A 117,121-nucleotide genomic window follows, 5' to 3' on the forward strand; every position below is an offset into this window, starting at 1 on the left:
GCATATATCTGTGGCTCCAGCGAAAGAGATTTTTCACCTCAGCATCCATCCCATAACAATGAAAGCAAGAGTGATTAATGCGGCATTGTTTTCAGTGAAGAAAACTACGGAGTCAGTGGAGACTGACTGAGCGGACCACGGGCCTCCCACACTGGGCAGTACTGGGTAGGAATCTAGAGGCTGAATTCACACCCATTTACACAGGTCTGGAGGGAAGTCCGTAAAGTATCATTATAGATTGCAAGCATGGTGTGAATTAGGAAAATTTTATAAAAAAGGAAAAACTTTTGTCCAAGAGTTAGAGAAAGGCCTACAAGGAGATAAACTGGGGCACCCAGTGGCTCAGTCTGTTAAGTGTCTGCTCTTGGTTTTGGCTCGGGTCGTGATCTCAGGGTCCTGGGGTGGAGCCTCGGGTTGGGCTCCCTGTTTCGCAAGGAGTCTGCTTGCCTCCCTCTCTCTCTGCCCCTCCCCTGGCCTGTAGTCTCTCTCTCAAATCGATCAATCAATCTCTAAAAAATAAAGGGAAAAAAAGGACACATACCAAGCTGTTAACACCGGTTCCCTCAAGTCAGCAAGATTAGAAGGAGTTTGAGGAGTCATTCATTTTTTCTTTGTGTTATGGTGCACTGGTTTCACGCACATTTTACTCTCACAGTTAGAAAGCTGAGCTCCGTGGCTCTACACCTGTAATCCCAGCTGTGACTCCTTCCCTGCACACCGTCTGTCCATTGTAACCCTGTTTCCTCTTAGCAACCCCCTTTCCTCTTGGCCATGACCTCACCTCCTTTCTCTTGGCCCTACCACATCCTCGCCTAGATAGGCCATAGTTCAGGTGGGAGATGCTTAACCTGAAACACGTGAGTTCGCTCTGTGAAATCACAGGATGGGGGTGTGGGCGGGACCGCTGTGCTGGGGCCCTGGTCCCCTGTCCAGACCAGGTTTGGACTAGAGAGAATGTTCTGGTGCCATTCTTAGACTTACATTTCATGGTTCTGTACTGCTTTGGCGAATGTGTGAATGTGTCTTTCAGAACAGCCATTTCTCTGACTTCATGGACAAACAAACCGGCTACGTCACAAAGAACCTGCTGGCAACTCCGATCGTGATGGGCAAGGAGGTTCTTGCGGTGGTTATGGCGATTAACAAAGTAAACGCCTCTGAGTTTTCCAAACAGGATGAGGAGGTAATTCTACCCTGGGCACCCGGCTGGAGGCTCGGGGAATTTATTTCCTGTTTAACGGAGAGAGAGACCATAGCTAATTTGTTTTTCTCTGCTTCCTGTAGATCTTTTGCAAATACCTCAACTTTGTTTCTGTCATCCTGAAGCTTCATCATACCAACTATCTGTACAGCATTGAATCCCGAAGAAGCCAGGTACTTGGAAGTTGACCTTCCTCACTCCATGCTTTCCTGTTCTCACAAAGGGACCCAGAGGCAACAAGCCCAGACCCCTCCTATCGCTCTCGGGGGTTTAAGCCACGTGGAACTGATTCCAAAACATTAGTCCTGGCTGTCTTCTCATGTCGGCCCCTGCCTCCCACCCCCACCTCCCTGCTCCTCCATCTGTGTGTACAACTGGCTTCCCTCGTCTTTATCCTGGGTAGCCATGGTTTCTTCTGTGAGATAATTATAGTACTTACCCTATGTGGTTGTTGGGATCATTTAATCATTACATGAATTCATCCACACAAAGCTCTTAGGAGTTCCTGGTCCATATGGAAGCTATTAATTTCAGGAGCAAATCCCTCTTCTGAAGTCTGTTGCCTCTGTGAGCCAGAGGGATATGGAACAATACTGGGAACCAGGGAACCAGGCTATTCTCTGGATGTCAATTTCTTCATCTGTATAATGGTGGGAGAGGGGTGGGGATGAAGGGCTTTCAACGTCCTCTCCTAGCCAACTGTCCAGATGAGGTTACCTCTGAGTAGCTCAGGACACGTGGAAGGAGGCATATGGATTTCTGCCCCCCAGGGGAGCAGCAGGTGCCAGGGCATCACCAATACTGGACCTTCTGCCTGGAGACTGTCTCTACTTCTAATGTGAGGTCACCTGCCCTTTGACATTGGGGACCAGTCATGGGGTACCGCTTTCAGAGACCCTCACCTTTGCACAGGTCTGCTCATCATCCCACTCGGAGAATCTGAGTAGGGGGTCAGACATGACGATGCTCAAAAATGAAATTGCATTGTTCGGTGATACATGTTCTTTTATTGGAGGCATCTCCTACTTTCTTTTGGCAAATGCTCTACCTCTTCACCGTGAGTTTTGTTCTGAGTGTTTTCTTTTTACTTCCCCCTTTCAGATTCTCATGTGGTCGGCCAACAAAGTGTTTGAAGAGCTCACGGATGTGGAGCGTCAGTTTCACAAAGCACTCTACACAGTTAGAACATATCTGAATTGTGAGCGGTACTCCATCGGACTGCTGGACATGACCAAGGAGAAGGTCCTCATCACTCCATTACATTTTTGTCTCCCCTGAAATCATCTATGCAACACCCAACACATGAAATGGGATCCATTAAAAAATGGATACTATTCACACACAATAGATAATGTTCATTTTTCATCTTGTTTCATTAATTCGGTTGGAGCGCTCCTAGCTCAACATAAGTAATGAATATTATATCTTTTACATTCTTATTCTCCATGTGAATGGAAGTTATTTTTACCAGAGTAGCTGTTCTAAGTGGATAAACACAGGACCAGGTGTCAGGAGAGCTGAGCTTTGATCCCGGCTCTGGGACTTGGTGGTTGAGTGTATTGGTTGGGGTGCTTTGGACTGCAAGGAACATCAGACCCAGTAAGTAACAGCAAGACAGTTATTATCTCATTTAACAAGAAGTCCCAAGGTCAGGCAGTGTAAGGCTGGGTCATTCAGAGCTCAGTACAGTCATCAAGGTCCCAGGGGCTTCCTGTTTCCCCTGCCATGGTCTCCACTGCCTGCAGCATGTTGACAAGGTCTCCCCAAGTGGGCTGATGCAGCTCCAGAGGTAGTACACAGAGAGGAAGAAACTGGGAGGTGCCTCCTGCAAATATCACTTCCATTGCCTTTCATCTGAGGGATGCCCTTCCCGAGAAGGGCTGAGCAGACTTCCCCACTTCTCCACTGTCCAGGACTGGCTGTGTGCCTGCCCTCCAACTAATCTCAGGCACATTATAAAAGACACTCAGGGGCTGTGCAGGCCCCTCTGCCTTGAGAAAATGACCACCTCGCGTGACCTTGACCAAGCCTCTTGACCTACTTAGATTTGGTTTAATTATCTATAAAAGAGCTGCTGGCTTCTGAGTCCATTTACCTATGTGTCAGGGTTGGTGCTCTGCATGTATAGCTCATTTAATCCTCACAACCACCCTGTAGTATAAATTCTATTATTATCTGTTTTTCACAGAGGAAAAAGGCTAAGAGACTTCACTGCCTCAAGTTCGTAAGCAGTATTGCCGGGACTTATAGGTCTTTTTCAGCTCTAAAATTCCAGAATTCTAAATTAACATAAAAAAATATGCAAAGCCATGAAGCTCACAGAAGACACGGTAGGTCATGGAATAGTTTGTTTGATAATATCTAAATATAATTGCTTCCAGGAATTCTATGATGAATGGCCAATCAAGCTTGGAGAAGTCGAGCCTTATAAAGGTCCAAAGACCCCGGATGGCCGAGTAAGTGCCAACATCTACCTCTGTGCTATGGGTGCTTGGTACAGAGCTCCAGAACCAGCAGAGAGGAAAGAGCGCTGGTCTGAGAGGCCTTGGATCCTAGTCCCGTAAGTTTTGGTGGGACCTCAGAGTAGCAGAGAGAGCACTGGACAAGGAGTTTGAGGTCCACGTCTCAGCTCTGCCCAAGCCAGCTGGGTGGTCCTTGCCTAAACTCATTGTTTACCTCTCAATTTCCTTTTCTGTATAGCTGGGCTTGGTGAATCTGTAGTTCTCAAGAGGGAAGGACACATTAGAGCCACCGGCCTAGTTTTTGAGCACCCAGTGCCCAGGCCCTCCTTCAAACCTGCTAGATTGGAGACTCCAGGTGAGGGATGGATTGGATTAACCTTGCCCCTTGCCAGCAAGCTTCAGGGGGCAGGAACAATGTCTCACCACTGTATTCCCAGCAGAGGAAAGTGAGGGTACTGGGATGGAATGTGTCCCCGCCTCAGGTTCACAAACACATTGGCCGAGGTTGAGAAATGACATGCTGTGTTCCACTACTAGTTATCAGTCAGGTATTTCTAGAAAATAGAAAGGGGTCAGTTAAAAGTAAAACAAGAGTCCTTTGAAAGTTGTGTGGATAAATTCAGCTTTTAAAATTTAGCCGCACAGGGGCTCCTGGGTGGCTCAGTGGGTTAAGCCTCTGCCTTCGGCTCAGGTCATTATCTCAGGGTCCTGGGATTGAGCCCCACATCAGGCTCTCTGCTCAGCGGGGAGCCTGCTTCACCCTCTCTCTTTCTGCCTGCCTCTCTGCCTACTTGTGATCTCTGTCTGTCCAATAAATAAATAAAATCTTTTTAAAAAATAAAATAAAATTTATCTGCACAACCTTGTTTGTGCGGCTAATGAGCCACTAGTATTTCCAGTTGTGGTGTGAGCTTGTAATCAGGATGTGAGCAGTGGCTGCGGTAGTTACACAAAGCAAGCATAAAATACGGCACAATTAAATCAGCCTTAAAGTACAAGTTTGTTGATGAAAAGTCTTTTTTTTGGGAAATAAGACTGTCCTCATAATCTCTTTCCTCTTAGGAAGTCATCTTTTATAAAATCATTGATTACATTTTACATGGAAAAGAAGAGATCAAAGTGATTCCGTGAGTACTGTCCCAAGGCAGTAGGAGTTGCCATTTTGTTTTTGTGCATGTTGCTTGTCTCTGTATGGCAATGATTCTCTTTCTTCTAATCTTCCTCAAGGAGCCCCCCTGCAGACCACTGGACTCTCGTTAGTGGGTTGCCAACATACGTTGCCGAAAATGGATTTGTAAGTTCCTGAACACACTCAAATCTTGAATAGTATTGGATGAAACTCTTACTAGCTATGGGACGGGAACAGATGTGAAAGTAAGATGCAGGAGGAAAGAATGACATGCCCTCACAGCACGTGGGAGAGAGGACTCTGGGCAGTTGAAAGGAGGTTCACTAGAGACTTCCAAACTTGACACGACAATATTTAGTCAACATGAGAAAGACCCATCCATTCCCCCAACTCCTTACTCAGTAGTCATGCAAATTTCAAATGTCTTTTAAAGATCTGTGACTATGATTCGTGTTGGGTTTAATTTGATCTCAAGTATAGTTACCTTGGTGAAGACTTTCAAAGCATGGGAAATTACCAACAAAAATGTGTAAATGGAGGACATTGTCACGGATGGCCAAAATGAGTGAGTTAATAAAGGAAGTGAAGAGTGTTACCTTGGTCTGTTAGGTCGGGGTGGGATGGGGTGGACAGATAGCTGGCCAGGTCTGGCGAAGAGAGCTCAGGTATGGGAGACAACAAACAAGAGGTCTCTGGTAGGTCCCATAAGTCTCAAGGCAGAGAACTAGACTCGCCAGAGCTTTCCCACTCTTCTACCATGCTCTCCTTCCTTCCATGGCGGATTTCTCTCCCTTGTTGGGCTTCTCCACCATCTGTGTCTTCTTTTGGCATCAAGATTCCTCCCTGCAAGAGAGTTCAGTGCTTCCAACATTTCTTTATACTGGCATTTTCCCATCTTCCCCTTCACAAATCCAAGTTTCTGTAATGTATTTATAGTACTTATTTGCATATTTGGTTTTTCTTTAGTGTTGTCCTTGTGTTGTTGGCAGTGTTAATTCATCTTCATTATTTAGTAAATGAGCATGTAAGTTATAGTGACTAATAGAGCCAGTCAAGGGTCAGAGGTTAGCTAGGTTAACCTGCTTAGTGTGAATATTGCTGGGTTTGGAATGGTAGCAGATTAAGGAAAATTCTGGATGTGGCTGAAGGCTCTTCGTATGTTGGGGGCTTTACTTTGGGGTTTTCAGGAGGCCTAAACCCTGAGTTCACTGGTTACCGGACCAGATGGCCTCGGACAGACGACATGATCCCTTTTTCCAGTGTAGAGACATGCCAAAGGGGAAGAAAAGCAAAAGGAGAGGAAAAACAAGTTTATTTCCTTTAGGAATAAACAGCACTATGTACAAACAAATACCACGTTTTCATATTTGCAAAATGATTGGTTTTTAAAATGTCATTCCTGACTTAGTAGGAATGACCAAAGCATTCCAGTTCATTCCCGAGTCCACAGATACCACAACTTTCAGCTTCGATATGTCACCAGATTGCTCAGCCGTAGGCCCCATTCTTGGTTTCCTGGCAGGCCAAATACTAGACCCATTTTCGGAGTTTTATCAGATTCAATATGGCCAACGCTGCCATGGTCAGTGTGGAGGGATTTATGCCCCGACTTTTAAGCACCTATTGTCTCCTTGGCTGTTTCCTAGGAAACAGATTTTCCCCCCAAAATCCATTTGGATGAAGTGAAGGTGTCAAAAGCCAATTTGTTGAATGGCTAACCTGACAAGTCATCAAACTTGTCATATAACCAACTTGCCAAGAGATGGATTTCCAAAGCAGGGGAGGATTCTCCCCCAGGTTTCGGTTCTAACACAGATGCCCTGCTTACACTGCCCCACTGCCTTCCACATCTCAGCTCCCACCCTGGGCCCCATTCCTGCTCTGCTGGTAGCCCAGGACTGGTGGCAAACTCTTGGAAATCTTGTTTAAGGTACTTCTCACCAAATTCCTTCTTAGGCAAATTGCATTCCCAAAGTGGGAATTGATTTGCAGAGAGGTGAGCTTGACCCATTTCCTGGGACTTCATAATTAGGCTGAGCTTACATCCCAGCGAGCCTGGGCCAGCTTCCATGGGCAGTTGTTGTGCTGGAGTTATTAATGTTCTTCCCTTTCCCTCCCAAAGGTGTCACCCTATACGATGTACTTACAAGGGGCCAGACTTACTAAAAACACATTTTGTGTTTAGCACAGCATTTTCTCAAACTTAACATTATTGACTTTTGGAGCCAGATGATTCTTTGGGTTGGGCGGAGGGCGGGGAGGAAGCTATGCCGCACATTGGGAGATATTCAGCAGCATCACTGATCTCTACCCACAGACGCTGCACGCCATCCTGGATGGGAACCCCTAGTCTAAAGGATGATGTCAAACATTACAGCAGCCTTAGCTGAAGCCATGCCTCCCCGGGGGCCTCTGGTAATATGGTGGCACACTCTGGCCTAGAGAGTGAGAGGCTATGGCTCAAGAGCCTGGGTGCTTTGACTCAGTCCTGCTTTGGGCAAATCCCTTGGCAAATCCTTGACCTTGGACAAATCCCCTGACCTCTCTGGGCTTTAACACTCACATTTGTAGAATAAGGTTATTGACCTAATTATTTAAGAGATGGGGCCTTTGAGAATTTCTAGATGCTATTTTCTATATAAAAATGATCCGCAATTTTAATCATAATTACTGGTGCACCTATAAAGTGCTGAAACTTTTCCTTTTAGCTTTTTAAAACATTTCCCTCAGTCATTTCGCTGGATTAGAGAGAGAAAGTAGAGGCACGCTTTAGGGCGAGCTGTCGCGGAAGTCCCGCAGCCCGACCTCTCTGGATGTAGGGGACACGTGCACAGAGTTCTCATTAAACAAGTACCTCCCAGCTCTGAATGGGACATGACAGGCTCCAGTTGAATGATTTCTCAGATATTAAAAATGAGAACTAGGCCAGATTGTAGCATTGGAGGCACGAAATACAGGATCAAGCCAAGCTGGAATTAAGATGTGGGAACGAGAGAGAGCAAGGATTTCTGAATACTGAGCTAAAAAGCTGGGCCTCTTGGATCTTGACCCCCAGGTAGATGTTCTCCAGCGGCCGTAAAAGTATGGGGTGGAAACTGACACCGTTGATAGAAAGGTCAGAAAAGAGGACTAAGCTACTTCCTGCCTCTTTAAAACATACCGGAAGGATGCTCAGCCACAAATTCACTCAGGTTAGACCGTAAAATTAATGGACGGCACCCGTAATTCCTTCGACTCTTTGGCTGTGTATGCTAACAAAACCTTTGGAAGACTTGCACAGTTGCTTTCTAAGAGTAGCACAAACCCAGCATGTATGGCTTGACCACGGTTGGTTGTGAGCGCTAACGCTGGGGCGGGGGAGCGGGGGTAGAAGGCTTTGCTCCCCGCTCACCAGTGTTAGAGTTTCGGCACCTTTATGAGCAGGTTGTTAAACTGTTGCCCACGGTGGGAGTATTGGTGCCACGGAAATGGACAGATCTTACAAGTGAGGGCCGCCCCGCCCCTCCCAAGGAGAGTGGGCCACACCAGTCCCCTCACTCAGACTCCACCTTGAGCTTCCTCCCATGGTTTTGAACAATGTCTCTTAACCTCTTTGAGCTTCTATTTCCTCATCTTTAAAAGAAGAAGCTCGGGGCTCCTGAGTGGCTCAGTGGTTAAAGCCTCTGCCTTCGGCTCGGGTCATGGTCCCAGGGTCCTGGGATCGAGCCCCATATCGGGCTCTCTGCTCGGCGGGGAGCCTGCTTCCCTTCCTCTCTCTCTGCCTGCTTTTCTGTCTACTTGTGATCTCTCTGTCAAATAAATAAATAAAATCTTAAAAAAAAATTTTTTTTAAAAGAAGAAGCTCAAGCTTAATGATTAAAATTCCTTCCAACTTTAAAATGCTATGATTTTAAGGATCTACTCTAGTTTTGGTGGAAAGAAAGTTATAACATTTTACTGAGACCTGTTTGTGGATATGATTTGACCTACAGATGATTAAAAATTACCAAGAATGGAATGTTTCTTGTCCTTGTGGTTGAAATCAGTAGTTTCTGAATTCAGTACTTCACGTGACATCTCAGAGTGACCACTTACTTGTACCTAAATCTGCCTGGCTTCTTCCTCCTCCCTTAGCTACCTGCTTGCAACTCAGGTCCCACATCAGAAGGAAAGAAAGGAAGAAGGAAAGAAAGAAAGGGAGAGAGAGGAAGGATGGGAGGGAGGGAGGGAAGAAGGGAGAAAGGTGGGGAGAAAGGGAGAGAGAGAGGAAGAAGGGAAAGAAAAGAAAAAGAGAGAGAGAACGAAAGAAAGAAAGAAAGAGATGGAAGGAGGGAGGAAGGAAAGGAGGGAGGGAGGGAGGGAAACAGACTCTTACCAGCATCACTACCACACCTGCCCCAGCAGAACAGTCTTCTGCTCAGCTTCCTCCTCTCCTTGGTCTGAACAGCTAATTGTTTGGAATTTGGAAGAAGAATCCTGAGAGGCTGGGAATAAGAAAGAGCAAAGATTGTGCTAAATGCCATACAATGGCTTAATTAGACCCTCCATGTGTTGTTAGTGAGTCTGGCCCAGTGAAGGTTGGTGTGAATAATTCACTTGGGAGCCATGTATTGCTGTGGAGGAAACCCTCCCCTGTTGCATTCTTTCTTACGTCTGCTTTGTGGGTTCATGGTTCCACCACATGATGTTTTAGGTCTCTCATGTCCTCTTGCTTTACAGATTTGTAACATGCTGAATGCCCCTGCAGACGAATACTTCACATTTCAGGTAACTTTGCCCTCAGCTAGGCCTCACCCAGGAGCGCTGCTCCCCGCCCCCCCATCCCTAGAGTCTGTCTTGGGGTTAGGTGACCTTCAAGGCTTCTGTCCCATTCACCCTGGCTGGGCCAGGGCCACCAAGTAGCAGATTCTACAGGGAAGGAAAAAGAGGTGAGAGAAGGAGGGGGACGAGAGAAGGAGACGGGATGTCTGTCACCCCAACAACCGGGGGTGGGAGGGTGCAGTCTCTGCCACTTCTTCATTCTACCCTCTCCTGGTCGCCCAGGGCTTCGAGCAGTGCCTGGCACCTCACAGGTGCTCACTAAATGTTTTTCGGCTGAGGGATTAGCTGTATGCCTTCTACCACCTGGATTCAGCCCTTCGGTGGGTTTCCCAGGCCTTTCTCTGCAGTTTACTGGGAAAGAAAATCTATTTGTTGGGGCCTTGGGGGTCTCTCCTGCTGTCAGACTCTTGGTTTTATCTTTCCTCCTGCAACATCCAGGGATCCCCCTCCCCACCTGTCCTTTCCAACCCACCCCCGCCACCCTGCAACGGCGGGGGAGAAACTGGCATGTGTCCCTGCAGCCTCTCCCTTTCTGCCTTCTGGCCTGTGTTCAGTGTCCTGTTTTAACAAACATCCAGTTAGAGCCCGGGTTCTAGTCAGCAATAGAGACAGCCCTCCCTGTGAGGGCCATTGGTCCTGGCTTCCTGTCTCACACAGACATACACGCAGAGCCCCATCTCCGCCTGATGGAGATCCGGTCTCCTGGGGCCTGAGGACTGGATGAGCAGCAGCGTCCCAAGCTGGGCAGGCAAACGGAGACCCACTTGCCTGGTTTCCTGGAGGGTTTCTCTCTGATCTCCCCACTCATCCCGCTGCTCACCCACATGGAAAACACACAAACACCATATGGCGCATTTGCTCCAGCTCTCCACCCCTCGCAGCCACAGCCTCACGGTGACCACACTGTGCTGGTTCTGACCCTGACCTTTACGGCAGTTGGGTGCCAGAAAAGTGTGCACAGGAAGGAACAAAAGGGGACAAGCAATTTCTAAAGTGTCTGACCTTCAGCAGCTGTTGTCTGACTGGGCAGGGAAGGGAGCTGACCCAGGGGACCCGGGGCTGTGCTCTGAGGTTTGAGAGCAGCCACACATGACTCCGATGGCCCTGGCTGCCAGGAGGCTGCAGACCTGACTGGGTAAACCTCCAGTCCATAGGAATTTCCCAGCTCTCCAAGAAACCCCCGTGTGGTGCCCGTGAACATGGGCTTCTCGGGTCTCTGGCGGTGGGAGGGATGACCGTGCAATGGCTACTGGGCTTCCCAGTCCACAGTCACCAGAGCACAAGGCTGCTTCCCGCAGGCCACCCCAGTCGCTGGCTGAGCGTGGTGGGGATACTGAGGCAGATGCATTGCTGGGAGATCCCAGCTCCTCCTGCCACAACATTGGCCCCAGGAACCACCCCCCCCCAACAGCCCTGTGAACTCTGACAACGGCATCTTGGTCTAAGATACTGCTCCCCCCACCCCGCCCATCACTAGCCAGGGTCAGGACTGAATCTTGATGGTGTTCTCAGCCTCCTCGGGCCTCCTTCCAGCCTCCTCAGGGACATCGCCCCTGGGGATCATTCCACAGAGCAGATTCAGGATAGGGTTGCCGCCCTCCACAGGTCTCTCTTCACCTTCCCACTATCTCTCCACCTGCTCATACCCCACCTCTATTGTCACTAGTACCTTTTGTACCTGGGAAGTTTAATGGAAAAACGACTGATTCCAAGTGAACTATGGTCACAGCAAACCTGCAAAGGCCAAGTTCTCAAACTGTGTTCCTCAGGGGACCTGGTGGATTAGCTTTCTATTGCTGCTGTAACAAATCACCACTCATGCACAACTACATTATCTTATGGTTCTGGAGTCAGAAGTCCAAGAATGGGTCATGCTGGGCTAAAATCAGGGTGTTGGCGGTAGGGGAGAACCCATCTCCTCATCTTTTCTAGTTTCTAGAAGCTACCTGTGTTCCTTGTCTCATGGCCCCCTGCCATCTTCAAAGCCAGCAATGACATCACCCCTGACGTTGCTTCTGTTGTCTTCTTCATTGATTCTAACTCTCTCTTTTCTACTTTTAAGGATCCTTATAATTACTTTGGGTCCACCTGGAAAATCCAGGATAATTTCCTTGTCTTAAGGGCAGCTGGTGAGCAGCCCTAATTTCATGTGCTGCTTTAATGCCCATTTGCCATGAAAAGTAACGTATCCACAGGCTCTAGGATTTGGACGTAGACACCTGCAAGGTGTTCCTTGAAGTGGATGAAGGGTTTCTTCCTTTAAGTCAATTGAAGTGATCTTCCATTCATAGGGGGAAAAAAATAACACATAGAATTTTCTGTTTTAAGTTTTCAACCTATTAATTTTTCTTAAATCTTTATTTCCTTCTACAATTTTTCTGTTAACAAGCTTTAACTAACTTAGTAACAGCAAAACACATGAACATGCCCAGGCAACAAAAGAATATTTACCGAAAACTGAGAAACGGTCACTAAACCCTGTTTTGGAAGCTTTTAAAAATATACAGGGTGCTTATGGTTGTGAAGGTATTTTGTACACAGGTAATATACTCTCTGCAATTGCTTTTGTCCCTAGTCTATCTGGCAGTGTACGTAGAGAAACAGTTCACAGTATTTTCTGAGGATAAAGACTGGGAAACACTGTATGCTGATTTTTTTTCCCCAAAGCTTTGACCACCAAGACACATAAGTTGAGGTTTGGTTTCCATCTGCTTTTCACTGCAAGTCCAGAGACAAACCTCTGACTAAAAGCCTCTGTTTACCGAGCACCTGTCACATGCTCGGCCCTGTCCCGTCACTTGTGCGGAGCTCAACAGTGTGTGAGACACTCTTCGGCAGGATTAGACTATAGCCTCACAGACAAAAATCAACAACTCCGAAGCATGTGGAAATTGTCTAACTGCTAAGTTGTGTGCCCCAGGCACTAAGCGCTGATTGTGTTCTGAAAAAGAGAAGTTCCATATGGGTCAGGAAGGTGAGAGAAGGTTTCACGGGAGAGGCAAGACAGGCTGGACCTTGACGGATGTTCACTAAATAGAGCAGCCCCCAAAGCAGAAGACTGTTTTGAGGGATCAGTCAGGAAAACAGAAACCACACTAGGTATTTCAACAGAGAGATTTAATGTGAGGAATTAGCTAAACAGGTGTTGGGGAAAGAAAAAGTGACCAGAGAACACTGAGGTAACATAGAGGTAAGTGCTGGGGGGCAAAGAAAAGAGGTTAAGGTCATCACAATGCAGATGCTTGGTTCTAGTACACTGAATCACATGTGCTAGAACATCTTGACGGCATGCTAGTCCTGGCCATGTTCTGATACAGTGTGGAATTGTGCATCTGACAGAGAGACTAGATTATTCTTTCTTTAAAGGTAGCCTCGGTTGGGGGGATGGTGATGAGAGGGCAGCTCAGGGAAGACTTGGGGTGCTGTGTTAGTTCCGTATCTTGCTTCTGGGCAGGGTGCACATGGCTACACGTGTGATGAATTTGCACAGAAATGCACACACACATATACATGCATGCACAAGTAAGTACACACGCATCTAGTGAAATCTGAGTGAGATCCAGGGCTTGTATCAATCTTTATTTCCTGGATTTGATAGTGCACTACAGTTACACAAGGTGTTCCCACTGGAGAAACTGGGTGAACGTTGCGTAGCACTTCTCTGTACGTTTCTTTTGCAACATCCTGTGAATCTATAGTTATTTCAAAATTAAAAGTCACAGCATAATCTGAATGTCTTTATTGTTTGTAGAAAGGACCTGTAGATGAAACGGGTTGGTTCATTAAAAATGTCTTATCCCTGCCTATTGTCAACAAGAAAGAAGATATTGTGGGAGTAGCTACATTTTATAACAGAAAAGATGGAAAACCTTTCGATGAGTATGATGAACACATTACTGAGGTAAGCGCAATTATAAAATAATGGAGGTAAATGAAATTCATGAAACAATGGCGGCAGCGTCATTATTTGTTACTCTGGAGGGATGTTGTTGAAGGGCAATTAAGGCATGAGTCACACATGGTTGTGGTCAGTATGTGCCCATTGTGTCATTTCCATTTCCTGACATCTGTAGACTGCAACATTTTCTTCCCGAGATTGAACTCTGGCTTAATCAAAATTCTTTACGATATGAGGAAATCAGAAAGAAGGTTTCTATCTCCTTTCCCCACCCCTTCTATTCCTTGTCGTTCTTGCTATCTCCCCCAATCCTCTGAGTTTCAGACTGTGCTTTATTCTACTGTATATTTGAAATTTCTCTCCTCTAATAAAGTATTTATGGGGCATGGTGCATTTTGAAAAGCAAGGGCTTAGCCAGTTTTATTGTTTGGGGCTGATTATTAGTATGTTTTTTTCTTTGATTGAAATAAGAAGCTGGGTTGTTGATGGTGGGAAGGAGATTGATTGATAGAAAAGATGCCAATGATTGCCTCCAAAACAAGTTTTCAATTGTAGAGAATTGAATCACATTTTATCCGTTTCAGACTCTCACACAATTTCTTGGATGGTCTCTTTTAAATACTGACACCTATGATAAAATGAATAAGCTAGAAAACAGAAAGGATATAGCTCAGGAAATGCTCATGAGCCAGACCAAAGCCACACCCGATGAAATCAAGTCCATTCTGGTAAGTGGGGAATTCGGTTGTGGACATTTGGTGACATCTAAGCGCAGCTTCTGGAATTTGTTTAATTACCTAGAGGTCTGAAAAATGAGGATCGGAGGATCCTCCTGAGCTAATGAGGATGAGACAAAGAAGGAAGTTTGGGGGAGGACCTGGGTGGGCCAGGGGACACAGAGCCTTATTAGATGTCTCAGCTGCTTGGTTGGAATTGCACTCTGCTTAAAACATTAAAAAAAAATTTTTTTAAAAAACAGCTCATAGATCAGTAGGAGCTACAGGAGTGGCAGCTAGATTCAAGTGTGTTAGTGAGGAAAAAATATTTCCAGGAAGGGAAATGTACCAGTCATCTATTACCACATAATGCTGCATAACAAACATGTCAGTGGTATATGACAACAAACATCTATTTCCTCCTCAGGCATCAGTGGGTTGACCAGGCTTCAACTGATCCTTAGTTGGGCTTGGCTCTAAGCTGTGAGTTTGGTTTGCTCTATGCATATATCATTCTTCTTGACCAGCAGCTACCTGAGAAGTGTTCTTATGATGATGTCAGAAGTGCGAGAGAGTAAGCCCAAGTGTGCAAGCTCATTTCAAGTCTTCACTCACATCACATTCACTCAAAGTCTCATTGGCCAAATGTGGCCAAGACCAGTATCATGGATGATGGGGAAGCAAATGGATATTTACTAACAATGTTCTAATCACCAGCACATGAAGGGAAGATATCACAGACCCACTATCTTTATTCCTTTTATTTCCCTAGTTTTTGGAGTGTGTGTAGGTGTAGTATTCTTGGGGTGTTTTTTTTTTCTTTTTTTCTCATTTTGGTTTTGCTGAGTGGTTTGAAAGTTAAGAGAAATTTTATTTGACAATTTGAAATGTTAAAAATAAGAAAATCTAGGGAGGATGAAGGGAAAGTATTATTAACTCATAGAAAACAAAGGAGAAAATAAAAGAACTCATAGAAAAACAAATTTTTCTCTTTCTTGCCTACATACAACCCACATTTCTCTCTCTGTCTCTAAGACAGTCACTGTTACATTTTACATTTGGGGGGAAGAAAGAAATTAATTATATTAGGGTTTGTTTTGTTTTGTTTTGTTTTGTTTTTTTGAGAAAATTCTTCATAATAATGTTATAGGTCTTCTTTGTATCCAGAATACATCTTTGCATAGAACACATTACAGCATATTTTAAATACATTTAAACCAATTTTAAGAGTAGAGGAATCAGATAGAAATTAACTTTAGAGGAATCTCACACCCCGATTCCTTTTACATTTTAGAAAATTAAAGAGAAGTTAAATACAGATGTAATTGAAGACTGTGAAGAAAAACAACTTATCACAATTTTGGTAAGTGTTTTACTTCTATCCTTTACACCTTTTAATATTAGAATACATGTTCTCATTTCTCAAGTAAGTGTTGACTTTCTCTTCTCTGGCATCTTTAAAGGCTAAAAAGAAAAGAGATTTCTTATAAAGAGTGATCTTCTGGTTCTCTGCATTTCTTCCTCCTTGTCTCCTACAGTCCAATCCACAAAGATAATTTAGAATCAGAAACCAGACTTCTGAGATGTCTGGGTGGCTCAGTTGGTTAAGCGGCTGCCTTCAACTCAGGTCATGATCCCAGGGTCCTGGGATAGAGTCCCACATTGGGCTCCTTGCTCAGTGGGAAGCCTGCTTCTCCTTCTGCCTGCTGCTCCCTCTGCTTGTGTTCTCTCTCTCTCTCTCTGACAAATAAATAAATAAAATCTTAAAAAAGAAAGAAAGAAAGAAAGAAAGAAAGAAAGAAAGAAAGAAACCAGACTTCCACATAGGGAACACAGGCACAGACTCTAAGGATATTATGGCCTTATGTATTTTAATAGTTTTGGATTGCACTGTAATCACCCCAGAAGACATGACAAAATCACAGTAGAATGTAGACCCTCTGAGGCCCAACTGTCTTCTGCCAGGTCTGGTTTCTTCCTTTTGGAATTTGGAGGAATGTGATTCTTTCCTATGGTTGCCATTGGGCCACCCCTATCATTTCCACTTGGAATAACTTCTCTTCCTGTCATTAATACTATATTTGATTCTAGGTAGTTTTGCCCTAAACTTCTTTGCCATAGACATTTTTGCTGCAAGCATTTCAGGGCAAGCATTTTTGCTGCATAACTGATTGGTTTGTAAGGCAATCTTGGGTAAAATAAAAAAATAATAGTTCTTATATTAAGTTAACCTTAAATTTTAGTGAAATTTAAAGAAATTTTAGTGAAAAAAGAAAGTGTGATGCCAAAGGAGGATATAAATCAACAAGTAAATATATATATATATATATATATATATACACACACATACATATTACTCTGAATGAAAGACTTCAAAGACAGGTGCACAGAATAAAATCAGTTATTTGCACCATGTTGCCATGAATCTACCTTATACATTTTAAATATATTCAAATATTTTTTATTTTGCAGTAAAGTCTCTTTCATTTCGTTATTCATTTTTTGGTATGTTTCATTACATCCTTTTAAATTAATTTTTAAGTAGGCTCCATGCCTGATGTGGAGCCCAACATGAGGCATGAACTCGTGACCCTGAGATCAAGACCTGAGCTGAGATCAAGAGTAGGATGCTTAACTGACTAAGGTGCCCCACGTTACACTCTTTTAAATTAATGTCCCTCTCTTATTTTTTGTGATTTTATTTTTTTACAGCAAAAATTACCTTGTAGCTAATTAGTTATGTGGCAAAAATGTTGGCAACAAAAATGCTTGCAATGAAAATGTAATCCTGGTAAGTGGAGATCATAATTTTTGGGGAACCTCTCTGAAATATTTGTTTGAGTTCCTAAGTTTTATGCAGTAATGATTTGGGATGAGCCTAGAGCAGATTTTATATTCAAACAGGTGTTTCTTCGTAAAGCTATTGCTTCTTTACCCATTTTATTGCTTCTCCAACGTAAGGTCCTTTGTCCTCTAACTGGAGAATTAGCGACCTTCTACAATGTCATGGATGCCAACGGCAGTTTTGTTTTACAAGGAGGACTGAGGTAGCCTGCACCAATGCAGGCAAAGGAGGCAAGGCAAGTCCTCCCCCTGCCTTCCTTCCCTCCTCTCCAGGACACATCAGGAGGCCCTGCACCTCGCATTTATACCGTAGATCTAGAGAGGACTTCCCAAGAAGGACTTTGGTCACCCATCCTTAATTCTGTGTTTTTCCTTCAGTCAGTAGTTAGTGAGACACACTCTACCATCCGGAGCACAAAAGGTAGTATGGTCTGATCAAGAAGCTGCGTTCCTTAAGGATAAAATACAGGCAGTCACACTGCCTCGCAGGGATGCGTTTCCAGGGCGTAAGCACCAAAGATCCAGGGGAGGCCAAGGGCCTGTTTCTACTCTCGGATGATGGTAGAACACAAGATGGGAGCTGTGGCAAGGAGGCTTGAGGGGAAAGCAGGATTTGTCTGGGCAGATGGTGAAGCCGGGGGTCTGCTCAGGTGCCCAGGGGATCATTCTGGGAGTAGATGGAACGAGCCAGCCTTGAAAGGTGCCATCAGAGCTGCTTCATATCGAGCAGGACAGCAGCCACTCCCAACTGCCCTCATCCCAGCTTAGTGGAAAGAAGACTGGCCACTGGGTGCCCAGAGTTCCACTTATCAGACCAACCAAACGCCTTTAATTTTTATCGACCCTCTGTACCACATATTGTAAAACGGCTGTTCTTCAAATTCTGTAATTTTTGTACTAAACTACTTTGATTGGTTTGCCTGTTACTGCAAATGAGACCTGGGAGTCATTCTTCTGAGAACTTCTTCCTTGGATTCTTGCTAAAATGCACACTTACACTTTAGTGTGACTGAGCCTTTAAAGCATTAAAATCATTTTCACATCCTATCTTCACTCTACAAACTGTAGGGCTGAGACAACCTCCAGCAGGGCGTCTGTGTGGTACTCCCCAACATATTGCTTTAACCTTCTCCTACTCTGATTTTTAAAAGATATGCTTATTGTCTGCTTCTCCCCACGAGAATGCATGTTTCAGGGACAGTGACAGTGTCTGCTTTAGTCATCCATAATGCCTACAACACAGATAGAAACCGACAAATGTCTATTGAATGAATAAATGATGAATGAATAAGAGGAAAAGAAGAACCTACATGGGCAAGGAACCTGGGAGTGTTTGGACAGAGAAAGAAGGTGACAAGAAGGAGTAATGAAGGACATAGGCAGGTTCTATGAGAAACGGAGAAAGGGTTTTTGTGAGCTGAATCTCCATTAATTCTCTGTGATGCAGGCAGATAAGATTAGCATTGCTTTTCAATTAAGACAGCAAAGACAAAATTGTTACTACTGTTGTTCCTGTTTCACAGATGAGAACACTGAGGCTTGTGCAGTCTGGGAGATGTAGCTAAACTGAGCCCAGAACTAAAGGCTAGTCTCTTGGCTCTAAACCATTGCTTTGCAGGGAAAAAAAAAAAAAAAAAAAAAAAAAAATCATGTCTGCCTGACGGACCAGTCTGAGACTAGCCCGGGTGAGAAGGCATCACAGGGCTCTGGGAGACTTGGGGAAGGGAGAGAAGGGCGAGGAGGAGAGATCAATCCAGACTGAGGGCTTAAGGGATGAGAAACCATAATTTTACTTAAAACAGCCATCTGCCATACCATTAAGATTTGTATAAAATAGAGCATGAACTATTCCCCCTGGGAAACCATAACTTGCTGAGCGACGTGGCTTTAGCACAGTGTGAAGGACTTAGGACTGGCTCAGTGAATACCCCTTGGACCAAACTGCTCCTGCGCGCTTCCGGTGGACCCACGTGGTTCTTCCCAGCTTCTTTCTCCCTCCTGGAGCTTTCTCTCCTCCCGTGGGTTGGTCTCCTCCCTGCCTTCCACCAAACCAGCTGAGTCCACGTCCTTCCAGAATATCTCTCCCTCTAACTCCCCCACCAGCCTGCCTTCCATTTCTACCCCTAACCCTAGGCCCTGGATGTTATGCTCTGTGAGTATTCTAAGCTCTTACCTTTCAATGATCTATATTTTAGAAATATTTCAATGAGCTAAGTTCCTTAAGGGCACGATCCCTATTTTTATTTCCCTGGCCATGTCAGTTGCCACGGGCTAAGTTCACTGTTTTATCCACAGTCCTCAATCTAACAAGGTGTGGGGTGAATGAGGCGTCATTCATCCCACAGACATTTCCCAAGCCCCTCCCTGGCACAGGCCTGCGGACACTGGGAGCCACGGCAAATAAGACACGTGGGATCCCACGTGGCGGAGCCTGCAGTCTGCGAGCAGGTAAAGAGCAGATATGAATGAATGAAGTGATCATTCACTGTTTGCCAAGTATTTCTGGAAGAGGAGAAGAGAGAAGTCGAATCCTGAAAACGGACCAGACTGCTGCAACAAGAGCTTTTCTTTAGCATCAGAAAAAGAGAACGGCCACTGGAGATGGATTCAGAATTGAATTCCATCGCTCAGAAAGTTTCTTAATAGAGCCAAGTCTCAGCGTCACCCTCTGGAAACTGGGGACGATGGTGCAGGCTTGTTGGGGGATCACACACGGCCTCTGCATGGCCCTGGGGCCAGGAGCACAGAGGCCCGGGGGGTGGCACATGGTCCCCTTTCATGGTAATTCTGCTTTACACCCCATGTGAAATAGGGGAGAGCAGGGTCGGTGGTGGGGGGCAAGTAATCCGAAGCAGTCCACCCTTGTCTCCACAGAAAGAGGACCTGCCGGACCCACAAGCAGTGGACCTGTACGAGTTCCGTTTCAGTGACTTCCCCATCACAGAGCATGAGCTGATTAAGTGTGGGCTGCGGCTGTTTTTTGAAATCAACGTGGTGGAGAAATTCAAAGTACCCGTCGAGGTCAGATAGCATGTAATTGAAAGTAAGGTGTGATGCCATTGCTGCCCTTGCCTGTGTTTCCCGTGGTTCAAAAGATTAACTTCCGTTTGGGTTTTCAATGATTATTAACTTTGTAAATATATCAGCTTGAGCCCTGCAAACAGGACCAACCTATCTTTTTAGATAAGATGGTCACAGACCTTCTGATCTTTAGAATTCGATTCCAAAGTCTGAATGGAGCTGTCTTGTTTGGGCGGCAGGTTCTGACCAGGTGGATGTACACGGTGAGGAAAGGGTACCGCTCCATCACCTACCACAACTGGCGGCACGGCTTCAATGTGGGGCAGACCATGTTCACTCTGCTCATGGTAGGTACAGAGAGCTGCGAACCGCGGGAAACCTGCACGCTTCCCTCATGAGCACGATGACAAGCGGCTGTGGTCCATGGTTTTAGATCAGTAATTTTGGATCCTATAAGCCGCAAACGCCCCTGTAGATGAGGCCAGGCAACATGGGTATCCCTGGGCGCGTGGTTGGATGAGTACCGTGGCATTTGCACACTCATGTCCTTAAAGGAAACAGTCAGGAACCTGCTCGGTTTTGTAATTGCCAGGAATGAGCAGCAGTACCTGAGATGTAAAGCCGATTTGCTCTACAAACGCGGCAGGCCATCTTCTCCTTTGCAGGCAGGCCTCAGTGCGCCTGCTCAGAGGTGTATATGTCTAAGTAAATATATATATGTCTGTTTTTAGACAGGAAGACTGAAGAAATACTACACGGATCTTGAAGCCTTCGCCATGCTCGCGGCTGCCTTCTGCCACGACATTGACCACCGAGGCACCAATAATTTGTATCAGATGAAGTAAGTGACATTTGAAGCCGTCTTGGGGAGAGAAGAGAACTTGTCAGCTCTTCATCATGTTCAGGAATCTCGGGGCCATGTTCTGTTCCTTCAGAGCCTCAGCCCTCATGATAATGTCTGCTCTTTCTCCCTGGATGCTTGCAGCTTGCAGCCCCCGTCCCCTATGGTTTTCATCTCCAGACGTGCCCTGCCTTATTCATAAATGCCGTCACTCCTCCTCTCCTCAAGTGCTTAGTTGGAGTATGGAATTCATATATGAAAGTGCACCAGGCTTGGGCTTACACATACACACACTTGTGGAACACCCCCAACCAGAGGGCGTTCCTTCCTGGGCTCACTCCCTTCCCCTCCCCTGGTTCCTCTACAGCTCCCGAGCTCTCCTGCAGCTGGCTTGGCACCTTATCCTTGCTGCCACCTTCCCCTCCTACCCCAATCAAGGGCAACAATGAAGGTGCAGTTTCTCAGCTCAGAGAGATGTGGGCTCACTGGGTTCACAAGTGATTTACACTTTGTAAGCCTCAACTTCCTCATCTGGAAAGTAAGAATTGTAACAGTGGTACCTAAAAGGTAAGATCCTTGTAAAGATGAAATGAGATCATGCATATAAAGCATTCCACTCCTGGTAGCCTCTGGACAGTAAATAAACACTAAGTATTATTATGATGTCACTGACACTCTTCAAAATTCATCAGCAATGCCCGTGGCCAGCTGAGCTCCTTGATCATGGCTTTTAAGCTGCTCTGTCTGACTTAGACACACTGTATCCTCATCTCTGACACACCACCTACCCCTCTTCAGAGGCACCAGGCATTTAGAGAGAAGTCTGGGTTTGTGGGGTCCAACCACTTCCTGGTTGGGGGAGCTTGGGGAAGTCACTTGGTCTATTTGTGAACCACAGAAGGGGCACGATATCTACCTCTCAAAGACTGTTATGGGACTCAAATGAAATTACATGTATCTGAAACTACACAGGAGGTGCTCCAGAAAAATCTGCTCAGTGAATGAAAAGCACCTCGTGAGTGGTGACGTCAGTCTCAACTTCAGCAACTCCAGCTGTGGGGCTTTGTCTTGAAAAGAGGATTGGCTCTGTGGCTTCGGGCAAGGGACGGATTCCCCTCCAGAGATCCCCGTGCTCGTGGGCCATTCTGCACTCCTGCATGCCAGTGTCCTGACAGTGGCTGGGTTCCCTTCCTCTCCTCTGACCACTGGTGCAGTAGCCACCTCAGATCTACTGAGCAGCCATGGTGTGCTGCCCTGCGCTGAGAACTTGGCACTCATCGCCTCTTTGAATTCTCCTAGTGCTCCTACATGAGAGCTCCTATCACCTCCCTCTTTTACTGAGGAAGAAACAAGCTCAGAAAGGCAAAGTCCATCTTGCCAAATTGGATGTGGCATCTGGCCTCCAGGAAGGATGCAGCCACCTCTGAGGTCTCTGCTTTGGCTGGGCGTGGGGTCTGTGTGTGTGCCCCCGTCCGTCTGCTGGGGGATACGCTGAATGTCTCCTGCCATTTCTCTCTGTAGACTGGACGGCAGCAATAGGAGGCGGTGGAAGGACTGGGGCCCGTGTATGGGCTTCCTCGCTGCGGGCACCTTAGCATGGGTGTCCTTGGTCCTGGCAGCTCTGCTGTGCCACCATGATCAAACACAGCCTTGCTGCATGCTGTCCTTCAGTTGTGACACTTGCTGAGGCTCTTCATATCCTTATTGTTCTGGAAGAATTGCTTAGGAGTCCATAGAGCTATGGAGACATGATGTTGGCATGTTCTTGAGAAGGTGGAATGAAACACAATTATTACTCTCACATTGCTGGTGACAAATCAGTTTGCCATGGAGGGTGACATGAAGCAGCAGAGATCACAGATAACTCTGCTTCTTGGCTGGACCTTGTGCCCATAGTCTGATTTCTCATCTTGAGAATGTCTGGCCCCCTTGGTTCTGGTTTCCACCCTCATTTATTAGTCTTATAGACTACCTTCTGACAATGCCTTAAAAACCTTGCCATTTTCAGATTTTTGTCGTTACCTCCAGTTCTTCTACTCCCTTTGTTCCCTTCAGTTTTCCAGCCAGTTTGTTTTCTGCTTCACTCGCCTCTAAGCTTACTGATTTCTTTATTCCTTTCACCCCTTTTTCTTGTTTAGTTTTTCGGCCGTCTTGTCTTTCTGACTCTTTTCTCTCCTCCATCTTCTCCCTGAAGAAATGAAGTTACTGGGACAAAATATGAGGAATATTAAAATTTATCTTATCCCCCATTCAACACAGGCCTCTCCTCGACTGCCTTCCTCCCGATGTCCTCGAGTCCATATCTGGCTTTTCCCATAATGGCCCACAGGACACACCATTCTACTCTTAGATGATTCTGATGGTTGGATGTTCTTCATGATACTGAACTGAAATTGGTCTCCCAATCATATCTGTTTGTCCTGTTCAGGTTTCTCTCTGGAGCTGCTAGAAAATGTATAATTTATGTACCACAGACCATTCCTTCATATAAAAGAGAATGATCACTTCCCCCTCCTTCTTTCCTGGTTGAACAAACCCAACTGTTTAAACCATTTCATATAAAAAGCTTCCACACACATCATTTTTTTGGCTATTCTTCTGTGAATCCAGTCTAGTGTTTTTATGTCATTCTTTAAATGCAGGTCTTGGCGTTTAACACAGTAATCCAGACAGGATCTGAAGTGTTTTACATCTAATCTTAATTAAATTTCATCTTCTCGATTCTTCATTTCACTCTTAATTGAAATCGCCTTTGCCGTACTCTGTCAGCCAATGGATTCATTTTTTTTCCAGTTTTTTATCATTGGAAAATTAGTCCTGATTTCCATTAATATTCATTCAAGTCACTGGTAAAATTATGCATCAGAACAAGAGCAAGGACAAAGTTTTGGGGCCTTGGACTGGAAAACTGTTCTCATGGTTGAAGACAGTCAATTAAGCCCACTCATTGGGCTCTGCTGCCCAGCTATGTGAGTGCATACACTCACTGTTCCAGGACCTACTACAGATATCCTTAAGGTGCCCTGTCAACTGCCTCGCTAAAATCCAGACACAGGGGGTCCGTGGCCTTCTGCCCCCACCAACCCTGTCACAGAAGGTCCATAACATCAACCTGGCCTCATGTATTCCTTCTAAACCTGCTTTGGGATTTCCTAAAGATAATTCTGTAAGTGCTTACAAACTCTGAAATAGTTTAAACTGTTTCAGAGATAAAGGTCAACTTTCCTGTTCTGTCATCTACATATTGTGTCATTTTCTGCTTCTTAAATTTTAGGATAAAATTTACTTGTATCCAGTCTTCAATCATCTCCTCCACCACCTCAGAATTCTCTAGAGAATACTGACAGTGGTGTCCCTTCCCCTGACGATAGTCCTCAGATTTCTTAAGGAAGTTGGGATATTACTCGTAGGCCTTAAAAGAACCCTTTGGCACTTTCTTACCAACACTGTCCCTGGCTGGAGTCTTAATTTTCAAAAATCATTCTTGAAAAGTCCAGGAAAGGGGCGCCTGGATGGCTCAGTGGGTTAAGCCGCTGCCTTCGGCTCAGGTCATGATCTCAGGTCCTGGGATCGAGTCCCGCATCGGGTTCTCTGCTCAGCAGGGAGCCTGCTTCCCTCTCTCTCTCTCTCTCCGTCTCTCTCTCTCTCTGCCTGCCTCTCTGTCTACTTGTGGTCTCTCTCTGTCAAATAAAAAAAAAAAAAAAAAAAAAAAATTAAAAAAAAAAAAAAAAAAAAAAAAAAAGAAAAGTCCAGGAAAGGGGCACCTGAGTGGCTCAGTGGGTTAAAGCCTCTGCTTTCAGCTCAGGTCATGATCCCAGGGTCCTGGGATCGAGCCCCACATTGGGCTCTCTGCTCAGCAGAGAGCCTGCTTCCTCCTCTCTGCCTGTCTCTCTGCCTACTTGTGATCTCTGTCTGTCAAATAAATAAATAAAATCTTTAAAAAAAAAAAAAAAGAAAAGAAAAGTCCAGGAAACTGGTAGGTTGGCTAGTCAAGTCACATGATGATCTCCTGCTTGAGTTTCTCTCCTTTGGTTATTTTCTCCCTGGACAGTAGCACAGTCTAAACTAGCTATTTTCCATCCTTCAAGCTTACTGTTGGCAGACTTCCAAAATACAGAGAATTATTGATGGCTGGTATGATTTAAAAAAATATTTTTTCTCTGTATCCAATGGAAACTTTTAATGACATCTCTGAAATTTACTTTAAAAATATATCTTGCTAAATTAATTTTCTCTCCAAATATGTATATACATATGTGTGTGTCTGTGTATATATATAAATTAATTCTTTTTCTTTTTACTGAACCATCTGTGAGTTGCAGACATCATGACATTTTACCCCAAAATGTTTCATCACGTATCTCCTAAGAATAAGGGAGACATTTCCCCATAGAGACAAAACATGATGATCATGCTGAAGAAATTTAGCATTGGTACACTACCATTATCCAATACAGAGTGTTTATTCAAATGATCCCAATTTTCCCAATAATGTCCCTTATAGTTTTTTTTTTTTTCCTTTTGATTCAGGATCTAATCAAGGATCACCCTTTGTGTTTGGTTGTCCAGTAGTTTTAATCTCTTTAATCTGTAATAACTCCCCAACCTTCTTGTGTCTTTCCGAATTTGGCCATTTTTTAGTCTAGGCTGGTTCTTGGATTTTCCCAGTGGTTTCCTGCTTACCAAATTCAGGGTAAACGTTTTTGGTGGGAATTCTACATGGATGGTACCCTTCTCAGTGCATCAGGGGGCCCCGAGTAGCAATTTGTCCCATTATTTATGAGGTATAGTTAAATTATTTATGGGCAATATCCAGGAGCTCTCTTTAGGTAAAGGTACATTTTCTCTTTTGTATTAATAAATAATCTGGGAGGTATTATTCTGAGATTGGGTGTATCTCTAAATCCCCAGAAATCTTTCTTGACTGATACTTTTAAACCTAAAGGAATTAAAGACACCATTCTTTTCTGACCGGAATTGAGATTTAATTAATTTTTTTAAATCTCCAGTGCTAACACAGAGGAGGTACTTAAATATGTCCTAAAATTATGATCAATTATCATATTGCTCAGACACAGGCTGACTGTTCCCTAACTAGAGCATGTGGGTTACCAGACTTATTAGTGACCTGTTACTATCTCTTCTACTCCCTAAATTTCTGTTCTTTCTCAAATAAGATGAAACTTCTCTACTAAGGCTGCCACTCCTATCTCTGATTTCTTCCTTTCTTAAAATTACTTATTCATTCCGTATTTCTTATAACAAATTCTTCATACTACCTGTGTAGGCCTTTGACCTCAGCCTCTCTCTATCACTTCCTCTCTCTACCTTTTATTTTTGAGGGCTTCCCCTTCTCAAACAGAAAGACTTGAAGGAAGACAGGGCACCCAAGACTGCAGTCCCCACTTATAGAAAGCTGTGACCTAACCGTTAACAAATGGGAAGTTTAACTTAAAATTGATGTCCTTGTCTTGGAGGAGGAAAAAAATGATCACTTATAATCATTTTTATTTTGGTTCCTGGAAATTCTTTTTTTTTTTTTTAAGATTTTATTTATTTATTTGAGAGAGAAAGCAAAAGAGAGCATGAGAGTGGGGTGTGGGGCAGAGGGAGAAGCAGACTCCCCACTGAGAAGGGAACCCGAAGCAGGGCTTGATCCAGAACCCTGGGATCATGACCTGAGCTGAAAGCAGATGGTGAACTGACTGAGCCACTCAGGTGCCCCAGTTCCTGGAAATTCTTAGTAAACATTTTCCACGTAAATGATCTGTGGGCCTTCGACAGGTTTGTTCCATGTTCGGGGAGTCACAGGCCAGTGCCATAAGCTCCAGGAAACCTCAAAATTTTAAACTTAAAGATGCAGGGGATGAATCAAACTTCCTAATTTAAATAATTCAGTCATTTTATGCATTCAACAAATTAGCTTTCTTAAAGAATTTTTTTAAAGAGTGTATTCCCATGTTCTAAATCTAAAAAAATTGGTCCCAATATGTTCCTTTCAATCAGTTCACAGGTATTAGAAGAGAGGGAGAAAGAAGAAATGGAAAACATCCTCAGAGAGTAAAGACTTTATACTGTATGGACTTACATATAATCTCTAAGCTGCTGAACTTACGGCATATCCTCTTCCTCCTAGATCCACGTCTCCACTGGCAAAGCTTCACGGATCTTCCATTTTGGAGAGGCATCACCTGGAGTACAGTAAGACTCTCCTGCAGGACGAGGTACATGAGCCCTTCTCCAGCTCAGAAGCTCTGGATCAAAGCACTAACCTACAGAAAATGCCTAGAAAGAGGATGGCCTTGAGTTATGGCATTTGGCAGCCTATACCCTTATTGCAGACAATTGCTAGAAATGCCTATTTTGCAAGAGTTTTGAACAACCAGGCTGGAAGGAACTGAGATAGAAAAGAGCCATAGAAAGCCACAAAATCTCTGTGGGTCTGTGGAGAAAGAAGAAAAATCTATGGTGGATGTGAGAGGGCCCTGTTCTCCCTAAGGGATATATATATGGAAAGGGGAAAGTAGGCTACATAGCCAATGGTTTTCTTATTCACGGGCATGCCCTGTGAGGCTTTTTCTGTATCGTTGAGGAAGTCAAGCTTTGGTAGTGGAGGTAAGCATGAAATCACGATATAAAACAGAAACAGTCAGCTGCGGTCAGAGAGGCACTGGTAATGCTGAGATTCTAGAAGAAGATGCCACATTCAAGAGTGGGTAGGGCATAGGGGAGCAGAGGGATGGGGTCAGCAACAGCTTTGTGCAGGAAGCTTGGTCTTGAATTCACTTTGACTTGCACATGTCACGTATTACTAACATTCCATAGGAAGCTGTCATTCTTCTTTTTATCAATTTTATTTAAGGGATATATAGACTTGGGGGAAAGTGGAGATATATTCTAGTTACACTTAAAAAAAAAAAAACCTCTTGAGAAATTCCAAGCTAAAGCTGATTAAAATGAGTCATTATTAGATGGAGAGAAACATTTTGTCGTAGCAGAGAACATGTTGGTAATCACACGTGCTCAGTCGGGAGAAATAAGCCCTTTGGGGGGGGGTGGAGCTTTTCTCAGTTTCTGTAATAATCTTTTATTAAAGACTCAGGGAAGGAACATACAGAAATATGCCTAAGCCCAGAGATAACACTAAATTCTCTCAAGTAAAGCAAGTGGGGAAACTTGTAAGATAGATTGACCAGGCAGAAAGGTGGAAAAGAAAAAAAAAAATAGCTGAGTGTTTTGAATAGCCTGTGATTGATGCCATGCCCAGACAGGGGGCCCCAGACCCAGTGCATCAGAATTCACAGGGCGGAATTCACACGGAATTCACGAATTCATCAGAATTCACCCAGGTTGTTAAAAAGTTCCTGGGCTTCATTTTGCACTTCCTGATGGGGTTTTCTGGGATTCTGGCCCAGGAATTTGCATTTTTAGTTTTTTTAAGATTTTATTTATTTGAGAGAAAGAGAGTGAGAGAGAGCATGTGTGGGCCAGGGTGGAGGAGCCACGGAGGGAAAGGGAGAAGCAGACTCCCCGCTGAACAGGGAGCTGGATGCCATGCCAGGTTCAATCCCAGGACCTCCCGGGGATCATGACCAGAGCTGAGAGCAGACACTTAACCAACTAAGCCACTCAGGCATCTCATACATTTTTAATGAGAATGATAATTCTAGTGTACAACCAGAACCTATCCCTACAGTAGGGTTTATAACATAAAAATGATGATATTATCTGTTCCATGAAAGTTAAAAGGAGTGGAATTGAAAGTAATTCAGGAAGACAAGAGTAAATTGCTGTTACTAATTTGTTATGAGTCTTTGTTGGGACAACCTTACATTTTTGCGTAAGATTTTTCCTTACTTTTTATAATCAGTGGTGTCACTGATTATGTTACACCACTGCTGGTAGTGTCGAATATAATTTATTTTTTAATTTTACATGTCCCTACAAAGCAAAATATATTTTAAGAACTTCAACCAAGGGGTACCAGGATGGCTCAGTCGGTTAAGCCTCTGCCTTTGGCTCAGGTCCCTGCTCATCGGGGAGCCTGCTTCTCCCTCCGACTACCGCTCCTCCTGCTTATACTCATAAATAAACAAAATTAAAAAAAAAAAAAAAGAACTTCAACCAAGTATTTAAATGCTTAACATTGGAGGTTGGGGGGGTCAGTGGAGGTGGGGCTTGGGGGGGTGCAGTCTTCCTATCTCCTATGGTTTTCCTTTCTGGAATTTAAAGGTTTATAATAGACTTGTGGTTTTCCATCTTAATTTTTTTTTAATTTTATTTACACTGGAGTCTGAAATTGGTTTTGATGGCTATATAAAGGCTTATTATTCTTTCTAAAAAGTCATACTGCATCTGGGTAATCCATACCACCTTGGCACGGACTTGTCTACAATGCTATCCAACCTGCTAATTGCAAACTTACAGGGCCTGTAAATAGAGTCGCTAGGCAATGCAATCACAGAGCTTTTTATGAGCAGGCAAATGGAACACTAAAAAAAAAAAAATGAAATTTTTAGCCATCAGATGTTCTTTTTACACTTTTGGGAGACAATGTTGTTCTTCTACTTGTTTTTTGTATAAAGAAAATATTTGCATTAAAAGCATTTAAATAAGATAAATCCTCATGATTTATATAACAATTTTGGCTTTTTTGGTCATTACTCATTTTATTTTGCATATTAGTGAGGCTTTGAATTAAAATGTCCTTATGTTCTAGTAGAGTGGGATTCACTGTTCTGAGGATTAAGAACCACCTGTATTCTAAACCAGACAGAAGTCCACTCTTTCACCTGAGTCAACAGGTGGAAAAATGCTGGTCAAATTTGTCAAAGTATAAATTTTAATGCCATCATGTATTGTAGAAACAACAAAATGAATTTCTCAGCTTAACTAATGAGAACCCCGTTATTATTCACAACACTTCTTTACAGAGTTTATAATTCTACTTATGCTTTCTCACACCAAGCCCATCGTATACAAAGGAGCAAAGAAGTAGTGAAATATCCTGTGTTTGGTCCCAGTGAGCCATGAACACGTTAGCAATCTCTTCTGATCAGTGTTGCACGTGCCACACTGAAGGCTGGAGCAGCCTGTACTCTCTCCTGCCTCACCTCATCTGAAAGCCCTACTCGGGATGAAATGGAGTCACTCCTACTTATTTTGGTGGACCACTCAGAACTGATATACTTCCTGCCATTTTAATAGTCAGGGAGAACAAACAGACTATCTGTGGGCTAGTGAGAGCAGCTGTGCACACCAGGGCCCACAGGATTCAGCTGGGAAACAGCCTCCTCTCTTGCTCTGGTGCACTTGTTCCCACCTCAGGTTTTCAGCACAGTCCTCGGGGAAACAAATGGAATATTACATACATACATGTTTTTAAAATCAATGACCTCATCGTAGTTGTAAAAATTATACTTGCCAATATAAAAACTCAATGACAGGGAAAAATTCAAAAACAAATATTAAAAAAATTATTTCAAATCCTATCACTCAGAAAACAGCTATTTCGTTACCACCTGATGAACTTCATTGTGGCCACCCTGTGAGTGTACAGGCAGGATGGAAACAATTTTAGAAAAACGGGTTATACTATCCAAGCTTTTTTTAAAGTCAGAGTTACATTTTTAAAATCAGCTTCGTTGAAGTATAATATGTGTACAATAAACTCTACCCCCTCAATGTGTACAGTTTTATGAATTTATATAATTTATAAACTAAGAAACCACTGCCACAATCAAGCTATAGAACACTTCTGTCACCCCAAACCATTCCTCATTCCACTTTGCAGTGCTTGCTGCTCTCTGCTCCCAGCCCTAGACAACCGCTGAAACACTTTCAGTCACTATAAATTAGTTTAGATTTCTGTAGATTTTATATAAATGCAATTATACAAATAAATTATACAGGTAATTTTTTGTGCTGGCTTCTTACAGACAAAGCAATAATTTTGAGATATGTTTGCATTATATATATATATCAGTAATTCATTCCTTTTCGTCGCTGACTAGTTTTCCATTTATCTTTATTTAATTCTATTTGAATTTAATGGAAGAAACATTTTGGAAATGGAAGGAATTGCAGAACTTTGGACACTGTCTTTAAATAAGAGATACTAGCTCTTAAAGAGCCCTCTACAATGAACAAATTTCTCACAGTGAGAAATTGTGAAATTGTGACAAACTAGAGCTCAACTTTTAGAATTTTGATATTTTTGATCTATATGTATTAACTTCATACTATCTATTAACTCACTGCAATGAAATATGAAGCAATTAAGATGCTTCTACTTCTTCCCAGATCTTCCTTCTGTTTTGTAAGGTGTCTATTATCATTACTATTTCTTTTATCATTATCAGTATTTATAAAATTCACATGTTGCTTGATAATTTCCAGAATTGTTTACCCTTTTTAAAAGGATAATTCTACTTAAATTCCAGTTAGTTCACATACAGTGAAATATTTGCTTCAGTGTACTATGTAGTGATTCTACACTTACGTACAAGGGTGCTCATCAGAAAAAGTGCCCTCCTAAATCCCCATCCTCTATTTCTCCCGGTGCCCCCACCCCTTCCCCTCTGGTAACCATCAGTTTGCTCTCTGTAGTTAAGTCTGTTTCTTGCTTTGCCTCTCTCTCTCATTTTCCCCCCATGATCATTTGTTTTATTTCTTAAATTCCACATATGATTGAAATCATATGGTATTTGTCTTTCTCTGACTGACTTATTTCACTTCACATAATACCCTCTAGCTTCAACACAATTGTTCATTCTTTTTTTTTTTTTTAAGATTTCATTTATTCACCTGACAGAGAGAGATCACAAGCAGGCAGAGAGGCAGGCGGGGAGAGAGAGAGGGAAGCAGGTTCCCCGCTGAGCAGAGAGCCCAATGCGGGGTTCGATCCCAGGACCCTGAGATCATGACCTGAGCCAAAGGCAGAGGCTTAACCCACTGAGCCACCCAGGTGCCCCACTATTGTTTATTCTTAATTCTACTTTTAAATGGGCCCTGTACTTAAAATCAATCCTTTTATTATGGCTTCTCCATTCCTCTGTATTTTATTTTGACTCACACCTTGATTGGCTAGGTTTTTGTCAAATGACAGTTTTTCCAAGAGAGGTTAATCTAAGTACATGTTTAAGAATACCTGTTTGTTACATTTGTTTTTGAAGATCAGTTTGGCGGGACATAAAGGTCTTGCATCACACTTCTTCTCAGAAATTGAAGAACATTGCTTCACTGTCTTTTGGCATTGAAGTGTTGTCCTGAAGAGCTGTATATGGCCAATCTTTTTGTCTTACATGTGACTTGCTTTTTCTGCATAGATGTTCATCTGATACTTAATTCTTCATATTTTAGTAATGTCATTTGGATGTCTTGGTATTGATCATCTTGTATTAATTTTTTCCTGCCCTAATCACTGACTCTGCCTTATCTAACTTAAAAAGGAGAGAGAGAGAGAGAAAGAAAGAAAAGAAAAAAGGAAAGAAAAGAGAAGAAAGAAATAGTAAAGGGCCCAAATGTCTACAGTGAGAGGTATAAGACATGGGCCCCAAATTTGGTCAAGGGCTTTCAAGCCACTAGTATAAAACAGAAGCAGAATCTTTTATATGAATCTATATCCATAGGTTATAAAGAAACCACTTAGAAGATCTGTTTTAAAGATTCTTAGATATGGGGGCGCCTGGGTGGCTCAGTGGGTTAAAGCCTCTGCCTTCGGCTCGGGTCATGGTCTCGGGGTCCTGGGATCGAGCCCCGCGTCGGGCTCTCTGCTCAGCGGGGAGCCTGCTTCCTCCTCTCTCTCTGCCTGCCTCTCCGACTACTTGTGGTCTCTCTGTCAAATAAATAAATTTAAAAAAAAAAAAGATTCTTAGATATGAAAGAATAGAGAAAATAAAAAGAATATAGAATTAAGACAGAGTTTTTCAATTAGGAGACTTTCCCATGTTTTTAGATGAAAGTGAAAAATGAGTGAGAAGGGGCACCTGGATGGCTCAGTCAGTTAAGTGTCTGCCTTCGGCTCAGGTCATAATCCCAGGGTCCTGGGATCAAGGCCCATGCTGTAGGGCTCTCTGCTCAGCAGGGAGCCTGCTTCTCCCTCTCCCTCTGCCTGCTGCTCCTCCTGATTGTGTATGTCTCTCTCTGTCAAATAAATAAAATCTTTAAAAAGAAAATGAGTGAGAAAAAAGATAAAAATATGATTCAGGTCTATATGCCTATTTCATAACCATCAACTTCATTTGGCAAAGCCACTATCCATCTGTCCTTTGGCCTGTATTCCTAAAACGATCGATTTGGAATATGAAAGCTTTTGCAAAATGATACATATTATTACAATACTATTAACTAGATGTAGTTTGTTGTTTAAAACCATGTAATCATCAAAATGATACATTTTGGAATACAAGAGCTTTAAAAGCTTTAAAACCACTCCCAAATTTGCTCTCATTTTCTAGAACACTATGAAGCTGATCCATTTATGAGGAGATAATTAGTGGGAAGCTCTTTGAAGAAAGGTCTAGTTGTAAAACATAATTTCAGGAAAACATTTTAAGAACAACTTGGAGAGGATTTTTTCTCCCCAGTAAATACATGAGTACTAGTATAACTTGCAGTTTCTGAAAGTTTTCCAACAATTTCTATGATTACTCTAAAATTATCTGGTGGATAATTCAGCATATCTAACAATTGGCTGTACCAGATATTCTTTATTACAGCTCCTCAATTAATACAAGCAAAATTTAAATCTATTATATTTATAATTGATTCTGGGGAAAAGCACTATTATTTGCTTCCCAAACTTATACTGATTACATGAGTGTTTGTTAATATCTATTTTTATACTTTAAATTACCTTACTCAATGTAGAGGAGTAACAGTCCAAGGGAGAAAGCTAAAAAAAAAAAAAGTGAGAGAAAGACCTAGTTTTTCTTCTATGCTAATTATCTTTATTTTGTTAGGCATAGTTTGGTTGGTTTGTTGAATCAAAGGCAAATTCATGATGTACTTTATTGTGATTTTTTAAAACTAATAGACCCATTTATGTGAATATTATCTTACAGAGTTTGAATATCTTCCAGAACCTAAATAAACGCCAGTTTGAAACAGTTATTCATTTGTTTGAAGTTGCAATAATAGCAACGGACCTGGCTTTATATTTTAAGTAAGTACAAACTTCTTTATACTCTGTGTGCTTCTGCCTTACATAAATGACCCATTGCATTCAAGTTAAAAGGCATTTCTTTACACACACATTTATTCACTTTCCTTTGGGATCACCAGTAGAATACCATCCAAGGACCTCATAATTTACTAGGCATCTGAAAACACATTTTAGAAAACTAACCCACTAATGTCAATGGTTTGTTATCTGAAGAAATTTGAATTGAAGAATGTACAGCAAGGTTGGTGCATTGCCAGAAGAGTGATGCCACAAAGCCTTATGAGGTGATGCTTGTCCTGGTGGATTCATCATTGTCCAGGGGCTGATATTTAGAGATGCAGGATCAGACATTTGATTCTGCTGTAATTTGGGAGCTAAAAAATCTTGGTGATACTAATGCACATTAACAAAACTCGGATAAATCTGAGTCACATACAGCAGAGTACTAGCCTATTTATAGTAATAATAACCAAGGAGACCAGACACTCCAAGCTTCTGCCCATTTTCTTGTCAGTGAACTATAAAGTTGTTAGTGGAAATGGATTAGAACAAGGTGAACTAGTTATAGTATCTAACTCTTTAATGACTTAGATGGGTAGTATCAAATTGTGGCTCTCCGATCCTTCTTTTTTTTAAATATTTTATTTATTTCTTATTTTTTTATAAACATATAATGTATTTTTATCCCCAGGGGTACAGGTCTGTAAATCGCCAGGTTTACACACTTCATAGCACTCTCCATAGCACATACCCTCCCCAATGTCCATAACCCCCCTCCCCTTCTCCCAACCCCCCTTCCCCCAAGCAACCCTCAGTTTGTTTTGTGAGATTAAGAGTCATTTATGGTTTGTCTCCCTCCCAATCCCCTCTTGTTTCATTTATTCTTCTCCTATCCCCCTAACCCCCCATGTTGCATCTCCACGTCCTCATATCAGGGAGATCATATGATAGTTGTCTTTCTCTGATTGACTTATTTCACTAAGCATGATACGCTCTAGTTCCATCCACGTCATCACAAATGGCAAGATTTCATTTCCTTTGATGGCTGCATAGTATTCCATTGTGTATATATACCACATCTTCTTTATCCATTCATCTCTTGATGGACATCTAGGTTCTTTCCATAGTTTGGCTATTGTAGACATTGCTGCTATAAACATTCGAGTGCACGTGCCCCTTTGGATCACTACGTTTGTATCTTTAGGGCAAATACCCAGTAGTGCAATTGCTGGGTCATAGGGTAGTTCTATTTTCAACATTTAGAGGAACCTCCATGCTGTTTTCCAGAGTGGCTGCACCAGCTTGCATTCCCACCAACAGTGTAGGAGGGTTCCCCTTTCTCTGCATCCTCGCCAGTATCTGTCATTTCCTGACTTGTTAATTTTAGCCATTGTGATTGGTGTGAGGTGATATCTCATTGTGGTTTTGATTTGTATTTCACTGATGCCGAGTCATGTGGAGCACTTTTTCATGTGTCTGTTGGCCATCTGGATGTCTTCTATGCAGAAATGTCTGTTCATGTCCTCTGCCCATTTCTTGATTGGATTGTTTGTTCTTTGGGTGTTGAGTTTGCTAAGTTCCTTATAAATTTTGGACACTAGCCCTTTATCTGATATGTCATTTTCAAATATCTTCTCCCATTCTGTCAGTTGTCTTTTGGTTTTGTTAACTGTTTCCTTTGCTGTGCCAAAGCTTTTGATCTTGATGAAATCCCAATAGTTCATTTTTGCCCTTGCTTCCCTTGCCTTTGGCAATGTTCCTAGGAAGATGTTGCTGCGGCTGAGGTCGAAGAGGTTGCTGTCTGTGTTCTCCTCAAGGATTTTGATGGATTCCTTTCTCACATTGAGGTCCTTCATCCATTTGGAGTCTATTTTCGTGTGTGGTGTAAGGAAGTGGTCCAATTTCATTTTTCTGCATGTGGCTGTCCAATTTTCCCAGCACCATTTATTGAAGAGGCTGTCTTTTTTCCATTGGACATTCTTTCCTGCTTTGTCGAAGATTAGTTGACCATAGAGCTGAGGGTCTATTTCTGGGCTCTCTATTCTGTTCCACTGATCTATGTGTCTGTTTTTGTGCCAGTACCATGCTGTCTTGATGATGACAGCTTTGTAATAGAGCTTGAAGTCCGGAATTGTGATGCCACCAACTTTGGCTTTCTTTTTCAATATTCCTTTGGCTATTCGAGGTCTTTTCTGGTTCCATATAAATTTGAGGATTATTTGTTCCATTTCTTTGAAAAAAATGGATGGGATTTTGATAGGGATTTCTTTAAATGTGTAGATTGCTTTAGATAGTATAGACATTTTCACAATATGTATTCTTCCAATCCAGGAGCATGGAATATTTTTCCATTTCTTTGTGTCTTCCTCAATTTCTTTCATGAGTACTTTATAGTTTTCTGCATATAGATTCTTAGCCTCTTTGGTTAGGTTTATTCCTAGGTATCTTATGCTTTTGGGTGCAATTGTAAATGGGATTGACTCCTTAATTTCTCTTTCTTCTGTCTTGTTGTTGGTGTATAGAAATACAACTGATTTCTGTGCATCGATTTTATATCCTGACACTTTGCTGAATTCCTGTACAAGTTCTAGCAGTTTTGGAGTGGAGTCTTTTGGGTTTTCCACATATAGTATCATATCATCTGCGAAGAGTGATAGTTTGACTTCTTCTTTGCTGATTTGGATGCCTTTAATTTCTTTTTGTTGTCTGATTGCTGAGGCTGGGACTTCTAGCACTATATTGAATAACAGTGGTGATAATGGATATCCCTGCCGTGTTCCTGACCTTAACGGAAAAGCTTTCAGTTTTTCTCCATTGAGAATGATATTTGCGGTGGGTTTTTCATAGATGGCTTTGATAATATTGAGGTATGTGCCCTCTATCCCTACACTTTGAAGAGTTTTGATCAGGAAGGGATGCTGTACTTTGTCAAATGCTTTTTCAGCATCTATTGAGAGTATCATATGGTTCTTGTTCTTTCCTTTATTAATGTGTTGTATCATGTTGATTGATTTGCGGATGTTGAACCAACCCTGCAGCCCTGGAATAAATCCCACTTGGTCGTGGTGAATAATCCTTTTAATGTACTGTTGAATCCTATTGGCTAGTATTTTGGTGAGAATTTTTGCATCTGTGTTCATCAAGGATATTGGTCTGTAAGTTCTCTTTTTTGGTGGGATCCTTGTCTGGTTTTGGGATCAAGGTGATGCTTGACTCATAAAATGAGTTTGGAAGTTTTCCTTCCATTTCTATTTTTTGGAACAGTTTCAGAAGAATAGGAATTAGTGCTTCTTTAAATGTTTGGTCGAATTCCCCTGGGACGCTGTCTGACCCTGGGCTTTTGTTTGTTTGGAGATTTTTGATGACTGTTTCAATCTCCTTACTGGTTATGGGTCTGTTCCGGTTTTCTATTTCTTCCGGGTTCAGTTGTAGTAGTTTATATGTCTCTAGGAATGCATCCATTTCTTCCAGATTGTCAAATTTGTTGGCGTAGTGTTGCTCATAGTATGTTCTTATAATTGTCTGTATTTCTTTGGTGTTAGTTGTGATCTCTCCTCATTCATTCATGATTTTATTTATTTGGGTCCTTTCTCTTTTCTTTTGGATAAGTCTGGCCAGGGGTTTATCAATCTTATTAATTCTTTCAAAGAACCAGCTCCTAGTTTTGTTGATTTGTTCTATTGTTTTTTTGGTTTCTATTTCATTGATTTCTGCTCTGATCTTTATGATTTCTCTTCTCCTGCTGGGTTTAAGGTTTCCTTCTTGTTCTTTCTCCAGCTCCTTTAGGTGTAGGGTCAGGTTGTGTACTTGAGACCTTTCTTGTTTCTTGAGAAAGGCTTGTACCACTATATATTTTCCTCTCAGGACTGCCTTTGTTGCGTCCCACAGATTTTAATTATTGTGTTTTCATTATCACTTATTTCCATGAACTTTTTCAATTCTTCTTTAATTTCCTGGTTGACCCATTCATTCTTTAGAAGGATGCTGTTTAGTCTCCACGTATTTGGTTCTTTCCAAATTTCCTCATGTGATTGAGTTCTAGCTTCAGAGCATTGTGGTCTGAAAATATGCAGGGAATGAACCTCATCTTTGATACCGGTTGAGACCTGATTTGTGACCCAGGATGTGATCTATTCTGGAGAATGTTCCATGTGCACTTGAGAAGAATGTGTATTCTGTTGCTTTGGGATGAAATGTTCTGAATATATCTGTGATGTCCATCTGGTCCAGTGTGTCATTTAAGGCCTTTATTTCCTTGCTGATCTTTTGCTTGGATGATCTGTCCATTTCAGTGAGGGGAGTGTTAAAGTCCCCTACTATTATTATATTATTATTGATGTGTTTCTTTGATTTTGTTATTAATTGGTTGATATAGTTGGCTGCTCCCATGTTAGGGGCATAGATATTTAAAATTGTTAGATCTTCTTGTTGGACAGACACTTTGAGTATGATATAGTGTCCTTCCTCATCTCTTATTATAGTCTTTGGCTTAAAGTCTAATTGATCTGATATAAGGATTGCCACCCCAGCTTTCTTCTGATGCCCATTAGCATGGTAAATTGTTCTCCACCCCCTCACTTTAAATCTGGAGGTGTCTTCGGGTCTAAAATGAGTTTCTTGTAGGCAACATATAGATGGGTTTTGTTTTTTTATCCATTCTGATACCCTGTGTCTTTTGATTGGGGCATTTAGCCCATTAACATTCAGGGTAACTATGGAGAGATATGAATTTAGTGCCATTGTATTGCCTGTAAGGTGACTGTTACTGTATATTGTCTCTGTACCTTTCTGATCTACTACTTTCAGGCCTCTCTCTTTGCTTAGAGGACCCCTTTCAATATTTCCTGTAGAGCTGGTTTGGTGTTTGCAAATTCTTTCAGTTTTTGTTTGTCCTGGAAGCTTTTTATCTCTCCTTCTATTTTTCAATGACAGCCTAGCTGGATACAGTATTCTTGGCTGCATGTTTTTCTCGTTTAGTGCTCTGAATATATCATGCCAGCTCTTTCTGGCCTGCCAGGTCTCTGTGGATAAGTCTGCTGCCAATCTAATATTTTTACCATTGTATGTTACAGACTTCTTTTCCTGGGCTGCTTTCAGGATTTTCTCTTTGTCACTATGACTTGTTAATTTTACTATTAGGTGACGGGGTGTGGACCTATTCTTGTTGATTTTGAGGGGGGTTCTCTGCACCTCCCGGATTTTGATACTTGTTCCCTTTGCCATATTAGGGAAATTCTCTCCAATAATTCTCTCCAATATACCTTCTGCTCCCCTCTCTCTTTCTTCTTCTTCTGGAATCCCAATTATTCAAATGTTGTTTCGTCTTATGGTGTCACTTATCTCTCGAATTCTCCCCTCATGGTCCAGTAGCTGTCTGTCCCTCTTTTGCTCAGCTTCTTTATTCTCTGACATTTGGTCTTCTATATCACTAATTCTTTCTTCTGCCTCATTTATCCTAGCAATGAGAGCCTCCATTTTTTATTGCACCTCATTAATAGCTTTTTTGATTTCAACTTGGTTAGATTTTAGTTCTTTTATTTCTCCTGAAAGGGCTTTTATATCTCCAGAGAGGGTTTCTCTAATATCTTCCATGCCTTTCTTGAGTCCGGCTAGAACCTTCAGAATTCTCATTCTGAACTCTAGATCTGACAAATTACCAATGTCTGTATTGATTAGGCCCCTAGCTTTCGGTACTGCCTCTTGTTCTTTTTTTTGCGGTGAATTTTTCTGCCTTGTCATTTTGTTCAGATAAGAGTCTATGAAGGAGCAAGTAAAATACTAAAAGGGTGGCAAAGACCCCAGAAAAATGCGCTGTAACCAAATTAGAAGAGACCCCAAATCGTGGGGGGTAGAAAGGGGATAAAAAGATGTTCAGAAAAAAAAAAGTAAAAAATTTAAAAAAGAAAACAAATAAAGAAAAAATATAAAAAAGAAAGAAAAAATATATATATTTGATAAACTAGTTTAAAAACGTTAAAAAAGAAAAGGGTAAACGTTTTAAAAAATTTAGCAGAAGAAGAAAAAAGAAAGAAAAAAAATTGAAAAAAAAATTAAATTAACCGCAAGAGTAAAGAATCATGGGGAGAAAGCCATGAGTTCCGTGCTTTGCTTTCTCCTCCTCTGGAATTCCACTGCTGTCCTAGGTATTGAACTGCTTTCCTTGGTAGATGAACTTCGTCCTGGCTGGATTTTTGTTGATCTTCTGGGGGAGGGGCCTGTTGTAGTGACTCTCAAGTGTCTTTGCCCGAGGCGGAATTGCACTGCCCTTACCGGGGGCCGGGCTAAGTAATCCGCTCACGTTCGCTTTCGGGAGCTTTTGTTCCCTGAACGCTTTCCATAGAGTTTTGGAGGACGGGAATGAAAATAGCAGCCTCCCAGTCTCCAGCCTGGAGGAGCCGAGAGCCTGGGGCCCCACTCCTCAGTGTGCCCCCAGCGAACAGCGCCCAATCACTCCCATATCCCCAGCCTCCAGCCGTGCTCTGAGCTCACCCAGCCTGCGACTGGTTCAAGGTAACCCCGAGTTGAGAGCTCAGTCCTCCGCCCTGTCTCTGTAGCCGGCTTCCCCATTCTAATACCTGCGTGCTCTGCGACACTCCGACACCCCCAATCCTTCTGTGACCCTGCGGGACCTGGGGCCACGCTGACCCCACGTGGGCTTCACCCCGGTTTAGCCTCTGGAGCAATGTCCCTCAGTGGAACAGACTTTTAAAAATCCTGATTTTGTGCTCCATTGCTCCGCCGCTTGCCGTGAGCCTCCCCCTGTGGTCTATCTTCCCATCGTTTTGGATTCACTTCTCCACCAGTCCTACCTTTCAGAAAGTGGTTGATTTTCTGTTTCTAGAATTGCTTTTCTTCTTCTCTTCGATCTCCCATTGGATTTGTAGGTGTTTGCAATGTTTAGATAAGCTATCTAGCTGATCTCCTGCTACCTGATGTAGTCTCAGTGTGCTACTTCTCCGCCATCTTGACTCCTCCACCTCTCTGATCCTTCTTAACTAAAAATTTAGTTATTAGTTCGAAGATGAAGACAGATACTTAGAATAATATAATATCCAAATATCCATAACTTGGATTCAGCAAATACTAAGATTTTTCCACACCCATCTGAGATCTTTTTTTGTAGGAAAAAAAGTCATGCACTGAAGGCATCCCATCCCACCATGAAAAGCCCCTACCATCTCCCTCACAAATACCATCATTTGGATGTTGATGTGTACTCATCTTTTCCATGTTTTTATATTGTTGTGTTTTAAAATTGTCCATAAATGGTATCTTACTGTACACACTTTTCTACAATTTGCTTTTTCATGTAACATTATGTTTTAAAGATTTACTTTGGTGGTAAACGAAGATCCAGTTTATTAGTTTTAATTGTATATTCAGCTTTATGAAGATGTCATAATGAATTCAGCCATTCTTCTACACATGGACATTTAGATCATTTCCAACATTTCATTATTGTTGACAATGCTGTATTGTATATCCTTGTATGCACGTGAGTTTCTCTAATGTACATACTTAGAACTGATATTGCTGTACAGTCTGCAAATCTTCAGTCTTAATACTACATTGCAAAATTGTACTCCTGAGTAGTTTCCCCAATTTTAATTCCCACCAGCAGTGTGCAAGAGTTCCTGTTATCTTATATCTGGACTACCTTTGATCTGGTCACACTTATGTCTATTCACTTATTTATCTTGTCAGTTTGAGCGTGAGATGGCATCTTACTGCTATTCAAATTTGTATTTCCTTTTTTTAATCAGTGAGGCTGAGCATCTTTTCATGTATTTTAGGTTCTTTGGTGGTTCTGTGAATTTTTTATCATCATTTTATCTCAACACAGCCTCTGGCCTTTATGTTTATGTTATGGTCTCCTTTGTTACTAATGTATTCAAACTTACCAGTGGGGTTTTTTTTCCCCTTTTGTGGCTTGTGGTTTCTCTCTCTCTCTCTCTTTTTTTTTTTTTTTGGTTTTTCTCTCTTAAACTCTTTCTATGCCAAGGTTATAGCCATTCCCTGTTCTCTTCTCCCTGACCCCTTAGATCCACTATGTGGACATCTGATGGAAAGTGGGAACATGAAATCTGAAAAGCACATATTAAAGATACTTTTTATCTCTGGTCTTATATGCTAAGATTGTTGTACAGCTGTATCTTTTTTAGGAAGAGAACCATGTTTCAAAAAATTGTTGATGCCTGTGAAAAAATGGAAACTGAAGAAGAGGCCATCAAATATGTAACCATTGATCCAACCAAAAAAGAGGTTATCATGTGAGTAGTCAGAATTTTATTCCTTTTTTGGAAAAAAACAAAACAAAACAAAAAACCACTTATTTTGTATATCTTTCTATTTTAACAATTTTTGTTTTCTCCCAAGGGCAATGATGATGACTGCATGTGACTTGTCAGCTATAACCAAACCCTGGGAGGTACAAAGTCAGGCGAGTATGGTTGTTTCCTCTTCTGTCACATGCACAGATGCTATCGAGATCACATGTAAGAGAGAACAGGAATATTCTGGCAATCTTGGAATTTTGCTCTAGGTAGCAATTATGTAACTATACATTTCATAAGTGATTACCTTTCATTATCCTGGAACAAACAATTGGTTTATATTTAAAAAGATAAAAGAAACGTAGGAAGTTAGGACAAAAATAAAATGTTCCTTGTTAGATTTCTGCTAATGAAGGCAGACAACTAGCTTTCAAGAATTCACAAGTGTCATTAAGACAATAGGTCATTTGGTTAGGCCTCAAGGCAAAGGGACCTTAGAAAGAAAATGCTTTCTGCAAAGAATTCCTTATCATTGAACAGACTGCAAAAACTTTATATACAATTATTTAGGGAATGTCTGAGTTTTTAATAGAGGATATAAATTGGCACAAGAAGAAAAGAATCATAGTGTTTTCCTCTATCAAGGGTAGTTTTGCTCCTACAACCTCTTCTTGTTTTGTAATTAAAAGGCGCTGTCTATAGTAAGTTCGTGTTTAAGGGTGCCTTCCCCAGTTCTTTGCCAACCTTGAGGAATGAGAGTCAGGAGTCACTAGTTTATTACTTGATTTCTTACTAACTGGATGAAAGAAACTTCTCTTTTTCCCTCAGTGACTTCTAGGAAAAACCCTAGGGGGAAGAGAGGCCAGAATTCACTGGGTTCAACTGTAATTGTGGGTTATATGAATAAAGTAATTGGAACCATCAAATTCCAAAACCAAACACTTGTGCTCCTTCAACCCTGATGTGCCTGTTCTTCCTTCTTTATTTACTCTTTATTCTTTATCTGCACAATCGATCACCCATGCCAGAAACCTAGGGCCTTGCATGAAGTTCCCCTCCCCATTCCTGTCTGTCATGCTGGCTACAGCCTCAGGTCAGACTTCTACCCTCTTTCATCAGCAAGATCATGTGGTGGGATCCTCCTAAGTGATCCTTCCTCCTCCTTCACTACTCAGCCCTCCTCTGAGCTGCTGCTGGGATTATTTATACTGAGACCTCTGCTCAGCCACTCCTCTACTTAAAAGCCTTCTAAACTCCCCCCCACCCCCAGAGGTATTCAAGCTTTCTTATTAAAAAGAAGTAAAGGGCCTGGTGGCTTAGTGGGTTAAGCCTCTTCCTTTGGTTCAGGTCATGATCTCAGGGTCCTGGGATTGAGCTCCCACATCGGGCTTTCTGCTCAGGGGGAAGTCTTCTCCCCCCACCCCCCCACCACCTGCTGCTCTGCCTACTTGTGATCTGTCAAATAAATAAAAATAAAATCTTTTTAAAAACCAATAAATAAATAATAAAAAAGTAAAGTCCTTCCCCCCAAACCCCCACAAAAAGTTGTACAAAATCACTTTATATAAAAGAAAAAAGCAAGGTTACTTTAGCTGAAATCTCTTTTGGCTCCTACCTGCTGGGGCTGCTAGTGCTCTTTGGTGCACTAGGGCTCCAAGAATAAGAAATCACTGGTCTAGGGGTGCCTGGGTGGCTCAGTGGGTTAAGCCTGTGCCTTCAGCTCAGGTCATGACCTCAGGGTCCTGGGATGGAGGACCGCATGGCATCGGGCTCTCTGCTCAGCGGGGAGCTTGCTTCCATCTCCCTCTGCCTGCCTCTCTGCCTACTTGTGATCTCTCTCTGTCAAATAAATAAATAAATAAAAGCTTAAAAAAAAAATCACTGGTCTAGAGAATCAAACTTCCTAGCAAAGCTTACATGGTCTGTCACTACCTATCCTTAACTCACACTCATCAGATTATTTCCTGGCACTCTCTCCCATTCACTGTTTCTCACTCTAAGCTCTAGATGCTCAATTTTATCTCTGCAGATAGTCTTCCCTTCCTCTTTATCTGAAAAACTACTATTCATCCTTAATACAACATAAATGCAAGCTCCTTTATGAAACTCATCTTTACTTCCTTCTCCTGATCCCCAACACTTCATACTACTACTGTTACAGCCCTTACCCACATGGTTCACATGACTGTCTCTATGAGACTAGAAGCATCTTAAAGAAACAGGTCACATCTGATTCCTCTGGCAAGCCTGGTTCATGCCAATATAAGGAAGCTAGCAGGTGTTCATTAAACTTGATATCAGGTTTTTAAAAGCTATATAAATTTATCCTCAAATATCCTCACCCGGTTATCAAGTAAATCTGGGTGCTCATCTGCGTGCATGTGTGTACACCCAGATATATGCTAGAAGCTAACAGATAAGCAGGACAAGAGGATGATGTGTGGGAAGCTGCAGAACTTGAAGCAAAATGTAATGGAATTAAATATCCTCCCATCTCCCCTTTTTATTGTTGAGATGTAGTGACAATAGCAAATGGAGATAGGTATTCCCAGAATAGGCCTAGAATGCTGAAGTGACAAGAGAAATTTCCCCTTCTCATTTCAATATAATCTGTAGATGACATCTTTTTATCTTTTATTTTTATTTTTCTAATATTTATTTATTTGAGAGAGAAAGAGCACACGTGACCAGGGGGAGGGGCAGAGGAAGAGAGAGAATCTCAAGCCAACTTCCCGCTGAGTGTGGAGCCCAACACGGGGCTCGATCCCACCACCAAGATTATGACATGAGCCGAAATCGAGAATCTGGACGTTTAACTAACTGAGCCACCCAGACACCATCTTTCTAAAACCAAAGAGTATATAATGCTTAATGCCTCAGGCATTAATATAAATGCTACCCTTAAATGTCACACATACTAATAAAACGCAAATTCTCGATGAATGACTCAGTTTCACGAATCAAGTCTTATTCTTATTTGCAGGTGGCACTTCTGGTTGCAAATGAATTTTGGGAACAAGGAGATCTGGAGAGGACTGTGCTGCAGCAACAGCCTATTGTAAAGACCTTGACATAAAAATGCACTTTTACTACAAATTATCGATACAAATCAGTCTCTTTTGTACACACAGTCTTAGAAAACTATCCTTAAAGGATTTATTTCTCTTTCCAGCCTATGATGGACAGAAACAAAAAAGATGAATTACCCAAACTTCAAGTTGGATTTATTGATTTTGTCTGTACTTTTGTATATAAGGTAAGTAAATAAATTGAGTGAAAATATAATCATCTGGGGATGAGGATTTTTCTTTTGAAGTGTTACCAAAATCAAAAGTCACTCACATGGAAAAGCCATTAGGGGTATCCTTGTTTCTCCAAAGGAGCTTGAGGAATTACCCTAATCTCATTTAGGGGTGGAAGAAAAACTAGAACTCAGGAGCACACTGAACAGACCAGACACACTTAGAAAACAGCACCTGTCTTCCCTGTTTCCACAGCACTGAGTTAAACTCATCTTAGCAGTTCTGAGCACTGATACAACTCCTTATAGCTCCTTCTCTGCATATGGACAGTACTGAAAATCAACTACATGATTTAAATAGTTTCTGACCTAAAATTCTCTCTAGGAGTTCTCACGGTTTCATAAAGAAATCACACCAATGCTGAATGGTCTTCAGAACAACAGAGTAGAGTGGAAATCCCTAGCTGATGAGTATGATGCAAAGATGAAGGTGCTTGAAGAGGAGATGAAAAAGCAAGAAGAAGGAAACATAACCACAAAAGGTTAGATGGAATCTGTTTTTGCTTGTAAAGTAACCAGGAGTTAGGCTGAGCTTAATCTCACATGACAAAACCATAAAAAGTAAATGCAATCAGGAAACTTGCTTTTCAAATAATTATATATAATAAATTGATTAGTGCTTTTCAGATTACAAGCCCCCCAACCCCAAACAAGATCTTATGAATAATTCCGGGAGGAATTGACTGGTCCAGCTGAAGTAGGGGTTGGGGCTAGCCTTCTTCATCCACTCTGGTATGTGGCTCCTAATCACCTCCACAGAATACTGAGATTTTAGAAATACGAAAGCCATAGAAATAGTGGGATCAGGGTTAAGTGAGAAAACAAATTTAGTCCTAAAATTATATGTTAGCTGTTATATTGGGCAACTTGCTTAACCTCCGAGCTCAATATTCCTCTCTATATGAGATTTTACAGACCTCCAGCCTCCCTTCTAGACTTAAGGAAGCCCCACATGAAAGCAGAGCTGGCCAGCTGAATGGGATGACTTGGCAGGTATTTCAAGACTGGCTGTGCCTCAAATGTCCCCAGACCGTGGTTTTTCCTGATGAAACTTTTACTCCTGAAATTACCCTGTTGGGATCAACTATGAGTTTATCAGATGACTCAAATGTCATCTTGAAATGGGAATGCTAATGTCACGACTTTGCATTTTGTCTTGAGGATTCAGCACTTCAAAGGTTTTGTAGGAAATTTTTATCGTCTAACCAAGAAATCATTTCTGTCTGGAAGAGCTTTGTAAAACAACAAAAATACAACATTCCTTTTAGATGGTTCTATTGTGTTTACTGGTATTTTTAAAAAAATTCATGGAGGGAGAAAGTATTTTCTCCCTTAAAAGGTTAAGGATGTCCTTCAACAGAATAAAAGTAGGAGTTTGACTTCTTGATACCCATTCGCCAATGTATTTATTGGGGGTCTATTCTGTACAAGGTCCTGGGTTAGGCAGCGCCTGGGGAAAGTTGGGGTCCTTATCGCACAGAGCTTACCCTGTGGTCGGGGAGGTAGACATTAAACCAATAAACGAACTGATTATCTATCATCATGAACAATTGATTATAACTATCAGAGGAAGCATGGGGGAAGACTTTCCCGAAGAAGGATGCTTATGCTAAACTCTGAAGACTGGAGGCTTTGGCTAAGCCAAGAAAGGGGGAGGGGGTGGGGAGGAAGCAAAGGAACAGAATATATGCATGAAGGCCTTGAAGTGGAAATAAGCTTGGTGCCACTGAACAATCTAAAAGCTGGTGTAGCCAGAGTCTAGAGAGCAAGCTGGCCTAAGTACCAGGTAGAGCTGGTAAGGCAGTTGGGCAGGATAGTGCTGCCTTAAAGGCCTTGCTTGAGGATTTGTCCTCTAGAGGAGCAAAGGGAAGTCTTTAAAGGGATTTAGATGGGAAAGCAAGAACCTGATTTTCACTTCAAAAAGATTAACAAAAGTGGTAAATTCTACATGCAAGTGGAAAGCAAAGGTATTTCTTAGTACAATTATATTTAATCCCTATCTCAATTTTATGATGAACAGGCTATCAGATTCTTTAAGTGGCTCCTCACATTTTCTGTTAGTATTCAGTATATCGGATATAGATCTTCTATCTTTATTTGCATAAAAAATTACTTCTGAACTTTCTTCCTGCTACCCTGGGAAGTCTCTGTAAACTAAAAGCATTATTTTGTATCTTCAGGCAACAAGCTTTGTGCCTGGCACAGAGCAACAACTCAGATTCCCAGACTGCTTGAGAAACAGATGTTAATTGGTTAATCATTTATAAGATTCTGTTTTGCAGATGGGTCAACTCTGAACATGAATTCAAGTTTTTTTTTTTTTTTTTTTTTGAATTCAAGTTTTTTAAATGGTCAAACCCTTAGTACCTGGTGTAAGTTAACAACTATTAACTAGCTATGAAGTTGATACTAACATCATCAGAGTTTTAGAATAAACACTGTGTGCCCATGGATTCCCAATGCTACCACTTTTTCTCATTTTTACTAGCCACAGAAGATGTAGGAGGTGGCGGTGATGACAAAAAGTCCAAAACATGCCTCATGTTATAATATAATCCGAGGGGTCAAAATTTCAAATATCGTTTCTACTTTTGAAGAAAAACAGAAGAAACAAACTTCATTCAGCACACCATCAACTAACAGAGTACCAGGATCTTCAGATATGCTACCCTTGCCGCCACCAAAAGGAAATATGTTGCTAGCCTGAAAACCCTGAGGGTAAAATAAAGTTCAACAAAAGTGCAAAATAGAAGATGAAAGTAAGCGCATTCTTGGTGCCAATTTGTTTTAAATTAAAAATATATAATCCTGAAACCATCACCAACTCTTTTTTTAAAGGTTCTTATTAATAGTATTCATTTGCTAGGGCTACCATAACAAAATACCAGCCTGTGTGGCATACACCACAGAAATTTATTTTCTTACGGTTCTGGAGGCTAGGAGTCCAAGATCAAGGTGTTGTCAGGGTTGGTTTCTTACGAGGCTTCTCCCCCTGGCTTGTAGATGGTCATCTTCTCTCCTTCTACTCTCACATAGTCTTTCCTTTTGTGCGTCTGTGTCCTAATCTCCTCTTCTTATAAGGACACAATCATATTGGATTAGGGCCCATTTGTATGATCTCATTTTACTCTAATTAACTCTTTAAATACCCTACCTCCAAATATAGTCATATTCTGAGGTCCTGGGGGGGTTGAATTTCAACATGAATTTGGGGGGGGGGAGACACAATTCAGCCCGTAACATTAATAATTGTGATTCATATCTCAAATTCCTTCCTAAACTAAAAATCTCTCATCTATGCATCTTAAGAGCAAATATAGAATTTATAACATCTATAAGTACTATACACAAAACAAGTAATAGGATGTCAAATGTTATTCCATCTGAAATGCTTATCATCTTTCCTCTTTTTAACCTTGATAATGGAAGGGTGAAGACCACACTGCTTTTGGCAGTTTATATATCTTTGCCCTATGCCCATCCCTCTCCCCAAGTCTGAAAGCAATTATTTTATGTATAACTAAGAATATTTTTTAATATTCTATTCTTCTCATTGAAAGAATAATCAGCTTATAAGATATTCCCTGGATAATCCTAATGTAAATTAAATTAGCTAATAAATGCTATGCATTATTAAGAAGCATGTGATTTGATTATGCAAGAATTTTACTATCAAAAGCAGTTTAGTGGAACTTCAACAGAGGTTATAAAAAAAAAGATTACTAAAACTATCTACCAAGCATTCTTTTGTCAAGAGAAACTAAGGACAATCAACTACTACTACAACATGGTACATGTTTAGACATCAGAGAAATTTAGGATTTCTTCCTTTACTTATCTACATAGACCAAATAATAATTATGCCATAAATTCTGCCACAGATATTTCTTATCAAAAGGTATCTAAGTTTTAATGAATCAAATTGATAGACTATGAAGCTCCAATGTTTTGTTATACAGAAGATATTTTTCAATGTTAAGGCCAAGAGGGAAAAAAAAAAAAATCACCATTTGTTGTATGTTTACAAGTAAAAATTATAAGATTGAGAATCATAGGATTGCTACTTTCACGTTAGAATGTTAAGGTCTGTGAGAGGAAAGATTTTTGTTTATTTTCTTCTATTTTGTTCCTTACTCTATCCTGGTACCTAGAGAGAGAGTAGTGCCTGGTACAAGGTAGGTTCTCAGTGAATACAAATGAATTATATTTTGAATAAATGTCATAACAAACAGGTATAAATGAAGAGTGCCTGTAAGTTAATAAAGTATCTTTAGGGGGGAAAAAACTCATTTAATATATACACTTGCATGAGTGTTGTATAGACAATAATAAGTCATCATCTTGAGAAAGTGATAACATGTACACCTTACTTTCATTACTTGAAATAATTTTGAAACTTTACTTTTAGGATTATTTTAGAAACTGCCTAAGAAACTCTTCCTTTAGGGGCATCTGGCTGGCTCAGTCGGTTAAGTGTCTGCCTTCAGTTCAAGTCAACATCTCAGAAAGCCCCCACCTGGCCCTGCCTGGTGGGGAGTCTGTTTCTCCCTCTGTCCCTCCCCCTGCTCATGTTCTAATACATAAATAAAATCTTTAAAAAAAAAAACCTCTTTCTTTAATTTTATGTAATTTTGGACCCCAAATTATCAGCTCAAACAACATCCCCTCCTCATTCACTAGAAAGCAAGTTGAGGAGCAGAGATGTACTGTCATTGAAGGTCTGCAAAAACAGGAACTTTGCTTAAGAGCAAGTAGAAGAAGGCATTAACTTCATGTCCCAAACAGTGGTCCACTGAACACCCCTGACTGTACTATAGCCAAATATGAGAGAGGTCTGTTGGAGAATTAATCTTTAAACTCGTCTTGTGGCCTTTTCAAAGACTCCTTAAAAATATGACTTCAAGAAAAATACAAAACAAAACAAATATATGACTTCGATTATGTATGAATGGATTAAGTGTTGTGATTATATATAATGATCTAAAATTTACTAATGAACCTAATGTCTATAAACCATACTTATAACACCAAATACATGAATCGATTTTGAGAGTCTAGTTTTCCTACTTATCATTTATAGGAATTTTATTTTCTGATGATCACTAAACTGAATTTTTTTTAATCATAAACATGTTTTAGCTACATATATACTAATATCAGTTTGCTTTCGGTCATTTCAACACTTTTTCCTTAGAAACTAAGATTCCTTTCTATTCACTGTAAGTAGTGAGATTAAAAAAAAATACAATTTCTTTAAGAAAATAAGGGGATTTAAAAACAATGTTCAACATTAACAAACCGATACTGATTTACTGTTTTTGATGGCTTAGAAATGACTGTGTAATTATTTCCTAGATATTTCCTTTGTAGCAACATCTAGCATAGTGCCTCACATATAACAGAAGCCTGATAAATATTTGAATTAATGAATAATAACTATTGAATAAAAGGAAAATCAGATAATAACCACTTAAAAATAAGACACTAAACTACTTATTCTGCAATTTAATGCCAATCATTCCATGTTTAAATGTCATTTAAAATACTTATATTAACAAAATAATTAAAATGCTGTGATTGCTTTCTACAGGTCCTCTCTTCACTAAATCATGCATCTTCCTATCCATCTCTCTGCACTTTACAAAAATGGGTTAAAACCTTTTTTAAAAAAATCAATACATTTGAAAATTTGATGAAAACTATGGACCTTTTCCCCCCATAAATACACATAATCACAGAAGTTTACACTCAGATTCTAGGAGTGCTTAGATCTCCTAAAGCCACATTCATTGACTCTAAGGGAGATGATCAGCAAATTAAGAATATCCATTTTATACTATATCCTGGTATATAAGTATATCCATATTTGTGTGACTACATCTGAGATAAGCTCCAGCATATACTATTATTAGTTAAATTATCTTATTATAGGATCTCTCTGTTGGAGAGTCAACTTCTGTGAACCTAATCTATCGCTGTAGACTTCTATGACCTCATTTGCTATTCCTGCTGCCCCATAGCATTAATTTACTTTATAATAAACTACTCTCACACCGGGAACTCAAATCTGATTATAACAAACTCCTTTAAGTAGTATAGCTGAGAAGGAAGCAAGAGAAAGGTAAGAAAAAAAAAAAAAGACAGCTAGAAACAGGTGGTAATGGGAAAGTAGGTGCTTAAAAGGAGGGGTACCCATCTATCAAAGCAAAGAAGGGGAAGACGTATTTACTCTATTTTATAATTTTTGTGAGACACCAATAATTCTAATAATTTAAATTAATTCAGGCAAGGGAAGATAAATATGAATGAATAAAAACAGCAACAAAAACCCCTACAAAATACAGGAACAATGAACTCTCCATACAGTTGTACTAGCTTTATCCTCTAGCAGCTACAGATGGAGCGGTTGTAAATAAGCATCTGAAAAGATATGTAAGGGATGAGGAAACATGTCTCCAATAGAACTGAAAAACTTCCAAAGCAGCTGACTTCTTGAGAGTAGTTGGATTTTTATTTCTGAAGATAAACCACTCAAGCTGCAACTTGTAGATAAAATTTTTGTGAAGAGTTTCAAAGTGTGCTTTCACAGTGAGGAATGTGGGCTTCTCTCTTCCATCTCACAGAAATAAATCTTGGAAATAGTCATCAAATTCTTCTTCTCTATTTAAAGGAAAAAGTATATGTATTGATTAAGCTCAACAATTACAGAAAAAAATTACTAGGTGACACATTATAGGTGATTAATGAAAATAAAATATTTTAACTCATTTGCTGATTTTTCTATATATTGATATATTTCATGATTCAGCCATCAAATAACCCTCAGCTTTTGGAATAATCATAAGTATATCCAGATTGATTAAATTTGAAATGTTTTATATGTTGCCCCCACACCCTAAATGTATTTATTACCTAAGATTTTACTTTAAAGTAAAATGTTACTTTATCTGTGAAGAGTTGTGCTTCATAACGGTTATGAAATGTTACTACTTCTCTTTACTTTTTGGTTGACAGAATTCTCTATTCTTTCTCATTTCAAATTATAGTCTGATCAAGAAATGAATGAAAAAGAAAACTATTTTCAGGAAAAATACAAGTCTTACTCCTAGGAATGGGGAAAATCTGCTTAGGCTGTAGGTCTTTATTGCTATGGGAATAGTAAATATATATTCGTAGCAGTAAATATCATGTGTAAAACAATGAATCAAAATCTGAAAGGAGATATTAAATTGTATTGTAATATGGTAAAATAAAATGAAAACTGTCAAGTACTAAATAAATATTAGCACTTGGAACCAGAGTGATACAGGAAAATACCACAAGATTTCAAGTCAGACACTGTTTAAGTTCTAGCTCTGTCACTTATTAGCTTATATTAGCAGGTTACTTAACTTCTCTGGGCTCAGTCTCCTTGTTTGTACAAAGGAGAACATTGTATTTCCTCACAGTGAGGATTAAATGATTACACACACACACACACACACACACACACACACACACACACAGTTGCCTTTCTCCCTTCTGGGACAGGGAATCAAGCTGGAAAGTAAAATCCAGTCTACCAGTCTCTTCAGAAAAAGTTCTTGTAGATCAGGGATTCAAAATGGGACTCCATTATTTGGTTTTAAATAACTGTGAATGCATAAAGCCATTATACCCATGTTCAAATTTTTAAAAAATTACTACAGAATCAGATAAAGTTGATTTAATAATTATTTGTAATTTGATATCCCCCATGCTTTTCCTCCCACATGCCAGCAATATACAGTAAAATTTTTTAAGTTGTAATGAGAATTTAAATATAGGAAATTAACTGAATCTCTGTGTAGGCTTAGGTGCTCAGTACTTGATCATTGTCAAGTACTTATAAGGTCACAAAAAGTTCTGGATGATGAGAGTCTTCTTAGGATTTACTCAAGTATCTTCATTGCCTTAAAAAGGTGAGCCCATCTGTCAATTTCAGCTATAAAGCTCTTCAATGGGAAGTTATACCATCAGAAGTTTAGTCCATAGTTTAACTAGGATAGCAGTATTTTATTTACAGTAATAGCTTTCTTGTAATCTGATCTATAATGACCATATATTTAGGAATTCTTTAGTTGGCTAGGAAAAAAAAAGTTAAATTCACAGAAAAAAAGTGATCTTGTTTAAAAAACCTCTTTCTAAAACACCTGAATTCTACTACACTGAGAACATATAATTAGCAAGATGTTTCGTAAGCAGCTTAAATTAGTGAATTATGATTGATTCAACAGGCACTATTCCATATTTCCATCTTTCATAAATCTTTCCATTATGAGCCAATATGCCTAAAGACTAACAAAATGAGACTAAAATTTATTGAGCACTTATATTTGTAGGTATTGTATCAAGTACTTTACAAATTTTTATTTCATTAACTCTTCACAATAAATAATTTATTATACTAATAATAACTCTTCACACTAAATTCTGCAGTAGGTATTATTTTATCGTCTTGTTACAGATAAAGCTAAGTGCTGAACATCCCAGTATATGACAAGAGCTGACAAAATTCCAGCCCACATCCAGATGGCTCTTCCAAATCAAGACAGATAACAATGTACACACTGAGTTATCCTGTCTTCGGGAGGCTAAGGTGGTTGTTGGCAAGTAAACTTTTACCCATACGCAGACAGCTTCAAGGGGCTCCCTGTACACATTTATGATAATCAGAATATAAAGAATAGGCTGCTGTGGAACTAGGGAACAGCCCTTCTCTAAAGGATCCTAAGTAAAGACCGGACGGTCATTTGGCAAGGAAAGCTGAAGTAAGATTTACTCACTGAGAGGAAGCTGAATGAGTTAGCAGTTTGTGGCCACAAACAATGACTAGGAATAAACTCTGATCTTACCAGGCTAGGTAGTCCTTGGCATTAAACAGACATTCTTGATGAAAAGTTTTTTCATTAATTGTTATCAAGAATGGCTGTGGTTGTAGCTTCCTTACTGATGCAAAAGGTACACATTATCTAGTAATATCAGGACTCACTGTGATTTTTCATCTGTTTCTGGTAGGGGGCCCTTCCAAAGTTCAGATTCTGAAGTACCTTCTTCTTCATCAGAATTTCCTATTGATTTAAAAGAGATTTTTTAAAATGTGTTATATTTAGAACATATTTTGAATTACCCACCAAGCAATTAAACTAACTTCAGTTTAGCTTCACTTTTATGGCTCTGAAAATGTAATTCACTCTTTCAGACCAATAAATTCTTCTTAGAAATAAATAAATAAGCTGAGATATACCAAAGAGTCTCAGCAAAAAGACCAAGGAAAGTCTCATGGGAAAGTTCCCTAAGTTACACTGAGGGAACTTCAGTGGAACTTCCACTGAAAGTGGCACTTCTACTTTCACTGTGGCAATTCCAGTACTAACTCATAAAGGAATCATCTCTTGCAATATAATTGCCTTTGATTTAGTTTTTTCTTTCTGTTGGCATATAAAAGACATGTAGGTTAAGGTTTTTGTAGAGTATATTTACATTAGGATCAAGAATTCATGAACTTCACTTATTTGTGGAGCATAACAAATAACATGGAGGACATGGGGAGATGGAGAGGAGAGGGAGTTGAGGGAAACTGAAAGGGGAGATGAACCATGAGAGACTATGGACTCTGAAAAACAACCAGAGGGTTTTAAAGGGGTGGGGGGTGGGGGGGGGTTGGGAGGTTGAGGAACCAGGTGGTGGGTAATAGGGAGGGCACGTACTCGGTGTGATGCCAAAACAATGAACACTGTTATGCTGTAAATAAACAAATAAACAAATAAAAAAAAGGGGCGTACTAAAAAAAAAAAAAAGAATTCATGAACTGAACTAGTACATAGAACTAGTTAGTTAAATTATGAAAAAATATTATGATGCTTTCAAAATCTGATGCTGATTAAATTAATTAGAAGAAGCTGGTTTCAATAAAGAAATAGACATATTCATACTTGTTAGGAGTAAAAATTCTGTAAACTTTATTCTTGAGGAAAATCTAGCAATACAGATCAGTTTAAAATTTACATATCCTTTGACCAGCAATGCTGCTTTTAAGAATTTAATTATTTACTTAGAATAAATAAGCACCTGAGATACTTGTACAAGATGTTCATTACATAACAACAACAACAACAGAAAACCTATATCCCTACCAATTAGGGATCAAGGATTGGTTAAATTAATATAATATAGCTATTAAAAAAAACCTTGGCATATCTATAGTATTACCATGGAAAAATGTCTGTGCTGTTTCAAAATTTTTAAAATTACAGAAAATATGCATGGTATAATCTCATTTATGATTACATATGTGTATATATACTGTAAGTTTGTAAGGACAAACAAAACTTAACAGTAATTATATTACCTGTGGCCTGGGATACTTTCACTTTCTATGTAAAATATTTCCAAATTTTTTGTATTTTAAGCAATGATCAAGTATTGCTTTTAAAAATCAGCCAAAACAATAAAGAAATTTCTATTTTTAAAATATAACAAAATCAACATGTTTCAAAAATCACCCTATATTAGTGAACTAAAAATTATCAAATACTGAAAAATATAAGGCAATAAAAGTATATGCTATAAAGTAATTATATTAGCAAATAGTTCCTCTCTAATAAGTTAGTCTCAAAAAGAAGTGAAACAAATTCAGCCTATCAATACAGAATGTCCCTTAGTTAAACACACACAAAAATAAAACAGCATTGATTTGCCCACAGTGCTTTTAGCCTTTTACCTGTTGGACTTTGAACCTTCAATCAATATGCATGTCTGAACTTTGGTTCTAACTGTGTCTATTCTGGCATAAATTATAACAAAAATGGCAGGGGAAAAAAAAAAAAGGAGAGGGGTTATATTTGGGGGGGGGGTAGAGGGAGAGGGGGAGAAACTTAAACAGGCTCCATGCCCAGAGCAGAACCTGTCACAAGGCTTGATCTCACAACCTTGAGATCATGACCTGAGCTGAAATCAAGAGTGGACACAACCAAGTGAGCCACCCAGGCGCCTCAGGGGTTGTATTTGTAACGATCTACATACAAAGACAATAAAAGATGATTAAAATTATAAAGCCTTGGGAACCAGATTCCCACTCAGTGACAACCAGTGTGGAAAATGCCAGTGTCTCAAACTGAATGTGTGAGAAGAGAAAAATAAAAGTGTTCTACTCCTATTTTTATGAAAACTCACTAACATGAGATCAAGAAACCACAGAAAAAACTAATTAGGCCTAATAGTTAACATTATGGTGTTACCCTATTAATGATGTCAAAGAACAAAACTTACAAGATCTTTGAAAGTGGGCAGCTAATTTTTTTAGGGTTGAAAGTTCTTTATTTTTTTTTCCAGCATAACAATATTCATTGTTTTTGCACAACACCCAGTGCTCCATGCAATACGTGCCCTCCCTATTACCCACCACCTGGTTCCCCCAACCTCCCACCCCCGCCCCTTCAAAAAACTCAGGCTGTTTTTCAGAGTCCATATTCTTTTATGGTTCACCTAGTGGGCAGCTACTTTTAAAAGGCCTGGGGCGCCTGGGTGGCTCAGTGGGTTAAAGCCTCTGCCTTCGGCTCAGGTCATGATCCCAAGGTCTTGGGATCGAGCCCCGCGTCCGGCTCTCTGCTCAGCAGGGAGCCTGCTTCCCTTCCTCTCTCTCTGGCTGCCTCTCTGCCTATCTGTGATCTCTGTCTGTCAAATAAACAAATTTAAAAAAAAAAAAAAAAAGGCCTTACAAACACCTGCCCTCTCTTCCCTTTCGAGAGTACTTCCCACATGCCAGCTTTCCTACACCAGTTTTCTGATACTAGACAAGTGAGTTTTACTAAAAGGTCCAATCAGTTTAGAACATTATAAAGTAACCTTCTTTCAAAGATCATATGCTTAAAAAGCAGCCAAATATTGTTAGAGAATCAAATCTAGAAGACTGGACTACATGACCTTTAAGTTCAACTCTGAATCTATACCATTCTAGTTCCCTGAGAACAGCAGTAACTAGAAACCATTCCTATGGTAACTGCCACGACGGGCCTGAGATAGGAGGGGCACTGCTAAGGAAAACACAGTGAGAATAGGCAATACAAATGGGTGCTCTGGTATCAGTGTCAAAACTACATAGCAGTTACTAGCAACTGGGGATCAGAATGTACATCACTGACTCTCTGTGGGATCTTGCAGGTCTTTGATCCAGCCCTTATCCAATGATTGAATCTCTTACTGCAACATCTCCCTTGACAAGTGGCTGTCCAATCTATGCTTAACACTTCACTACTTCATGAAGAGCCCAGTCCTCTGTTCTTTCTTCAGACAGTTCTAATTGACAAGTTTTTCCTTAAATTAAGGCAAAAATCTGTCTCTGGGCAATTTTTATCCAGAGACTCTCATTCTGCCAAATAGTCATCAAAAATAAGTCTCCTACACAACAGCAGTCTTACAAACATCTACAGTTTCCTTGTCTACCTCCTTACCCCTTCCCTCTCATCCCTTCACTTTTTTCCAAACTAAACATCTATATTTCCTTCAACCTTCTTCCTATGACACAATTTCAAGTTCTGTCTGTCAATGCCTTGGTTATTCCATTCTTAATCTGCTTTTAAGTTTTCAATGTTCCTTTTATAATGCAAATTCTAAAATGCAAACTGTGTATAATTTTCCCCATACGTTTGAATAATGAAAGCAGATATGTCATCTTGGTTTTTCTAGATATTATATGATGCCTAAATAACTTGGGCTTACTGAAGAAGTGGCAAGTCTCTAATTATGATAACAAATGGACAGGTCAAACTTAAACAGATTTAATTTTTGATCTGACCAATTCTAGAGAACAAAACACAGAATCTGTTTAATGGCTGGTTTTTTTTTTTCCCCTTTCTTTAACAATAATAATAGCTACAGGTTAACAAGAACTTACTTTGTGTTGGACACACGCTTTACATATAAATTGTCTCATTTGGCTCTGACAATAATAAAACAAAGTTAAGTCTCTTTATACCTATTTTACATATAGAGCTGAGACGCAGAAAGATCAAATCATTTAATGTAGATTTATACAATTTTTCTGCCAAAACTGGGGTTTGAAGAGTGGACTTACACTTGACTCACTGAACAGTTATTGATGATATAGGTAAAGGGGCACAGACATTGTGGAGTTATAAATCTGTGTTTCATCCCAGCTCTGCTATTAACCAACTAATAGAACTTTGGTAATTTATGTAAATTCTCTTGGTCTTGGTTCTCCTGTCTGCAAAATGGGATATTATATGCCCATTATTAAGATTAAATGAGGTAATACAAGTAAGTCATTGCCATTTTGGCTGATAGAGTAGATAATCAACAAATCCAAGTTAAAATTATTTTTCCTCACAGAAACTGGGTTTTTCTTCATAGATTTGGTTTTAGTAATCCAATGTTAAATGGTGGTAAAAGGGTAACTGAACATTATCTAGGTGCAAATGAAAGATAGTATATATATACTACTTCAGCCCAGATAGCCTGAGTCTATTAGTCTCATGCCCAGCTGTATCCTAGAAACTGTCACTACACTTCACCTAATTTAGGAAAAAGAGCTACAGATCAATTAGGATTCACAAGGGAAGAAACAAAGTATCAGTGCTTAGGACACTTCAAATATGCTGAAAATAAAACTGGTATGAGCAAAATAATTCATAAGGAACATGTTGTATTCCTAAACTAGAGGAATGCCTCCACTGACAACTCCCTCTCCATTAAATCTTTAAACAAAAATATTTTAAAACTTCTCTTTTTCTATTTTTTCATAGTGCAAAATTTCTGATTACTGACCACTTAAAAATTCTCCTTAAGAATTATATTAAAATGCTAACTGGGGTGCCTGGGTGGCTCAGTGTGTTAAAGTCTCTGCCTTTGGCTCAGGTCATGATCCCAGAGTCCTGGGATCAAGCCCTGCATCAGGCTCTCTGCTCAGCAGGGAGCCTGCTTCCCTTCCTCTCTCTCTGCCTGCCTCTCTGCCTACTTGTGATCTCTGTCAAATAAATAAAATCTTTAAAAAAATAAAATAAAATAAAATGCTAATAATGTTTCTTTTTGAATGGTGGAATTTGGAGTAATTACTAATTTTTTTTCTTGAGTTTGCCAGAGTAAATATATATTACTTTATATCAGGAAAAAAAATTAATTTTTAAGTTTACAAATTTCCAAGCCTAGAAATGTCAGAAAATAAGTCCAGGTATTATAAAATGATTTAGACAGGCTACTGAATCACACTTCATTGTTAGCCCTAACCCTACTGCAAGGTCTTTAAGAAATCTGACACTGTGTTACTATTGAGATGCAAGGCTACTGTTTGTTATATCACAGGTGGATGTCCCTTTTATGAACACACAGGAGAGTCTGCTCTCAGAACTCCACCTGGAAAAGAGATGAATACTCTGCATATGATCTTACGGGTACAATTAAAATTTCTGCTGGTAGTTTCCCTTGGTTTGTTTAGAAGAACAGTGACAAATGTGTGATCTACCTTTGTAATTACGCAGGACTTTTTAAGTAAACATCTGTCTGTGTTAATTTTACTTCAAGCTTTACTTGGCTCTTCTATCTTATTTTTCCATTATCCTGATTTTACTTTTAAAAACCTTATTTTATTGTATCTATAAGTTATTTGAATGTTTTTTGGAATGTTGCAGGAAAGAAATAATAAAAGCTATGGCAAATATTCAATAAAATCTAAACTGACTTGATATAATCTGGTAAAAACCACAGTATTTATTAAAAAACTAACCACTAGTAACCAGTCGCCAACATCTTACTTTCCATATACAAACCACGTATTTCATTTGATCAGTCAAAATCACCAAATAACAGAGATTACTCAATATACAATACAAGAAACATTTCTTAAACCTTAATCCACTTCCCCAATTCTTTTTCCATTCCAACCTCATCCTTCTGCTTTTCTTCCTTCATATTCTAAAAAGTGAAATTAAACTGTGTATCCATTGTATTTACTGAAGAAGAAAATTTTATGCTCTTCTATTTTAAAATAAGAAAGTTTAAAATGTTCAAAATTGGGGAAGAAATTGTACACTTTTGCTATTTTTTTTCTATGATTTTTCTACATAGTACAAAACCAAAAAATGATACATCAGAGCAAGTCACAATTGATGGGAAACCCAAACTGTGAATAACTTTAATCTATGTATTTTTATTAAATAAAGAAATACTAGATATTTACTGTTTACAGAATTTTCTGATTTCTTTGAGGATGAATGCCCTGAAAAGAAAAGAGCATTGTTTTGTTAAAAATCATTTTGCAATCGGTAACAGTTCTAGCTGTAATTCTTCCAAAGGCTTCCTAAGTGTCTAGTTTACTTAAGAGTCTTACAGAAAAACACCTCACTGTCTTCTAATCCTTCATGTTCCTCAGACTTATCTCTCTAATTAAAATGTTAGGTTCTTCAAGGCAGAGGTTATTTTATGCCTGGAATACATAGCACAAAGCTTAAAAAATATGAACACCTGGGGCGCCTGGGTGGCTCAGTGGGTTAAGCCGCTGCCTTCAGCTCAGGTCATGATCTCAGCGTCCTGGGATCAAGTCCTGCACCAAGTCCTGCTCAGCAGGAAGCCTGCTTCCCTCTCTCTCTCTCTCTGCCTACTTGTAATCTCTCTCTGTTAAATAAATAAATAAAATCTTTAGGAAAAAAAAAATATATGAACACCTGTAAAAAAAAAAAAAAGAAAAAAAATCTCAGGTTGCTTAAAAAACTCATAGATTAGCTGCAATATAACCATATTGTATAGGTGATGAACATCAGAAAGCAGTTTATAAATAAGTACTCATTTTTCACAATACTTTTTCAAATACAGATGAGAATTTTTAGTAACTAAAATTCACACAAAATATTACTTCATAAAACAAATTTTCAGTTCTACAAGTTATCCAGAGAAACAGAAAGGAAAAAGCACTTAAAATCTACTAATGTAATTTTTAAAAAAATCATCACTCTACAGGGTCTCCCGCTCCCGTAATAAGACTACAAGGGAAATTATTACAAAGACTGATAAATCGAAAAAAAAATTACAGCTAACAGATGGAGAGTAACAATTCCTCTCCTTGGATAGGAGCTCTCATAAACCAAAGCTGATACCTACATGGCCCCTTTCAGGCCCAGTGAAGAGGGTGTCAGAACCATAGGGTCAAGACTCCACAGGTACCCAAGGCCTGGACTGCAGCTTTGGATTATAATTTCTTTTTTGTTTTGTTTTTAGCTTGTTGTTTCTTCCCTCCGATTTCCTACTCAGAAAGCAAATAAAAATATAGCTACGATGTGACAAATTCTTTCTTGTCATCTGAGGAACATGATACCGTTACAAATGTCTACAGGTAAAAAACAGGTTAGGCTTACTTTAGAGGCCAAAGGACATAACTGGAACCAAAGGGAAGAAATTATAGATTGGGGCTAAATTAGTTTAAGACACCTGCTAGCAATTACAACTAACTGAAAAGTAAAAGTAAAAGAATATTTTGGATGGTAGTAAGTTCCTCTTTCCTGGAGGTGTTGAAGCAAAAGCAGAACAAGTACCTAATATAGAGCAGTACATCTCAAACTTTACAATGCGTATGAATCATCCTGACTTAAAGTGCAATTGGGGAAGGGTCTGAGATCGTGTATTTCTAACACATTCCCAAGTGATGAGAATGCCAGCAGACTTACTTTGAAAAGCAAAGTCACAGAATATCTTTAGTCATGATCCTACGATAGATCTCTGATGTTCCTTTCAATGTTGAGAAACCACTGTTTCACTGATTCACTCACTCATCTAAATATCTATCAAATGCCTACTATGTGGAGAAAGCATGGTGCTTAGAAATAATTAAATCACACAGTCCCTTCCTTAATAGAAAATAAACAAACTATTCCAAGGGTGACTGATATGTATCTCTAAAGGAGAAGTGCAGAGTGCTACTGGAATATGTAACAGGGACCTAACTTTGCCTGGAGGAATGGGTGAAGGGTGTCAGGAAAGGCCTTCCCAAGGAAGGGAGTTTGGGGATGCTGTGGTAGTAGTGGGAGGGATAAGATCTTCAACTTTCTGCCAAGACACTCTACCAAAGTACCTTGTTCTGCTCAGACCTGCCAAAGTAGACTGGTCCTCAAAGTCAAGCTATTGGTCTTTCTTACATTTTCTCTCTATCCATTCATTCGGCCATGTAGCTACTCAATTATTCATCCATCCACCCACTTATTTTGTTTGTTTGTAAACTGACACCATAGGAGTAGATGGGATCATATAGTGAGAAGAGGGAGAATGAAGATAGTTCAATAAGAGCCTTGGGCAATTCCAACATTTAAGGGTAAGACTGAGGAAGACCTATAACCAAGAGGCAGAGGAAAGGCCAGAGAAATAGGAAGGAAATCAAGAAAGTAGATTGTTTTGAGAAGTTCTGTCAACAGTTCAAATGCAGATAAAATATTAAGTATTTATTAATAATTATTATTCAAGTTTGGGACAAATTAAGGTGGCCGGGCTATAAAGAATCACATCAAAATCAAGTTAGTTCCAGATGATCCCAGATACAAATATATTACAGAGCTCCACATAGTTTTCCTAAGTTTGCTAAAATGTTGTCATTTTCTGCTTTACACCATTTATGCTTTACGCCATAAAGGCTGAAAAAAAGAACTTTATCCTGTACTCTGTGCTATTAAAGGTACTCTAAATAAAGAATAAATGAGAAACAGTTATCTCCATTCCACTCTGCTTTGTCTCTATCCCTGAAGTCCTGAAACAATCTTCAAAGTCTTTCATTTCTACATTCTTTAGTGCTTATACCTTACATGTGCTAGTGGGGTGCTGGGAATACTAAATTAGAATTACTAATTTAAATTCATGGTCAGGGATGGAATCAAGAAAGGATCAAAAATATTTAAACTTAGACCTGGAGGATGAGTTACGATGGGAACTGGCAGTTGGGGGAGGAGGTTAGAAAGAGAGGAAGTAGCATCTACATAGTACCTAGATGGGAAGAAGTTTGACATTTTCCAGAAACTGAAAGGCTGTGAGCATGGAGTATGAAAGCGAAGTGGAGCGTGGTCAGAAACAAGTGTTGTATGAAGGATCGTATAGAGCACCCGGGCTTTGTACAGATTTCAGTAATATCCTAAGAACAACGGGCAATCACTCCTTATTGAAAATGCATTAAGGGGAAGGTGCGATGACAAGACAGTGGCAGAACAGTAAGGAGAACAGAGCAGTAGTCTAGAAAACATGAGAAACATGAGAAAACATGGTGGTTTGAATGGGGGTGGAGAGAACTCAAGAAATATATACTCTGAGGGTAAAACTGACATAATTTGGTGACAAATTAAACATAAATAATGAGAAATAAGAAGACATCAAGGATAATTTCCAGATATCTGATTAGTTCTTAGCTTGACAGAGGTGTCATCAACTGAAATATGGAACACTACAGAGAAAACATCTATAAGGAAGATCATATGCATATGTATGCATAATCTGAGGGTTCCAACCCCATACCAGAACCTGCATATCCAGCTTTGAAGGTGCTAAACAAGCCTTTACAAGGTAGGAATTATTCTTTAATTTGGAATATATAGTGATTAATATGGCACCATACTATGATTTATACAATATTACATAATATAATAATGAATACAACAAAACTCTCAAGGATGATACATCAAACATTTTTAAAACAAAAATTTTTTAAATTCAAATGGAATTTTCACACTTATTAATTAACATTTATTTTGGAGTTGGGAAATGATTTAGACACAATAAAGTATTCTACTTCAAATATCATTTCTCAAATATCATTATAAACAAGAATAATATTTTCCCCTCACCATCTATCAGTTTCACCAAGTTGAAAACTTCTTGATACTATATGCTTGAATATATTATGATTCACCAGAAAAAAGTACATGTAAGAATGAAACCTAGCTAATAATCTTCACAGCTGGAGCAAGGGAGCCCTCTCCTGTCCAAGTACTGTGTTAACATGTGGCTGATGCTAATGTAATCATTATCGACATAAATTAAATTCAATTCACTCTAAGTTACAGCCAATTTGACTCTATTATGGACTGAAAAAGAAACTAGCAATAACCTTCATAATAGCTAACTATGCGCCAAGCACCTTGCAAACTGTTTATATCTATTATCTCCTTTCACCTTCTGAACAATCCTATGAGCTAGGAACTATTAGCATAACCATTTTACACATGAAGAGATTACAGCTTAGAGTTTAAGCACTACTGAAGAAGAAGTAAGTAACTGACTGATGGATCTGAATTTTACAATTATTTACTAAGTGTATGTGCACAGGACCACGATGGGTTCTGAGGACATATATATACCAAGCTCCGTGATTTCAAGAAGCTCATAAGCTAGTAAGAAAATCATGTAGACCATGGTAATGAAATCCCACTGTTACAAGTTTACACTGACTTATAGATTATGCACTATTTAACAGAGTTCAAAATGCTTTTCACATTCTTATTTGGTTCTCCACAATAAGCTTAAACAGTACAGAAGCCAGATATTCACATCCCTCTATTTATATGAGAGATGTAAAACTGAAGAAGTTCAGGGACTTGCTCAAGGCAATGAGTGTTATTTGCAATATTATTACCATCTGCCAAAAATGCATTAAAATCAACATTGTTCTTGAAACTCTTGAGTTGCTATAAATTCATATCTAAATTCCCCAATCAGGGGGCACCTGGGTGACTTAGTCTTTTAAACATCCAACTCTTGATTTTGGCTCAGGTCAGGATCTTGGGATACTGAGATCAAGCCCAGAGTCAGGCTCTGTGCTGGGCTCCAGAGCTTGCTCAAGATTCTCTCTCTCTCCCTTCCTCTGCCCCTGCCCCCTTCTCTTAAAAAAAAAAAAAATCTTATAAATTCCCCAACCAGTTTCAACTCCTATAAGGTTTATTTATTTTTTTATTTGAGAGAGAGAGAGAAAGAGCAAGCAGGAGGTGGGGGGCAGAGGGAGACGGAGAGAGAAAATCTTAAGCAGGCTCCATGCCCGGCACAGAGCCTGGCTTGGGGCTCAATCTCACAACCCCAAAACCATGACCTGAGCCAAAATCAAAAGTTGTATGCTTAACCAGCTGAGCCACCCGGACATCTCCCTTTCAACTACTATAAAACAGAAATCTAAATGTACTCACCAATTAAATTCTACATTTGACACATATAGCAGATTACACTGCATGTTAAAAAATGTGAGTAGATATATTTAATTCCCTCGTACCTTTTTCCTTTTTCTTAGAGGTCTCCTCTGCAGAAGATAATCTGGATTTTTTACGTGATGACTCTTCACAATCTTTTTTGGTTTTATCCTTTCTTTTTTTTGACTTGACTTCTTTTCTCCTTTATGTTGAACAATATAAAATTAAAGTTAACTTTTTCAACTGACCTTTATGAAAAATAAGAACCAATGAGCAAAAGTCAAATCAGTTAAAGTAACTTACCTTTACAATGTAATTAACATAAGGAAGCCTTAAATAAGTCTATAAATATCTTAGGTTAGTATAATAATTAAAGACAATTCTGTAAGATAATGAAGCCTAAAACTGAGAGAAATCATTTTTTATAAGTTCCATACACAAACCTTAGTAAATATAAATCATAGTTTTACTCATTTCCTCCTTATTTATCATTTAGCCGCTTTTTTTTAAATTACAAAAACAAACATCATTTCTCTCCATTTAAATTCATAGCTACCTATACTTTGAAAAAAAAACATACTTTGAAAATAAGAAACGCTGTAACAGCTCTAAACCACCACTAAGTAGAAAATTCTTCTGTTAAGAATAAAAGAATACAGTAAAGGCATGAAGGAATGGGGATAAAGGGGCTTACTTAAATGTCTACTTTAGACCATTTGTCCTTTTTCTGCTGTAGCTTTATCTCTTTTAGGCCAGGTTTATAAGACTACCAGTGCCATGGTTGGCAAACAATTGATTTTAACGGGTTAAGAAGGGAAATAGTAGATAGGAAAAGGTGATAATGCTGAAACTAGGACCATGAAGGAGAATGAAGAGACAACAAAGGGCCTGAGTTTCAAGAAACTTCCTCATCAGACCTTCTAAATTAAGGTACTTATAACAAATGTTGTAAGACTATTTAAGACAGTAACCACTTTCTGCCTCTCATAAGAATCAATTCAATTCTGAAGTAGAGCTCAAAAGTCAAGGTCAAAAAAACTCTCTGGTACCTTTCAGTATCACTGATGGAGATGGGAAATGAAAGGCTATTCAAGTAATCTTTAAAATTCTGCTAATTTTAAGAATGAAAAAGTATTAATTACTTAATATTTATTTTTAATAACTAAAATACTAGATAAAGCACTTTTATAACATAGCTGATTTTAAAATTAATATACTGACTTACACATTTTATAAAGTTGCAGAATCTCACTGTTAGACTTTCAACTGTTATTCAGGCCTTGAAACCAGACCATCACAACAACGGCAGGTCACAGATTTTGTCTGAACATCTTCAATGCCAGGGACCCCATTGTGCTTAACTTCCCATATGCCAGGCACTTACATCAAGCACTTTACATGCACTTTCATTAATCCTCATGATAACCTCGACATCCTCATTTTTAGAGGTGATAAAATTGAGTCTCACAGAGGTTAAGTACATTGCCCAAAGAAGACAACTAGTGAGTGGAGAAGCTGAGAGGAATACACAGGGTCATGTTTCAAAGCCCATGATCTTATTTATATATAGTGCATATTGCAGAACACTGATATTCCTTCCCCACCCAACATGAAAGTCACATACTAATTCTTGACAGGGGCCTGATTTTAACATCTGAGATGAGAATAAAGGTATATAATACTTTGTAAGAATGACAAACTCCAAAGAAAAGACTGTTTAAATGAGATATAAGTGATACTCTATATGGAAAACCCAAAAGATTCCACCCCAAAATTGCTAGAACTCATAAAGGAATTCAGTAAAGTGGCAGGATATAAAATCAATGCACAGAAATCAGTTGAATTTCTAGCAAGAAAGAGGAAAGAGAAATTAAGGAGTCAATCCCATTTATAATTGCAGCCAACCCCATAAGATACTTAGGAATAAATCTAGCCAAAGAGGCAAAGAATCTGTACTCGGAAAACTAAGAAGTACTCATGAAAGAAATTAAGGAAGGCACAAAGAAATGGAAAAGTGTTTCATGTCCATGGACTGGAAGAATAAATACTGTGAAAAATGTCTATGCTACCTAGAGCAATCTACACATTCAATGCAATCTCTATCAAAATACCATCAACTTTTTTCACAGAACTGGAACAAATAATCCTAAAATTTATATGGAACCAGAAAAGACCCCAAAGAGCCAAAGGAATGTTGAAAAAGAAAACCAAACCTGGTGGCACCATAACTCCAGACTTCAAGCTCTATTAAAAGCTATGATCATCAGGACATCAGTACTAGTACGGTACTGGCACAAAAACAGACACACAGATCAATGGTACAGAATGGAGAGCCCAAAAATGAACACTCAATTCTATCTATGGTCAACTCGATCTTCAACAAACTGTAAAGAATATCCAGTGAAAAAAAAAGACAGTATCTTCAGCAAATGGTGTTAGGAAAATTGGAACCACATGGAGAAGAATGAAACTGGACCATTTCCTTACACCATACACAAAAATAGACTCAGAATAGATGGAAGACCTAAATGTGAGATAGGAATCTATCAAAATCCTTGATGAGAACACAGCCAGCAACCTCTTTGACCTCAGTCACAGCAACTTCTTTCTAGACACATTTCCAAAGGCAAGGGAAACAAAAGCAAAAATGAACAATTGGGACTTCATCAAGATAAAATGCTTTTGCACAGCAAAGGAAACAGGCAACAAAACCAAAAGACAACTGACAGAATGGGAGAAGATACTTGCAAATGACATATCAGATAAAGGGCTAGTATTCAAAATCCATAAAGAACTTCTCAAACTCAACACCCAAAGAACAAATAATCCAATCAAGACATGGACAGAAGACATGAACAGACATTTCTGTAAAGAAGACATCCAAATGGCCAAGAGACACGTGAATAAGGCTCAACATCACTTGGAATCGGGGAAATACAATTCAAAAGCAAAATGAGACACCACCTCATACCAGACAGAATGGCTAAAATTACGAAGTCATTAAACAACAGATGTTGGTGAGGATACGGAGAAAGGGGAACCCTCCTAGGCTGTTGGTGGGAATGCAAGCTGATGCAGCCACTCTGGAAAACAGCATGGAGGTTCCTCAAAAAGTTGAAAATAGAGCTACCCTATGACCTACCAAACGCACTACTGGGTATTTGCCCCAAAGATACAAATGTAGTGATCCGAAGGGCCACCTGTACCCCAATGTTTACAGCAGCAATGTCCACAATAGTGAAACTATGGGAAGAGCCCAGATGTCCATTGACAGATGAATGGATAAAGATATGATATACATATAAAATGGAATATTACACAGCCATCAAAAAATGAAATCTTGCCATTTGCAATGATATGGATGGAACTAGAGGATATTATGTTAAGTGAAATAAGTCAATCAGAGAAAATTGTCATATGATCTCACTCATATGTGGAATTTAAGAAACAAGGCAGAGGAGCATAGGGTTAAGAGAGGAAAAAAATGAAACAAGATGAAAGCCAAGAGGGAGACAAACCATAAGAGCCTCTTAGTCTTGGGAAACAAACTAAGGGTTGCTGGAGAGGAGGGGCGTGGGGTAACTGGGTGATGGACACTGGGGAGAGTATGTGTTGTAATTAGTAATGGGTATTATTATAAGACAGATGAATCAAAGAACTATACCCTGAAAAAAATAATATATTATATGTTAATTAACATTTAAATTTAAAGAATTTAAAGAAAAAAAATTAATGAAACATTAAGAAACACTTTATGAAGATCCGCTTTACAATACAGTTTCCAACAATATTATGGCTTCTGAACATTGACTCCAGACTAAAAATTCTAGCATCTATCTACCACCCTGCACAGGTCTTCATGCTTAAAACTGCCTGGCTAGAGTAAGGCATAGCAAATTTCCAGTTCCCTGTTATATGTGTTTGGTGTATCACATAGTAATGCCAGATATTCCATACAATCAATAAATTAAACCATCAACCTCTTAAGGCCACATTTAGACATTCAGTGCAGGTAAGTGACTATTAACAACAGCATTTTACAGGATAATATTACCTGTGATGAAAATTCAATTTAAAGGAACATTCCTGGCATAATCCTAAAAAAAAAAAAGAAAAAAAAAGTGACACCACTGAAAGGCTGAATTTGAATTAACTATACTTATACTCTACCTTTAATATCATACATTCTCATTATTACTTATATCCCTTTTACAGATTATCTGAAAAAAAATCCAAAAAAGCAATCTGATTCTCTCCACCTCAAAAAATACATATGCATAATAAAAAGGGTAACAGAGTGCTTGAAGAATTGAAAATATTCTAGTATTACTTTAGAAAAGAGTGCTGTCAATTTATTCTAAAAGCAAACTCTGCTTCATATATAGGATTAATGTGTGTCTCACATCAAAGATATCTAATAACAACAGTGTGGCTATAGTTAACTTCCTCTGAAGTGCTTTCAGAGTTTTCAAATAGAAAAAAACTTTTCAAAAGGTTCCATGATTATGGCCTCTTCTTTTGCCTTAATATCAGTTCACAGCAGTAGACTTTTCTATCATGAATACTTCCAGGTGGAACCTCTACATTGGTGTGCATTAAGTAGTAGCACATGAGGAAATTATTGACTCCTATAGGGAGTAGGCAGAAAACTCTGAAGCACATTTATGTAGAACCCAGAGAAGGTTGCTAATGTGATGGCCTGAAGAAACTGACACATAAGACTAACTTAATTTATGGGGGGGAAAAAAAGGAAAGAAGGAACAACAGATTCTAATACATTCATATCAAGAGAAGCTGCTGTACTCTGGGTTATAAACCTTACTAAGCTTTTAAGACTGACATCAAGAACAATTACACCATCCTAAAACTTGTTCTTTATTGACACAAAGAGTGTACTTACTGCCCACAGCACAACAATATGGCTACCAGGTAACATGAGATTTTACATTGCCTTTTATGATACTCCGCATCTTATTCTGCACTGATGATATTCTCACAAATATTCCTTAACAGGAATATTTACAATATAGGTTTATATTTGGCATTAGAACTGTTTCACCTAAATGTCACCATAATGCTGAGAGTAAAAAAAGTCTCAAAAGTTATTTGTCACTTTGGGAAACTCTCAGAAAAAAGAGCACTTCCAGAAAGATACATTAAATTTTTTAAATTAAATTTTAAATTAGTCTATATATTTTTAAATCTAAATTATTAGATAAACTTTGAAGAAATCAATTATATTCCACCTGAAGTCAACTTACTTAATTTAACAAGTGCATTTCTCTTTTCACCATGCTCAATATAACCAAAATTAACTTCCCAACTCTTCAAGTCATCTTTTTTATCACAACATTTATTTCCACAGAAAAACTGGCCTGCAATAAAGAAAGGAATATTAGCTATGACAGTTGGTGACAATGTTTATCTGTACTATCTGGAATTACTCCTAAAATGTGCTCTTTACATACATAAATTCTTAGTTCTAGGTAGTCAGGATTAAAAAAAATAACTGAGCATAATAACTATAGTATACTTAACAAATGTATATACAAGTATTAGATCAAAGAGGTGAAGAAAAGGTTATTTTAAAAAAATCGATCACAGAATTCTTGCTCAAGAGATTGATACACTGTATAGATCAAGGTTTCAGCAACTCCCTGATTAGGAATCTTACACTTTGGAAAATGGAAATACTAAAAAAATAAACTCAATAATACCCTAAAAGAATAAATACATTTCCATAGTACACATATTTACACCTGGGTGAATCCTTTTTAATATTTAATAATAATTTTTAAATTGATTAAAATTCTTATTTTAAGTATTAACTTTATGGCTTCTATTTTAAGTACCAGCATAAAATGGCACTTAAAGCATATTTTAAAATGGTAGCACTCTAAGATGAAGTAGACTAAGTAATCAAACCCAATGCTCTAAGTTTAAGAGTTACCTGACACTATAATCAACAGCACATTATCATGTTCACTGTATTTTTATTAAACCATTCTGTAAAAAAGGACTAACACTGATGATCCTCAAAAAAAACATAAACTACTCAACAACTATTTATTTTCACAGCAGAAGATGAACCTTGTATTTGCACAAACAAAAAAGAATTTTTATCTTAATAATTTGCACCAACAGAAACAAATCTAAAGTTTTTATAAAAAAAAATTATCGGGGCGCCTGGGTGGCTCAGTGGATTAAGGCCTCTGCCTTCGACTCAGGTCATGATCTCAGGGTCCTGGGATCAAGGCCCGCATCGGGCTCTCTGCTCAGCAGGGAGCCTGCTTCCTCCCCTCTCTCTGCTTCTCTGCCTACTTGTGACCTCTCTCTGTCAAATAAATAAATTAAATTAAATTTAAAAAAAAAGAAATTATCAAACAGCCTATAACTTTTCTAAATTGGCATTTTTTTTACTCATTCCAAATGAATAGTTCATGAAATCTGTGCATGTTCATTAACAGCAACGAAACTATAATTCTAAATCAGAGCAATAGCTTTCTCTTACCAACTCATCTTTTTTTTCAGTTATAGTAAGTTAAAGAATGCTCATCAATTTTTTCAAAGACAGCATTACTTACCATCACCTGAAAATTCCATTTTAATAAAAGTACAAAATTTTAAAACTGTGAGACATTTCATAATTTTTCATTGTTTGGATAAAAACACAAACTAAACTGTAATACTAAGAAAAGTTAAAACTAGTTTTATTTTTTTTAATTTTTAAAAAAGATTTTACTTATTTATTTGACAGAGAAAGAGAGTGAGAGAGGGAATACAAGCAGGGGGAAGTGGGAGAGGGAGAAGCAGGCTTCCTGCTGAGCAGGGTTTGATCCTTGATCACAGGACCCTGAGATCATGATCTGAGTTGAAGGCAGACGCTTAATGACTGGGCCACCCAGGCGCCCTTAAAACTAGCTTTAAATTTGTTCTTTTTCCTTCTCCTTTAGAGTATTGTCAGGGCTGATCCTTCATCTAAAAAAAAAAAAAAAAATTCCTACTCCTTAATTTTTTTTTAATTGCAGATCCAGTTTTATACTTCACACATATACCCAATTTATGGAAGATGTAAATGATCCACAATGATGGCATCAATGTTTAATCATTTTAAAGTACAACCTTTATTTTCAGTTTAAAGGTTCTTTAAGTTATTAGTTTAAAATTATTTCCTAAATGGTATTATGTAGTTTTCAGAAGCATTAACACTTTAAAATGCAATTATCAATAAAGAGCTTTTATATCATGAGACAGTACAGAGATTAATTTTTCAGAGATTTATGAGTAGATTACAACAATGCACAGAAAAAGCATTTATTGATTGCCTACCAAATGTTTGATCTTTTGCCATAAGACTAAATATTCAGGGTTCATCTCAATAACATCCCAAAGTAAGAACTAGCCTGTTCAAAAATTATGAGTAGATTACAACAATGCACAGAAAAAGCATTTATTGATTGCCTACCAAATGTTTGATCTTTTGCCATAAGACTAAATATTCAGGGTTCATCTCAATAAGATCCCAAAGTAAGAACTAGCCTGTTCAAAAATTCTATTAGTTCAAAGTAATATTTAATCTCTACATTCAAAATGTGATTAGACTGAATACAGTAATACCTACTCATTATCTCAAAAGTTGATAAAAGAAAAAACTCAAGTATTCATCCTTTATTAGTTTCCTTTAACTCTTTAAACATTTTCTACTTAATCTCCATTGAATGTTCTAAAAGCAAAAATTTAAAGGTAAAAATCACTAAAGCATTATATTTTGACCTTTGCTAGTCATATATCATGAATATATTGTCTCTAATTTTACTTATATAGATAACCATTTATTATATACATGAGAAATAATCTTACTCAATGACTTCAATTCGATAATAACAAAAAACCTTATCTTATAAAAAAGTAAAACTTTAAGATTTATTTTGTTTATTTATTTATTTGACAGAGAGAGAGATCACAAGAGAGGCAGGGAGAGAGAGAAGGGGAAGCAGGCTCCCTGCCTAGCACAGTCCAATGTGGGGCTCGATCCCAGGACCCTGAGACCATGACCCGAGTCAAAGGCAGAGGCTTAACCCACTGAGCCACCCAGGCACCCAAAAAGTAAAACTTTAAAAAAGAATTACCTTTTCCTGAAATTACTTCTTTTTCTATTCGCCACCTAAATCCAAACTATGAGAAAAAAATTACATTTATACCAGCATAAATTTAAACACTATTGAAACTGTATATACATCAAAACATAGAGGACACTGGGGCCACTCTTGGACAAAAGACAGGGCAAACACCCCATGGATACACAGCATAGAAGCAGTGATCTGAAGAGTGCATGGGGAACACGGTGCAGAAATTAGCAGCTCATCTCTGAGTATGTCCCAGAAAGGCAGTGTTCACAGACAGACCCCTCTAGGGATAAAGAAACTGGCCAGCACCATTCCCTCCCCTGCCCCTCAGCATAAACACAGGGCCACATGTGGAATCCAGCACAGGGCTGACACTCACAACCTAACTTGCTCACACCAAGCCCTGCTTCCCAGACACATTTGCCTTGGTCCCAGCACAGTGGGCCCTCTCCCCCGAAACAACTAGCCCAAATCCCTTCCACACCATGTCTCCCTACCCAGGAGTCTTGCAAGCCTTGGTTCTAGGAGTGGCAGTGACAGGTCTCATTTCACAAGCAGAACAGAGCACACCTAGTTAAAACACTGCCTATAACAGGCAAAGAGAACCTTCGCAGATGACTGGCCTGAAGGACAAAGTGGTCAGGACACAAAAGCAGAATGCATGTAGTATACATTGGAGACACTCCCAGAAGCACCAAGCCCCGGAGAACAGGTGACACTATACTACAGGGCACTACAGGACCTCTTCTTCATAAAGTGGAGTATTATTTAGCTATAAAAAATGAAATCTTGCCATTTGCAACAACATGGAAGGAGCTAGAGTATAATGCTAAGTGAAATAAGTCAGTCAAAGAAAGCAAAATACCGTATGATTTCCCTCGCATGTGGAATTTAAGAATCAAAACAGATGAGCAAAGGAAAAAAAAGAGAAAGACAAACTAAAAAACAGACTCTTAACTATAGAAAATTGATAGTTACCAGCAGGGAGGTGGGGGGTGGGGTGGAGATGGTGAAACAGGTGATGCAGATTAGAAATGCACTTGTGATGAACACCAGGTGATTAAAATAAAAAGTTAAAAAAAAAGAAGAAGCAAACATAATTCTCATTGTGAGAGATTTTTTTTCTCCTTATAGGATTCCAGGTGTTTAAATAAAATTTGAATAATTACCAACTTATCTGTTAAGGAATTAATCTTCTTTACTTTTAAACTACCTATTAAAAGGTACAGGTGCTAGGCCACAAGATACTTAAATTAATAAAAAGTATTTAGCTTGTTTTATGACACTGACAAAAAAAAAAGAGGATATGGTACAGCAAAGAGGCAATATACTATAGTCCAAAAGAATTGGATTGTCTGGGGTTACATCTTAGCTGCACCACTTAATGGCTTTATAATACTGGACGAGGTATTTAATGTTCTTGTCCCTCAGTTTCCTCATATGTAATGTAGAGAAAATACAATACCTACTTCTTAGGTTAAGAAGTTTGAATGGGATAATACGCACAAAGTATTTAGAACAGTACCTGGTACATAGTATCCTAGGGGTTAGCAAACTATGGCCTGCTGCCATTTTTATAAGATTTTATTGGAAAACAACCACAATCATTCATTCATGTATGGCTCTTCCCCACTGGCAAAATAATGAACAGAAAAGAGAAAGGGGACACTTTGGAGCCCTAAACTTTCCTCCGGATTCCTAAACATAACTGTTCTTTTGGCGAAAAATAATTTTTCTTCACTGCCTTTTTGAGATCTTTCATATTCATGGGCTAATTTTCTGTAGTTTTAATAAATGATTTCATTTTCTATTCAGTTTACTATAATGGTTAAAAGCTCAGTTCTAGAATCATGCAGATACAACATATAACTAGCTCTGTGGCCTTGAAAAGTCTGTTAACTTCTCAGTCTACTTTCTTTTTATGTATAAAAACCCCAGTCCAATAGGTTGTTGTATTATGAGAGATAATTCAAATGAACTGTTCAATGCCTGGTTAACTTTGTCTATTTTTATCATTTATTATTTGAATTAGGCAATTTTGTAGTTTAAATGCAACTAGGGGCTCAAATATTTTAAAATACTCTGATTAAAATCCAATAAAAATAACCTCCTCCCCAGTCTAGGAAAAAAATAAAACGTTCAAAATAACTCCATTTTATTCTACTTTTAAGCCCATTTATGTATGTTAAGATTGCCTGCCATCCAACATATATGTTGGGATGCCCACTGAAGCACAGAGAAATGTGTACAGCAACAGTTTCTCAACTTTTCCTTCCACTTATTAATCTATTCAACAAATAATTATTAAGCAACTACTTACTGGGCTTGGCACTCTGCTGAAGATATAACATGATTATTAAAATAGTGTCTATTATCAGGAAAGCTATAATCTTACAGGGGGTAAGAAATATAATTAACAAACATAGTATGTCCTACTAGTTAAAGATTGTATAGAGGTTTTGCCTCAATGTGTTTTTATATTCTTGCCTAACATACATTTTCCTGCTGATAGGCTGGATTAAACACTGGAATTACTCAGGATTTGGTGCCAAACCTCCTTCTCTTACTCTACCGCTAGCAGAGAGAGATCACACACGCAAGCAGTAAGACAGATGGATCCTAACTTCCTGAAAACACGAAGCTCCACGACCATCTACTTGGATTTCTACGCAGAAGAAAAATAAATTTCTAGCTCATTTAAGTCAGATTTGTATTTCATACTTGACTTGCAGTGTAGTAACTTCAAGTAACTCCAATTGCTGTGGTGCCTTTTGGATTTGTTGTGATCAATAACTAGTACAGAGAGGAGAGATAGCTCTTAAGAAACCAAGGAGGTCTTTGGGATGGGTTTGTAAACGAGGTTGTAAAACTGGACACTCTTATCTATAAGAATATTGTGAAGCAACCCACATATTAAAGGCACTATGGAAAAAAATATGAAACAAATCATGATTCAAGATTTAACTAATTAAATGACAGAAAAAGAAATTCTTATAATAAATAAATATAAAATAACTTTTAAAATAGATTCTCTGTCTTAATACAAATGTACACTATCCAAAACATTCCCTCCCCTATTTCAAACTGAGATCATCTGTTCCAGGTTACTTTCTCTAGCTGTGAATGTGAAATTTGAGATAGAAATAAAAATCACTTTACTATCAACTAAAGTAACTAATGTAAAGCAGGAATGCAAATCTGCCATTACAAAATAGCACTGATAAGAGTTAATTCTACTAGCACAGACACTGGTATAAAAGAAGATGTACATCTGCCTCTTTCTAGATGGTAATTTATTTGAAGAAAAAAAAAAAAAGCCTATCAATTTCAAACATCATCTGTGAAACAAGACATCATTCTGCAGTGTCAAATCATTCATTATAATCAGTAGAGGCTCTAGGCCAGAGTTAGGATGAAACAGAATCCAGTAGCCACTTGTGTTTAATTTTAGACTATTCATGCCTCAGTTCACAAAGCAGCCTTTACTAGGGGGCCCTTTGTAAATTTCATAGCTGCAGAAGTTAAATTGTCCAAATGACACTTCATAGATGCAGGGCAACCTAGCTCATTTTGCACCTTTAAAAGAATAATATGGGGTGTGATAGTATAAGAAAAAGTAATACAGTACTTAAATAAGAACTTTCTATAAATATTTGGAAGGCATACCTTATTTTCTTTGTATCTACTGAGATCTGCTATGCAGTATTCCTTGAATAATTTATCATAGTATTTCTTTGCAAGTTTCTTCTCCCTAGATTCATAAAAAAACATAAATCTTTTACATTTAGAAATTCAACCACAGTGTGCCACATGAAAGCAATGTCAAATAAACAACACATATGATATAAATATTAATGTTTTAAAAGAGGCCTATTACTTACATGTGCATAGAATACCTGAATATTAATTATTAATAGTGGCTCTCTCAGGGAGGGAAACTGGAAGATTGACAGTCAGAGGAGAGGATCCTTACTCCTTTTCACGTTTCGCAATGTTTACATTTTTAAAACCACTTTCAGGTATTACTTTCTCCCAAAACATTTAAAAAAATTTTTAAAAACCGTATTACAGGACAACAAACAATACGGTAAAAGTATAATATATTCTTTTTAAGACAAAGTAGAGCAATGAGAAGTCAGTTAAAATTGCTAAAAATGACCAAAAGAACCAAATCAGACTCAATACTAGGCATATTTTTATGTCCTCCATTCAGAACTCCTCCAAGCCGGGGCTGAATGTAAGACATGGAAACAGCAGGAGAGATGGGACTAAAGCAATTCATGCATTACATCTCAGACGGCAAAAATTACCAATTCATGTCCATTTCATCCTCCTCATTCCATAAGAATCTATGATTTTCTCGTATAACATCCATGTCTGTCTTGTCATTTTCCCTGGAAAATAAAACTATTCCAATTACACATAAACACAAAATTAGTCAAATTTAGGAGGTTAAACAGTTCTGTGAGATTTTTTTAGCACTTGAGAAAAAATACATGAAGATAAAGATAGTTTTATGTGTGAATGTACATATACTTATAAAAACAATTTCCATATTGGGGCACCTGGGTGGCTGGGTCAGTTAAACATCTGCCTTCTGCTCAGGTCATTGTCCCAGCATCCCGGGATTGAGTCATGCATCAGGCTCCCTGCTTCTTCTCCTCCATGCTCCTGCTCTCTCTCCCTCTCTCTCTATGTCTCAAATAAAATAAAGAAAAAAAGAAAAGCAATTCCGTACTTTCAAAAGATACTTATAAAGAATGCTGCTCCAGAAGCAAGTTAAATGGATAAGGCATCCATTCACCTATGGTGCTGGCTTCAATTATATGGATGATGCTAAATCACCAAAGCCAGGAGGAGGAACCTGAATAAACTTGAATAAACACTAAGTGGATAGGGGAAAATAATGAAAGCAAGTTTTATCTAAAAAAGTCAATAACCCCATTGACATCACATTTAAAAACTGAATGAAGAGTTTTCTATACCTCATTTTACTATAGCTTCCTAGAGAGACTGAGTAAGGGCAGAAGAGAATGGAGGGAGGGAATGATATTTTAAGATGCTAACAGCTTGGGGGAAGAACAAAGGATTGTTGGGGAAAACAGGCTAAATTGAGAGGGGGAGATAAATCTGGGGTAGATGAGATCATACAAAGTTTTTTAAGGCTCTACCAAACTCAGAAAATTATTAAGTCAGGGGGAAAAACCCCACACACAACCAAGAGGCTCTGATAGAAGAGCCTCAAATATAGGAAGGAGTTGGTTTTTTCCCTGTTTGCCCTACCTTTTTTTAAAAACCAATCCCAAACACTGAGGTCTAAAAAATAAATTATTTCAAAGATCCTTGTTCAAAAAAATTTTTTTAAATTTACTGCATAATCAGGCACATAACCTGTTATCACCAAGTGCAGATCTGGCTCAGCAGGCTACCTGAGGCCAAATGCCAGAGAAATGGGGTTCATGATGAGATACTTAGCAAGAAGTTATGAATAGCCGCTCCACTTCAGGATATTATATGGAAACTGGAATGGAAAGCTGGAGAGAAGGACAGAATCTGAAGACACAGTAGCTGTGAGTCTTTAAAGACATCCATACTTTCCTCCCGTTCTATGTGAACTTCATGACACTTACCCCAATCGCCTGAAGTCTTCTTTTTTGCCACCATAGTATAAAATATAGTCATTTACAAATTTTGTGTGCCTTTGATACTGAAATGCAAAAAATTAAGGATTTGATTTGCTTAGGAGCTGTTCTGTGTCTATGATAAATGAGTAAATAAAGAAAAACGGTATAAATCTACTTAGTTTTTTTAATATGCAAAACCTACTATATATGCTTATGAATTAAAAAAGTATCTAAAAGAGGGCACCTGGCTCAATCAGTTGAACATCCAATTCCTGGTTTCAGTTCAAATCATGATCTCAGTGTCCTGGGACTGAGCCGCATGTGGGGCTCCACAACCAGTGCAGAGTTTGCTTGTCTCCCTCTCTTGCTTTGCCCCTCCCCCCACTCACATGCTCTTTCTTTCTCTGAAATAAATAAATCTTTTTAAAAATATATCTAGGGGTGCCTGGGTGGCTCAGTGGGTTAAAGCCTCTGCCTTTGGCTCAGGTCATGATCCCAGGGTCCTGGGATCGAGCCCCGCATCGGCTCTCTGCTCCGTGGGGAGCCTGCTTCCTCCTCTCTCTCTGCCTGCCTCTCTGCCTAGTTGTGATTTCTCTCTGTCAAATAAATAAAATATTAAAAAAAAAAAAAGATATTTCTAAAAAATATATATATATATATCTAAAAGGGTAAATATTAACTGTTAGGAGCCAATATTGTAGAGCAGAGGGGCTTTCACCTTCTACTTAATACTGTTCCTATTGTTTTTAACATTTTTCAAGCATATACTACTCTTGTGATAAAATATAGTTCTACCTGGGGAGAAAGAGAGCTTCTTATTCTATTGCTGAAATACACACAGACTCACACCAATATTCACTTTAATCATAATATGAAAAGTTATAGTGTCTAAAATTTAAAGGAGTATAATTTGGGACACCCGGTGGCTCAGTTGGTTAAGCTGCTGCCTTCAGCTCAGGTCATGATCCCAGCGTTCTGGGATCAAGTCCCACATGGGGCTCCTTGCTCAGCGGGGAGCCTGCTTCTCTCTCTGCCTCTGCCTGCTTGTGCTCTAACTCTGACAAATAAATAAATAAATAAAATCTTTAAAAAATAAATAAATAAAGGAGTATAATTTACCTTTTATTACTTAACATATAATTTAATTATTCCAGTAATGATAAAGCCTCTAAAATAGAAGATACAACTTTTATAGTATTAAATCCTAATATTAGGCTTTCAAAAACCTATGAATATAAGAACTCAGATATTCTTTTTTAATACTTTCTTTTAATATTTAAGAATTCAGCCATGTTTATTTTTAATGCAATATAACAAGATATATGAGCATCTTACTCTTGTTTTGGAAAGCTCAACAGTATTCTCTCCAGAGCTGGACATGCAAATAACAGAACTGACCTCATCCATAGTACTGCCTGACTACATCCTACTATATCAAAGATAAATAACAACTTAATTCACCACAGTATGTTCTAACAGAATACTGAACCACAATACGATACTTCCAAGACTGTCAACAAACCAGTTAACCTTTCAGAAAAGGAATAAAGAGAAAAGCTAGATATCCAGAGATATGCATTCTTTCTAGCTCTTGATCTATCTCTAACTGGTCATATGACCATGGCAAGTCACTTCAGTCTTTTAGATTAACAAATTCTTTCTGTCAATAGTCAATATGCAGGCAATATGCAGGCAATATCACAACAGCTTAGCTCTGTCATTTTAGCATGAAAAGTAGGCACAGATAACACCTCACTGAATAAGCACAGTTATGTGCCAATAAAGCTTTATTTACAAAAACAGGTGCTGAATGGGACCTTGCTTCCAGGAAACTAGAGTAGACAAAGATGTACTTCTCCCTATTCTTCCCGCTAAGAACAACTAAAAACCTTGGAGATTGTATCTAAAACAAATATACGAAGATTCTGAAAGGTGAGGAGATGAAGGCATAACAGCTAGGGAGCTCGAGACCCATGGTTATACATGGTGGTTAGCTGCCCAGGTTTTCTTTTTGACTCATAAATTCAGACTTGAAAATGAAGAAGCTGGCAAGCTGAAAATGCCAACAAGCACAGACAAGAAAAGTCTCAACAAAGCCTGCTCTAATTGAATAACGAAGACAGAGGGCACCCCAACAAGACAGGTAACTTAGAGACAATACCTACACTACTCCAGCAAAAAATTCTAGAAAAAACTGTGGCCCCACCTCCACCCATGCCAGAAAAGGGGACCTACACTTTCACCCTCATCAGTCTGTAAATAGATACCCCAACACCCCCAAATGAGTGGTGTCATAGAAGGCACAATAGATGTTGAAATGCCAAAGGAACAAGAGACAGATGAGATCCATGGGAAAGTTAAGCTATTGAGATAGAAGATAAGAAGAATAAATTGGTGGTAAGAGAATTTCTATAACTTAAAGCAAAGGATTAGGAAATGGTAACAAAGTAAAACAGATGTCAATAGGTAGGGGATGTATCTAACTGCCATTGTCCCCTTCTCTTAATCCTGACTATAGTAATAAATACCCAGAAACATGTCAGGTCTTGCTCGTCTTCTCTTTCATTCTCCGATATTCCCAACAGTAATATGGATGGCCAGTGGCAGTAGTTAGTGTAACGAGCCACAGCCTTACCAAAAAGTTGAGATGAGAGGGGGCTATAATAGAGAGGCAAGATATAGCTTAACAACAGCCCCAAGTCATGCCTGAAAGATGAATGAGGTCTGAGGACAGACCACAGACACATCTACTTCTAGATACAAGTTTTACAAAGACCTTAAACAGCCAAGAACCAGGTAGTAAGAGAATAAGAGTTAAAATGAGACTAAAGATAAGACCAGTATTAAAATGAGACATGTTGACAGTTTGGCAAAAATAAGTTGGAAAAACATCTGCAGGTTCATGGACTTTGTAAACCTATTCATAAGTCATTAGTAATATGTTTTATTATTTTTGTTTCTGAGTCCTCCTTATGTATTAAAAAAAGAGAATCATACTCAAAAGTATAAATGACAAGATAGCATATCAATAAACAGTTACCTTTAAAAATATAATATAGGTCTACCTGACTTCATAAGATTTTATGAAATAAAAAAGTAGATTTTAAAATATTTTATTAGTTAGAAAAATCTGGAGATATAAAAAGGATACAGCATCCATAGCTATAAGGTGAAACCTTCTATTTCTTGCTTCTTCCCTGTAAAAAGATGAATTTTAAGCAAATTCAAATGTCTATATTCTAATTAACAGAATTAAATCCCCAAGTCCCTGAGTTTATAAAAACATCTTAAACTGAAAAAAAGTAATTTACACGAAAGTACATACCTATCCAGCAATTCTGCTGCAACTTGTTTATGGGCCACTTTTCCATGTTTTTCTTTCTGAAATGGCTTTTTGAGCAGTAAATCATCTTCAACTGACCTGGTTTGTGAAGAAGAAAAATTATTAAAAGAGCTCATTTTTCCTCAAAGGATGTTTCCTGTTTCTTCATATTTTCATAATAGGAACATGTTTTTAAAAATTCAAGTCTTAACTTAAAAAAGACTCACTAATCTTTAATGAGACATTTTATGTCTCCTTAAGTAGTTTAATTACTATCTTAACTTTATTTATAAAATGTAGAAAGTGAAACTAACATATGAATGGATTCTGGTGTCATATCACCCACGTTCTGGTATTCAAACCTGGGCTCTCCCATGCAGTATCTTAACCTTAAGTAAATTTAAGTTCCTTAATCTCTTCGTGCCACAATTTTCCTGTTTGTAAAGTAGAGATATTGAAGCTTTTGGTAATCAATAATATAAAAAAGTAAGGGTGGATTATAAGTGAGACAGACTATAGATAATCAGCCCTAGTTATGAAGAAGGTAGAACCCTAGAGTAGAAACTATTCAACTAGATTTGCTCAAATTCTAGTCTGACAATGTAATATTTTTTAATGAAAAATCCTGAAAATGTAAAGAACCATACAGTATAATTTATTGTCATTATTTCTGTTCTTTTGGTCATCCATGAAGACTGAGTACCCAACAAAAATGTTCAGTCCCATTTAGTATACCCAATATATTGCTCTTGGTGTGAAATAATAAAGCAATTTTTCTAAGTTTGGTTAATATGAATCAGTTAACCACTTCTAAGTTAACAGATAAAATCAGTTTCTAAACACTAAAAGCTGAAAACAATGTCCCTTCACACAGCAACATCACCAAGGTGCGACCTCCTTATAGGGCCCAGGCTTTATTTGCTGACAGTTCTTGTCTCTTCTAATTCAATAAAAATTTCCATGAGCTCCTTCCTTTGAGCACTTAGTCTGCTCATTCACTAAACCATAAAATGCACCATATCACAATCTCACTCTCCATGTTAATCTCACTTTGAAGTCACATACTTGCAAAGGGACCACCAACCAAGCCCCTTCTCTTCACTATGACGTTCGCAAGCAAAATCCTTAATAGCTGAATGAAAAATAGATGCAAGAGAGAAATCCAAGAGTTTTCATTGATTCCCTTTTCCCCCCACTTCCCTTCCCATAAATCCCTTCACAGCATAAACACTATTTTCTTATTTTTCACCTAAATGTTCTCAAATTCTCAAGTCAATTCATTCTAGTCTAATAAACGAAAATTCATTCAGTAGAGCATTGTTATCTTCACATGCAAACACAATCCAAAAACTTTCAGTATTATTTATACCTCATTGCAATCTAGAAAGGATACGAAACACAGATCAATAAAAAATTACTTACCTTTTTTTCCTTTTGTTAGATTCTCCACCATGTTCATCATCACTAAAATCAGAGTCATAGCCTCCATGACCATGCATCTGTAAAGGAGTATAAAGTCAGTTACTTAGAACTTAAGTTGCCCATAGTTCAGGAAACAGAATAGTTCAAAAATAAGTTATCTTCAAAAGCCATAATAAGGGGCCCCTGAGTGGCTCAGTGGATTAAAGCCTCTGCCTTCGGCTCAGGTCATGATACCAGGGTACTGGGATCAAGCCCTGCATCGGGCTCTCTGCTCCACAGAGAGCCTGCTTCCTCCTCTCTCTCTGCCTGCCTCTCTGCCTACTTGTGATCTCCATCTGTCAAATAAATAAATAAAAATTTTTTTTAAAAATAATAAAAAAAATAAAAGCCATAATAATTGTAAAGGATCATGGTGGGTATATCACCATTGATGGGCTATCCAGCCACCTAAAACTTTCACTCACTTTGAAATAACAGACTAAACTTTCAGAAATGAATCAACACTTTACACCTTAATTACCAGGAGGCTACTCTCTGACATTCTCATTGAAGATGATATCTAGAAGCTGCTGTGTGACTGCACACAAGGTTCAGCAATGCTTCACTTCTGACTCGGAGTACTAACTGTTGCTGTGTATTTATCATCAACTTTGTCCCAGTTGTTACGGCAGGTCCTTAACAAACACTGCTTCCACTTCTGCAAGTTAGGAACCATGATCTCCATTTTACAAATGAAGAAATCAAGGACAAACAAAGTTAAGTAAATCAACTACAGAGCAAATAAACAGCTAAAATGAACTACTTGATTCTTAAGCTCATGATTTCAACTGCTCTAAACTGCCTTTGGAATATGTTAACGTGATTATATTCCATTAGATTCACTGTATTTGTGAACAGTCACTATCAAGTCATTAAAACTTTCCTATCTTTTTTTTTCAACATATGTTGAGATTTCCTTTTTCTTTTAAACCTAGTTTCCACAAAGTAAAAACCTTGCTCTTTGGCCTAGTTAACTTTATCTTGTTCCAGCTCATATTTTTAACTGAAATTCTTAGAAATACTGAAAGAGCTCAGTTGTCACTCAGCTGTGTTGGAAGCCTCTGGCTGCAGCATTATATTGAATTTGAGACACACATTAATTGATGGGGAATCAGAGGATGATTTGACTTTTGATGTCATACTCAATTCATATGGCTACAAGGAACTAGTCCCAGTCAAACGACCTATCAAAAATTTTAAACTGTAGGGCGCCTGGGTGGCTCAGTGGGTTAAGCCTCTGCCTTCAGCTCAGGTCATTATCCCAGGATCCTGGGATCGAGTCCCGCATCGGGCTCTCTGCTCGGCAGGGAGCCTGCTTCCCCTCTCTCTCTCTGCTCTGCCTGTCTGTCTGCTTGTGATCTCTCTGTCAAATAAATAAAAAAAAATTAAAAAAAAAATTTTAAACTGTAATATTTACAAGTGCAGCAGGAAAATGAGGAAAGAACTCCCTAAACTTTAATTCACTGGACCCAAGACAAGGTATGAGAGCCCTAGTCCTGGCTACCCTGAATAAAGTCTGTGAACTTTTTCAAACTTAGGTGTGTGGGTGCACGTTCCTTAACTTGAGCCTCAGTTTCCCCTTCTATATAATGAGGCTAATAAGAGTACTGGTCTCATAGGACTAGACGTTAAATAAGTTACAGCATATGAAGAGTTTTAGAACAGAGTCCAGTACGGTAAAATCCTGAAAATGCCGACTACTACTAAAGTCATGTTCCGATAACCCGCGACACCACCTCCTATCCTTGCTCCCCCTCGCCCTTTTTCTCTGGTATCTTCCTTCATCCCATACCCATCAAAAATCAGGGACTGCACTAAGAAGCTCTCACTCACTTCGGGCTACGAATCGACTGACAAGGGCCGAGAGAAATTCGAGAAGAGACGCCGGGTGTCTCTAGAACCTACCAAAAAAAAAAAAAAAAAAAAAGGTAATCAACTAACAGCAAAAGAGGAACAAGTCTGGAGGTCCTTCTCCCCAACCCCGGCTACACTCAAGGTCCTTATCACACACCCTTTCCCTCCTCCCTGCTCTGCCAAGTACGCCCTGCAGAGTCCTCTCCCTTTTTCCCGGAGGCTGCAGCGACGACCCCGGCCTCAGTGAGCCGCTGCAGGGCCGGTCCGGTTCGCGCCGGCCGAGCAGCCTCGCCACAGACAGCCGCCGCAGCCCGCTCCCCGCCTCTTCCTACGGATCCCGACTGGGCGCTGCTTCCGGTCTGGCTCGGCCGCGTGTCGCATTTAAATAACACCGTACTCGGGCGCGGCGACCTTGTGCTACTGCCAGAACCAGCCCGGGGAAACAAAGGCGACGGAGAACAGGTCCGGGAGGGGAAGCAGAGGCTTTCTGCTATCTCAAGTCGCAGCCCTCAATTTCTTCCTTCCCTTCGGGAGCCCGTCATCTACTGTCGTGTGGCACTGCTCACACTACGCCCACGCCCGTCGTTTGAAAATGTTTTGTTTTAGAAAAAGCCCTGCCTGAATATCACCTGCCGTCCTCTTTCTAGTAACCTTAGTAACGCCTCTTCGGAGCATCCTCGTTGCGTGTCTCTGATCTGCCTCTCCTCCCCCACTCCATAAAACCGTTCTCATAATTAGAACAAAAATAACTTTCCATCGTTTCACCACCCACACAATAGATACCATTCCAAATGCAGTGCTGGTGGCAGAAGAGCTCACGGAATATGGGAGGAAAGGAAGAAGAGGGAATAGGATATTTCACAGGGTCGCAGATTGTCTGCAGACCGCCACCTGGCACATGTGAAAACGGATCCAAAAGACTTGTTTTAAAAAAAGAAGAAAAGGGGGGCAAAAAAGAAAGCAGGAAATTTTAATTATTTGAGCTCCACTAGGTTGTACCTTTTGTATGTTATGATGCCTCATTCTGCTTTACAGACTAGTTACTGGGTTCAGGTCTTGTCTGCCTTCAGAGGATGCTGTTCATCCTTGCTGCCTCCTCAGCCCCCTACACAGTTCCTTGGAAATCAGAAGCGCTAATTAAATATTTGGTGAATTGAACTGGCACGCCACTGACGTTTACAGTGGGCCCATTTCAGAGAAAACCTTGGCACTTAACATACATATCATTTTACATCTTCTGCGCTGAACAGAAGATAACGATATTCAAGGCCCCCTTCTATTTCTGACAGTAAATTATAGATGAATCCTGTTTTACTCAATGCAGTGAATGTGATCTTAAAAATCTGTACATCAAAGTAGTGTAAATTCGGTGATTTCAAAATACAATCAGATCATACTTTTTTTTTTTTTTGAGTGGGCAAGGGAAAGTCGGAGGAGGAAGGAGAGCGAGCCTTGAGCAGGTTGCACACGTGGCAGCAAGCCAGATGCAGGGTTTGATCTCAGGACCCTGAGTTGATGACCTGAGTTGAAATCGAGATCAATGCTAGACTGACTGAGCCACCCAGGGGCCCCAGATTATGCTTCAATAAAGACATTTACTCAAAAAATTTGAAGTAATAGGAAGCCTCACAATTTAACATTATACTTATACTATACTGAATTACTTTGTCAAGCAGTTCCTTTTTTTAGTAAAAATCTAAAATCTGTATTTAGTTCTTTTCTTATCACTAAAATACATAAAATACATCTGTACCTTGTATTCAATTTACTTTCTACCAATATTTGACATTTAATAGCATTTTGCTACCATTCTGGGTATGTTTTTGTCCACTGCTTCATTTTACTCTTAAAAACAAACCCTGTTATTAGCCCCATTTTGCACGTGAGAAATTAAAGCACAGAACTTAAAACCACAGACCTGGTGAAGGTCTAGAACTAGGAGTGCTTGTCTCTCTACAAGACCCAGTTTTTTGTCTGTCTCTGTGTCTCTATCAATTTCTCCCTCTTTTTTAACTCATTGATTGTGTGGAAAGTAGCTTCTGGTTCTAATATTTTAAGAATTTCAGATTTGTTGTGCCAGGTCATTCAGCTAAAGATTTGTATTTTTCCCTTTGAGGCAATAATTTTTGAAAGAGAAAACATAGGAAATATATGTTAGGGATGGATCACACAATCTGAACTAAAAATAATTTGTACAGGATAGAAAACCTACCTGAACAGAAAATCTCAAGTTAGTAACCAGCTCAACAACTATAAAAACACAAATAATAATTGTAGTGCTTGCTCTGGGCAGAGTTGCAAATCCATAAGGGCTACAAATATATAAAAGCCAGTCCTTACTCTCAAAGGTTAACAAGTAATAAAGAATTTATAGTATAACAACAGCAATATATTTTGTGGGGGCACCTGGCTAGCTCAGTCAGTAGAACGTGAGACTCTTAATTTCGGGGTTGTGAGTTCAAGCCCCATGTTGGAAATATATATTCTATCATATGTCAACTCCCTAGCAAATGGCATAAACCTATAGTTCCTAATCTATAAAGTGTATTATTTCAATGAATGTGGAAATTTAAATGTACACCAGTGCCATGTGTCATATTCTCAAATAAAGCAACAAAATACTATGATAGGTATGTGGTGGAGCTGAGGGAAGTTAGTCTCACTCCTCCGTGTTACCTTTCACTGTCAACATACATACTCTTTTTGCCCGCTCAGAAAGCTGCTCTGGGAAATAGTATGGTAAAGAGACACATATCAAAGTCAGCCAGACTGTCTTCCACTTACTAGGTGGGAAATCTTGGGCAAAATTTTCATTCTCCGAGTCTTAATTTCTTCATCTACAAAACAGAGATTATACTAGTAGCTATCTTACAGAGTGTTAATGAGGTTCAAAATTAAATGATGTAGCAAAAATGCTTAGCATGATGCCTAGTTCATAAGGAGTATGTAATGAATGCTACTTGAGGAAAGAAGCAGATTACAAGCATTCTTTCTTGAGAATAAGTTTAAAAATTAACTGCTGCTTGAATATAGCCCAGAAACAGATCCACTCATATATAATCCCATGATTAATGACATAGTTTTAAGGGGGGACTTCTCAATAAATAGTTCTGGGTCAATTAAATAATATGGAAGAAAATACTGATTCCTACTTACTTTACACCATATGCAAAAGTCAGTTTCAAAGAAAACAGGAAAACACCTTCATGATATTTGATGATGTTTTCCTTAGGACATAAAAAATCTTCCTAGGGCGCCTGGGTGGCTCAGTCAATTAAGCAACTGCTTTCGGCTCAGGTCACGATCCCAGGATCCTGGGATTGAGCCCCGCATGGGGCTCCCTGCTCAGTGGAGAGCCTGCTTCTCCCTCTCCCTCTGCCTGCCCCTCTGCCTACTTGTGCTCTCTCCATCTCTCTGTCAAATAAATAAATAAAATCTTTAAAAAAAAATCTGCCTAGATAGGACACACAAAGGGCTAACCATAAAGGAAAAAAACAACGAATTAACAACTTCTGTTCATTCTGAAAGCTATTAAACAATGAAAACTTAATTCCCAAAGTAAGGGAAAATATTGCAGTATGCATATTTAACAAATTATCAGATTATATGAAGAACTTTTAAAGCCATTAAGTAAAAGGTGAAAACCTAATAGAAAATTTAGTCAAAGTCTCCAACGAACAGTTCACCAAAAAATGATATCCAAATGGCCAATGCATATAAAACAAACTGCTCATCTTTAGTAGTTATCAGAGAAATGTAAATTAGCAACACAACATACCCCATTACACATGCTCCAGAATGGCTAAATGGAAAGGATGGATTAGCACTGATGAATATATTCTGTGTCTCATGTATTCTATTCCTCAGTGTATTTTCTTTTCAAATTTTTTTAATTTCAATTTTTTTTAATTTTTCCTCAGTGTATTTTCAACATAAGACTATACATATGTTCATTGAAAGACCTGAACTATGTAACACTAGTTACAAATAACAGCACTATTTACAAATAAAAAACTGGTAGCAAACCAAATGTCCATCAGCATTAGAATAGTTGAGTAAATTGTACTTATTCACACAATGGAAGACAATAGAGCAATAATAGCAAATAAACCACAACTAAATGCAACAACAGAGATGAATCTCATAAATATAATACTGAGCAAAAGAAACATTGTATATGTAAAAGAATACACATACTACAATCCCATCTATATAGAGTCAGGATAAATGGTTTCCCTGATGGGTGAAGAGCAAGTAACTAGAAGGGGGTACAAGGCAGTGGTGGGGAGGGCTTCTGGGGAAGATGGCAATATTCTGTTTCTTGATCCTTGCATTCAGTACATGAGTGGTTCATTTGTACTTATGGTTTGTGTACATTTTTTTTAAGGATTTATTTATTTTAGAGAGAGAGAGAAAGGACGGGGAGAGGGGCAGAGGGAAAGAGAGACAGAGAATCGCAAGAAGACTCCCTGTGAAGCAGGGTGTGGGGCTCAATCTCATGATCCTGAGATCATGACCTGAGCGGAAATCAGAAGTCAGATGCTTAACCGACTGAGCCACTTAGGTGCCCCTGGTTTGTATACTTTTATGTGTGAATATTATACTTCAATAAAAAATTTACATTTTTTAAAAATCGAACTATTCCTAGAGGTTTTTAAAAATTTTGGCTCTAATGGGTTAATGGAAGTGTCAGTGATTAAAGCAGTGTCAGGCATGACACAATAGGTTGGGCAATAGAGAGGTGGGATTTCCTCGGAAATCAAGGCATATAAATGCTACATAGTCAAAGACAAATTTCCTAGGCCCTGAGATGGGGGAAGCCAGGGGGTGGTGGGGGAGCTCTGTAAGTGCTTAGTCAGCACCCGAAGGACTAAAAGCCCCCAGGTCTAGAATCCTTGGCAAGGTCAGCCTGTGCTTCCCAAACGTTTACAAGTCAGGGTCTGGCAGAGGGCAGCCCTGCAACCTCCATGGTAGAGCTCTGTCGGTGAACAGAGACACAGTCCAATAGGTATCTTTCGCAAGCTGGTCAAAGGTCAGGCACTTGCTTGTGTAAATACCCAAAGGAAACTGCCAGAGCACCAACACTGAGGTTGGATGGACTTTGGGAAGTTAAGTGGAGCAAGATACCAATTACCAAATGAATTGATTGTCATCTTTAGGCCTGCTCCCAGGAGGCGAGAATGGAGACAGAATGTCTATCAGTTTCCTCTCTGAGGCAGTCCTGGGTAAGGAGCCTTGTGATTAAGAGATAGGGAGACGCCAGATCAGACGAGATGAGAAGCAGACACCAGGAACACTAAATGTCACCGGGAAACTGATGCACTTATTTTTTGTCATATAATATCTGTGTGTCTAAAGATTTCATGCCTTGCTCAGGCACGTGCAAAGTAGAGAGATTCGCTAGACTAATGAAGGTTGATGGGTGTCATATCTCTGGATTCTGCCTCAAGGGCTGGCTAGGCCTGAGCCTGTCATTATGGAAAATACATAATTCTCCCATCAAGGCCCAAGCTCTCTAGGGGGCACAGACACAGACACAAGTCATTAGATTACATTGCTGTGGGCAGTGATAGGGAGAGACCCAAAAGGCTGTGGAAGTGCCAGGGAGAGGCTTCTAGACTGCGAACAGGAAGACTGGAAATGCTTAAGAGAGAGAAGACTTTATGTTTATGTTCAAATGCTTCAATCACAGATTTAACTCTATGCTACAAACTGCACTGACTTTGCATCCAAAGGAAAGGACAGTATGACTTCCCAGGCCTCCCACATTCACCCGTGACCACCAACAGCCTCTCTCTTTATAAGGAAAAACCAAAAACCAAGGAGGAATTGAACAAATCCCATGATTCCACAGTGTATGAACACACGTTGACCACGTAGAGGGAATGCTGGTATAGTCAAGTAAAATGTCCGGTGAAATAGGTCTGGGGCATGGTTAAGGACACATCTCAGCATTATTATGTGCTCAGGCAATTATGTATAAGTAGCAAGCAATTTTCCTAAATGATGCCTTAATTACATAATCTCTTGAAAGTAAAACCTCTTTGACTAGTTGTTCTGGTACTGAACGTGATCACTGGTGGTAGGAAATAGAAATACTTCAACACACACAATAACACAAATGACTGAATAGGCTCAGAGGAGCAGTGGTAAAAAGGAGATGGAGAGCTCATGCCATGAGCATGAGCAACAGCACCCAAAGTCATATTTAGATCCATAAATAGAACTTTTTCAATGACACACTTTATTGTCAGGAACTCTGTTAAATGCTGTAGGGTGGCTTACAATAGAAATGTAGGCCAGAATTACCCGAGAAATCCATTTTTCCAGAGAGGCTGGAAATCTGGATTTTCAAATTCAGTAGGCTGATTTTTAATATTGGCATCTAATTCAAGTTTAAAAATCAAAGAAAAACAGCATTTGGAATAAAACACTTCTGTGAGGCGCATTCAGCCCATAGGATGCCAATTTCCAAGGGGTGGTCCATTATCCTCTTTGGAGGCGGTGGTTCGGAAACACAGATTATGAAGCTATCTTGGGTTTAATCTCTTGGGGATAAGACAGGCTCCTGGCAAGTCAGGGAGAAGGAATCAAAGCGTTAAATAAATACTTAGGAAAGGGAGCTTGGAGAGGTCACAGCTTGAGCCACAGCAAGGGGTGGTCCCTAAGTTCCCGGTCAGGAATATCTATGCTGGCTGAGAAAGGCAGGGTGACCCCCAGACTGGGGGGATGGAACTCACATCCTAAAACATGCTGACAATGTTGAATTTTACCTGAGCTCTTCATTCCTAGAAAACAAGGAAAATTAAAGGAATCCCCTCATTTTTGTGTTCTGGAAAACAGCTTACTGCAAAGAACCATTCTTTCCCAAAAGTCTTAGATAAGACGCAGATAACCCCTGTTTAGCCTGTGACAAAGCTACACACAGACCTTCCAAATTCCCATTCTTTGCCTCATAAATGATGAACTAAACTGCTTATTCCACAGATCAATTAGAACACAATGCTTATTAACCAAACTTTGGGTAAGCTTCTTTCCATCTTCCAAGCCCCTGAACTTTGACCCACCCACAGCCTGAGCCAGCACCAAGCCCATCCTGAGAACAGACTGGCCTTAGCATAAAATCTTCTCTGATCTACCATCTGATCATGCCACCGTTTCATTCCATTTTCCCCAGACACGCTTCTTTCCAGCCTTGCTCATGCCTCTCTGCAGAAGACAACATTTATGTGCCCTGACCCCTGAGACACTTGTAGGTTCCCCCTGTTGCAATAGTCCCTTTCCTCCCTTGTAAATATCTTTGAATAAAAGTCTCTTCTAACTTCATCCTGATTTGTTTTCTATTAGACAGTGTCCTTACTCAGCCTATACTATTTAGCACAATTTCTGACAATGAGGTGTGTTGTTGACAAGGTTCTGTTTATAACCAAAAGTATTACTCTGTTGGATGATGCCTTCACATGACAAGAATTAGACAGCAGCTGCAGTGGCCCCCAGTCACTGGACAGTGAGTTACAAGACGTCAGCAGTAAGGTCACTAGTCTGTCTTGGCTTCCGGCACACCACACTCAGTTTTCCCTCTTCCTCAGAGTCTGTGCCTTCTCAGACTCCTGGGGCTCTGCAGGGCCAGGGCTGGGTACTCTTTTCTACCTGCACCAACAGACATGGCCATGGCCCATGCTGATGTGCCCCAATTTATATCCTTTTAATGGCGGAATACTATCTGTTGCATATATATCACATTTTGTTCATTCATTCAGTCATCCATTGGCAAGGTACTTGGGTTGCTTCTACCTTTTGGCTATTGTGAATAATGACAGAATGAGCATCTGTTGAAGTTCCTTCTTTTGATTCCTTTGATATATATATAGAAGTAGAATTACTGGGTCATATGGGGGTTCTATGTTAACCTTTTGAGAAACTACTAAACTGTTCTCCATAGCAGTTACCATTTTACATTCTTACCTTCTCCACATCCTCATCAATATTTGTTATGTTTGAAAACTATGGGGAACCTGGGTGGCTCAGTCGGTTAAGCGGCTGCCTTTGGCTCAGGTCATGATCCCAGGGTCCTGGGATCGAGTCCCACATCAGGCTTTGCTCAGCAGAGAGTCTGCTTCTCCCTCTCCCTCTGCCTGCTGCTCTGCCTACTTGTGCTCTCTCTCTCTCTGTCAAATACATTTTTTTAAAATTATTATTATTAGGGCCATCCTAGTATGTGTGAAGTGGTAGCTCATTGCAGTTTTGATTTGATTTCTTTTATGATTAATGATACTGAGTATATTTTCATGTGCATATTGGACATTTTTGTATCTTCTTTGGAGAACTGTCTGTTGGAGTCCTTTGCCCATTTTTGAATTGTGTTCTTTGTTTTTTTCTGTTGTTGAGTTTGGGTTTTGTATGGATTCCAGGTATTCATTTCTTTTTTTTTTTTTTTTTCAGGTATTCATTTCTTATCAGATATGTGATTCACAAATATTTCCTCCCATCGTACATGCTATCTTATTGCTTTCTTGATAGTATCCTTTTATTTAAAAAGATAATTTTTAAAAGCCAAAATCATGACTACAAATATACAGATATAAAAACACATATCAGAGATTTTATCTACCTAATTCATGAGACAACCAGCTGGAGTTTACCATCAGTTCGAAGAAGAATCCAAAGAACCTACCCATAAAGGCAATCAGAAAAGGTAACAGGAATTTACAAATAGATGTAAAACTGGTCAATATCCAAGGGCAATAATCAATTGCGCTTTCACCTGACAAAACTCATTTGCATCACTATTGGTAAGAATCATTTGTATGCTATCGGTTTTGTACAACCTAACAAGTTGTAAAATAGCTCCAAGATGATGGAAGTCCCAATAACTCAATAGGGTGCCAGCCTAGTAACCGTTTTCTGCCTATCTCAGTGTCTTTCGTAATTTGTTTCCTGATGCTGCTCTCAGAGCACCCCCGCCACCACTCTCCCACCAATGAGGGGCACCAGCTGCTCTCAGGTTGCCTCTAGTCCGTCAGCACTCCGATGGCTCCTGGGGACAGTTATTTCAGCTCAAGCACTGCTCATGGGGTGCCGTGTGGTGGAGGTACAGCCATCCAGCCATTCCTGCTACAAATACTTACTATGGACTCTGAGCCAGCACTATGCTCTGAGCACAGTGGGGATTGGGCCGACTGATGTCTGTCCTCTGGAGCCTTCCTGTCCAAATAGGGCAGGAAGAATAGTAAATAGACAAATAAAATAATTACAAACTGATAAATGCAATGAAGCAAATAGCTGTCAACGCAGAGAATCCCCAAGAAGGGTTTAGGTAAGTAGGGTGGTCAGGATGGCCGCTCTGAAGAGAACATTTCAGCCGAGACTTGAAAAATGAAGAAGAGCCAGCTACTCCGAGTGTGGAGGGTGGCAGGAAACCAAGAGAGCAGCCAGCTCTACAGTCTGTCCTCACCCTCTGTGCTTCTAGGGACTGGTCCGCAGCAGCTACAGTTACTGCTTATCCGCGCCTCAGTGCTTGGGAAGCAACAAAGGCCAGGTCCTGACTTCCCAGTGGCAGAACTGGTTGCCTTTGAGTCTAAGCTTCAAAAAATGCAAAGGAGAAGAGAAGGGTTGCTCCCAAACCAGCTTGTCCTCCTTCTTCTGACCCAGTTTCCCTCTGACTACCCCCATCTGCTAAGTGAAGCCTGAAATGTCTTCAACTTGTGAACAACGGTTGAACCCCCCAAAAAAGATAAAAGGCTTTAAAAATGCAAATGAGGGACAAATGAGAATTAACACATTAGTGTGACTGTGTACAATGATCAACTTTTTGCTGAACTGATTTGATGACAAAGCTGCAAGGCACAGGGCTCTTACAGGCAAAGGGAGAGACTCAAGGGTCGTGTGGGGTGATGGGACACCCAGATCAATGTATCATCTGCCTCACGATTCTGTCCAGAGCCTGGCAATAGTTCATCGTTGTTCCAAAATCGTATCACGCTGCTCCATGCCTCTCACCAGGATGCTGGCACCAGAATGGCTGGATTGGGGACCATCTGCCCGAGTTGGAGTGCTGCAAGTAGATGGGCGCACGGGGACAGACAGCAGGGGGAGGAGAAGGCGGGGGCCAGAGTCTGAGGCCACTGATATGGCCAGGAGAGGAAGAAGGAGATGGAGAACAACAGACTCAGAGAGCCCACAGAGCCAGAAAAAAAAAAATGTTGTATCATAGCAACCGAAGGAAATGTTTAAAGAAAGGAAGTGGCCAATTATGTCAATACTGAGGGACTGTTTCTCAAAATGTGTGTGGATCTGGGAATGCTCACATCAGAATCACTTGGGGCATTATTAAGAATTCAGATTCCCAGGCCTCAGCCACACCTGGTTTCGGACATCTGGTCCTTCAAGCAGGAACTGACAATTTAGATTTTTATTTATTTATTTGAGAGAGAGAGAAAGTGAGAAACAGCATGAGAGGAGAGAGGGTCAGAGGGAGAAGCAGGTTCCCGCCAGGAGCCCAATGCAGGACTCAATCCCAGGACTCTGGGATCATGACCCGAGCCGAAGGCAGTCGCTTAACCAACTGAGCCACCTGGGTGCCCAGGAATTGGCATTTTAATAGGTGCTCAGAGATACTGATGTATGTTCTGGAGTAATGTGTAAAACACGGGATGTGGAATCAGAACTGAGTGTGATTCTGCTTCCTTCACATAAGCTGTGGGGCAAGTTATTTAACCTCTCAGAGCCTAGTTTTTTAAATCTATAAAATAATATCTACCCCATAGGGTTGATATGAGGATAATCTTCACAATGAGATTATATTTATATATACAAACTATATATTCAGTGCTTAGCACAATGCCTGGAACACAGTTGGAAGTCAATGAATATCAATTGCTATTGTTACATAATAAAGAAAGGCCATGGGATTTGGGAAGAGGGTTATTTTCAATATTTCAGATAGTCTCAAGAGAGTAGCTTGGGAAATTTTTCATAATTTGAAAGCATATACATGGATCAGAAGTAGAAGTAGCAAGTAAAGATCAAATTTAAGTTCAGAAAAATGTGCGGCAGAAGGAAAGCCATTGGGGTTGGTAGTTAGAACTGGGTAATGTTGTTAAGAGAAAGGTGACTATTGAAGGGGCAGTGACGGGAGGGAGCTTGAAGGACCGGGTAAGGACAGTTTCAATGTCACAGATACAGGAGGCCCTGGAAGAAAATGGGAATAGGAGTCCAGTCTCAGCGAAGATGAGAAGGAGTTTCAGAGGATGGATAGTTGGTGGGTATGAGTCAGAGAAGCTAAACCATTTCCCCTGACATCAGAGGGAAGAATTACAGCCCAAGTTTGCCAGGTGTGGATCCTGTCCCAGCAGCATGAGTATGACCAGGAACTGGCTAGAAACACAATTTTCCTGCTCCACCGTGGACCACTACATCAGAAACTCTGAGGATGGGGAAATCTTTGCTTTAATGAGCCCTCCAGGTGATTCCAGTGTACCTGAACCTGGAGAACCACTGGATTAGGCAGGAGCTGAAGAGGCAGGGATCTTTGAAACCAAGCTATGTGGTGCCCTGGGCAGGCCATCTGCTGAGTGTGGGCACATGGGGAGGTTGAAAGAGCAGAGAAGGAGGCTGGGACAACTGTCCTGGATGTGTGCTAGAGTGTCGGTAAGACCTGTGCAGGGGTTTCTAAACCAGAAGATGCTATAAGCAGGTAAGAACATTTCTGTCCTACAATAACAAAACATCTGAGGTGACAAAAAAATAATTCAAAAGCAACATGTACTGAGGTATGTGTAATGATGAAAAACTAAACACTTAATTGCCCCACATGAGGGGATACATTAACAGAGTTCCAAGGCATTCATTTACACCTTGTGCAGACTTTGAGACAACGAGAGAAAATATCTATGATACAATGCAGGGGGGAAGAGCCTCCAACACTGTACATATGTGTAATAACAATCGTGGTTTTTTGTTTTTTGGTGTTTTTTTTTAAGCACTTTTGGAAGGATGATTGGAATTTTAAAATAGATTGCCAAAGGCCACTGGAGCCAAGAACATGGCTGTTATACTTGCCATAGTGGAAGCAAGAGTTGGCCATTGGTAGGAAGTGTTAGTCAGCGAGGACTTCTGGGTAAGACAGGCTTTAATCTGGGAGTTGACAGCCACCGGGTAGTGAGGCACCAGAAGCTGCTTTCTGGCAGTTGCTGTGGTCCAGAGCCAGAGCAGCTAGGATGGAATCATTTGAGTTTGTTCAGAGTCCTTGAGGCTACCCATGTGTCTGGAGTAGAGGATTGCCATAGAGAATAAGAGGAGATGGTCTTGACAAGCTAGGACGATGACATTTTTAAAACCCAAACTTGTGACCCAAGACCAGCTTGGGAGTATAGATGCTATCGGGAGTGTGGGCCAGCAAATCAGAATCTGGGCACCCCTGGCAAATGGAAGACCAGGGTGGTCATGGTGGACGAACAGTTCTAGGAGACCATATACATTTGGAGTCCCCAGTCATTTTACAGATCAGGTAAATGAAGGCAAGGGAAGTTGAAGAACATGCCCAGAGTCACACAGCTTGAAAGCTGCAAAGACCAAGGCAGAAGCTAGGTCTCTTATTTTATTACCATGCCTCCCGGGCTAAAATAACAAACTCTGAGCTGAAAAGTCGAGATGAGATGTGAGAGGTAACAGGGATTCATGAGAAATCACGGCCTAGGAAGCAACATGGTGAGTGGAGTGTCCGAGGAAGGACAGTCACGTGTGAAGGGAGGGGATCGCTGGGGGACCAGCAGCAATCTCTAGGCATGTGGTCAACTAGGGCCTGGATGAATTCCTGGCTGTGCCATTAGCAAAGAACCACAGAGAGACATGGCATTCCTCCCTCACTCCACACCGTCCCCAGTTTCCTTCCATCCATCCTTTAGAACTCATTTCCTTTGTCTTCAAGGCTTTGTGGACTCAACTAAGCGCAGACTTTAGATCTTTAGACCCTGTAGATCTTTCCGATATTTTTTGCTAGACCATGCTCTCCATCTTCCAGAGCCAGGGCTATACCCACTGGTAATTAAGAGGAATCATACCCACCACAAATATCAAGTGGTCCTGACCTCGTGACCTTCTACAAATACTGTGGTATTTAAAGAGAAGGCTGACAGAGCAGAGCTCTGGAATGCCTCCCCTCCAGTCCTGTACTTCCTGTCCCACTTCTGGCATCTCTGCTCCTCCCTCATGTCTCCAGCTTCCTTGGCTCCTTTGAGAAAATGGGAGGCATTATGCTAAGGTTAGGGCAAGGTTCTGGGCTAAGGCCTCACAGATCCTAAACACAAGAGGTGAAGGAGAAAACAAGACCAGGACCAGGTCTCTTAAAGGCCTCTCTGCACTACAACCTGCCTTTCCCCCTCCATGAAATGCAACCTGAGAAAAAGTTCCAAAATAAAAAAAAAAAAATTTCAGTATTAATTATATAGAGAGAGGGGCGCCTGGGTGGCTCAGTGGGTTAAAGCCTCTGCCTTCAGCTCAGGTCATGATCCCAAGGTCCTCGGATCGAGCCCCGCATCAGGCTCTCTGCTCAGCAGGGAGCCTGCTTCCTTTCCTCTCTCTGCCTGCCTCTGCCTACCTGTGATCTCTGTCTGTCAAATAAATAAATAAAATCTTTAAAAAAATTATATAGAGAGAATATATAAAATATAAACATATTTTTGTAAGATGTAATTACATACTTATTATAAAATATGTAAAATATACAAATATATATCATATATATACAGATTAGAGTCAATAGAAGGCAATAAAATTATGGTAAATGTTGGGCGGGGGGAGGCCTGGGTGGTTTAGGTGGTTAAGCATTTGCCTTCAGCCCAAGTCATGATCCCAAGGTCCTGGGATTGAGCTGCATTGGGCTCTCTGCTGGACAGGGAGCCTGCTTCTCCTTCTCCCGCTGATAGCGCTCCCTGCCCACCCCACTCCCCAAACACCACCACGTGTGCTCTCTGGCTCTATCTCCCTGTCAAATAAATAAATAAAATCTTTAAAAAGTTATAGTAAATGTGTAGAAATTCAAATATCACCTTAAATGCAGTAATCGAACAGCATTCTTTAGATCAAATTACTTTAAGAAAGGGGAAAAGAAGAATTTTTTCCTTCAAGCTAGATCTGCCATCAGAAGTAATGGGTCTCCATGTGCTTTTCTTTGGCACACGACTGAAGTTCCCTTGGAACTACGTTATGTTATTCCTGGTACTCGTTTCCCTTTCTTTCCATGACCCAATCTGCTGAAAGGAAAAGACCTTATCTTTGCATACCTCATGATTCTTTGTATTGTTTTCGGCACGTTGTTTATTCTTCAAAAGGTTTTGGCCCCGTGTTTACGCCTTATAAACATTTGTGGAATGACAGAGCATAAAGTAACTTGCAGCCAACATTTTTGCGATTGTCCCTTCACCATGTAAAGGAGAAAAGACAAACAGCAAAATGAACATTGCCACATCAAGTGGAGAATCTAACAAGTTGCTTTTCCAAAGAAAACACCTTGGAAAGCTTTTGAGCTCACACATACAAGTCTGAAATCCATATCACACAGATGAGTCTGAGCAAGTTGAATCAAGTCTTTGGTAACAAATTAAAAATTTGACCTATGGCAATTAGGGCAGGATCAAATAAGATGGAAAATGGCATTCAAGCTAATCTCCCTTTCTATAATCAATGAGTTGTTTTGAAGCCAAAAAAAAAAAAAAAGTAAGAAGTCCTAGGATTGTTATTTACTTACAATATTTTAAGAAAACTGTTTTGCTTGCTTTTCTGTAAAACCAAGAACAGAGTGGGTTCCTAGACTCCTTTCAGATGCTTCAGCTAAAAGTTAAATGAATACCAGTGCCAATAAAACGAGGAGAAAAATTATGCCAAACGCTTGACACCAGCTGAAGGAATTAAGTAAGCACCTGCTTTATGTTTCATCTCTCATCACCCCCTCCCTGCTTCATTTAGGCTGGTTTCTGTTTTTTGGGGGGTTTTTTGTTTGTTTGTTGAGAATAAATGCACCTCAGTGCACAAGCCCACAAACGTGCTTTCTCCTTCTTTTTCTTTCTTTCTTTTTTCTTTGGCTGTCATTAACTGGGGTGAAATGAGTAGCAGGAAGATCTGGACAAAAGCAGGGTAGTAAGGGCACTTAAATTTCTAAAATCTGGGGTTTTGAGAATGTTGGGGGCAGATGTAACCATAGCAATCAGCCCTGCTATGAGTGCCAATGTCTGGTGCTTGTGCTAAGCAGCCAACTACGCCATCCCAGGGAGACCCAGCAGATAAGATGTAGATTTGATTTCTGGAAGCAAGGTTTCTATTGGCTTAAAAAGCAAGTTTCTCTGCAGACATTCAGGCTAGAAAAGAGACGCCATCGAGGAGTTCTAGACTGTTAACAGTGCAGAGCTAGCATGAGCATCAAACAAGATCTGGAAGACATAATGGTACTTTGAAAAGGTGAAAGGATTATGCAAATACGTGACAGGTATTAATATTAAACATGCTTATTGAAATCCATCGAATAGAAAGTAGACAGTAAGCGCATTCATCCCTTGGAAGTGAATTAGCACTTCTCAGAGCCCTGAGCTACCATTTCCTCTTTCCTCTTTTATCTTCTCTGTGAAAGCTGGCTAATGATGCCTCACTCACGGGGCGATTGGGAGGCTTATAGGAGACTAAGTGAGATAATGTATGTGAAGTACCTTGTTCCGTGCCTACTATATATAAAAAAACACTTAATAAATGTGACTTGAACAATTATAAGAACATACTATGAGCAACTCTACGCCAACAAATTGGACAATCTGGAAGAAATGGATGCATTCCTAGAGACATATAAACTACCACAACTGAACCAGGAAGAAATAGAAAACCTGAACAGGCCCATAACCAGTAAGGAGATTGAAACAGTCATCAAAAATCTCCAAACAAACAAAAGCCCAGGGCCAGACGGCTTCCCAGGGGAATTCTACCAAACATTTAAAGAAGAACTAATTCCTATTCTCTTGAAACTGTTCCAAAAAATAGAAACGGAAGGAAAACTTCCAAACTCATTTTATGAGGCCAGCATCACCTTGATCCCAAAACCAGACAAGGATCCCACCAAAAAAGAGAACTACAGACCAATATCCTTGATGAACACAGATGCAAAAATTCTCGCCAAAATACTAGCCAATAGGATTCAACAGTACATTAAAAGGATTATTCACCACGATCAAGTGGGATTTATTCCAGGGCTGCAGGGTTGGTTCAACATCCGCAAATCAATCAATGTGATAGAACACATTAATAAAAGAAAGAACAAGAACCATATGATACTCTCAATAGATGCTGAAAAAGCATTTAACAAAGTACAGCATCCCTTCCTGATCAAAACTCTTCAAAGTGTGGGGATAGAGGGCACATACCTCAATATTATCAAAGCCATCTATGAAAAACCCACCGCAAATATCATTCTCAATGGAGAAAAACTGAAAGCTTTTCCGCTAAGGTCAGGAACACGGCAGGGATGTCCATTATCACCACTGCTATTCAACATAGTACTAGAAGTCCTAGCCTCAGCAATCAGACAACAAAAAGAAATTAAAGGCATCCAAATTGGTAAAGAAGAAGTCAAACTATCACTCTTCGCAGATGATATGATACTATATGTGGAAAACCCAAAGACTCCACTCCAAAACTGCTAGAACTTGTACCGGAATTCAGTAAAGTGTCAGGATATAAAATCAATGCACAGAAATCAGTTGCATTTCTGTACACCAACAACAAGACTGAAGAAAGAGAAATTAAGGAGTCAATCCCATTTACAATTGTACCCAAAACTATAAGATACCTAGGAATAAACCTAACCAAAGAGAATAAGAATCTATACACAGAAAATTATAAAGTACTCATGAAAGAAATTGAGGAAGACACAAAAAAATGGAAAAATGTTCCATGCTCCTGGATTGGAAGAATAAATATTGTGAAAATGTCTATGCTACCTAAAGCAATCTACACATTTAATGCAATCCCTATCAAAATACCATCCATTTTTTTCAAAGAAATGGAACAAATAATCCTAAAATTTATATGGAACCAGAAAAGACCTCGAATAGCCAAAGGAATATTGAAGAACAAAGCCAAAGTTGGTGGCATCACAATTCCAGACTTCAAGCTCTATTACAAAGCTGTCATCATCAAGACAGCATGGTACTGGCACAAAAACAGACACATAGATCAGTGGAACAGAATAGAGAGCCCAGAAATCGACCCTCAACTCTATGGTCAACTAATCTTCGACAAAGCAGGAAAGAATGTCCAGTGGAAAAAAGACAGCCTCTTCAATAAATGGTGCTGGGAAAATTGGGCAGCCACATGCAGAAAAATGAAATTGGACCACTTCCTTACACCACACACGAAAATAGACTCCAAATGGATGAAGGACCTCAATGTGAGAAAGGAATCCATCAAAATCCTTGAGGAGAATGCAGGCAGCAACCTCTTCGACCTCAGCCGTAGCAACATCTTCCTAGGAACAACGGCAAAGGCAAGGGAAGCAAGGGCAAAAATGAACTATTGGGATTTCATCAAGATCAAAAGCTTTTGCACAGCAAAGGAAACAGTTCACAAAACCAAAAGACAACTGACAGAATGGGAGAAGATATTTGCAAACGACATATCAGATAAAGGGCTAGTATCCAAAATCTATAAGGAACTTAGCAAACTCAACACCCAAAGAACAAACAATCCAATCAAGAAATGGGCAGAGGACATGAACAGACATTTCTGCAAAGAAGACATCCAGATGGCCAACAGACACATGAAAAAGTGCTCCACATCACTCGGCATCAGGGAAATACAAATCAAAACCACAATGAGATATCACCTCACACCAGTCAGAATGGCTAAAATTAACAAGTCAGGAAATGACAGATGCTGGAGAGGATGTGGAGAAAGGGGAACCCTCCTCCACTGTTGGTGGGAATGCAAGCTGGTGCAACCACTCTGGAAAACAGCATGGAGGTTCCTCAAAATGTTGAAAATAGAACTACCCTATGACCCAGCAATTGCACTACTGGGTATTTACCCTAAAGATACAAACATAGTGATCCGAAGGGGCACGTGTACCCGAATGTTTATAGCAGCAATGTCTACAATAGCCAGACTATGGAAAGAACCTAGATGTCCATCAACAGATGAATGGATAAAGAAGATGTGGTATATATACACAATGGAATACTATGCAGCCATCAAAAGAAATGAAATCATGCCATTTGCGACGACGTGGATGGAACTAGAGCATATCATGCTTAGTGAAATAAGTCAATCGGAGAAAGACAACTATCATATGATCTCCCTGATATGAGGACATGGAGAAGCAACATGGGGGGGTAGGGGGATAGGAGAAGAATAAATGAAACAAGATGGGATTGGGAGGGAGACAAACCATAAATGACTCTTAATCTCACAAAACAAACTGGGGGTTGCTGGGGGGAGGTGGGATTGGGAGAGGGGGAGCGGGCTATGGACATTGGGGAGGGGAGGCGAACCATAAGAGACTATGGACTCTGAAAAACAACCTGAGGGTTTTGAAGGGTCAGGGGTGGGAGGTTGGGGCAACCTGAGGGTTTTGAAGGGTCAGGGGTGGGAGGTTGGGGGAACAGGTGGTGGGTAATGGGGAGGGCACGTTTTGCATGGAGCACTGGGTGTTGTGCAAAAAGAATGAATACTGTTACACTGAAAAAATAAATAAAATGAAAAAAAATAAATGTGACTTGATTTCAAGGGGGAAATTAAATACATTATCCTAGAATTCTTCATACCTGCAGCCCACCAATAGATGTTTCCCATTAAATTATGTTTCCAAGAGAGAAGAATGGAAAAGTCACCCTCAACGGTATGGAATCATGGAAGCGAAATGCTTCTCACGTGGAGAAAACAGACATGAAACCAAGACACTTATCCTTCAGTTCATGGGTACCAGAGTAGCAACCATTCCTTTCTTCCTGTACTGATTATTACCGCTCTGTTCTCCAGGGGGGATATGTTAACACTGCTTTTAAAGTCCCCCTAACACAGCCAGATACCTGCAAAAGAGAAATTCTGAGAATGAAACAAGACCTTCCGGCTGCAGACCAGCAGCTCCTTGAACGCATGGACCTCCCCACCCCATTTCCTGCCATGGACCCAGCACCATCCAGCACCGGCAAGAGTGCCCAACCTGTCACGAGCTCTCGGGACACATTCATTGAAGGAGTTCCGCACATCAGAGATAAGAGGAAGAAAATGAGCTATCAGGTTATAGGTCTCTGTTTCAACAATTTAATTGGTAGTCTTGCTTCCTCTGCCTTTGGTTCAGAATGAGGCTACATTTGTGTTAGGACTTAGACAGTAAAGATTCCTAACTCTGCGTAGTAACGACAGAGCTAGACTTACTGTGGTGTTTGCTTCCCAATGTGTACAAATATTGTACCCCTGAAACTAATACAATGTCTTACATCAATTATACTTCAGTAAAAGAAAAACATAACGATTTTGAGGTTTCATTCTTGATCAAGGGTCCATCTGCTCTTCTTATTAGTGTACCTGGCACATCAGTAAGAGTAAGAGCAACCTGTTCTTTGTTAATTAGTTAATTAGTTAATACGGCCTCCAAGAAGGAGAAGTCAGAAAGTCTGGTCCATCCACCTAAAGGCTCTGTCATCGGCTCTTGGTACTGATTTACACCGGTGCAAAAGAAATGAAGTTGTGTAGAAGGAGCCTCTAGTTTTTTTAGGTATTGATACAGCACCAAGACAGACAGCCATTGACAATCTTAAGAGATTCTGCACCAAACAGATTAGTGCTTCCAGCGTTAGTCACTGACCAGTTTATACACACTCACACACACAGAGCCTGTCCTAAGGCATGTCTAGGGTGCCTGCGTGGCCAGACCAGCAAGTCGAGCATCAGCCTCACCCATGCTGAGAACCGTTGTCTTCACTGTCCTCTCTCCTGGAGAGCCTAGAAACCCTGAGCTTGAGTTCAAGGAGGTAACATTTGAGTACAACCTTCAAGGATGAGAGGAAGAAGAGCAGATAGGTATCCTAGGAAAGCAGGAAGTATCACCAACAACAGAGTGGTTTTTTGTTTTCCTTGGATTTCTAACAAATATAATGCACAACATTCAAAACTCAATGGCAACGAAAAGGTGAATAAAATAGAAATGGGATCAGGGAAGAGGGCCATAGGCATGTACAGGGAGGGGTAAGAAGTGGACGAGTTAGGATCTGGGGCAGGGGGATGCCCCCCTTTTGGCATCACATCTCATCAAACCCACAGTCTTCCTTGTGGGAAGCCCCCCATTGTCACAACTGAAGGCTTGATGAAGACATCGTCCCTGGTCCAGCACTCACAGTAGTGTTTTCCATTTGCACTGTCATTGTTTTCCTCTAGTGACTCATCATAGTGATGCCAATCTGGTAGACAGGCTTGAAATCTGCAAGTCCTATGTACATGATAGTGCTGTGTGGCAGGGAGCTGCCCACGGGCAACCTGGGCCTTCTCCTTGGTATTCCTCTGGAATACAGAGATAACTTGAAAGGTGCTGTGTGTACCACATTTAGACTTGGGGCAAAACACAGAACCCACTGCCATCCCTTTATTGTCCTATGGAGTGGTGATGGACTCAGGGAGGACTAGAGAGCTGTGACAGCACACTGGGAATAGCCAGTCTTCCAAATCGTTAGGGTAACATGGCCCAGGCCAGTCAATCACCTAACATGGACTAGTAGCTCTATGAGAGGAACGGATTAAAGGTGTTAAAAGCCCTTTAAAAGAAACCCATGTCAGCCTAGTATAATTAGAGAGAGAATCTTGGTCATGAGAGTGGACTCTTCAAAATCTTACCGATCTTGTCTGGTTAAAGAGTACATTCATTCAACAAATCCTTTCATTGGTTCTTTTTCCTGGCCACAAAACAGATCCACCAAGGAGCTTAAAGGAGCTTTAAGGAGCTTAAAAATTTCCCAGGGAGGGGTGCCTGGGTGGCTCAGTGGGTTAAGCCGCTGCCTTCGGCTCAGGTCATGATCTCAGGGTCCTGGGATCGAGTCCCGCATCGGGCTCTCTGCTCAGCAGCGAGCCTGCTTCCTCTCTCTCTCTCTGCCTGCCTCTCTGTCTACTTGTGATCTCTCTCTGTCAAATAAATAAATAAAAATCTTTAAAAAAAAATTTCCCAGGGAGCCTGAGTGGCTCAGTTGGTAAACCATCTACCTTCTGCTCACATCATGATCCCAGAGTCCTGGGATCGTGTAGGTGTTGGGCTCTGTGCTCAGCTGGGAATCTGCTTTTCCCTCTCCCCATCCCCCAGCTTGTACTCCCTCTCTCTTTCCATGTCTCTCTTTCAAATACATAAATAAAATCCTTTAAAAAAAAATTCCCAATGTCTAGGCCCATACCAGTGATTCTAGACACCTCTGGGCTAAAGGAATAATGAATGAGAAGGCCTGGAGAACAGGGTAGTTTAAGAATTATTTACGGTTCTAGGTGCCTGGAACACAGAATAGGGAAATGAAGCAACAGGTGAGACTGTGGGGTCACTACTGTCCAGTTCAAAATGGAGGTAATGGTGTAGGGTTTAATTCCCTGTCCCCAAATCTACAATATGGTTGATGTCCCTGCAGCCACAACAGAGCAGAAGCTATTCAACAAGGGAATCTCAAAAAATCTCTGAGAAAGAATGCCATGGTTGTTATGGCACATGCTGTGTAGTCCCCAAATCTTGTCTCCTTTTTCTCCTGTAAAGGACAATGAGTTCAGACCAATGGAATGCGGGCCAAAGTGATACACACCACATTCAGGGCTAGACCTGAAGAAACCTTCGCTCCGGAACCTCTCCGCCTGCACTCTCTCCCCTCATCTGCTGCTGGAAGGCAGAGTCCAGTGGAGGACTCCAAGGTCCTGAGGAGGGTGGACTGTGAGTAAGCAGTCACCCTCTACTCTATTAAATCACTGAGATTTGGGGAATTTTTGTGATGGCCGTTAGCCTACCCTGACTTTCCAGCAATCATAGATTCAACAAGTTAATTTCTGTAGAAGCACAATGTCAAGAACAGCAAAGGGTTAGTAGGCAATAGCTATCTATTATTATGTGATATTTTTGCTTTGGGAACCTAGACTTTCCCTTCCCATTTTTTTCTAATGTTATTTTTTCCCTTTGATCCAGTGACCAAGGCATATGTGGATGTCTCTCTCTGCTTTGTCTTTAAGCCTGATCACAATGTCAGTGCAATACTTCAGCCTGGACCTTGCTTCACTAATAACATTTCCTTGCAAAAAATATGGCGAGAGAGGAGATGCTTCTGTTGACATGCTAATGAGTCAGAAGCATGAGGCAGTCCAATTGGCACTGTTCCCCACAGCTCAGCTCTGCTTTTCTTGCCTTTCCGCATGAGGGCTACAGGGCTGAGAGCTGAATTCGTTTGAGGACTAACCCGGAGGGGCAGCACAATCTGCTCCCCTGGAGAAAACATTCCATAAAAAGTGTTCCTGCTGAGTTTTCACAAAACTTCCAAATTTTGGTTAGACACTGGAGAACCAGATGGGCGGCAAAAGGAATTTTGACAAATGCAAGGAGTTTAAGTTAATGAAGAAGCCAGTGTTCCTACACTAAGAGTTAAATCAATAGTCATGTGACTAGCTGGCCACTTAATCAGCATGATTTGAGGAGTTCAGGGGTTCCCCCGGGCCCCCCAAACTTCTCCTCCATCGCATGCTGGCAATGCCTGAAAAATGGTTCACAGCAACCTTTCACAAATACATGTCCCTTTACAGGATCTTTCTTACTGCTCCCAACTCTCCAGCAAGGTCGGGGTATAAGTGTGGACCCCATGGCTCCATGAAATCAAGTGATGTGCACAAGATTGCACAGCTGGAAAGAGCAGAACGGGGACCCTTAATGTGTTTAGTAGCTTCGGAGTTCTTGATAGCAATTGCCTCTGCCATTGTTAAAACCTCATTTCTTGGGCGCCTGGGTGGCGCAGTGGGTCAGGTCACTGCCTTCGGCTCAGGTCATGATCCCAGAGTCCTGGGATCGAGTCCCGCATCAGGCCCTCTGCTCAGCGGGGAGCCTGCTTCCTCCTCTCTCTCTCTGCCTGCCTCTCTGTCTACTTGTGATCTCTGTCTCTGTCAAATAAATAAATAAAATCTTAAAAAAAAAAAAAACTCATTTCTTTGGGCTCAGTGCGTCTCCTAAGTAACTGATCATTCAAATGAAATTCAGTGGGACCCTGAATCTTAGTGAACATGTGGAGTTGTTCCGGTCAAAGTGTATTTATGGGGAGGAGAGGCAGGGAGAGGGAAAGTTTAGGGAATTCGATGCACAGTCCAAAAAAACGCAGTCTCAAATCCACTAGCTTAAAGCAGCTGTGCCCTATTTTGATACAAATGGCCTTAGAGGAACCACTTAGTGTCATTCATACATCGTATCCTATCAGATAATTTCCTAGTAGCTGAGACAGGGAGATAGAATAGCAAACCCAGGTTGAAGGGCCCTGTTGGTGTGTGGCCAAGTGGGAAGGAGAAAAAGAATACAAAAAAGGATGAAAACCAACTTTATATTTTGCTTCAGGTTTTCTCTGCCTATGTAGAGGGAATCAAATTCTGCTGCTGCTAATAGATTATTGTTTTTTGAACCTTGATGTTTAAGGCTAATACTGTAAAGTATTCCTTGTATTTTGTCAAATGCCTGAGGATCAGGTTTTAGGGACCAGAGAGAGTGATGGAAACCAGCCACCAAGCTCCCCAAATTCCTGGGAGCAGGCAGGTACAAGAGAGGAGGGTGCAGGCAGCTGGACTGTGACTGGGGTTGGTGGGAGGAGAGCCTGGATGGGTCCTGATAAGTTGGGAGAGACTAGCTGAGGGGTTTCCCTCCTCCCCTTACTCCTGTCTTCACACCTTCTTTCTCTGCTCTACTCAGTTCATGCTGATGGAGCTTTTCCTGGGACCCATATTCCCAGGTGAGAAGGATTTACTATTCCCACCAAGGGTCCCAGTTCTTAATTCTTTTTAAATACCCCTTTTCAGGAGCAATGGTGTTTCAGTTCCCTGGTCTGAAAAATGGGCCTAAGAACACCGACCTCACAGAGTTGTAATGAGGAATAAAATGATGGAATGAAATATATGTGAAAAGTTTTCAGCACAGTGCTCAATACCCACACAGGGCCCGGTGAAAGAGATTAGAGTATGTCACCCCAATATATACCATTTGGAATAAGGTTTGTTTTGAGCTGAAAGGAATTATCTCTTTGCCTCTTCCCTTCCTGTCTAAATGCAGGGCACACATTTCTCTTTGTAAATGTAATATAAATTTTCACTTGTGAATGTGCCTACCTCCAGTACCAGAGAAAGAAATGTTCTGGGATAATTCTCATCACCTGAGAGGACTCTTATCTATATAACAAACCTTACTAAGCCTTTAAAAAAAAGATTTTATTTATTTATTTGAGTAGAAAGCCAAAGAGAGAGAGAGAGAGAGAGAGAGAGCATGCACAAGGAAGGGAGAGGGAGAAGTAGGCTCCCTGCTGAGCTATATAGGGGCTTGATTCCAGGACCCCAGGATCATGACCTGAGTCAAAGGCAGACACCTAACTGACTGAGCCACCCTAAACAACTCTTATTTACCATCTGTTTCCTCTTATAACTTATCCACATTCCAGAAGCCCCAAATCCATTTTCCTTTGTCTAGCCTCTTTTCCAGACAGTGTCAGCATTTGTTAAAGTGATACCTGAGCCCCAAATTCTAACATCTCCTTAAGTCATGTTTCTTTGTGAAGTCCTGTGTGTTAAGTATATAATTAAATTCTGTTTTTTTTAATATTTTATTTATTTATTTGACAGAGATCGCAAGTAGGCAGAGAGGCAGGCAGAGAGTTAGAGGGAAGCAGGCTCCCTGCCGAGCAGAGAGCCCAATGTGGGGCTCGATCCCAGGACCCTGGGATCATGACCCGAGTCAAAGGCAGAGGCTTTAACCCACTGAGCCACCCAGGTGCCCCTAAATTCTGTTTTTTTAAAAAAACTCTTATTAATCTGCCTTTTGTCAGTTTATTTTTCAGGGCTCAGGTAGAAAATCTAAGAGATTAGAAGAGATTTTCCTTTCCTAACAGAGGCGTGAAAACCTCTTCCTCTCGTATTTTTCTCTTGTTTCACATTATGGTCTGTGTTCCCTGGTTTACCCTAAAAACCATCTCTCAGAAGCCTTGGCCATTGTGGGGAGGATTCAGAGGCCAAGGATTGAGTTTTCCCAGATCTTTGGGAACAGAGGGACACATGCACTACAGTGAAACTCTCTCAGTAGAGAGCCACCTGACATCCACAAGGAATCTGGGGACCTTGGGGAGGCTGCCAGGATGGACCGAAATAGAAATGGAGCCCTCTGGGTTTAGTTTAAACTTTCTTGACACCTCAGTCGAGTCTCTGTGCTACTATCGCTGCTCCACCGACCTGACTCTCCCCTGACACTGCCTTCGATCCCCCATGTGCTTCCTCTTATTTAATTCTTGACCCCTCCTCTAGACTGTGATGCTCGAAGGCAGAACTCTGTGCGTCTTGCCCTGTACTGAATATCCAGTGCTGGGCTGTGCCTCACCTAGAAATCACACTTAGCACACATTTGTTGAACGAATGAACTTAGATAACTATGCTGAGTAAGAATAAGATTCAGTTGTTCATAGTAAAAAAAAAAAAATCCAGCATTTACTTAGTTCTAATCTGAGTAGCATGATTATAGTCAAATATCAGATGATCAACAGTCCGTTTAAGGAGGGCCCATGTCTGGGGTACCTGGGTGGCTCAGTGGGTTAAAGCCTCTACCTTTGGCTCAGATCATGATCCCAGGGTTCTGGGATCAAGCCCCACATCGGGCTTTCTGCTTAGCGGGGAGCCTGCTTCCCCCTCTCTCTCTGCCTGCCTCTCTGCCTACTTGTGATCTCTCTCTCTGTCAAATAAATAAATAAAATCTTTAAAAAAAAAAAAAGGAGAGCCCTTGTCTATCACAACTCACTTCAATGTAGATCCACAAAAGTGGCAAAAGGGGAAAGTGGGGTTTTCCTAGAAAAACCTGAACAATCGTCTCAGAGAGTTAATGACATCATTTGAGAGCCCCTCTGAAATCTGGCTGCTCTCTAGAGTGGGGATAGGAAGGAAGGCCATCACTGGACTGTGTTTCTTCAGGATCCTCTGATTTACCCTCAGACTAGACGGAGGGTACCCATCACAGAGGCCTGGGGTTGAGGGTAGAGCCCGGGTCGGGATGGCAGCCAGCCATTCCAGGCTATTCTCCCCCATGGCCAGGCCTGATTTCTCCTCTCACTCATTCTTTTTTTTTTTTTTTAAGATTGATCGATTGATTGGTTGATTGATTTGACAGACAGAGAGCACAAGTAGGCAGAGTGGCAGGCAGAGGGAGAGGGGGAAGCAGGCTCTCCATTGAGCAGGGAGCCCAATGCGCTGCTCCATCCCAGGACCCTGGGATCATGACCTGAGCCAAAGGTAGCTGCTTAACCCACTGAGCCACCCAGGTGCCCCCTCCCCTCACTCATTCTGACAGCTTCAGGAGGTATGCTCTGGTAAGGGTACCTCGGAGACTGAGAGACAGATCCAAAAGATAAGAGCTTGCTGTGTGTTAAGCAGGCACATAGTTATCTCTATTCCTCTTCATAAAGATCCTGTGAGATGAGTACTAGTATTTCCATTTTATAGGTGAGAAAACTGAGGATAAGGAAGTTTAAACATTTTCCCAAGGTCATGCAGCCAATAAATGTCAACACCAGGAGTTGAGCTGTAACCACCACACTAGACTGCATCCTACTAGATTGGGATGACCCAAAGGTTCCCCCAGGCTTCCCCTGAGAGCCTCCAGAGCCAGGGCTGGATCAGCCTCACTCATTTCCATGCCCCAAATTCCATACACTCTACAGACATCTTACACAGTACTCCCCTCACGTGGACAAGGGCTCTAGAACTGCCCATAATTTCATATATATCAAAACTAAAGAATCCCATGATAAACATCTTGGAAGTAGATGACAGAAGTCAGTGTGAAGCCAAACTAAATGGCCTTGGGCAAGTCACTGAACTGGGAGCATGTGTTTCCTCATCTGCAGGGTGAGGATGATAATGCCTGGCACGCAGGGCGGGTAAGATGATCAATTGGTCCAGTAAGTTCTGGTTCTTCCATCTCCCTGGTTCCACCACTGGGAGAGGTCCAGGCAGTGCCAAGTGTGTGGCCAGGAGAGGGGCTGGTGCAGAAGCCCGAGGCTCCCCTGCTGCCGATGTTTCTCCCTGCTCCGATCAGCAGGGCACTAATCCTATGGTCATAACCAGTTCCGGCATTCCATTGCCATGTTCTGGGGTTAAATTCCAAGCTTCTGGGATCATCATTCCTAAGGCAACTTAATGGGTGTAGTACAGGCCACAAGTCACGGGCAGCAATGGAAAGCTTTCAGTTCGTCCAGAACGAGAGTACAAAGCCAAACAAAACAAAACAGAGCCTTTCTAAAGGGATAAGGCAAAAGCAACAAGCTTGAAATCCAGCATCATGATGTTCACATTTCCAAAGCATGAACAGTCTAGTTGCAGGTTTCACCTTCAATTTCAGAATCTTAAACCAAAATAACCACACAAAAAAAGCACTTTACGGTCTCCTTAAAATGGTGAGGAAGTGTCTCTTTTAAGGAAAAAAAATGACTGTTAATAACTACCGTGGGAGTGATTCAGGCGTAAAGTAGAAGAAGAAAGGAGAATAATCATATTTTCAGCATTATATTCCAATAAACAAGTCCTCCCTAGGGCAACGCCTCTCAGAGGCATTGCTTTCCCTTAGTACCACCCCAAATCATATTTCTGGCTCAATTTCATTCATCTTATTCATGACTGAGAATTATGCTTGCTTTATTCGCTAACAACCTTCTTTTTTTTTTTTGCTATTCAAGTCTAGCCGGTAAGAAGGGCAGCCTACAGAGAACTTCCCTGCATTTTTGGTGCTTGGCTCTGAAATATTCAAATACATTTCTAGAGAAAATGTTAAATAGCTAAAATCAGACTTTATTAAAAATATTCTTGGATCTTGGGGCACCTGGGTGGCTCAGTGGGTTAAAGCCGCTGCCTTTGGCTCAGGTCATGATCTCAGGATCCTGGGATCGAGCCCCGCATCGGGCTCTCTGCTCAGCGGGGAGCCTGCTTCCCTCTCTCTCGCTCTGCCTGCTGCTCTGCCTACTTTAAAAAAAAAAAATTCTTGGATCATTTGCTTCTGTACACTTTTTTAAAATTAAGGTACAATTGAACTAGAATAGTACATTAATTTCCAGATACAACATAATGACATTTATAGATAGTTTTTGCAAAATGATCACCACAATTAATCTACGCAATCTACACCTGTCACCATATATAGCCACAAAAGAGGTTTTTTCCCCTGGGAGGAGAACTTTCAAGATATACTCTCCCAGCAACTTTCAAATATGCAGTATGGTATTGTTAACTACAGTCAATATACTTGGTAAAGTATGCTTTTGTATTTTGATTTAAACTTCACCATGTGTGGGGTGCCTGGGTGACTGAGTCAGTTAAGTGTCTGCTTTTGATTCAGGTCATGGTCTTGGGATCCTAGGATGGAGCCCCACATCAGACTTCCTGCTCAACGGGGAGTCTGCTTCTCCCCCTCCCTCTCTCCCTTTCTCTTCCCCTTCCCCTCCGCTCATGCTCTGTCGCTTGCTTTCATTCTCTCTCTCTCAAATAAATAAAATCTTTAAAAAAGTAAAATAAACGCTGCCATGGGCATTTTGTTTAACCATGGTACGTGTATGTACTATACACAAAATGAGGAAAACAAAGTCTTTTCAAGCTTCTGTTTTGACAAGGTATTTCTCCTGCCTGAGGAGAAAAGTTTGGAAGTTTTAGAATGTTAGTGTTAGAAAGATGAAGAAACTGAGACCTGAGGAAACAAAGTGCCTGTCCACGGCCACACAGCCCTTCCACAGTTCTTGCCAGAGGATATCTGTCAGTTTGTTTTGGATTCTGTGTGTAGAGCATTCAGCTTCCCTGGGTTAATGGATTATTGATTAATGTTCAGAAAAATACACAAGGAAGTTTTTTATGTTCCCACTATAAGAACTTCTTTTATTCCTTCTCAGCGGGAACGCTAAGAGCTTTAGAGCAGGACAATTCCTCATTGTGTGCGGAGGTTCCCAGAGTTTCAGGATGTTGGCATCTCCAGTCCGGTGGCTGCAGCCGTGGTGAAGCAGGAGGCAACTAGGCCAATGTTAGCACAACTCCTCAGGGCACGCAAAGAGCTACCAGTAACTTGTTGTTGTACGTTCAAGAACCTGCTCAACACTCCACCTGCCTTTCCAGCAGGACTCCTGGCAGAGGCCGTTCACATGTACAGGATCCTTAGATCTCACCCAGCCCCAGCACTTCCTTTGAAAAGCAAAGCCTAGATGTCAAGCGCTATACACGAGGTCCTACAGCTCATCCCAGATAGAACCAGATCTTGGCCCCTTCTCTTTCTAACATGTCTCAGAGACAAACTTCCCCTGTGCCACCACTTCTCCAAGGGATCAGCCCTGGGTATACGGCCAGACCAGCACAAGGGCCCAATACCCATAACTCTCAGAGGTTCCAACATACCCGCAGTTCCTGCCCATCCTTGTGTGAGTAAGGTGGGGTTACCTTTGTTCCAGGAAACCGCTCTGCAGCAAGGAGACAGCGCTGTGGAGTGAGGAAGAGTGTGGATGTCTCTGTTTCAAGCCAGGTGGACCTCTTATCTTGGGCAAGCTGCCTGGCCTCTGTGCCTCAGTTTCCTCGTTTATAAATCAGGAGTCAACAGTAGCCAAACTGTGTTACGATTAAATGGGGTAATGGCTCCCAAGCCCCCACACCAGCGCCCGGCACACTGTAAGCACCTGCTTAGTGTTATTTGTCAGCAACAGCGGCACCATCATCACCTTCTTCAATCCAGGAACTAGAAAGATACATAAATTGCAGATCCTGCCTTTAAGGAGGCTTTTTAAAGAAGTACAACTTGCTGCGTTTCATCCCATTCACCTGGGTTTCACTCTGTGATGTGCTTGGAACCTGGGTACAGTAAAGAGTGCCAGAGCCAAAATCCCACTGGATTCACTGCCCCTCCTGCTCCCTTCCTTACAGACCACTAACCCTAACCCTAACCCGCTCTTAGAGGGGTGGTTCCCCAGTCTTCCACACTGGTCTTAGTTGTTTTAGAGCCCAGCCAGTTGTGTCCTACTGAGGAGTGTTTGGAAGGGTGTATTAAACACGTCTTCTTATTTTCTCTATTCTGGTGGTTTGACATCTGGGGCCTTCCTGACACTGGAGGGACTGTCCCGGCCAGAGTTAACCAGTTCCTAGAAATAGTAAATGACTCATCTGTGAGAATATCTGTCATATGTGAACCAACCAAGGCAGAGTCCATCTCCCCAACCATGACCTCTACTAGGCTCTTCTACTCTGAGCCAATGTCCACCTGCCCTAATCATCCCAGAAGCAGGTACCTGATAATGGGGACAGCACCCATGTCCCAAAGCCCATCATGATTATTCAAACTAGCGCAATAAAGGCTCTTGCCTACATTTTCCCTTAATGACTTCTGCCTCCTGATGGTCCCTAGTGCTTCCTCATGTGGGCTTCCTTGCACGGCGTGCCCTGCCTCCTGTTTCACACTCCAGGGCTGGGTACAGCAACTTCTTCCTTCATGACAGTCATTTCCATGTCTGCCTGTTGTACCATACCAGATTAAAACAAATCTTGGCTACCTTTACTTTTATTCTCTTAAAAGGAATAAAAAGGGGAAAGAATCAGAGATAAGAGTCAGCTGGGAAAGGGGTGCCTGGCTGGCTCAGTCGGTTCAGCGTTTAAGCTTCTGACTTTGGCTCAAGT

General features: G+C 40.2%; 2 protein-coding genes and 1 long non-coding RNA gene across 6 annotated transcripts; 1 reads left to right on the plus strand and 2 right to left on the minus strand.

The window, feature by feature from the left end:
• The first annotated feature begins 954 nt into the window (after positions 1–954).
• PDE6C (phosphodiesterase 6C) lies at positions 955–51,856 on the plus strand. The gene is made up of 21 exons (XM_046026442.1): positions 955–1,183; positions 1,285–1,374; positions 2,303–2,443; positions 3,583–3,657; positions 4,726–4,790; positions 4,891–4,957; positions 9,491–9,538; positions 13,344–13,493; positions 14,075–14,218; positions 15,501–15,569; positions 19,925–20,071; positions 20,311–20,418; positions 20,803–20,912; positions 27,049–27,136; positions 33,977–34,077; positions 42,240–42,347; positions 42,454–42,517; positions 45,334–45,408; positions 45,523–45,606; positions 45,977–46,133; positions 48,140–51,856. Exons 1-21 carry the CDS (start codon positions 1,010–1,012, stop codon positions 48,199–48,201), a joined length of 2,127 nt encoding a protein of 708 aa, XP_045882398.1. The 5' UTR covers positions 955–1,009; the 3' UTR covers positions 48,202–51,856.
• Positions 4,952–27,062, minus strand: LOC123954971. 3 transcript variants are annotated; one of them, XR_006821200.1, is made up of 3 exons: positions 27,028–27,062; positions 9,147–9,255; positions 4,952–6,042 (listed from the first exon to the last, which is right to left on the minus strand). It is a non-coding gene; the product is annotated as an uncharacterized LOC123954971 (long non-coding RNA). The 3 variants fall into 3 exon arrangements; XR_006821201.1 differs by having other exon boundaries at positions 4,952–5,635; positions 27,001–27,062; XR_006821199.1 differs by having other exon boundaries at positions 27,001–27,062.
• A 156-nt stretch (positions 51,857–52,012) lies between the features above and the next one.
• LOC123954969 (protein FRA10AC1) lies at positions 52,013–86,537 on the minus strand. Of its 2 annotated transcripts, XM_046026439.1 has the most exons (15): positions 86,373–86,537; positions 86,195–86,262; positions 84,323–84,399; positions 82,904–82,999; positions 82,730–82,775; positions 79,585–79,661; positions 78,265–78,348; positions 77,621–77,705; positions 73,958–74,003; positions 71,090–71,203; positions 69,883–69,925; positions 65,912–66,030; positions 60,863–60,901; positions 54,662–54,740; positions 52,013–52,311 (listed from the first exon to the last, which is right to left on the minus strand). In XM_046026439.1, the coding sequence occupies exons 3-15, from the start codon at positions 84,397–84,399 to the stop codon at positions 52,269–52,271; spliced, it is 948 nt and encodes a 315-aa protein (XP_045882395.1). In that variant the 5' UTR covers positions 86,195–86,262; positions 86,373–86,537; the 3' UTR covers positions 52,013–52,268. The 2 variants fall into 2 exon arrangements, with proteins under 2 accessions (XP_045882395.1, XP_045882396.1); XM_046026440.1 differs by lacking the exon at positions 60,863–60,901.
• Positions 86,538–117,121: the final 30,584 nt, after the last annotated feature.

Source organism: Meles meles, chromosome 13 (assembly GCF_922984935.1).
Source record: "Meles meles chromosome 13, mMelMel3.1 paternal haplotype, whole genome shotgun sequence".
In the NCBI taxonomy this organism is placed as follows: Eukaryota; Metazoa; Chordata; class Mammalia; order Carnivora; family Mustelidae; genus Meles; species Meles meles.

Coding starts and splice junctions, on each gene's coding strand:
- PDE6C (XM_046026442.1), top strand. CDS start 1,010: ATGTGTGAATGTGTCTTTCAGAACAGCCATTTCTCTGACTTCATGGAC. Junction 20,419..20,802: donor CCATGTTCACTCTGCTCATG/GTAGGTACAGAG, acceptor GTCTGTTTTTAG/ACAGGAAGACTGAAGAAATA. Junction 45,607..45,976: donor TCTGTACTTTTGTATATAAG/GTAAGTAAATAA, acceptor AATTCTCTCTAG/GAGTTCTCACGGTTTCATAA.
- LOC123954969 (XM_046026439.1), bottom strand. CDS start 84,399: ATGCATGGTCATGGAGGCTATGACTCTGATTTTAGTGATGATGAACAT. Junction 83,000..84,322: donor TCTAACAAAAGGAAAAAAAG/GTAAGTAATTTT, acceptor TTCACAAACCAG/GTCAGTTGAAGATGATTTAC. Junction 79,662..82,729: donor ACCTTATAGCTATGGATGCT/GTATCCTTTTTA, acceptor TTTGCATTTCAG/TATCAAAGGCACACAAAATT.